Raw genomic sequence first — 144,179 nt, forward strand, 5'->3', positions numbered from 1 at the left:
ACAGTGCATTATTATTAATTTAAAATTACATTTATCTCTATAAGTCCTTACCTTTTATTTTGCATTCCTTTGAGATAAATTAGTTCATTGATATTCAAATCTTTTTAGTTTGAATCTTTTTAATGTTTTCAATCCTTTAAATTTGAATATCCCTCGCATATGTAATTCAAATGACAAAGTGTGAATGGTAGTTTTACTATGGATATTCTACCTAGATTTGGAACTCTTGCAGTTTCCACTTTCATTCTCCACGATTCCAAAAATGAAAATATTATTTGAACTTATAGGTCAGTTTCTGGTGTAGCATTAAGTTTGATGGATGATCTCTAGCCACAGCAGTGGTGTTGAGTTAGGTTTATGATTCCCATAGGGGTGTTGAGCCTTTAGAACTGCACGTATACCTCTCACCATTAGTTAGCCCCTAAAAGTGTGACTGAACATTTCAAAACAGCTTATAAATCATTACAATTAACAACTTTCAAACTGCCCATCCAAAGCAATCGGCTTGACACACCATCTGTTATTTTTTCTTTAAAATCTTCTACTCTGTTTATCTAAGGCAGCCATTTAAACATTTTAAATGATGTTCCTTTTTAAGGTGTGTGATGGGCTGATGAAGAAGGTTTTGTTTTAATTATCAACAATTTCTGTGATGCAATATAATTTTTTCAGTGCTCAGGGCCCTTTACAAATCAAAAGGAATCCAACTAAAACAGTAATTAATGTCAAATGACTTGTCACAAAAGGCCCTATTTAATTAAAAAGTTCTAATCTTTGATTAAACCTCATCACACATTCTCCTGATTGCAAACTGTTGTCTGAAAAAAAGGAGTGTGATTGGGTGTATATTCTATTGTCTCTCTAAAATGACACCTGCAAATTATATAAATGAATATGGCTTACTTAAAAGTTGAAAATCATTGTTAAGTTATATATTCATATTAGTTTTCTTTTTAAAATTATAATTGGAAACTTATTTTTTACTAACCAGCATATAAGCTATAAAGGAAAAGATGCAGAAAATTGCTATGATTTCAAAATATGTTAATAAGGATATTTTGTACCAACAATATTTCTTAGAGTTGAATTTAAAGAGTAATTTTACCCTTATAAAATCAATAGAAAATCTGTGAGAAACATGCAATATTGGACCAACTAATAATGGTATAGTTTATGCTTATAATTAAAAATATTTCAAAAGGTAAGTGATTTGTAAAATTCACTTACTTTTTTAAAATCTCATATTTTAATATATATTGTCTCTATTGGAAGTTGAAGTTGCCTGTTGGTAATCCTGTTTACTTCTGAATGTTGTTTTTCATCAAAGTTATTTCATTTTATGATCATAGTGTTAGATTTAATTATAGTAGTGCTAAATTTGGACATCAGTAAGGGTGCATCTTATTTAGGTCTTTTAAAAAGGTCTAATATTAACTTGACATAAAAACAGAAGCTTGCTGGCATATTACTGGAGTTTCTTACTGTTATATTTTCTCCATTTTGAAGGCAAAGATCTAGACCATGTGGATCCCAATAACATAGTACTCACTGAAGATTTAATACTATTGGCAAGTTGATCTTCTATACAGTGAGTGCTTGTTATAGAACCTATGTTGACGTTATTTTTATTCATTGCTAACCAATTTTATACTTATCTTAAGTATCACTCTAGCCCAACCTCTGTTATTCTAATCATTTCTATTGTATCCAAAGGAAAGAAAAGAAATTTAAGAAAAGCTAGAGAAAGATTAAAAGCATTCACTGAGTGCCTATTAGTGCCCTATGGGTGGTATTTAATGTATATTATTTCACTTAACCTATCAATCAAATCACTTACCATATATGCCTTAAATAGCAATGTTGTATATTTATCACATGTAATGTCTATAATAGTAGAATACATAAATATATTTCATTATATTGATTATATTTCATTATATTGATTATATTTCATTATATTGATTGAATTGTAACTAATCCTTTTTAACAGAAAATGCTTTTGCTTATATCAATTGATATAAATAATTTTTTAATTCTAAGATCAAGATAATGACTAAAGAAATAATATTCTTCCTGAGTCTATTAAAATAAAATTGATACTATATTAATTAACATAATGCATCCTCAATGGTGGCATTAAGTCATTTATATGTATGACTTATATGGATGAAGAAGTGTGCTAAAATTCATGGAACTGACACTTCAGTAAAAAAATAGAATTAACTTCATAAAGATAATTGAAACAATAAAACAAGTTAAAAGACATAACATAAAATGATTCCAAAATTAATACTGTCAAATATTTAACATATGATATCAAAATTGATAGCCATCTACCTAAAGTGAAAATACAAGTATAAATTCTTATTGAAGTTTGATGACTCTCTTCCTTCAAAATTTTACAGACTGCTATAATCTTTTTATATACAGTAATTTAATTAATACTCTAATTCTGGAGACAATTTCTATGATAAGTATGTAAAAGAAAATCTCCAACAGACTAGTTAAACCGGCAATGAAGACTTCATTCAAAACTATTATGACAGGACAGAAAGATTGAAATCAACTGTACTGAAATGAATGATTGAAGCAAGTTTAAATGCTAGAGTATGCCAGTGTAAAGGTGTATGCTACACACACACACACTAAAAAAAAAAATACATAAACACAGAGCTATTTATTTCTGTATCTATGCTGATATCTACATCTATATGTTTAAAGCCATGAGTACAACCTACTACTTCCAGCTCCACTACAAAACCACAGACTTCACCATACCTTTGCCACTTCCGTATTTCTTCTTCCCTTCATGGAGTGTGAAATATGACTTCCACAAGTTCAACCTGGTTCATGCAGCTAATCTCCCAACACTATTAAGTGGCTAGACCTACACACAGGGCCCTCCACTGACTTGAGCATGCCTCATTAGGGGTTTGAGTTTGTTCAATGGATTTTTGAAAGTTGAAGGGAGGATGAAGAGTAGAGAGAGAGAGGAAAGCTAGTAAGTATATATATATATATATATATATATAAATAAAAAGAGGTTTAAAAAATTAGTGTTACTTTTCTGAGAGCAATTTGGAAATGTCTTGATTTTTATAAATTTTTACTTAGAAATCATTTCAAACTTACAGAAAAGTGTCAACAATAAGAATAACTTCACCTGTAGGAATACCTGTAAACTCTTCACTACATTTCTTTTTGGCAAATATTTTGCTACAGTTACTTTCTCATTCTTTGTCTTTTCTATGTGACATGTATGTTTAAATATAAGAATCTGTATAAATATATGCAAATATATTTGCAGTTGTGTATATACACATGAATGTCTTTTCTGGATGATTTGAATATAAGTTTTTTATGTTATGGTTATTTATTTGTAAATATGTCAATGTTTGTTTCCTCAAAATATGGATATTGCCTTAAGTAACACCAATATAGTTATCGGTATTAAAAATATAACATTGAAAGTTATTTTGTTTAATTAAGTGTATGTATTCTAATATTGTTAATTGATCCAATAATGTCCTTTGTACAATTTTTCTAAATTCAGTAAAGAATCCTACTGAGAATCAGACATTACAGTTGATTGTCATATCTCTTTAGTCTCCTCTCATCTGAAATATTTCCATGCTATTTCCTCATCTTTATGATATCAACATTTTTTTAAAAATAGCTCTTCCAACTTACTGTTAGATATCTATTATTAAATATGCATTTTTGACATAGCTAATTTCTTTCAAAATAATTTCTTGTGAATTTCCACAAATGTATAAAATATGTGAATATTTATATCAATATTTTAAAAATAAAGCATCATAGTATATTATTAATATATAGTTATTAAGAAATAAATAATTATATATATGATAATGCAGCTACACTATGAAATTCTAAATATCCACTCAAAAGCACAAAGTTCTGGTATAGAAAAAAGTGTATGATATCTCATTGCTTGGAGAAAAATAAATTATATAAAAATTTAATTGGCATCATCTAATTGGTTTATTTGGTAGAATATTTCTTCTTTTATACAAACTATCACTGAACAACATTTTTAAAATTTTACGGTAATATTTTGTATCAAAGACTTAAATTTAAATTAATATTAAAAGTATATTCAAAACTAATCTAAATAAACTTCTTTTAATTCTAAAAAATTTTAAAACCTTACTATTCAACTGTTTCCTGACAATGAATATTTATAGCAATTCTACTGATATCTAAAAGTATCATAACCTCAAAATTTTTATTGAGTGTAAGACTTAACAGCAAATTATCTGTCTAAATTCTGAAAGCAATATCTATTAGTGTTTTAGGATATGTAGGATTACTAGTAATAAATTTACAGATAATTTTTAATAAGGTCAGTATATAGTCAAACGAATTACATGCTGAAATTAACTATCAAAATAATGTGTAGAAGTTACCTATGAATCAACTTAGAGGCATTCAACAGAGGAAGTCACATACAGGAATGTCCTTTCGATAATGAAAAAGCATGTCAATTTTTCCCTGCCAAAATCATGCAATGGGCAGCAAAATATTGCTGCTAATTGGTATGTATTTTCTTTTAGAAGTGAAAATTCTAACCTTTTACTTGACAGATATTTGGGTAAAATGCTATGTAACATTTGAGAGGTATCTGTGCTCTTTACAGTTGTTTATGCTGCCACACATTTAGGAGCAAACAAATGAAAAAGTAAACAAATGTAAAAATAGCACCTGATTAGCTGTTCAGATTAAAAAACAATGAAAAGAAAGTAAATTTCAAATAAGTAAAATATTAAATGGATTAATGAAATAAAATATCAACCCAGAAAGCACACTTCTAAATATTTACAATGTTTGATATCAAACGATGGTATTTGGGGTGGTTAAGAGAATAATAACTATAAGGAAATATAATAACTATATTTCATTAAAACATTTAAAATTCATAAGGGTTCACTATATTCATTGTTATCATAATTTAAGTACACATGACTGACACGATAGACATAGTGACAATTGTATTTTAAAATTAGAAAAATTCATTCCAAATATCAGCTGCTCCCCAGAAATGTGGAAGGGAGCACTATTAGAGATTGTATTAGTATTTTTGAGGTGCAAAAATTTAATCTCTGCAAAATTAACTGACTTGCTTTCTCAACTACATTAAAGCCAAGGTTTTCTGATATCACTTTCAACATCACTTATGAAATAATAACATCCTGAACAGCACATATACACTCTACCTCAGGATTGTTAGAAAAATTTAGGCACAGTTAAGACTGCCACTGGTCCTATGAACTTTGTTGCGTTTTGTGTGGGAGTTGAGGGTTGAATTGAACCAAGGGCCCTTAAGGAGCCAGCCTCAGCAATGGTGAAGTGCTAAGCAATTCAGTGAGACCCTGTCTCTAAATAAAAATACAAAATAGTGGGCTGGGGTTGTGGCTCAGTGATAAGAGTGCTTACCTACCATGCGTGAGGTACTGAGTTCAATTCTCAGTGCCACATATTGATAAATAAAATAAAGGTCCATTGACAACTGAAAAATATTTTTAAAAATAAGGTTGGGAATGTGGCTCATTGGTCAAGTTCCCCTGAGTTCAATTCCTGGTACCCACCCCCTTCCCCAAAAAATCATCATTCTACTGTTAAGTCATAAATTCTTATTATATAATCTTTATAAATTCTTGATGTTTATCTCCCAACTAGTTTTTCCATAAACAAATATTTATATGCAAACTTTTTAAAAGTCCCTTTAACATATACTCTGTCTTTATTGTTTTAATATAAATTTTATTTTTTTAATTTTATTATTTTTTATATTAATATCAATAGAATACTGTTATATAACTGATCTTTCATTTATACAGTTCTTTTTTGATTAGACAAAATGCTTTCCCAAAAATATCCAAATCTTAATTTCTGTAATCTGCTAATGGTCATTTGCCGCAGTCTTGGCTGGGCACAGAATCACGAGCCACCACACAGCTTTGTAGATTCAAACAGCAATTCTTTATTCCCGAACTCACACCGGCCTCCACACACGTTCTGGGGCAATCCCAGTTCTCCTGCCACCCAATTCACCTACTACACGAGGCTTTTTTCCCAAAATGCTCTCTGAATCTCACGAGAGCTCAACGGGAGCTCAGGTAGCAGGAACGCCCTATTTCCAGCAGCAATAATCCTCAACATCGAACTTCCCTAAAACCCAAGGTCTTAAACTGGGAACACCCTAAACCCAAGGACCGGGATACTATACTTCCTCAAACTGCAGGATACACCCTAATCCTGGATCCACCCTCGTCCTTGAGTAGGGTCATCTTTCTCAAACACACATGCAAGGTCACAGCAAATTTAACATGGGGTACGCTGGCAAGGAAATCGATGCGTCATTCCTACTTGGTAATGGCCCTCATCAGTCATTACCTTGAAAAGGGGACTTTTCAACTATAACTAAGGTTACAGATTCTAATGTAGCAAGATAGTCCTGAGTTATTTGAGTGGACCAAATCTAATAACATGAGCCATTAAAACCACAGAAGTTTCCCCTGCTGGAGGTCAAAGAGATGTATTAGAAGTCAGACTGATTTCCATCTTGAGGAAGAACAGGCTTTGCTGGCTTGAAGATGAAGGGGCAAGATGACAGGAATGCAGACCTCTGGGAAATTCTCCTGGCTGAAAGCCAGCAAGGAAATGGGAACCTCACTCCTACCATCACACAGAATGGAATTTAGACACAACCTTGGATTTTGCAAGAAGGACCTTCCTGACTGACTGTTCACTATTATAATTCCCAGCCCTAAAATTCACAACTCATTTGCTAAGTCAAAAAATAGGCTAATTATATTTCTCTTTGGATAATTTGTCCTTTAATGTCACTTGTGGTTGTTTAGATTTTCTTTTCCATGAGAGATAACCAACTGTTCTAGGTGATTTATAAGAGCTCAAAGTTTAATATTAAATATTTATTATTGTTAGGATAAGAAATTTAGAAGAGGAACTTATTTTACAGAAGATAAAACTCATCAAAGTGAGGTTAATACAAATAACTATTCAGAAAATTTTATAAAAAGAGATACAAAACCAGGAAATAGGTAAAACTGTGGAAATTATCCATTATTGTGGTACATGAGTAGAGAAAACCACAAATGCAGAAGGACTTAAATGTGTAAGTTAAAGTCTTTAAAAGGGATACATCACCACTGGTTGTAGGGGGGAAGGAAGGTATAAAATGAGGTTGACAATCAGTGTTGAGGGTAAAAATATGTATCATATATTTTTAAAATGTTTGAATTGAGTCCAAATGCTAAATAACTGCTAGGACATTATAAAACTTTGGTTTATTCTATGAAATAACTGTAATACTTTGCCTACAAGTCAAGCAGTAAGCATTGAGATTTTTTGCTGTCTTGCTCTTCTCCTCATCAGCCTTGATGCCCATAAATGTCACTTGTGATGAAAGTGATAGAAGATCCCTCTTGTGTTCATCAATTAGTTGGTACTCCAACAAATATAGCAGACTCCTGTTTATCTGGCTCCCTGTCCGCAGGTTGGAAACCACCTGTCATGGTTCAGATATGAAGCCTCCAAAAAACACATGTGAGAAAAATGTAGGAATGTTCAGAGGCAGATGTGATTAAATTATAAGAAGTGTAACCCAGGGGATCCAACATGGTGGCCAGCAAGGAAGCAGCGATTCCAATGTCTCCACATTAACAGGATCAGAAAGACCCATTGGAACAGCTGCAGTCTTCCTACTGAGGAACTTCTAGCAAAATTCCGTTAAGAGGAGACCTGCCGGGAATTGGTAGGTTTATTAGAAGTGACAGTTTGTCCCAGACAAGTGGATCTTGGCCGGCCACACGGGCGCAGAGGTCCAGTCCCGCGGCAATCAGCCTCTTCTGCGGGCGGCTGGCGGCCTGGAGCGGCACGACCCGCCCGAACCGGCAGACGGCCCCCGCCATCCCGGCTCTCCCGGGAGACTCTGTTATCGCTCTGCAAGCAGCCACCCCGCTGCCCGGCTCTTAGCCACGCGGCTGCAGCTGCCCGGCTCTACAGGTGGCCCCGGCAGGCACAGAGGTCCAATCCTGCGACCACCGGCCGCTTCTGCAAGCGGCCGGCGGCCCTGAGTGGCGCGGCCCGCCCGAACCGGCAGACGGCCCCCGCCATCCCGGCCCCCGCCATCCCGGCTCCCCTAGCGGCCCCGCTCTCACTCTGCAAGCGGCCACCTCGCCCACCCGACTCTTGGACAAGCGGCTGCAGCTGCCCGGCTCTACAGGCGCCCCCGGTGGCCCGGCGCAGCAAGAAGTGTCCCCGCCTGGCCCAGCAGATGGCCGGTGCCCTCCCGGCTCTGCTAACAGCCCCATCCACCCGGCGAGCGGCTCCCCACCCCTGAGACCACGTGAAGGGAATCTAACCAAGCCTTTACAAAATAGCGAACTGGGAACTAAAATTAGAGATTGTGTCAGACCAGAGACAAGCCAGTTCCACCCCTCCCTTCGGACACTCTGGCAAGGAGGCAGGGGCCTGCCATAGCAGAGAGGGGAAGTCACCAAAGTTCGGCCAAAGAGATTCCTTCAAACCTAAGTTAATCAAAAGGGATAAAGAAGGACACTATATCCTGTTAAAAGGAACTATCCACCAAGAAGACATAACAATTATCAATTTATATGCACCAATTAATGGTGCAGCAACGTTCGTAAAACAAACCTCCTTAAGTTCAAGAGTCAAATTGACCACAACATAATAATTATGGGTGACTTCAATACACCACTCTCACCATTAGACAGATCCTCCAGACAAAAGCTGAATAAAGAAACTATAGAACTCAATGACACAATCAAGAACCTAGACTTAACCGACATATATAGAATATATCAACCATCATCAAGTGGATACACGTTCTTCTCAGCAGCACATGGATCGTACTCAAAGATAGATCATATATTATGCCATAGGGCAACTCTTAGTAAATATAAATGTGTGGAGATAATACCATGCACCATATCTGATCATAATGGAATGAAACTGGAAATCAATGATAAAAGAAGGAAGGAAAAATCCAGCATCACATGGAAAATAAACAATATGTTACTGAATGATCAATGGGTTACAGAAGACATAAAGGAGGAAATCAAAAAATTCTTAGAGATAAACGACAATTCAGACACAACATACCGGAATCTATGGGACACAATGAAAGCAGTTCTAAGAGGGAAATTCATTTCCTGGAGTTCATTCCTCAAAAAAAGAAAAAACCAACAAATAAACGAACTCACACTATATCTCAAAACCCTAGAAAAGAAAGAGCAAAACAACAGCAAATATAGCAGAAGACAAGAAATAATTAAAATTAGAGCAGAAATCAACGAAATCGAAACCAAAAAAACCATTGAAAAAATTGACAAAACTAAAAGTTGGTTCTTTGAAAGAATAAATAAGATCGACAGACCCTTAGCCATGCTAACAAAGAGAAGAAGAGAGAAAACTCAAATTACTAACATACGGGATGAAAAAGGCAATATTACAACAGACACTACAGAAATACAGAAGATAATTAGAAAGTATTTCGAAACCCTATATTCTAATAAAATAGAAGACAGTGAAGACATCGATAAATTTCTTAAGTCATATGAGCTGCCCAGATTGAGTCAGGAAGACACACACAATTTAAACAGACCAATAACAAAGGAAGAAATAGAAGAAGCCATTAAAAGACGACCAACCAAGAAAAGCCCTGGACCGGATGGGTATACAGCGGAGTTTTACAAAACCTTCAAAGAAGAATTAATACCAATACTTTTCAAGCTATTTCAAGAAATAGAAAAAGAAGGAGCTCTTCCAAATTCATTCTATGAGGACAACATCACCTTGATCCCCAAACCAGACAAAGACACTTCAAAGAAAGAAAATTACAGACCAATATCTCTAAAGAACATAGATGCAAAAATCCTCGATAAAATCCAGGCGAATAGAATACAAAAACATATCAAAAAACTTGTGCACCATGATCAAGTAGGATTCATCCCTGGGATGCAAGGTTGGTTCAATATACGGAAATCAATAAATATTATTCACCACATCAATAGACTTAAAGATAACAACCATATGATCGTCTCGATAGATGCAGAAAAAGCATTTGACAAAGTACAGCATCCTTTTATGTTCAAAACACTAGAAAAACTGGGGATAACAGGAACTTACCTCAACTTTGTAAAAGCTATATATGCTAAGCCTCAGGCTACCATCATTCTAAATGGAGAAAAACTGAAGGCATTCCCGCTAAAATCTGGAACAAGACAGGGATGGCCTCTCTCACCACTTCTATTTAATTTAGTCCTTGAAATACTAGCCAGAGCAATTAGACAGACAAAAGAAATTAAAGGCATAAAAATAGGAAAAGAAGAACTTAAAATATCACTATTTGCGGTTGATATGATCCTATACCTAGAAGACCCAAAAGGGTCTACAAAGAAACTACTAGAACTAATAAATGAATTCAGCAAAGTGGCAGGGTATAAAATCAACATGCATAAATCAAAGGCATTCCTGTATATCAGCAACAAAACTTCTGAAATGGAAATGAGGAAAACCACCCCATTCACAATATCCTCAAAAAAAAAAATAAAATACTTGTGAATCAACCTAACAAAAGAGGTGAAAGATTTATAAAATGAAAACTACAGAACCCTAAAGAGAGAGATAGAAGAAGATCTTAGAAGATGGAAAAATGTACCCTGTTCATGGATAGGCAGAACCAACATCATCAAAATGGCAATATTACCCAAAGTTCTCTACAGGTTCAATGCAATGCCAATCAAAATCCCAATGGCATTTCTTGTAGAAATAGACAAAGCTATCATGAAATTCATATGGAAAGACAAAAGACCCAGAATAGCAAAAGCAATTCTAAGCAGGAAGTGTGAATCAGGCGGTATAGCGATACCAGATTTCAAACTATATTACAGAGCACTAGTAACAAAAACAGCATGGTACTGGTACCAAAACAGGCAGGTGGACCAATGGTACAGAATAGAGGACACAGAGACCAATCCACAAAATTACAACTTTCTTATATTTGATAAAGGCGCTAAAAGCATGCAATGGAGAAAGGATAGCATCTTCAACAAATGGTGCTGGGAAAACTGGAAATCCATATGCAACAAGATGAAGCTGAACCCCTTTCTCTCACCATGCACAAAAGTTAATTCAAAATGGATCAAGGAGCTAGATATCAAATTAGAGACTCTGCACCTGATAGAATAAAAAGTTGGCTCAGATCTACATATTGTGGGGTCGGGCTCCAAATTCCTTAATAGGATGCCCATAGCCCTAGAGTTATATACAAGAATAAACAAATGGGACTTACTTAAACTAAAAAGTTTTTTCTCAGCAAGAGAAACAATAAGAGAGGCAAACAGGGAACCTACATCCTGGGAACAAATTTTTACTCCTCACACTTCAGATAGAGCCCTAATATCCAGAATATACAAAGAACTCAAAAAATTAAACAATAAGATAACAAACAACCCTATCAACAAATGGGCCAAGGACCTGAACAGACACTTCTCAGAGGAGGACATACAATCAATCAATAAGTATATGAAAAAATGCTCACCATCTCTAGCAGTCAGAGAAATGCATATCAAAACCACCCTAAGATACCATCTCACTCCAGTAAGATTGGCAGCCATTATGAAGTCAAACAACAATAAGTGTTGGCGAGGATGTGGGGAAAAGGGTACACTTGTACACTGCTGGTGGGACTGCAAATTGGTGAGGCCAATTTGGAAAGCAGTATGGAGATTCCTGGGAAAGCTGGGAATGGATCCACTATTTGACCCAGCTATCGTCCTTCTCGGACTATTCCTTGAGGACCTTAAAAGAGCGCACTATAGGGATACGGCTGCATCAATGATTATAGCTGCACAATTCACAATAGCTAGACTGTAGAACCAACCTAGATGCCCCTCAATAGATGAATGGATAAAAAAAAGTGGCATCTATACACAATGGAGTATTATGCAGCACTAAGAAATGACAAAATCATAGAATTTGCAGGGAAATGGATGGCATTAGAGCAGATTATGCTAAGTGAAGCTAGCCAAGCCCTAAAAAACAAATGCCAAATGTCTTCTTTGATATAAAGAGAGCAACTAAGAACAGAACAGGAAGGAAGAGCATGAGGAAAAGACTAACAGTAAACAAAGACGAGTGCGGGGAGAGAAAGGGAGAGAGAAGGGAAAGCATATGGAAATGGTAGGAGACCCTGAATGATACACAAAATTATAAGAGGTTGTGAGGGGCAAGGGGGAGGGGAAAAAAGGGGGAGATAATTGAACAACAGCAGAGGAGGTAGAGAGGGAAGATGGGAGGGGAGGGGAAGGGAGGGGGGATAGTAGGGGATAGGAAAGGTAGCAGAATACAACAGTCACTAATATTCCATTATGTAAAAATGTGAGTGTGTAACAGATGTGATTCTGCAATCTGTATTTGGGGTAAAAATGGGAGTTCAAAACCCAATTGAGTCAAATGTATAAAAGATGATATATCATGAGCTCTGTAATGTTTTGAACAATCAATAAAAAAAAAGAAGTGTAACCCAATCAGTGGATTAATCCACTTGATGGATTAATAATTTGAAAGAACTATTATACTGAGTGACAACTATAGGCAAGTAGGGTGTGGCTGGAGGAAGTAGGTCACTGGGGGTGTGCTTTAGGGGGTTTATATTTTGTCCCCTGACAAGTGGAACAGAGGAACACTCTCCCAACCCCTCTTTTTCTTTCTCTCCTTCATGGCGGTCATGAACTGAGCAGCTTCCCTCTGGCCAGGATGTTCTGTCTCTCTCAATCAGAACTATGAAATCAATCGACCATGAACTCAACTTTTGAAACTGAGAGCTCCAAATAAATTTTCCTCCCCTCAATTGTTCTTGTCAGGCATTTGGTCACAAAGAAACTAATGTAGACTAACATTCCACTTAAAGCAGCACTAGAAATCAAATCTAGTAGGGCTGGCTCAGTGGTAGAACCTAGTACGTGTGAGGTACTGGGTTTGATTCTCAGTAGCACATAAAAATAAATTTTAAAAATAAAGTTTCATTGACAACTAAAAAAAAGTACTTAATATTTTATTTTTTTCATCCTCCGTGAAATTCAAAGATCAAAGGAATATGGCTGTGTTGGTTTTTGCATTTTGCTTGACAGTCAATGGGCTAATCTGATTTACAAACCTGAGCCTTTTTCATCTCTCCAATAAACATTTTTCCTCATATTTTTGTGGTTACAGATTTCTTTCTCATTCTACTTTTTTTCTAATTTTAGAATTTCCATCATTTGTTTTTACATCCTGTAATGAATATCCTTCACTTATCATTATATTTATTTTCTGCTGAATTTATTTTTCCCTTCATCCACATGATTGCCCTGGGTACAGAAAAATATCTGACCCTTTTCATCTATTTGTCTGTTTTCTTCAATATTCTTTCTATTATTGATTGCCTGCACTGTAGTTTTTCATTTTACAGTCATGATGTTTTAAGTATTATATTATTTTTCCTTCATGGCCACCTATTCCAACTTGCATGGATTCACTATCTCCAAGAATCATTTTGAGAACACAAACTATAATTTTTACAAAGATTTTCTCCTATTTCTGTATTAATTCTTCTACACAAGAGAATATCTACTTTGATTCGTTGGTATGGTCCTGAAACTATGTTCTACAGTGCTCCATTTGCAGAATGACACATTTATACTGTTCCTCTTCGCAGAGGAAGATCAGACCATTCAGAGTAAAGAGAACTTCGTTTAGAGACTGCAGATTTTAGGCAAACCCAAACAAAGTAAAGATCTAATCATCTGGTCATTTTTCCATACCTTCAAACCAAATAAATATGTAAATACCATGCCATAGACTACTCTTTGCACTTCTTTTATATACAAGTTTTCATTCTAAACCTTAACTTACTTGGGGTGAAATACTCTTCTACTCAAGTGCATAAAATTCTTCTAACTTCGACTTCATGGATTACAAGAAATTCCATAGATTGCTTCTTCATGTATGACTCCTAAAACTAGGCAACATTTTAGGTGTATGTTTTTAATATAAAAACATACTGGAAATATATTTGGAATTCAAATGCATTCAGCAGCTTCCTTGAAGTGTCTGTGACTCAAGAATGTAGTAAATCAGGAGGTACTTGGTAGTGAAATTCATCAAATATGTGTATGCATGAAACTCACTATTCTGTATAATTAATATGCACAAATAAAAATAATCTGGTTACTACTTTCAGAATAATGTTAATTTATATTTGTTGATGGTTGAGTTGTAAAATGAACTGTTAAAACCTCACCAATTTTTATGCCTTTCACTGAATGCTATTGCCTGTTCACATCAGCAGTACTCTTTACCTCTAACTAGACAGAATTACACAGCTCATCTTCCACCAATCTGACTGAGGAAGATCTCTGTATCTCAATGGACATGTTGCTGCTAAATCTGAATATAAAATTGAAAAGCCTGCACACTGGACAATATTCTACTTCTCTGCTAGTTGTGTGATTCACTTGCATCATAATGATTATGTTTATTAAGTTTCCCACTGTAAAAAAAAGTTTCTGGTCATAAGCATGGGATGTTTTTTCCTTTAAAATCTAAATTTTTCAATTATTAAAATATTATTATTATATAGTTGGCACAGTGGCACACACCTATAATCTCAGCAGCCCTGGAGGCTGAGGCAGGAGGATCTCAACTTCAAAGCCAGTCTCAGAAAAAGCAAGGCACTAGACAACTCAGGGAAACACTGTCTCTAAATAAAATATAAAATAGGGCTGGGGATAGGCTGGTTCAGTGTTTGAGTGCTCCAGGGTTCAATCCCTAGTACCAGAAAAAAAATGCTCATATAGTGCAATGCATTACAAAATTTACCTCACCTTTCTTAAAATGCTTTTTCATAATTTTTCCAAACATAGGCACTTTAATATTTGTACACAATGGGATTCTAGTCAAGTATATATAATTCCTACACGTGTTCATAAAAACATTTGTATAAACTAAAATTATAGAACAACATCAAATTTAATGAGAAGGAGTTTTCAGGAGTCATCAGATTCCTAAATAGATCCACGTCACAAAAGGGTTTAATTACAACTGTTCCTTATTGATATGCTTTCAGAATATTGTTAATTTATATTGTATAAGTGGCAAAGAAGTGCAATAAAATTCAAAGCCTTTCTTTTTTATGTCTTTTTTCTATTTATGTGCAGTGAACCCATCCTTTAGAAAGAAGAAAATAGAGCACCTAGACTCATCTAATTATTTCAGCAAATATGTTTTAAATTTAAACTACGTTGTTCTCAGAACAGTTGGCCAATATTTAAATAAGTACTCAAGCATCTAAACTGATGGTTTAATACTATATTTGTGATTGTCACATATCAAAATCATACTATAAAAATCACTTTTGATGAAAATAAAGATGTCTCATTTTACTACCAAAGATAAGCTTAAGTCCTTCAGTGTTCAATTAAAGTAAATCCTGTCTTGGAGAACGTAATTAACCAACTTATGTTCATGTATGAATATGTGACAATGAATCTCACTACTATATATTATAATGTGTGATTATAATGCACTAACAAGACTTAATTCAAAATAAAATACATATTATAAGTAATTATATTTTTATTTCAATATTATTTCAACATTCTGCATATTCTTCTCTCATCTTCTTTAGAAACAGTGAACATTGACTCAGAAATCTTTGAAAAGTCTTCACATATCTGAATTCAGAAGCTCCAAAAATCGATTCATCCATGGTGATTTTAATGATGCTTCTTTCCAAGTGGTTTCTTTTATTTAACAAAATTTCAAAAACATCAAGTAAACATAAAAAAATTATTTTATTTAATGTGTACTTGTTTATGCATATTTAGTGGGAAAGAGAGGAAAATTAGGTGTTCTACCTAACACAAAATATGCTATTTCAAGGATTATAGACAATAGCTATTTAACAGTGCTTGGTTTTCAACTGAAGTGCTCAGGGAATTTTTTAAAATATAAGAGGAAATAATACGCCTAGTTCACTGAAAAGAGGAATTTACATAAAGAGAACATAATTATCCAAGTAAGACCTTGTCACTGAAACTTGGGAGGGTTAACGATTATGATGATAATTAAAATGCAGAGGATTCATAGAGTACTTATTTGTTTTCTGAAGAGCTCAGCATACTTCTCGCATATTCTTCTCATTGATCTCTGTGTGATAGCTATATAACTGGCTATTTAAATGCCTTAGAATAATGGAAAGAAATGCTTGTCTTGTTATAACCATAAGTGATCATAAGCTTTTGGATTTTGCTTCACCTGAAAGGCAGGACCTCCTGTGACACAGCTTTTTGAAACATCTTTTCAGGCCATCATTATAAAACTGACTCTGAGGAAAGAGTGCCACCTACTGAATCGAATTTCCCGGGTGCCCTCTAAGGGATGGGCTCTCAGCTTCAACATTGTCCTAACTTGCCTAACTACAAAAAATAATGGTATTACTGCACTGTGCATAAAATCATGACATATTTTTGTTCCTAACATCAACCACATTAACTATATAGCAGTCACATCTATAAATTAACTATTTCATTCGTAAGCTTTTCATTTGTTTTAAAATGTACATGCAAAGATTAAGCGAACCTAATTTTTCTGAGTAGAATTTCCCAAATACCTGAATGTCTGTATTGTCAAAGTGACCACAAGGGGGCGCGAGCACGCAACTTCTTATGGGGCAGGAGGCTTGAGGTTAATTAATTGAACTCTTCATTTCTAGCTGACAGATAGGGAGAGAATATAACTATACCGTTTGAAACGTCTCAAGAGATACACTTTACACAATCTAATCTAATCTGTATCCTTCTGACTTACTAACTTAGAAATGTATAGAAATAATAAAGGTACAAGTTGTAAATTTAGTTCACTTATTGTGTGAATTGCAAATTAATTCCTTAAAGATAAAACTTGCATGTCTTTGTTGGGTTAATATTGTAACTTTAATTTTTCACTGGTAATATTTACATACTAAAAAAGAAGGCACATTCTTTTGAATCATACGGTCATATTTTAAAACATCATAAAATATACATAATATGAGAGAAAATGCAAATATAATATTTCCTGAATTGAATATGTTTTGTAATGGCAAAATTTCATGGTTTTAATAAAAATAGAAAATGCTTAATATTTGATTTTATATACTCTATTTAGAGAGAGACTTTATACTTAAATGTTTGTTATGTAGAAGAAATTGAGTTCTCAAAATTTTTTTGAAATTAGAAAATATTTCTCCTGAACTTTAAAAATTATAGTTCATTTGAATTGCTTATTATAACTTATGCTTATTAAGGGAAAATGATAGGTTTTAGCAATTGTCATGTTAGTGTGAATTTCTCATTTGTTAAAAAGTAAAGCTTTCATTAAAAGCCAGCAAATTATCAATGACTGTGTTTTTTGAACTGGGTCACAAATATCTCTAAAAGAAAACAGCAAGTAGAAAAATTAGCTATGAATGTAATACTAGTACTTTGGGGTATTTAAATGTGTCATGGAGACTTTGATACTTCTCATATGTATTATTTAGCTTTTAAATTTATTTTTGAAGGTTCTTTGTTCATAAATAAAAATGTATGAAACCAGTTAGTGAAATGATGGTAAAAATATTATAAGAAAGGGAATAAGGATGGAGCATTTTCTTTTATATAAATAGTGGCTGTGTTGAAAACATCCACATCAGAAATGTCTCCTAAGAGCCGTATTTTATTGAATTCAAGATAACAGCAAGCAGGATAAATTACAGAATGTTATAACATGGGCACAACACTACAATCCTCTAGATTCCTGAACTCTATACCACAGGTCTAGTCTTCCACGGTACAGAAATCAATCTATGGTATCAAAATCAAGAATATTTCTGATGATATATGTATATCATCTTTTTCTTTTTCATTTGAGTTTAATATTTTAAGCATAGTTTAAAACACCATCTCAAATTACTATTTGTAGACATAAAATCTATCTGTGGAAAAAGATAGCATATAGAAAGAAGATGATTAAAAATTAATCATGATTATCATATCTGTTTAAAGACAAGCAAGTAATTGGAAAATTGGAAGTGAGATATCAGTTGATTTCATTTCCTTAAAAAATAAAATAAGTGTGGAACATAAAGATAAAAATTAATTACTTTGGGTACATAACAGTCTTCAACAATAAAATCCAATGCTTTAACATAAGTAAAATATATTTGCTATATATCTCTTTGGCTCTCCTTTGGCAGATGCCCTGTGGTATTCACTGTTAGTGTGGTGGTTCTTTTTCCATACACTAGGGGGAGGTGTGACATAATTACTCTGGAGGGGTTTTCAGCAAATTTTTGTCTTTAAGGATACATTTTCAAATCACTGGCTCTCTTTTTAGACATTGTATTTCTAGTATTCCCCAGCTGCACAAAATCACATCCAATTAAGGCTAATCAATAAACCATAATAAGAGGAACAAACTATGTAATCATTTATGAATATGAAAAAATGAACTCCATTATGTATTACTATAATACACTCATAAAAACAGTTTTGTTTTTTTTTTAAATAATACCCTTTCTTGGAATTATTTTTTTCTTTAATTTTTGCATGATGGTAAATTTTTAAGTAAGGATATTTTATGACTTTCCCTGAATTAGTATGTAATGCAAAACACTTTACATTTGTCATATAAAAAAGTAGTTATTAATAAATGAATGTGTAATCATTAGTTTTTATTTGTTAGCTGCTGCTTTTGAAGACTCAAAGACTCAACTCCCAAAGTACATGAGTTAAACAGAGGTACTAATCCCAAAGAGATACAAAGCTATAGTTTCACTTGTCAGTGTGCTTAAGCACCCACTCAAAGAACCGAAAATTTCTAGGAGCTTCTATGACTCTATTCATCAACAGTAAATATCTGAAAAACTGTCTATTTTGAAAAGGCAAAGACATTTTAGGATTTGAAGGTCTATCTTTGACTTTTTAAACTGTTAGAGTTTCCTATAGGAGTGGTAAATTTGGATACAAATCAGACTGCACATTCTGACTATAAGTTATCTCATTGAAGCCTCGGGGAAATAAATAGCTCCTTCACCTGAATCTTTAAGCAATTATCCCAACAAAAATCTTCAGAACTTTATAGTAATTGGTCTGGATTTGATTTTCTTTGAATCCTGAATGATTCATGTTACAGATCTGTATGTTAGTCATTCACAATTTATAAATGGCAACTTAACTTCAGTATTTATGAATTGCAATCAATACTCTAGCAATCAAAACACTCACCTTTTCTATTTCAATACTTCAGTTTTCTTTTTTGCCTAAACTCTTTCCCAGAATGGATCAGGAACAATCCAGTCTTCACTTGTGGTTGTTTTTGATAATCTTTTAGGAGAAAAGAACCTTTGAGATTCTAAAATTGGGGAAGAATTTGGAGTGTGTGTGTGTGTGTGTGTGTGTGTGTGTGTGAGAGAGAGAGAGAGAGAGAGAGAGAGAGAGAGAGAGAGAGAGAGAGAGAGAGGACTTATAAAACAGAAGTCTTAAAAGATTGATTGGATCTACCTTCATATTTTTTACAATTTAGCTTCTATGCATAGGACTTTGGCATGGCAAATGTTGTTATCAATGGTTATTTGGAATTAAAAAGATAAAATTCAATTGCCTTGTGGAACTTTAAAAAACAAGGATGGAGATGAACAAAACGCTAGAACTATTATGTGCTGTGGGGGCATTTAATTGCCTTGAACCTTGAGATGGAAGGAGGATAACTCCAAGTATTATTTAGCCAGGTTTTAGTTTTAATAAGCTAGAATGCTTGTTTAGACAGAGACTTTCTCCTCAGAAGAGAGATTGTTTTCCTCTAAGGACACACGGCCTCTTTCAACTGGCGTCTGCTTTTCTTCTGAAACACTTTCATAATCAAGGGACTTTACTTGCATGGGAGCCTGGGGACAGCTGATTTTTCTCTAAGGATGAAAAAAGTTACACATTGATTGCTGTTGCTCTGGGCGTGTTTGCTCCAGCGCCGGCAGAAGCTGGCTCGAGAGCACCCTCGAATTCACACATACACTCACTGAAATACGTGTCGAGCCCGTCAGAAACACATTCTCTCTCTCTCTCTCTCTCTCTCTCTCTCTCTCTCTCTCTCTCTCTCTCTCACACACACACACACACACACACACACACACACACACACACCCCTCCGCACCTCATTCTGATGGGTCCACCTGGAGTCAGGAAATCTGCATCTCCCTGGCATGGGTGTGTGTGAGATGAAAGCTTGTGTGTATGTGTGTGTACAGAAATCCATTAGAAGACCGCAGCTACCTTATTCTGGAAAGCATGCTGTGATTCTCATTCCAGTGTATGCAGAACAACAACAACAAAAAAATCAAATTGATATCATACTTTTTTTAAAATTCTCTTTTCCGGAGGAAAACAGTGGAGGAGCTTCTCCCGGTAGTTAAAGACCCGGGAGACCCGGCAGCGAGGCCCTGGGCGCCGCCGCTAAAGCGTATAGCTGGCTCGGCTGGCAGCATTGGTTTCCCATCTAACTGATCTAATCAATGACTCTAAAGCACTGGGGCTCCTGGCCCCGCCCCCGCCGGCCTCTTCTCCGCCTCCTATTGGGCGTGGGCCGAGGAGGCAGGGCCTTGCTCCTCACGCGGATTGGCTGGCAGGGAATCAGTATCAATGTTTAAGCGGCGGCGTGAGGTGAATAGAGTCAGTCAGCAAGAGACGCTAGGGAGAGAACAGGGACTGCGAGCCCGGCGGATGCGGCAGCGGCGGAGGGCGGCTGGGGAGACGCTACTCCAACTGTTGAATTGAATTTTCACCTTTCATTTCCTCCGTTGCTTTGCTTGCGGGGATGGATTTATTTGCTTTGAAATCCGCACGTCTTTCTCAGGCTTTGGGGTGATCCTGATGGGCAAGAGATTGAAAGAGACCACCCGTGACAGAAAAGGAAGAATTTAAAAATAAAAATAAAAGCCCTCCACAACAGACTGCACAATTAGCTATGCACACCGATGCTGGACTTTGAATAGAGAATATTGAGAGGAAAATCTTGAACTATGATACGGGGCTAAGCTGAGAATAATCTCTGGAAACGTGATTTTTTCCCTCTTAAGACTCTGAAAGATTTGGGGGTGTCTCACGCCTAACCGAGATAAAGCATTTTTTAATAAAACAAAACAAAACAAAATAAAATAAATACACCTAGCAAAGCAGACGACTTGTTTTCCAGAACCTCGGACTCCGGCAGAAAGAGGTAGAGTAAAAGTGCTCCTGGATTCAGCATCACCTTCCTCCCCCACTCCCTTTCTCTCGTTGTTTTTTTGTTTTTTTTTTTTTTTTTTTCCCTCCGAAACATGAATCTGGTTTTTCTTTCTGTAGAGTGAGTCAGAGAAAGCGGTAGGAAGAAGCCGCAACTAATGTCTGTGAAGGGAGGACCATGAGGCGAGAGTGAATACGATTCGTTCCGCTGCTTCTGACTCATCCGGCAGATCAGAACACCTGCATTTCTAGATGTGTCATTACCGTATATCGAGGCGTCTCGAGAACCCGAAATAATGTGTAGACAAACCTTTGCCTAACCTCCCCTTGGAGGTAGCTTCCCGGGGTGGGCTCCTCTGGCAGGACCGCCGCGGCCCGCAGCTTCTCACCCCCTGCCCTCCCGAGTCACCCAGAGAGACTACGTGATAGCGAGACTGCAGAATGCATCACGCCAAACCTTGATGTGTTTCTTTCATCTAGCCCTTTCCTCCTACTATTATTTTTTTTTTTTATTTTTAGGAAAAGAGAAAAGACCCGCACCTTAATCTCTTCAAATATTCACCACTTTTATTCTTCGCCAAGGTTTTCTTTTCTAGATGAAGAGGACTGGGAGACTGGGCCATTGGAAGGAGGTGCTGAATAGAAAGAAAAGAGAGGCACTTGACAGCCCAGCCCTGTGAATGCAGAGACTGTTTCCCTTCTAGCGAGAGACAGGGAGAGTGTGTGTTGGAGGACTGGGAGGGTGGCTCCCCCTTCCTTTTTATTCGGCCTCCCCCCTCCCCCTTCAAATCTGCACGTCCAACCATGAGTTGCCTGTTGATTTCCTTTTGCCTGGGAAGGAAAGCAAACTGGAATTAAACTGCATGGAGAGAAGTCCTTGCTCACAGGAAGAGAATGGGATGGTAGTGGCGGCTACTGGCTTCGCGTAGATACCAGAGTGTGTTCCACGACCAGAGGCGGAGATATATCTATATATTTCCCCTCCCAATAGACTCACACCGCAAATGCTGATCAAGCTGTGGCTTTCTTGATTTCGGGGGAGAGCCTTTTCCGAGGAAGAGAGGGAGGAGCCTGGTAGGGGGAGGAAACTACAAATCGGGACACTAGTTCTATGTGCTGCATTTCCTCCCCTCCCTTTGGCTGCTCGGAAAGGAGAGAGAAAAAAAAAAAATACGCTTGGCTGGGAGATGCAGTCCGCCGCCGCTGTTGCCTCAGCCAGCAAAGCAAGATTAGATCTCTAAATGCAGCAAAACACTGCCTGAAAACAGACCAGCCTGCGCAGCAAGCAGACATTTCACAGTGCGCCGACGAAGCTTCAAAAAAATATATCTGTGACTCTCTGTTCGTGCTCCTCATTCCCATCAATTTCATCACGGGAGACGAGTAACAAGTAAGGATTTCACTTTCCGATCTGCCTGGAGACACACCTCCCCGAACCCTCCCCCACCCGATGTGAAGAGTATTCTGTAGGCTACCGGCTGGAGTGGATTTGCAGCGCCCTAGCGGGAGCCAGGAAAACCTACCGATTTTCTTTAGCTCTTTATCATCCCTCCCAGACTCGATTTCCTTCTTATCGCCGGCCTCATCGCTCAAGTTTGAGCCTCCTGAAGTCCAGGCGGGAGAGACAAAGCCCCGGGCTCGCCCTCAGCCGCAGGGAGCCGCCGCCTTGCTCCAAGCCGCTGCAGCTCCGCTGCGCCGCTGCTTCTCCCCCAGTGCGGATGCTGTAGATCAACAGGTTCGGGGAACTTGAGCGGAATAAGGAGAGACTGCCTGCTGCCGCAGCCCGGGTGCGGAAGGAAGGAAGGACCTACAGACTTGTGGCTCGCGTCGCGCGCGCGCCCTCCTCCCGGGCCCCAGGCTGGCGCGCACCCACAGGCTTGCCCCTCCAGTCCGGCTGCTTCTGCCCCCACCCCACCGGTCTGGGATGTACCTTTCCATCTGTTGCTGCTTCCTTCTATGGGCCCCTGCCCTGACTCTCAAAAACCTCAACTACTCAGTGCCTGAGGAACAGGGGGCCGGCACCGTGATCGGCAACATCGGCAAAGATGCTAGACTGCAGCCAGGGCTTCCGCCCGCTGAACGCGGTGGCAGCGGCGGGCGAGGCAAGTCGGGCAGTTACCGGGTGCTGGAGAACTCGGCACCGCACCTGCTAGACGTGGACGCCGATAGTGGGCTGCTTTACACCAAACAGCGAATCGACCGTGAGTCCTTGTGTCGCCACAATGCCAAGTGTCAGCTGTCCCTCGAGGTGTTCGCCAACGACAAGGAAATCTGTATGATTAAGGTAGAGATCCAGGACATCAACGACAACGCTCCTTCTTTCCCCTCAGATCAGATCGAAATGGACATCTCCGAAAACGCGGCCCCGGGAACCCGCTTTCCCCTTACCAGCGCACATGACCCGGACGCGGGCGAGAATGGGCTCCGCACCTATCTGCTCACGCGCGATGACCACGGTCTCTTTGCACTGGACGTCAAGTCCCGCGGCGACGGCACCAAGTTCCCAGAGCTAGTCATACAGAAGGCGTTGGACCGTGAACAACAGAACCACCATACACTTGTTCTGACTGCCCTGGATGGAGGCGAGCCTCCACGATCTGCTACGGTGCAGATCAATGTGAAGGTGATAGACTCTAACGACAACAGCCCGGTCTTCGAGGCGCCCTCCTACTTGGTAGAACTGCCCGAGAACGCCCCGCTGGGCACCGTAGTCATAGATCTGAACGCCACCGACGCTGATGAGGGTCCCAATGGTGAAGTGCTCTACTCCTTCAGCAGCTACGTGCCCGACCGCGTGCGGGAGCTCTTCTCCATAGATCCGAAGACCGGCCTTATTCGTGTTAAGGGCAACCTGGATTATGAAGAGAATGGGATGCTGGAGATAGACGTACAGGCCAGAGACTTGGGACCTAACCCAATCCCGGCCCACTGCAAGGTCACGGTCAAGCTCATCGACCGCAATGACAACGCGCCGTCCATTGGTTTCGTCTCGGTGCGCCAGGGGGCGCTGAGCGAGGCCGCCCCGCCCGGCACAGTCATCGCCCTGGTGCGGGTCACTGACCGAGACTCGGGCAAAAACGGGCAGCTGCAATGTCGAGTCCTAGGTGGAGGAGGGACAGGCGGTGGTGGCGGCCTAGGCGGTCCCGGGGGTTCTGTTCCCTTCAAGCTTGAGGAGAACTATGATAACTTCTACACCGTGGTGACTGACCGCCCGCTAGACCGAGAGACACAGGATGAGTACAATGTGACAATCGTGGCGAGGGACGGAGGCTCACCTCCACTCAACTCCACCAAATCGTTCGCGGTCAAGATTCTGGATGAGAATGACAACCCTCCTCGTTTCACCAAAGGGCTCTACGTGCTGCAAGTGCATGAGAACAACATTCCAGGAGAGTACCTGGGTTCCGTGCTCGCCCAGGATCCCGACCTGGGCCAAAACGGCACAGTGTCCTATTCCATTCTGCCCTCGCACATCGGCGACGTGTCGATCTACACCTATGTGTCTGTGAACCCCACCAACGGGGCCATATATGCCCTGCGGTCCTTTAATTACGAGCAGACCAAGGCTTTTGAGTTCAAGGTGCTTGCTAAGGACTCTGGAGCACCCTCGCACTTGGAGAGTAATGCCACGGTGAGAGTGACAGTGTTAGACGTGAATGACAACGCGCCAGTGATCGTGCTGCCCACGCTGCAGAACGACACCGCTGAGCTTCAGGTCCCGCGCAACGCTGGCCTGGGCTACCTGGTAAGCACCGTGCGCGCCTTAGACAGCGACTTTGGCGAGAGCGGGCGCCTCACGTACGAGATTGTGGATGGCAATGATGACCACCTGTTTGAGATTGATCCATCCAGCGGCGAGATTCGCACGCTGCACCCTTTCTGGGAGGACGTGACACCCGTGGTGGAACTGGTGGTGAAGGTGACAGACCATGGCAAGCCCACCTTGTCCGCTGTGGCCAAGCTCATTATCCGGTCGGTGAGCGGTTCCCTGCCAGAAGGGGTACCCCGGGTGAATGGCGAACAACACCACTGGGACATGTCTCTGCCGCTTATTGTGACTCTGAGCACTATCTCCATCATCCTCCTAGCGGCCATGATCACCATAGCTGTCAAGTGCAAGCGCGAGAACAAGGAGATCCGCACTTACAACTGCCGCATCGCCGAATACAGCCACCCTCAGCTGGGCGGGGGCAAGGGCAAGAAGAAGAAGATCAACAAAAATGATATCATGCTGGTGCAGAGCGAGGTGGAAGAGAGGAACGCCATGAACGTCATGAACGTGGTGAGCAGTCCCTCCCTGGCCACTTCCCCCATGTACTTCGACTACCAAACCCGCCTGCCCCTCAGCTCGCCCCGGTCAGAGGTGATGTATCTCAAACCAGCCTCCAACAACCTAACTGTCCCTCAGGGGCACGCAGGCTGCCACACCAGCTTCACAGGACAAGGGACTAACGCGAGCGAGACCCCTGCCACTCGGATGTCCATAATTCAGGTAGGAGACTTTTAGGGTAACTGGGACTGAATTCACTTTATTGCTGGTGTTGGAGCTGTCCTGAAACCTTTAGAACGGGACAAGCCATGCTGCCAGCAGCAGTGAGGGGAATTTTAAAACTGAAAATGGTTTAAACTTTAACACTGTGTGTACATCAGATTTTACACATAAACCTTCACATATAATAGTCTGAAATCTGTAAGATGTAAATGTCTTAATTCTGTTGCTTTTTTAAAGTTTATTTTTGTAGATTTCAAAATGTTAGCAGTGTACAGTAGTCCTAGTTCATTTTACTTTATTTGTTAGTCTACATTACTTTTTGAAACAGGAATTCAAGACTTTAATTCATTTTAAAATTTTTGATGCTAAAATGAAAGGTAATTATATCTAAATATTAGCTTCTAAAATTACAGAATAGAAACTAGTTAGAATTCTAGAGCTTGATTCAATTTGATTAAGTCACCACTCCCCAAAAAGTTAAAAAGTGCTTTAAAGGACACAGATCTCATTTATTCTTCAGATGAAGCTGCAGCATAATGCATTAGTGTAACTTATGCTTTTGAATTGTGAGTTAAACACTTGAAGTTATTCCAAAAGTTTGAATAAATCCAGTCTGGGGGTAGTGACCTGTAAATATCTAGGAAAAACTTAAAATTTGTTGTATCCTGTGTTTTTTTCTGATGTTTTTTGAAGTCACTGAGGAATGAATAGAGTCACAGGATCATTATGCAAGAGAGTCACAGAATCATTTTGTGCTAATGAAAATGGAAGGCAAAGTTGCACTGGATTTTAGGTTGCATTTAGTTTACATAGTGTGATTTTCAGTATTTCTAAGTGATGTTTATTATATATTATTTAGTATGATTCAAATCTACTAATATATGACAAAAACTAAATGACTGACAAAGCATAGATACAGATTCTTTAAAAAGGTGGCTGTATTATGACCACTCTGTCTAGTTTTCTTTTATTCACATTGAGTTGTGTCTCAGAAAATCTTAATTTTTGTTCATTATGAATGTGTGTTATTACAAATTACTCTGGAAGAGCAGTGCTTGAAGTTTAAAATTGAGCTTAACTAAAAGTGACACTTTGGGAGGAAAATTAGTGCAAGGTAAATGAAAAATAATTTGTTCATATTACTATGCTTTGAAAAGCAAATAATTTTTAATGACACTTGACTCAGTAATGTTTTTATTTTAAAATTGAACATCAAAATTTAATAATCCTATTCTTTCACATAATAAGTGTTCCACATGCTAATTTTCAGCAAAACATTTTCCTATAATAGCACAATATCTTGGTAAAACAAACCCTTATTCTTGATATTGTTTAATACTAATGTATCAATTATAGTATTAAATCCTACGTTTATAGTGTTAACTCTATATCAGTAATCATGATTTGGGGGAGTTCTATATAAACCTAAAAGGAATTTCCCATTTTAAAAATGTGGTTTCTGTGCAAGTCTTTCTGTGACTGTAAAATTGGTATATTGATAATATTTCTAATGGGGAAGATAATGCTGAAATGTATATATGTGTATAGGTATTTTTTGCAGCACTGGGCGTCAAATTCAGGGCACATGGGAGGCAAGCAATCAACCACTGAACTATACTCCAGTTCTAAAATATATATTAGAATCTATTGCAGTTATTTTATAAATACATGTCTATTGTAACATTTCTTATAGTTATACCATTAACAATGCAAAGATGTCACAAAGGGTTAATGCTTAATCCTTCACTTCAATTGCTATAAGTTGAATTTCCATTTAGTTTCTAACAACAAAAAAGTAATTGGTGCAAATTGAATTCTCAGCAAGTCTGATTTCTTGGTGAGACTAGTGGGGAACAATGTTTGATTAAAATATCCAGAAGTTTTTAAGAGACAGTGATGTCTGTGCTGTATTTACAACATGCTGTCCTTGAAGCTGATCACTGCTTAAGAGTGATAATGATGATAATTCTTCTCATTAACATTAAAAAGTCAAAATTGCAAACACACACACAAATATACAATTTAAGCAAAAAACAAAAGGCAAACTGTATTGATAGTCTCCTTTAGAATCTTAACCCATGCCAAAGACACAAAGTTTGATTTTTTCAAAGTAAATTAAATTCCCATATTGTTTATGTCCTGAAAATATTCTTAGCATCAACTGTTAAAATAGCTTTTTGTTGTATTGAATTTTTGCAGTCTTCTAAGGGATTCTTTGTAAATTCCTAATATATTTATGTATTTTTAAACGTATCAGTTTTATCTCAATACTTATTATGGAGAACATAGTAAATTAACTAGTGTCTTTTTAAATTGTGAAACTGGTATCCTGCAAACACATTGTGCTAAAGTGGCATGCTTGAGTGAAAGCACATTGGTATAACATAATCTTGTTTCAAATGCATTTATTACAGTGTGTACATAATATAGCCCAGGAAGGAAACATAGCATTAATTTCATGTGTATTTCTGAAGGTAGACTTTGAATCCACAAAGTTCACTTGTACTCACAGCTACTAGGTGTGGTTCATCTTTTTGTTCTAGCGTTTTGCAGGCTGCTTAGAAGTTTCAGAATATAATTCTACCAAATGAATTGGAAAGAATTTTATAAGTGTGTTTCAGTACCCTTGTACAATGTGATGACAGAAAATTTAAGAACTTTGTGACTTATAAGGTTCATGTTACAGCTAAGGCTCATGTTACAGCAAAAGTTAAGATTTATTTAAGCATCAAAGCATTTGTGTGTGTTTCATAGCATCTAAGATGTAAATTTTAATGTCTGCAGGTTTTTCTTATGCACAAGAGTGCTTTTACTGAATGTGGATCTAGAATAATCATGTAACCTGTATAGAAACAAGAGTTTGTGAGACAGAATTTTACTTTAGGTTTTTATCAAGTTCCTTGAATAAATTAAAGCAACCTATATAGTGTTTAAACAATAGATTTTAATAGATTAAAATTACCCACAGTAGTGTCAATTATACCAAACATAGTTAATAGTTAAATAATTTGTTCATTTTAAAACTGCAAGACTGATTTTGAAGCATAAGATCAAAGATTTTATGATGGGAAAGGCAGATAGATAGTTACACAAATTTGTAAAATCTTTTCCATAGGAGCAATTTCCATGTGCATTACTTCATGTGATAATATGCAACCTAAAGTCAAGTGGAGATTATTAATAATAAGAATAACTACTAATTTTGGCTTATCAAGAATTTCTCATTATGTCTTAGGGTGACTTATCAACAGGTGTTTTCGATTAAGGCTTCCTAAGAGGTGAGGAAGCTGGGGACTTCTCAATGATAGGATTTCCAATTTTGTTTGAAGATCTCTTTCCATTTTTTTTTAAGTACTACTACATGTCATTTTAACATGATTTCATAAAAGGAAATGTATTGAACCAGCAAAATAAGATTTACTAAAATAAAATTTTTAAAGAAATATATTTTTTGGTGTTTCGAAGATCAATTTTAATGATTCATAACGTTTAATGATTTTAATGATTCATAAACATCCTTTATGATAGGATGATATAATTCTTTTGAAATATATGTATGACCTTTTCAATAAAAGAGAATTAAGCACATGGTAAATACATAGATTCCATCCAAACATATAAAAATGAGATTGATCTGTAGAGAACTAGATATCATAGTATAAACAATAAACTCAGTATTTCCAAATGAAAGGTAAAATAAAAGTCTTTCTTTAATAGCAACATTATCCACTACCCATCTTATTCCCACTTCTCCAATACAGGAGGTTCTGAGCTATAGAGACTTATTACAATGATTCCCAAACTCCTGACCTCCTTCACACTTCATACTATAGGATATTAATGATATTAGTAACAAATATACACTGTGAACAATTTCATTTGTCATTTATAATTTTCCAGGTATTATGCTGCAACTTTTATTCTAAGGAGGCACCTTTGATTAGTTATATGTTTTAATTTCTATAAACTATATATAATATCTATTAATAGGGGTTGTGGTGGTTTGAGTGTATCATTCCTGGACTGTTTTTCCTTTTGAAATGTTTTGAAAACATATGAGGAGTAATTTCTAGATCAGAGGAACAAATCACAGTCATTAAAGATTTTTCTTTTATTATGCATTAAAAATAGTACAAATAAAGTAGTAAACTTAATTTAAAATGTAATCAGCCATTAAGTGTTTAAAGTTTCTTTGGAGAAGAGTTTTAAATTATTTTAAAATTTCAAAATGAGTACCATTATTCATTATATTCATTAATACTTTTATTCATAGTTACATGTGTGTCTGCGAAAATTTCAGCTTCGATATAAATCTATGGGCATTTCTCTATTTCTCAGTAAAGAAAAACAAAAGAATCTTATTTTTTTAATAATAGTTGATAACACTTCATCAGGCAATAATTTCTTGATTCGTTAGCTTTTAGTTTTCAATGAAATTTCCAAAATTCTAGCTAGGTGATATTTTGTCATATTAATGAAGATAATAATTCATCAGGCTTTTAAAAGTGTAGGAGTAAGATAAGTTTTAATTTTACTTGAGTTGTATGAGTGAGTCCTATAATTTCAATATATATTGTCACATATGAGTCTGTACCAAAGACTTGGGATTTTATTCTTGGCATCCCCATATTATTTAAAGCTCTATGTGATCACAGAAAAGTATGCTTTAAAATCCGTAACTATATGAACATACATTTTATCTATTAAAAAAAGTTACATTTCCTTAAAGAGATAGCAACTATTGACTATATTTTTCAAGGCATGCATAAAAACACACAAAATATACTTTCCAGAGAATTTTTCCCATAAAATTGATACAATAATACACATTACTTGCATCTTTATAATACAATTCTTATATATGAGGTTAAAGCATTTATTCTTAAAATGATTCCAAATATTATCTCCATTAAAATCATGAATTTTAGGTATTTTAAGGCAAAAGAAACCCTTCACACTCTTTAGATAAGCATTTAATACTTTATAAAATATAATGTTTGTATTTTATGTTTTAACACTATTGTTAAATGTCAGATTTCAATTTTTTCTGTTAGTGTTGCTTATGTAATATAATGCAACAGAAATAAATCTATAAGGATAGCAGGTATAAATTAAGAGAAATATTTTGTTTTCTAAAATTAATAAAGATATATATATATAGTGGTAAAAAAGTTTGGCTCTGCATACATTTAGGAAGACATGAAAAATATTTTGGCAAAATTTAATATGTGTTTATATGTATATGTGTCTTTATATGTTCCATATGATATATGTGAATACTCAAAATATTGGCCTATTATTATATTTCTTATAGTTCAAAGAAATTCTCCTTTTTAAGGAGAATTTCAAAAGTATTTTTTCTTGAAAACATGTTAGAACTTGGTGATTTAACCATTTTAAAGTTTCCAAAATTTGAAATTCCATAAAACACAGTCATCCTAGAGATGAGGAGATAAGGAACGACTACCCTTCAGCGATTGGATTTTATATAGGTTTAAAAAGGTTAAAAAACCTATTGTCATTCAATTTTCACATTGTTTGGAGCATGGCTGGAAGTGTTGTGAAAATGTATGTTGTGAGCCTGATGATGAAAGAACTACAGAAGGAAGAAGTCACTATAGTTGGGCTCATGCCAGTTAGGAAGTAAAACTTAACTCCCTGATGCTGAGAAGTCTTGCAATACACTCAATAGTGGGTAAATTCTTACAAATGCACCTGCTAATTATGATATTAGTCACTGCTCTAGAATGTATTCCCCTCAGTGATACTTCTGTTTAATAAATCCCACAGGGTATTATCTTGAAGTCATCTTTTAGTAAAATCATTAGGGAAGAGATTTTTTTTTCTGCATTAAATTCCTTCAACCAATGATGGTAGAGTTGTTACAGAACAGTATAAAGTTCAGTTTGCCTATCATTTTGAAGATAGTGTGACTTTTGCCACCCACCTACAAAACACTTTCAAGGTTCATCAGACCTACACTAATCTATTGTCAAACTACTTTAGTAAAGGAGACTTTGACAAGAATTTCCTTCAATGGCATACAGTATTTTACAGTTAGGCATAGCTTTCACCACTAGCTTTGACAGTGATGTATTGCTATCCTTTGGTCTCTTGAAATAAATCATCTATGATAAAGAAGTCCTTAATGGCATCAACATCCTTGCTGTGACTAAGCAGAAGCAGACTCCTGCTTCCTTGCTACTGCAGAAGTTTAAGTTCATTATTTTTAAGGTAAAACACAAAAAAATCTAATAAAATACAGATGCGAAATTGTGGCTATGTGGGTGGCATCTTTTACTTGTGTGCATCAAGTTTTTCAAGTGAGGTTAAAAAATTGGTTTCAGACAGTGTTTCAGAGAATCTATTCATATATATGTGACACACTTTTGTTTGCTCTGGTCCTAGTGACATTCTGATTACTGGTATTTGTAGTCCTTGCCCTGGAACTATTCCAGGCATTTTTATTATACTGAAATGGTTCTTATGGTTCATTGAGTATCTACCATAACTGCTGAATGTGATTGGTGAATTTGCATATATTTATTCAAAAAATAAGACAGTTAAACAGCATAATTATGGGAAAATGAATCATAACAATAAAAGACTATTTAAGTTAACAAGCTTTGTGATCAAAGGATAAATACAGGTTGTATAAATGAAACTTTATATGTAACTAATCTACATAGACAGACTTTGGTCTGATTAGAGGAGTAGAATATATTAAAATAATTTAATGATATTATAAATGCATTTTATCTCAGTCATTTTGAAATATTGAAAGCTTGTATTATCTTTATTTTTTTATATTTCTATTTAAAAAACAGTCTCATGAACCACATTTTTCTTTTAAGAAAAGTGGGCACAGTGAAGATAAATATAATTTTGTAAGCCTCTGATTGGTTCTGAAATATATCTTGTCTAAAAATTATTTAATACTTTTCAAACTTGTAACATTTCTGAATTTTAATTAGTAGAACACATTAAAGTGACAATTTAAAAGACAGTTTCTTGTTTACTGTCTTTATCAGCTAAAAGCAGCCTTTGTAGAGTTTGAAAACTAAAGCATTAAAAGTCAATTTTAAGTTTCAAAGCTGTGTATTCACAATTATTTTGTAGATATTTACTATTTTTAAGAAACATTGATTATATGTTTGTAAATTATATTAATACATGATATAGATGATAACCTTATATTCTCAAAGGTTGTAATATTGTTTCAAACATGCTTTCAGATAACAGATTTAACTTACAACATGACTAAATAATCTTCCATTGACTATGGTGCTATATATATATATTTTTTCAGCTTTCTTTATTATGGAGAACATAGTAAATTAACTAGTGTCTTTAAATTTTGAAATTGGTATCGTGCAAACACATTGTGCTAAAGTGGCATGCTTGAGTGAAAGTATGTATATATCACATAATCTTTCAAATGCATTTATTAGTGTGTGTTTATAATATAGTCTAGGAATGACACACAGCATTAATTTCATGTGTATTTTTGAAATAACTATTTAAGAATATAATTTAAGCATAAATTTATACACATCTTCATAGTATCTCTAAATGAATCTTTAAAAATTATATGTATACATAATTTCCAGGTCTTCCAATTCAATAAAACACAAATTGAAATATATACATGTAAAAATTTGGTTATATCCTATTCCAATAGTTTCCTTTTAAGAATGTAAAAGCAACAGGCTTTTTTTTTTTTTGGAGACAAAAATAGTTTCAGTAGTTAAAATATCTTTCTAAATGTTATAGATCAACTTTTGGCAATCCATATCTTAGAAAAATTCTTAAATTTATATTTGTAGTATGAACATTTCCATCAGTTTAAGAAGCCTAACATTATACTTTTCACCCTTAAGATAGAACATTCTTTTTCTCATCACAGAGAGAAAAGCCCCACCATAAATACGTTTGCAAAAAGCAATTTATTTTATTTCTTGCATAGCATACTTTATCAGATTATACTGAAATTATTCTATGACTCAATATTTGATGTTTATTTGGTATTCTTTCACAACAGTAGAGCAAATTGTATATGCAGAACTGAACTTATAAAAGCAATTCACCTATGGTTTATCATGAGAAGAATTACTAAGCACATTTGAAAAGTAGCAGTATATGCTTTTTATCGATGTTTGCAAAATAATATGCTTCAAATATTCATAAAATTTACTACAAAAATATTTTCCTTTCAGTATTTTGGATCAAAGGTGAGTTTGCTTTGAAAAGAAAATATTTTCTAGCTCAAATCTAATAATTTCTTAATGATACATCATTATATAAATATTAGTCATAAAAACTTCACAATTTTAAAAATAGTTTATTTTGACCCTCAGTATATCTTCTAAAGTTTGGTGAATTCTGTTGCTGTATTTTCTGGGAACACAAATTTCTTGTTTTCTATTTTCCTTCTACAGTTTTTTCATCTATTTTATAAAATTATATCTCAAATCAATTTTTTGTATTAAAATGTGATTACGAGAAGTTATAAGTCATGCAAAAATGATAAATGAATTGTCCATTTTTATTATTGTTTTCATTATGATAGAATTAAGAATTTCATAGAAACTTACCTTCACATGCCTTTAAGGCAAGATATTTGATCATTTGTTTTATTTTCATTACTATTATATCTTTGTATGATGTCATGTTACATTCATGATTATTTTTTGTTTTTGTTTCAAGTCAGTACCTTATTTCATATTATAATCTTGACTGAGTAAATCAGAAATTCCTGGATTAAAAAAAAAGTAATTTTTGAAGGTATACATTGACTTTTACTCGTCAAGGTATCCATGGAATGCCTTAATATAGAAATCAGTGAAAACATCTTGGTATTACTTCATAAACCTAAGTGTGGAGTAAGGTACAAGATTATTGATATATAGAGATTATCTACATGTGTATAAAATATCATATATATTTATATGTATAAAACAGCAAACATTGTAATATCAACTCATAGAAAAAGAAAATATCTCTAACCTTTCACTTTTACTGTTGGCAGAAGCATGGGTAGTAATTATTCCAGATCCTGACCTTCTTAGGAAAGCTACTATTTATCCCTTGAAGTTAATAAGGATGGAAATAAGAGAACTATCCTATTAAAAAAAAATATCCCACTCACTGGGATTTTTACGGGTTACTGTCAAAAGTGTATTCTACACTCTGACCCTGTTATAAGATGTGCCAATACCAACAAATGAAGCAATGTGCCTAAGTGAAGAGAAACTAAAAAAGATGAGGATTACTTTTAAATAGACGTTTTTCTTCTGATTTTGAGCAATAGGCTTTTCACAATTTTTTATAATCAAGACAATTACATAGTAATTTGAGTTAGAATGCATGCCCAGTTCCCCATCTCAAAACCCAATTTGTTACCACCTGTGGCTATTTCTATTAAAAAAAAAGAAACATAATTACTATGAGTCTCAGCAGTCTTAGAGTAAATTTTTGCAATTACAATACCTCCCTTGGGCAGATGTGTGAAAATGGTAGATTAATTCCTGCCAGGATCTTTCTGTTCCTTGTGCATTTGTAGGTTCCATGTCTCCTGCTTATTAGAGTGGCTCTGTTTGCTCTGGTTAAAGGTTATGTCAGTGTTTCTGTAGTAAATCTCAAGAAATAAAAATCCACAGATCAGACACTGAGTTTTGCCCTAGGTGAAAAATTGACATGTAACATCTCAGGAAAGGAGTATATACTATTTCCCATTACTCTCCTCTGTAGTCCAGTTAAACTGAAAGTAAATTGGAGTAAGACCAATTAGCAGTGTTCAGAACACATGACTTAAAACTATTAGGTTAAAAAAAAAAGTATGGCAAAATAATCTGTAAAACAGTAAAAAGCCATGGAAGTAACTTAGGATTTAAGAGGGACAATAAAGATACTAAAACTGGATAGATAACAGGAGGTGTGACACCTTGCTACTTTCCATTCCCTCCATTTTGTTGCAGGGGTGGCAGTGCATAACTCCATTTCTAGTATGAAGTTCGTATTGGTCCACATGCAAGATAGTACATGATATTAAGTAAGAATATTGTTGAACCTCTGGATTGGCGTTTTAATTCTCTATTTGTAAGACTGAGTTATTTTATCTCAAAGAAGTCTAGATAGCAGAATACTTGAAGACAGGATTCATATTTGGCAATGGAGTTGAGATCACCTAATGGTTTCTGGTATATAATGGGCACATTAGAAAATATAAACTCTTGGCAAGGAAATCAAAACTTCTACAGTTAGGTAATTTCCAATGATCACCAATGCTATCTAGCTGAAGTATGGACTAAGGATAAAGTCTAAGGTAGGTAGGTAGAGATAGATAGATAGATAGATAGATAGATAGATAGATAGGGCCAGTTGGTAAATCATTTATTTTAAAATGATATGTTCTGATAATTTTAATTTATACTCATCACCTTTGAAATAACTACCAAAAAATTCTTATATGATTTTATTGGTTACAAATTAATTTAATGGAGAAAAACAAGTGAATAAGATTTTCAATTATGAACATCAAGCTTTCACAGAATTACTTTATATTATAATTGCAACCACATATTATAATATATACACACATGAACCTGCATACTTGTATTTTTTTTATATCAAGAGATGATTGCATTGACTATAGAATATATTTTCCCATTTATTAGTATAGTTAATGAAACACTAAAATTATGCAATTAAGATGCTATATTGATTTACTTAAGCTTCAAGTCCCATCCAGCTTTAGTAAATTAGTAATCTATTTTGATAATTTTGTCTGTATTAAATAATTTTTCAGATATTTATGTTTGTGATAGTACTGCATAAAGTATGAATACATCTGTCATTTTTAAAATAAAGTTAGATTTTACCTAAATCAAAAACAGTTATTTTGAAATTACATCTATTTTTTATTGGTTGTTATATAATATTATGATTTTATTACTTTGATACCTACCACCTGCCATTTGATAATAAGAACATAACATTGACAATTACCAAATATATATAATAGTAATAAGCCAACTTACATGATTTTCCCCCAAATTTCAAAATCTACTTTATGTAAGTGGTAATGAGATTTGCATACACTTACTGAGGAAAAATAAACTAAGTATTCAAATAAACATCATGTTTCATCATGTTTCTTTCAATAATTTTATTTAAAATACTTCCCCAGTCTGTGGAGTTGTCTAATCCCTAATCACTTACTTGAGTGATAAATAGTGAAATCATTTTTTAAAAAATTCATTAAAACTGTTTGCCACTATTAAGTTATATTTTGATGTGGTCATTATTTATCTGGAATTTTTAATTTAAAATTGAAATTAATTTAAAATTTAAGTTTTAATTGCAAAATCCATATAAGTAATACAGGGGTTTACTAGAATAATGCTCTCAAGCAAAATGAATTTTCAATCCATATTAAAAATTCATTTAAAGCTAAACATGTGGTTCAGTGATAAAGCATTTGCAGAACATGCACAAGAGCCTAGGTTCAATTCTCAGCACCATAAAAAAAAAAAAAAGAAAAAAGGAAAAAAAGAAAGGAAGGAAGCAAGGATGGATCCTCACTTGCCAGAGTAGCTAAGAAACAGGAGGGGGGAAAAAAAGAAAAAAGAAAAAGGAGCTTTGAAATGTAACTTTACCATGTTTAGGAATTATTTTAAAAGCTGTATACAACATATGTATATAAAAGATTTAACTAATAGTGTTAATTATTATGTAAAATTACCATACAAATGATGGATTCTTAGTGTTAAAATTATATACATATTTACATACAAGTTTATCTGTAAATTCTCTCTGAAATATTTGGAATTTTTTTTAAAGGTACACCAGCAATCAGTGTTACTTATCCACCTGGGGAGGCCATCAGATATGTGTTGGCTTTGTCTCCTTGCAAGAGGCCTTTTGCAGAGCAAATGTGCTCTTACAGCATAGGACAGAAACTGGACCTGTCATACTCAGTCTGAATTTTACTCATTCCTCTCATTGTGGGAATTTTTCTTAAACTAATGTACATATGCATGCCTTCTTTCAAAAAATACAGCTTAGATATTTACTGGAAATACAACTTCCAAAGAATGTTGGTAAAAAATATGAACATTTTTCAAAATTATCAGTTTTCAGGCATTTGTTAGTTTTATATCAACTATGAAATCTGAAAACACATTTTGTCTGCTTAAAAACTTTAAAAAGTTCTTCAAACATTTGAAAAGTGTTATCTAAAACATCTAATGTTAAAGGAAAGGAATTATTATTTCTATCTTGTACTGATGTGTTCTAATTCTATTCTTGTCTTTTTCACATTGTCTCATATATGATATCTCAGTGGAAGATGTGGCTTTTATGGGGACATTTAATATATTATGTATCTATATATATGTTAAATATTTCTAAATTCAGTATATATGTTTATGAGACAAGGTGGTGCTCACTGGATTTATGTTTAACTTTACACACATATGCACCTGGAATTCATATAATTGAATTTCCATAGTATCAGTATGGGCTGGATTAAATAATATTATGTTTGTCATTTTAAAAAATGTAGTTGATAGACAAAGAGTTGTATAGTAGTTAAAATTTAAAAATTAATCCAGGCTTGAGGATATATTTTGAGTTAAAATGTTTATTTTCTTTTTCATGAAAGAAAAATAAAACTAAACTATAAAATAAACTTCCCAACATAGCGCCCTCTTTTTCTTCTTCAGGCAGGAGTGTGTACTAGTAAGGTATAGTAAAGATAAAATCTTCTATCTGCCACTCCTAAAAAAATAGAATGTTAATTTTTTTCTTTTATTTCTTGGTAAATCTTTTTCTTCCTGCATTTATGACAAAGCAGGTCTGATAAGTTTATCATATAATGAATAAAACTTTATATCCAACTTAGTCAATAAATTCCTTAAAATTATTTTTAGTTGAAATTTCCCATTGAGACTTTTCAAACTTGAACTTGATATTTGTGTTAATTACTCATTATTTCACTAAAGAAATCTAATCTCCAAGGAAGCACCTGTTATTGAATATTGTTATTGTTTGGGTTTTTGAGGTGCAAGCACAGTATTGGTAATGGAAGTGCTCTAGGAGTGAGGAAACTAAAGGGGCTCTGGTTGAATATCCCCAGGTAATATGATATAAGTAATTGGAAAGTGGATATATCATTTCACTTGGTTAATTGTAATAAACCTATTATCTTGTTAAAGCATTAAGGTAGAATCAACATGTTGGGAAACAGATAAAAGGTGCATGAAAGCATTTAAAATTCAATCATTAGGTTTCATTGTACCCATCTGCTCCCAGGAAATATAATTAGAAATCTGATTTGATGACCTTTAGCTGCCATTTTGGGGCTATAGTTTTCAAATCTGTGTTTTCAAGTTGAACATTTTAAGTTAATTTGATAAGAACCATACCGGATGCATTTCTAACCTAATTACTATTTTCACAGACAACTTGAAAAACTAAAATCATGCTTAATGGGCTGATGTAGATTTGACAAAGAGTCAAAATACTTATTTAAGCTTGAATCTGGTTAAAAGCAACTACTATTCAACTTGATTAAAGTTTCTATTAACTAGAGAAACTGCTCAAATTTTACTGTTATTTTATGCACAGACTCCTACCTCTCATTAATTATTCTATGGGTTTATGTTACACAAAAATTATACTTATAACATCTAATTATGCTAAAATTACATGCCATAGCAAAAGAAAAACATCAATGCGATTATTTAGCATTCCAAGTGATTATCCTAAATTTCAAATTTTGGGTACCTCCATGGTTTTTTGCCAAGATAAGTATGATATTACAGAACCTCTCTAGAATACTTCTTATGTATTCACTTAGAAGGTTGAGATATGATAAATTATGTGTCTAGCATAAGAAATACATTATGCAAATTGATTAAGATTTCTTGTCAGCATTTATGTACTGCTTTGCTCACTGAAGTTCATGTAACTTGGAAAAGAGTCATGATTAGACAGGTGTTTCTTTGGCCCATGAGATCAAATTTCTGAAATATTTACATAGTGGCAAGCCAGATGTACACAGTTTAACCTTATAATCCCATTTCACAGCTTTTCCTAATACTTAGAAACTTATTAAGTGTGAAGCTGATTATTTTGGCAGAATATCTCCATTAAAAGGATTCAGATACTCCTTATTTACAAGCCACTGCTGCTAATGTAATCTAGTATATTAAATCAACAGGGAAACTGAAAGAGGAGAATTCATCCAAGGGCTAATTGACAGGGAAGCTTTTTCTAAAGCTTTATAATTTGTTTTTTATTGACTCCATAATATCAGAAAACACATAGCACAGTGAATGATGGATACTATGCTACTACCATTTGGGTGTTAAGTGGTTACTGCTCAGATTCCTTGTACTTCTACAATAATCTTGATACAAGCCACAAAAGACCATGTATCTGCTCTGTGCATATATTCCTTTCAGCATTATCTCAAGTGCAAAACTTACAATCATTTGACACATGGAATTATTTTAAATGCATTCATCTGGATTTTTTAATGAATAGAGGCAATACAGAATAATTTAATAATGTGTCATGGTTTTCATTATGCTTATTTATTGGTTCTGCAATAACGAAAAGAGAGCTTATTGTTATGCCTTCATCTTGAGCTATTTATGCACTATGGTAAAGGATACACCATTTTATATTGGTGATGTTCTGTCCTCTCACTGAAAAGGGTATCAGCATTCTTAAATCAAATTAGACCAGGAAAAGAGTTTCATAATTTGTCTTTTTAATAATAAGTGTATAACTTTTATAAACTACTTTACTCAACTCGAGTAAACTTGTGTACTTTCAGAGAAAGAAAAAACTATTTTTCAAGCTATATATGACAACTCATTTTTGTATTTTGAAAATAAAAAGAATTAGAAAGCAGGTTATGAAAGAAAATGGCAACTCTTTCACTTTTTCATTTCTTTTAGGGAAAAATTCCATACTTCATGTTTTAGATTTAAATAACAATGTATCTAAATCATCAATAATAAAGTGACATATGCAGGGGAAATATGGAATTAAGGAACCTATAAAGAAAATATCTCCATGTACAACTGAGATGTAAATATTCGAGATTTTTGGACCCAGGATTTTTATACTGTTTCAGATATTCTAGAAATGAAGCTATGCCACTGAGACTCAGACACTGTTCGTCTGATGTATTTGGATTCAACTACTTTGTCATTGAACTGGGAGTATGTAGTCAGCCTCCAGGGATAAATCGCCTACATTTGCCTGCAGAGCCAGATACTCCTTTCCTCCTTGATTGTTTTAACAAGTTTTTTTTTTTTCTAGTTTCCCTTGTAAACACAGATTTTACTCTTGGGGTGTGGGGAAACTATCACAAAACACTGATAAAAAATCTGTGTTTTTGTAAATTGTTTTCCAGTTTTGTGTCTGAGTTGTTTTTTGTTTTTGTTTTTTTTTAAAGAGAGAGTGAGAGAGGAGAGAGAGAGAGAGAATTTTTCAATATTTATTTATTTATTTTTTTTAGTTCTTGGCGGACACAACATCTTTGTTGGTATGTGGTGCTGAGGATCGAACCCGGGCCTCACGCATACCAGGCGAGCGCGCTACCGCTTGAGCCACATCCCCAGCCCCTGTTTTTTTTTTTTTTTTTTTTTTTTTTGCAAATTTTGTATGTATTTCTTCCATAATTTTAATAAGAACTTTTACTTACTGGAAAAGTTTACTTAAAAAATCTATACCTAAAACAATGTCTGGGGTATAGTAAGAATTTATTACATCATTGTGGACTGAAAATTCAGAAAGTTGAATTTATCAAGTTTATTTCCATATAATTGACTACTCAAATATAGATACTGCTAACCTTTTGTTTTGTTAATCTACAATTCCTTCTCCCCAAATACAAAGTCCAGAGGACTTATGTCTGACTATTGATATTTTTTTATTTACTGTATATAATATAAATATTAATTTTTCACTGTGAGGGTATTAATATATTCATTATTGAGATGTTTTATCAGTTCTTGCAGAGATAGTTATTAATGATGAACAGGTACTCAAAATATCACTCTATAATAGGAAAGAGGGCTTACATGTCTAATTGCAAAGGATTTGGAAAAAAGAACATGAACAAGTATATACTTCTACTTCATATATGAGCATAGGTGCACATGATATTAGATTTTTCACAAGAAGTTGCATTTTCTAAACATAATATAGTAAGCTACATTTTACTAAAAATATATAGTCATATATGTATTTCTATGTCAATAATGTAATTTCACATTATCTTAAAATGGTGGAATTCTGGACCAATCAAAGACTATGTAGATAGTTTACACTGAAATTCCATTCCCAAGATTCCTGGTTGAAAAAGAGACAAGCTCTTCAGTCCAGGGCAAGTTGTTTCACCATTTTTTTTTCTGTTTTCTTATCACATATGATAACACTTTGTACTCATCTGGTTGTTGTAGGAATTAAAAGTGAAATATTATTTCCATATAAGGCATATGGTTGTTTCTTTTTGTTTTGTTTTTTGATGGTAATGTGGATTGTGCATGCAAGGCAAGCACTCTATCAACTGAGCTATATCTCCAACCCCAGGAATATGTTTAATACTAAATATTGACTAAATAATAATACATATCACTATTATGATTGTTAGGAACAAATATCATAAACTATTTTGAAGCACTTAAACTTTAGAATACTGATAGGTAGATATCTTCTTTGTAAATGATATTTCAGTTGGCCTAAATTAGTAGTTGTTGGGGCTGTAGTTGTGGCTCAGTGGTAGAGTACTTGCTGGCAGGTGTGAGACCCTGAGTTCGATGCTCACCACATGTAAATAAATAAATAAAATGAAAGATCCATTTACAACTAAAAAATATGTAAAAAAAAATAGTAGTTGTTAAAGAACAGAATTTTATTTTAGAACAATGATGAGAAAGTAATTTTACCAGAATACTAATTAATGTTATTGAAAATTACCACTTGCACTCTCTAAACCAGGTTTTGTCTCTTTTGATTTTAAATAGACAATTTAAAAAGATAACCAATTTTTGGTGGAGTATCTTACAAAAATTGGTATCTAGATATCTTAAGCTTCTTAAACTAAGTCAGGTGTAACACATGACTGTAATCCCAGGTTCTTAGGAGGTTGAGACAGGATAATCACAAGTTCTAGGCCAACCGGGGCAGCATAGCAAAACCCCTCTGGGCGGGGGGGAAATTCTTCATCAAGATTAATTAAAAACTGTGCTTTTTAAGCAGAGATATCTTGTAGGAAGACAAGCTAACACTAGGTATCAAATGAAGAGATATATGTCCAAAAAATTGTTGTAAGACAATGAATTTTAGCAATATAGATACATAAGATTGGATCTGTATTCAGTCATATATCTTTTCTCATAAGGAAATTAAAGTATAGAAGTTTTTTACCCACATGTACACAGACAGCTAGGAGCTAATATGATCTGATTCAAGAGTTGAGGGTTCTTGCTCCCACACCACTTGAAATCTCATGATTAGCATGCATTTATCATATTAAGAGAGTATATAGAGCAAAAGAACATCATATAGCATAATAATTGCTTCTCTGAAGTACTGAAACTTTGTACCTACACTGTTACATTTGGAGGAGAATTCTTTAAAGATTCCACATGTTGAAAGTCAAAAACTTGCCAACCAGGTTGTCACACACCTCTAATCCTAGCAACTCAGGAGCCTGAGGCAGGATGATTGTAAGTTCTGGGCAGCCTCAGCAAGTGTGACCCTCAGCAACACCTTAGTGAGAACTTGTTGGGGGGGGGGGGGGAGACTGGGGATAAGGCTCAGTGATAAAGCACAACTGGGTTCAATTCCCAGTACTAACAAAACCATAACAACAAAACTCTGGCAGAACCTACTGTTTAACATAGTACTAAGGGTTTCAGACTGGGGACCTAGCTATCATTTTAAGAGGTTCTCTAGATTGATCCTTTATAGTAGAAATATTTTTACATGTTGTAGACTGCAGAAGCCACGGAGGATGCTCAGATTTAATCTTAATACTGACTTTGCTTCTTTAATTCTAATTGAAATTGTCCAATAGATTTCATTGCTTTTCTTTGTGTTTAATTCAAAGCATAATAGTTATAGCAGCCATTCCAGGGGGTGTGATCTGGCAATGGAAACTCTGTAGGGGTCATTTATTAAGCATTATTGGAATGAGCATGATAAATCCAGGAGGATCACTAGTTCAAACCAGCCTCAGCAAAAGCAAGGTGCTAAGCAATTTAGTAATGCCCTGTCTCTAAATAAACTACAAAATAGGGCTGGGGATGTGGCTCAGTTGTTGAGTATCCCTGAGTTCAATCCCCCCCATACCAACAACAACAAAAAGTTTATTTATATTACTTATCTTGGGACCTCCAGATGGCTTTTCATGAAAATCCACAGATCTCAGTTACCCCTTCCATTAAAATAATAATGATAATTACAATGCCTGCTAGGTGAGGTTTAAAGGAAAGAATACAATGTGTTGTAATACCAAATAGGTGTGGGAGCACTGAATCAAAAGAATATGTCCTTTGTAGAAGTGTGAGATTTTGGAAGTAAACAAGGACTTACAATGTTTCTGGGGAAAAAAATGGGTCTTTACTCTTATCCTAAGTATACTCTAGAGGAATTTGTAATATACTTCAGGAAACTTCATGCGTCTAAGTGCATTTTTTTTAGGGGTTCCCGTGGTGGTACGGTTTCTAAGTTTTAATAGTTTGGAATTTAATATAAACATGCTCCAAATCACTAAACACTGAGATCCACTTAAAAATATATGAACAGTGTTTCAATCAGATGCTTTTGAACTGTAGACTCAGAAGGGAGTCCAGATCCTACAAAGAAAGAAAATGACTAGTTTTTTTTTTTTTTTTCCTAAGCTATGACCTAATTAAGCATACTGCATTTCCAACATTTTTTTATAATCTTTTATCTTCAGGAGGCAAGAGAGTAAAACATTTAATTATATGGTTAAGAACAGAGTTTTAGTCTTTCTAAACCAAGAGTCAACAACTCTTTTTGATAAGGACCAGATGGCAAGTATTTGAGGGTTTGTGGGCTGTCATAGTGTGTGTTCCAAATACTTATTAGATCCTTGAAGGCAGCCATAGAGGACATGTGAATGAGTGGGCATGGCTGAATTCTGAGAGAATTTCATTTTCAAAAACAGATAATGGACCACCAGCCAAATACTCTGTAAGGCATTTGACCATCGACAATATTTCTTAATTTTTTAAAATTTTCATTATTTGTATGCAAAAATTGTACTTTGTCAGTTGTAAAATTTTTTTAACAAAATCAAAATGATAGTCTATAATTTTAAAACTAGATATGAAGAATGTTGGCCTATTGTTTCATGAAATGAATGTCATGAAGTAACATTACTTCTTTCACTAGAGAAGGCTTCTTGGAATTAAAGCCTTAAAGCAAAGTAAAAGCTGTAGATCCATGAATTAGATATTATGTGACACTCCAATAAAGATTAGAGATATTTTATTTCATTTTGTGCTAATGTTTAATTAAAAATATTAACCTTAGTGGAGACACTTTGCTTTATTTTAATTTCAGGTATGAATGCCTACCTAAAAAAAGACCATTTCCAATGAATGAATCATACATTTTAAATATGATACTTACTCTTATATTTCAGAGAGGAAATGATAAATATTCTAGTAACCTAATACTAATTTGATTAATAATTAACATTTTCCTCAGAATTGGAAATATCTTTTCCTTTGTAATTTCTGAGAGTATGTACCATTATTACTCATTTATTATGCCCTAAATTTAAATTTCCATAATTGTTTTCTCATCTTGTTTTTTTTTTTTTTTTTTTTTTGTTTGGAAACTAGAAATTCAAAGCCATTAGGTAAACCTAGAATTTTTTTTTAAGTAAGTATGTTACCTTTGAAGCCTATATAAAAGTTTAAAGACTTCAAAATGTCCCAAAGCATTTATTAGTTATTGAAACACATTTTAGTTGATTAGCTGATTGGTTTGTTGATTTATAAAGAATTAAAAATTCTCTATTCCAATCAATAGTTAGAAGGGAAAATAATAATTGGCTGTATCTTTAGATTGATGACTTAATATTTTGAGGCACAAGACTGGTGAATTATGTTTGCCAAAATAATTGTATTTCTGAAGTTGTCAATTTCTTTGTGAAAAAATAAACTAATGAAATATATAACAGAAATATGCTCTCTTACACATTTGGTTTACTTAATTTTTTTATTTTGCTTTGGAACTTTACATAATGATTGACTAAAGATAATATCTTAAATTTCTTTTGCATTTATAAGGTAAGTGTTTAAAAGTGCCTATTTTGACAACTTATATGAGTATAATGATGGTAAGTAATCATATGGTTAATCATACTGCATGCATTAGAATATTTGAAAATAAACTGCCATTATTATCTTTTATGTTATTATTCAAAGAAAACATATAGTTACTAGAATTATATATGCTGTTCAACATATTAAGATAATTTAATATGAATATATAGAAAGACGAAAGTACAATTCCTTTAGAGACTTTATTAGGGATGATAATAGTACCAATTTTGCTTAGTATGTAACAGTAATTTTAAAAAGTACTTTTAAGGCGAGTTACATTAATTTTTCATTAACTCATTTTCAAAAATGCAGGGATGGCTCACAATTTTTCTTCATTTTCTTAGTCAGTACCACACCTGACTGGTGCTGAAAGTCTCTGGCAATTGTCATTATTTTATAATGAACTGAGATTATGACAGGTAACTCTATGACGGTCACTTAGCTGTAGTTTCTCTGTTTCAAACATAATGTGAACGATAACCACTGTGTCACCCCTTTGGCAGTTGAAAGAGTGAATAATAAACATTAGTAATATTGTTTTGCAATCCTAATGAAAGTCAGTACTCCAAAACTCCCAGGGCTGAATGTTTACAATGGTAGCATCAGAAGCACATTTTGATTCAGTCTAGTATAGTTTCAAATCCTATCCATAATTGATTGCTAAATGAATCAGTCTAAAAATTGGTCTGAGTAAATAACTCAAAATTTGTAAAATTTTCCTTTTACTTATTAGCAAGTTCCTTAAAACTAATACAATAACATTTTAAGGAAATGTTTCTACCAGAAGACTCATCATTCATAGTGATGATAAGTAAAATAATGCCACTAATTTATCTCCTTCCCTTCTCTCTATGTTGAAACCACTAGAGGAAGCAATTTCAGAATTGTAATGAATTTTTATAGGCCATATATAATTTTTGAGTTTCCAGTCTTGGATTCCCAATTGTAGAGAATCCAGTTTTTAGATATTCCTTCCAGTGGGAAAATCCTTCAGTATTCTTAATAGAGATGGAAAGAGCATGGGAGGAAGAAAGCAGAGCACAGTCTCCAGAGACGAAAAGTCTGGCTAAGAAATGGCAAAAAAAAAAAAAAAAAAAAAGCAGAAAAGAAGTCTGATCTTTTTCTCTATTGCAACTGGAATAAAAAGGGAAGACAGGGTGTTGTATGGGGCTGACATGGATAGGCAGACTGCACTGATGGGGAAACTGAGGCTGTTAGAAAGAACAGTATTTTAGTGTGCTTTGATTTCTTTCCTAAAGGCATATGACACTTTACAGATGCCAACAGAAAGCACCTCTGGCGTTCAGTGGCAAATTGGGGGCTCCTAGAATTCGAGATTCAATACACAATAGGGATGAGTAGTATTCAGCATTGTGTTCTGTCAACAAATGGCACTTAAATTTTGATTATCTCAATTTTATTTGCTCTTGCCAAAGATGATTCCTCAGTATTTGTAAATTACATAATTACATTTCAGCATACAGTTTTTAAAGTTATCAATGACATTTACAAGAGTTAACAACAGTTACTAGAAATTTTATGATCACCTTACCAATCTAAGTCATATTCATTGAGCAGTAAGTCATTTTTTGTTTGCAGGATGTTCCCATTTTTAATTTAAAAGAATACCATTTTTTTGCTCAATGTGGTGAGACCATTCCATGTTTTTATTATGACTTTAGTAACACAACACAAATGTCGACTACACTATACTTGTATAAAATGTATTATTTTGAAAACCACTGATAAATACAGTTATTGCCATACTTCATGCACTTTAAAAATTCCAAAGCCATAGGTGCTGTCAGATAACTTTATAAGTAGTGGCTTAAAATGCTCTTGCCTACTTCAGCGATGTAGAAAGAACCACATCATATATTCTGTTGAAGGCAAAGCTATCAGAAGCAATGTCTGTATGAAAAGGCTTAAAATGAGTTATTTGCCTCTTAACACTCCCTTGAGTTTAGTCTGCTGCAAAAGGAATGCTTGTTATCAGTGTGAAAAGCAGTGCTTTTGAATTAAGGGAAAAGTTCAACTTGTGTTGTTTTCAACCCAATGGCATCCATGTATGTAATCAACCTTATGTCTCCAGTTCAAAGGGATTTTTCAAAATTACACTCCCCATTCCTTAACCCTGAACATTCAAGTTTGATTTAATCCTGTATCTAGAATCATTCACTTTTAGACAAATCTGTTTTATTACACATCAACCTGAAATTAGTTTGTGAGGTAAGGTGATTTCTTAATGATGACTTCAAAGAGTAAAAGGTTTACTTTCATTTTTTTCCTTAAAAAGTTTTCCTCCAGATCAATATATCTACAATTAAAACCACCTTCATTTTTATATTGCAACCAGTGGGAGAGTCACTTTTTATTGAATAGACATTTATTCACTCCCTAGTTTATCACAAATTTTTAAGAACAATGTTGACACAAAAATATAAAATCGTATACAGATAAACATAAATGCAATCTTATATATAATTATTAAGGCAAATGTTTCTAGAACCTGGTTGTATCTTTATTTCTTCAGAGTCTAACAGTACATTTTTTAACTTACAACAGTTTTCATTTTCATAAATTCCCATTGACTCTTTTTAATATCTTTATTTCTCTTCTTCAGGGTTGAAATTTAGATGAAGCAAGGGAAGTATTTAAGGTACAGAATTTAAGGAGGCATTTAATCTCCGTGTCTTGCTTTTACATTCCTAAGCATATTTTTAAAATTTCAAATATGTTTTTAAGTTCTTTATTAAATTCTATCATCTCCCTCTTAGCACTTTTTTTTTCTTCCTAAGTATGGGTTAAATTTTCCTGGTCCATATAATCCCTAATGGGATTTCAGATATTAAAACATCTATATTGTTGAATACTGTGTTTTTGTATAACCTATGTTCTGAGCTAAACCTTTTTCTGGGAAGTGACTTTACTTGCTGAGCTGAAGAGTGGTCTCAGTCCTTCAGGCCTCCTCCCTGGTAGAGAAGCAGAGAAAGGAACACGACATCTGGAATACGGATTTCCAGTCCCTTCCCTCCTATGTCCCTGTGACAGTCATTCTGGAAATGCCAGAACACTTTGTGTGTCAGAATTGTTTCCTTCATAGAAAGTTTTCTGATTGTCGCAGGACTCTGTAAAGAATTAAGTAAAATAATCCTGAATAATTAAGAATCAAGGTGTTTTATTTTATTTTTTTAGTTGTCAATGGACCTTTTTTTTTTTTTTTTTAATTTCTTGATCCAGTGCCTCACACATGCCAGGCAAACTCTCTGCCACTGAGCCTTCAAGGTTATTTTTTATTTTTAATTTTTTTTATTGGTTATTCAAAACATTACAAAGATTGCAGAATGACATCGGTTACACATCCACATTTTTACATAATGCCATAATAGTAACTGTTGTATTCTGCTACCTTTCCTATCCTCTACTATCCCCCCTCCCCTCCCCTCCCATCTTCTCTCTCTACCCCATCTACTGTAATTCATTTCTCTCCTTATTTTTTCCCATTCCCCTCACAAACTCTTATATGTAATTTTGTATAACAATGAGGGTCTCCTTCCATTTCCATGCAATTTCCCTTTTCTCTCCCTTTCCCTCCCACCTCATGACTCTGTTTAATGTTAATCTTTTCCTCCTGCACTTCCTCCCTGCTCTGTTCTTAGTTGTTCTCATTATATCAAAGAAGACATTTGGCATTTGTTTTTTAGGGATTGGCTAGCTTCACTTAGCATAATCTGCTCTAATGCCATCCATTTCCCTGCAAATTCCATGATTTTGTCATTTCTTAGTGCTGCGTAGTCAAGGTTATTTTTTATATATTTAATTTTCATGGTGTGATTACACTAATCATACTTTGAATTCTAGCAACATTTACTTAAATATGTGTATGGGAGTGAAAAACTAACCGCACAATGCAGCTTCCAAACGCTCATATTCTTCTTCTCTCTTCCTTTTGCAGGGACATGCTTGAAGACTAGATAATTTTTCTTAGACTTCATTAAAAATGAGATTCAAAATGATGAGGTCTTTATTTTATGCTTTTCATCCCACAGGTATTTCATTTTGTAGAAATGCAAGAATCATTTTTAAATTTCCCACAGTTTCATCTGGTTATTATTATTTCATGATCATTATTGTGCTGCACATAAGATTTAAAAAATTAAAAAGTTCTAATGGAAATTGCATTATTTAACTGAGAAATTTTTATACATTATCTCATATAAAACATACAACCCCACATGTTGGATAATATTATCCCAATTTTACCAGCAATTATGTAAATTATTTTGACAGTAATTTGCATACATAGTACCTCATAGATGCTGGTCATTTTACATTCCATGTCCTTTGATTTTTTACAAAGGTATGCCATGATATTACTCCCAAATGCTGGGTCAGTCTTACAGGGTATTTTCTACATTTAAAAGCTTATGCTTTCTGAAGATTGATCCAGTCCTCCATGATCCAGCTGTTTGTTTTAAAAGGGAAGCTAGCTACTGCTTTGCAACAAATGCAATTCAAAATCTTTACTTAAAATGGTTATTTTATGGCTGACTAAATGGGGAGCTGCATATAAGAAAAAAATCATCTTTAAAAGAAATAAAACTTGGGTTAAATTATTTATATTTAAGGTGACTATTTTATAAAGCATTTGCTTGGTTTTGCTGGTGGAATTAAATAGATCTTTATATTCCAAATCAATTTGTATTATTTTCAAATGAAGATGAACTTCCCACATAGGTTTTAGAAGTTTACCTGATGTCATTTCAAGGGACAAAGAACAAGTTCAGAAACACTCTTTATTCAAAATGTTTAAGAAACTATGTTATTTTATTTTTATATTATTTTTTTGTTTGCTTATTTTTTTAGAGCTTCATGTTTATATGTAATAGCTGGGCTCATTCTGAAAAATTCATACATGCCTGAAAATTTATTTGAGCTCATGAGCTCTTCTTTTACCTCCCTTTTTCCCCTCCTGACCTCCCTTACCTTCCATTGATTTTGTTGTTGTTATTCTTATTAGTTTTACATGACAGTTCATTGTATTTTGATATATTACTCATATATGGAGTATAACTTCCCATTCTTCTGGTTGTACATGGTGTGGACTTACACTGGTCATGTATTCATATATGCATATAGGAAAGTAATGTCTGATTCATTCTAATATCTTTCCCATTCCCATTCCCTCTCCCTTCCCTTCATTTCACTTTGGAATTGATTCTACAATAAGCCTTCTTGTCAAATACCTAAACCAGCTGAACACAGTGGTGCATGCCTAAATCCCAGAATCTCAGGAGGCTGAGACAGGAAGATCTTGAAATGTGAGGCACTAAGCAATTCAGTAAGACTCTGTTCCTAAATAAAATACAAAATAAGGATAAGATGTGGCTCAGTAGTCTAATGCCCCGATTTCAATCTCTGGTACATCCCCCCTTAAAAGAAACCCTAAATAATGCATTATACATATATAGCTTGACATTTGAGCTCAAGAGTTAGCATTATTCTTAATATGTTTAGGGTACATTTTTTACCACTCCCTATTTCATAAAATATATAATGTGTATTCCATACAATATGTGGTGCACATTGGGGAGTTCTTCTTATATTTGGTCAACATGTGATAATATCTCATATTTATCCTATGTATAAGACCAGATTGGAAATGAATTTTTCAGAATATACTACAATGCTAAACATGGTTCTAGGCACATAATAAATGTTAAAAATGTTTTAGCAAGTATTAATAATGAAAATTACAGAAATAAAAATAAGAAAATCTATTTTTTATATAAAGTAGAAAATTCTCAGTATATATAAGATGCAAATTATCATATTACATGTATTTTAGGTATCATTTAATTTTTAAATTAGCATACAGTAGAATGAATCTTTTTGAGGATATATAGTTTTATGGATTTTTTTTTAGTTGTTGATGGACCTTTATTTTTATTTATTTGTATGTGGTGCTGATAATCAAACCCAGTGCCTCACACATGCTAGGCAAGTGCTCTACCACTGAGCTACAACCCCAGCCCCTAGTTCTATGGATTTTTATATGTGTGTCATTCCATGAAACAAGCAGGATACTAAAGAGTCGTATCACTCTAAAAAGTTTCCTTATGCTCTCACAATTTTCCTCACCTTTTTTGTTTTTTGTGAAGTCTTATATATGTAACCATATAGTATGCATTTTTTGAGGGGGAGGGGCTGGCTTTGTTCACACAATATAACACTTTTGAGTTTCATTCTGTTGTTGCATGAATAGTTTATTTTTTAATTGCTAAATAGTATCTTGTTTTACATATTTATGTCTGTTTATTCACCTGTTGAATCATATCTGGGATAACTCCAGTTTTTAGCAAAGAAAATTCCTATAAATATCTATGTACAAGTTTTTTTTTGGGGGGGGAATAATTTTAATTTTATAAGATAAATTTCTAGAAGTAGAATTGCTGAGTCATATCTTATATTTATCTTTGGTTTCATAAGAAAGTGCCCCAATTTTTTCCACAATACCTGCATCATTTTGAATTCCCACCTAACTTCTTGAGAATTCCAATTGTTCCACATTCTTGTCAGTCCTCAATATTATTAATTTTAAAATTTTTATCAAATCTAATAGATATTTAGTAATAGTACATTTAAATTATAATTTACATTTCTCTAATAGCTAATTACTATAAACATTTTTTCATGGGCCACGGATATATTCCCCAGGTGGTAAAGTGTCAGTTCAAGACTTTTGTTTCTTACCATTTAGTTTTGAGAGTTCTTTATATGCTTTATATTTAGATCTCTGGTTCGTGTGTGTGTGTGTGTGTGTGTGTGTGTGTGTGTGTGTAAAGTGTAAAGCATAGGTCATGATTCATTTTCACTGGATTATCTATTGAATTGCTTTTGCACCTTTGTTAAAAATCAATTGGCCACATTTGTGTGGGTCGACTTCTGTATAGTTTCCTCTGTTCTATTGATCTGTGTTTCCATTCTTTAGGCAATACCAGACTGACTTAATAGTTTTGCTTCAATTGTAAGTCTCAGAATAGAGTGATGTGATTTCTTCATCTGGATACTTCTTTCTCAATATTGTTTGGGCTATTATAATTCATTTGCATTCAAGTTTTTTTTTTTTTAAATAAGTGTCTTTACTAAGTATTTGATTTGGGAGAGCTATTACAAATGTATTGCTTGAAATTTTGGTTTCCCACAGTCCATTCTAGAATTTAGAAATATAATTGATTTTCTTTTGCATTTTAAAAATTTATTTAATTTTTTTAATCAGTTATACATAACAGGAGAATGTTCTTTGATTCATTATACACAAATGGAGCACAATTTTGACTTTTCTGGTTGTATCCAAAGTAGGTTCACAACATTTGTGCAATCATACATGTTCCTAGAGTAATGATGTCCGTCTCATTCCACCATCTTTCCTACCCCCATGTCCCCTCTACCCTCCCCTTTGCCTCATCCAAAGTTCCTCCACTCATCCTATGCCCCTCTCCATTATGTGATGGTCTTAAATGTTATCATTCTTGCTTAATTCATTTATTAGATCTAGCAAGTTTTGTTTTGACTCCTACTACTTTTCACCTAAATGATAATATTATTTGTAAATAGCTACACTACCTGTGAAGATTTTGTTCTTCCTTTCTAATTTGTAAGAATTTCATTTATTTTCTTGCCTTATTTTATTTGGTAGAGGATAAATAGGAGTGGTGAGACTGGACCTCCTGGCCTGGGTGAAAGTGTTCAGTCTTTTGCCATTAAGTATGATACTAGCTGTACATTTATTTTTTGTAGATGCCCTTGTATAATTGGAAAATTTTCTTTTATTTCTTATTTGCTGAAAATTGTCGTATTAATAGATGGTGAATTTTGTCAAAGGCTTGATATATTTTCTTAGAATTACTATGTTTAATAATTTAATAGTAAAAATCTTTTCAATCCTTCTACCATCTTTTCTCAGATCAACTTCTTAAGGCATATCAAAGTGTCCATATGAAATTAATATACTTTCCTAATTAGTTTTCTCAATTTCAGTAAACATGGTACAGTTTTAAAAATACACCTTTTTTGTTGTTGTTGTTGTCCTTGTGTTGTTTTGTTTTGTTTTGTTTTTGTACCAGGATTGACCCCTTGGTCACTTGACCACTGAGCCTCATCCCCATCCCTTTTTTATTTTTTATTTTGAGACAGGGTCTTGCTAAGTTTCTTAAGGCCTTGCTACAATACATTTTTTAACCTTTCTCAAAGAGTTTGTTTTTGAAATTATGATTTGTGTTTCAGAATGTTACTAGAATGAGCAAATTTAGAGAATGTCATATTTTAGGAATAGTTTATTATTAATTACTGCTGATACAAATTTAAATATCACTTAAAAATGTACAATTTGCCAAGTACTAGTAGAGAAATGTGTAAAGGAAAATAATCACATCAATTCCTGCAGAACTTATTCAGTTAAGTTTTTGATTGCTTGCTTACATTTGTTTTGTACACAAAGGAAAGAATCTCTAAATTTTTATTGTCTTTAAGAAACAAAGCAACAACAATAAAGCTGGAGGGCACATTCAATTTTATGTTACTTTATAACATAGTTACAAGCAAACAATTATTTAAAAAAAATAATAATAACTTTTGTTTCACTGATTGAATAGGTTATCAAATCTAAGTTTTAAAAAAATTTATACTTGAGAACATTTTTGTATCTACCCACCAGTTCAAGGTACACATTTTTTTTTGAGAAATATTATGTTCTTAAAATAAGATTTAAACATCACTGTGTCCAAGCTGAGTTTGAGGAGAAAACATTGTAGTGATTAATTATTATAAACTAGCATAAAGTTTTTAAGATTTATAAATATGCATATTAAAATACTCAGTTGAGACCTAAAGAGTTACAAGTGTCTCATTTCATATTTTATTTTCTTCTAAGATTTAAAATTTAAGAATTATAAATATACAAGTTAGCACTGAATTTTTAGAGTACAGTGTTGTAAAATATCTGAAAGTGCTTCTATTTCTAAATTAAATGATGCTGTGATACATATGGCTTTTTCCCTCTTTCATTTTTCTATGCAAATGCTGTTATTTTATATTCCGATTATTTTAAATGAGTTTTCAGACACCCTTGGAGCCTAGGTAATGAAAATGTTACTCTGTATATTAAACCAGTGTGGTTTTTGTAGTGAATTGGTTGTATGTTTCTTAAGGGCCAAATGGCTATTTCATTATGCTAATTATACACACACTTGCACATTCTTCTCTCACATTCCTGTGTACTTTAATGGATGAGTGCAGCCATTATTATTAAACTTCTGATACTCTAGTACTGATCAGTTTGTAAATTTTTAAAACTGTACTTCCATGATCATAGACCAGCTTAGATTTTTCTAGATTTCTTTTTTCCTCCCTCCACATTGCTTCCTCCTCTTTTATATATCTTTTTGCCAACATTTTTAGAAATATCCCTGTTAGAACAGGAGGAAAAGTTTCCCCAGGGTCTAACTGAATATGGATTCTCGTCCTACTGGACTTCATCTAATTGACACCATTAAAATCTCAAGACTATCTGTAAGAATGCTTATATTATTTCCTAATTAGAGTTTCCAATTCACATTGGTTTTTTGTTGTTGTTATTTTTTGTATACAGGCAGCAAAAATGTTTGCTAAAGAATTTTGCCAATTTTTGGAACTGTAGTTTTTTAGAAATTCTACATACTTAATGCTAATTTAGCTTTTAAGGGGGTGGTGGGTCCAGGGATTGAACTCAGGGGCACTAGTGCAGGGGTTGAACCCAGGGGTTCTTAACCACTGAGCCACATCCTCAGCCCTGATTTTATTTTTTTAATTTGAGACAGGGTCTTGGTAAGTTGTTTAGGGTTTCTCCAAGTCGCTGAGGCTGGTATGAATTTGAAGTCCTCCTGTTTCAGCCTTGTGAGCGGCTGGAATTTCAGGCACACAGTACACACCCACCTAAAATTCTACTTTCTCCTTACTATCCAGGAATTTGTCTTCTTAACAGTAAGGTCAGCAATGGTGGATTGTATACATGTTTTTGACCAATTCTAAAGATAAACTAAGCCCGGTGCAATGGCTCATCCTAGCAGCTCAGGAGGGTGAGACAGGAAGATCTCGAGTTTAAAGTCAGTCCCAGCAAAAGCAAGGCGCTAAGCAACTCAGACCCTGTCTATAAATAAAGTACAAAAAAAGGGTTGGAATGTGGCTCAGTGGATGAGTGCCCCTGAGTTCAACCCTTGGAACCGACCCCTGCCACACACAAAAAGCTAAACTAGTATTAAGTATGTAGAATATCTAAATGATTACAATTCAGAAAATTGGCAAAATTCTTTAGCAAACATTTTTGTTGCCTGCGTAGATTAGCACTATTAATTTTACTAGAAAACCAAATTATTATTAAAAGTTAAGAGCTTGTCAATATAGAAACAAAAATTAAGATGCTTCAGTGAATCCAGAAACTAGTTCATGTGTTAATGAAAAATGTCTGCTACAAACACTAATTAAAGATGTTTAGGAATAAGAAATAAATCCAACTTTTTCCTTCATCATTGAAGTAGCTTGATAAAGGTCATTTGGCCTTAAAAGAAAGTAGAAGAAGAAGAAAAAAAGTATAAAAAAAAAAATTGTGGGCATAGTCTACCACCAAACTTCTAGACCATAGTGAATTTTACATAATAGTTCAAGTAATTTTTCTTAATTTTCTTTTCCTCAGTAATAGTTCACAGAGCCAAATGAGTTAAATTTTATATTGAAAGAAAAAAAAGTTATATTTTATGTTAGACTTATTTATAAGGAAAACACATGTTGCATTGCATTAGTCCTTACCTTGGACCCTCTGCTTCATGAATTGCATGGTCCGTGCCATTGATCCTTGCATGCTAGATGGTCTTATATGAACCATAGCTGCTTCAGGGCATAATGGTGTGTGATATGAAGTGATGCAGAAAACAGGAGAAGCTTTGTCACTGTGTCAGCTGCAAGAAGAAGTAACGTGTATGAATGTACAGTATAGGGAGATCTATGAAAGATCCAGTCTCTTTCTTCCAAAAGACTCTGTTCCATGATACAAGGAGAATTCAGTTCTTTTTGGCAGACCTCCACATCAGTTTGGAAGCAGTAGAAACAACCACAAAAACAAGCCTGGTTTCTCAGTGTCTTCACTCTCGATGTTTTAAATAACGTGGGGTTTTTTTGTTGTTTTTTTTTTTTTTTACGTTGTTTTTAAGAACCAGAAAGTGACACTCATTTTCACTGGATTGCTTAATATAATTTCCATAGTTGGGATGTAGCCGAGAATGAATTAGAGATGAGATCAACCATATGTGAAGCGCTTGTGTCTGTTTCCAGCAAAATTTGAAGGAAAGGTCCTGTATTTTTTAATAGAGGAGTGGATGACTTTAAATGATATTACATCAAGAAGGTCAGAGAATCCCAGCAGATGATGTAATTATGTTTAAAAATGAGTTGATTAAATAATTCACAGTTTTAATATGGAGAAATTAGGTCATTTTCCCAGTCCTCCCACAAATATTCAATCTTAATATCTAAGCAAAGAACCAACATAGACAGTGTCATCCATCCTGGTACTAACAGAGAATGCCAGTTATGACAGGCTCTTTGTTTACTTTAACAGGTAATTTGTGGACCGGAATCATTTAATTGTTCTGAGTACATAATTACATGTCAGCAATTTCCAATTTAATTAAAATGTACAAATCTGAAGATTAAGGGAATTTTTAAATTATTAATCATTTTTCCACTAGGAAATCTTGTTGCTCTGCAGGAGATTTGTCCAGTGTACAACTATACGTATTTTTTTCCTTCTTTTTCACAGACAGACAATTTTCCCGCAGAGCCCAATTACATGGGCAGCAGGCAGCAGTTTGTTCAAAGGTAAGGCCTATTAAATAACTTTCTTGGCTTCCCCATTTGCATTTGTGTCAAAATTGCTTTGCTAGAGACTACACTTCAGATTTAAACTAGTAGAGACAACACTTTCTCTTCTTTTTCTTTATATGTATTTCAGTAGCTCCACGTTTAAGGACCCAGAAAGAGCCAGCCTGAGAGACAGTGGGCACGGGGACAGTGATCAGGCTGACAGTGACCAAGACACTAACAAAGGCTCCTGCTGTGACATGTCTGTTAGGGAGGCACTCAAGATGAAAACTGCTTCAACTAAAAGCCAACCACTTGAACAAGGTGAGTGAAGTCTTCCAATGCTTACAAAGTGTAAAGCTTAAGCAATCATTATAAACCTATTATTAGACCTAGAGTTTCAATTTATCACAATGGAATAGACCATTGATAATAGATCAAAAAAGCAGCAAATTTTATGATTAAAAGATTTTTAATAAAATCCAGATTAAAAGAAAATATTCAATATCACAGTCATAGCTAAAAAAGGAGGGCCATGGGTAACCTTCTTAATATGAGAACTTGACCAAAGTTAAGTATATCATTCTTATTTCATAGATACTTCCTAACCTTTCCTATGTGGGGTTTTGTTACAAGGAAAATATGGGGTATATTATTTAGATATGTACATTCTAGTAAACACATTTACAATATTAAAATCAGTAAATTTGATAATTTTAGTTGAAATGAAAACTCAAATCAAAATTTTGAATCTCTTACCACTGTTGATTTATTTTTAGTTCAGAGTTTAGCTTCCTTATAGTGTTTCAAGAGTCAAATAGTAGCTAACCCAGAGTTTGGATTCTTTTGTTGTACATTTATAAGTCTTCACTGATGTCAAATAAACATGAACTGGCCTACATTGAGATAATAAAGAAACATGACTTGTTAAATACATATTTTTCTAAAAGTCCATCTTTAATTTGTTCACTTAGTGTTATTTATTGTTTATATTTTTATTGTTTCAAACACAATAAAATACTTGTCAATGATTCATCCAAAGAGAATTAAGACATTTCTGTGTAAGACTTACAGCTTATACATAGGTTGTTTTATGTTCTAGAGTGAAAAATGAAAAGAGCTGGGGCTGGGGATATAACTCAGGTGATAGAGTGCTTGCCTTGTATGCACAAGGCCCTGAGTTCAATCTGCAGCAACACACACACACACACACACACACACACACACACACATACACAAAGAAGAAGGAAAGAAAAGAGCTGTATCAATCAGATTTTATTATTTCAAATACATTTGTTAGATAAGTAGGTATACTATTAAGTACACTTAGTATTTATTATTTGATGCTTTTTGGAGAAAAAAGCTACATTTAAACCATGCATACATAGCTTCTAAATTATTTATTGTTTGATGATTCATAAAAAGCAAACTTTTGTCTAGAGTGTATTCTATATTAAAACATGAGTAGATACAGTCTTATTAATTTTTAACTTTATGCATACATTTCAATACAAACATACATAATATATTAAAAAGTTTATATGTAATACTTTTATATATTCAAAACAGAAATAAATGCTTATATTTCTATCTTCATTGAATAAAATTTTGCTGTATTTACTTGAAGGTTTACTTCACAAAAGCCTTGTTTGCTAAATAGTAAGTGTTAGATTAATGATGTTTTCCTGATTTTTATTACAAAAGCTTTCTACATAACAATGCAATACTATTTTTAAAATTATGTTTAACAGAAGCAATATGGATAAATATCTGATGTTCACAGTTTCTATAAATTTGGATGTTTATTTAAAGTGACTTATATTGTCATAATGGGTTGTAGCTCTGTAATATTATAATATATAAAGATTTTTTAAATACATTTTAAATGCTGGATTGTTGGATCTTGATGTCTGAATGCACAGCATGAGATAGACCAACTATGTGTATGATACGTAAAGTGATTTATAGGTACTAGTCACAAAGCTGCACAGAGTAAGTGAAGAGTCTGCATGTACTGTTATATCTTTAAAAGGAATTATATAAATAAAATAAACAGAACAAAAAATTTGCTGTTCATATTAACTCTGATTTGCTTTTACTCACTAACTAATATATTTAATGGGAGTGTATTTGAGATATTTTCCCCTATAAAAAAAAGAGAAAGTCTAATTATTTCTGAAAATATAAGTCATACTACAAATGTACTTTTTCAATTTTTATATAAAAATTAATTCTTGGAAAAGTGGCTATCATTCTTGTAAAAGGCCAAAATATATTTTAATTAATATTACACATTGAAATAATTGGCAGTATAAGAATGAGAATGCCAATAGAAATTCTGTAAAGCAAATAATTTCCACATGTCCCTATTAATATATATAAATATTTATTAATAGTAATTTATTAATATTAAATATTGATAATTTATTAATTTTATTACTAAAATAAATATTAATAAATATAGGGAAATTATTATGCACATAGAAATTGGGTTTAGGTGATCTATCAATTACATAGGAAAGAAAAACTGACCTCCATTTCAAAATATTACTTTTAAAGCTACTTATAATAATATTTCCTTGACTGATTCATAGATTTAATTTATTCATCATTTACTAGATATTTATCAAGTGCTTGAACATTTCAGGAAGGATTGGAACTTTTAAAGAATGTCAAAAATAAATTTTACTTAAATCTTGCTTTCAAGTAACCATATGTAACTGATAGAAAGGAGAGATCTGTCTCTCTGCTTTTGTCTCTAATCTTTCATCTGTCTCTGTCATACATCTCCCTATTTCCTTTTCATCTGTCCATTACTTTATCTCATTCCATCATCTCTCTCATCTGTGTTTTATCTATATATGTATCTGTTTTTCTGTCTACCTATGTAGATTCAGAGGAGACTAGAATTTACTGAGTTCTTAGTACTTGCCATAAACATGCAAATTTCATTGCAACATTCGCTTATTTAACCTGGAATATCGAAAAAGTTTTGTTTTTTTCTTACCTAAAGAAAGTAAAGCTTGTTTCAAATTTACTAATTTGAATAGCAGGTTGAAGTTTAATCCTAGGCCTAAATATAGACAAAACTTATGTCTTTTTCTATAACTTTGTCTCCAAATGGGAGAATTTTCTCTAATGCCATTTTAATTCATTGCTGTGACAATATATCAAGAAAACATGAAAGAGTTAAGTTAAAAGCTGAATTCATATATGTTAACCAAGGGGGACAAAATCAAAATAGCTCATGCGCATTGACTGAAAAACTGGCTACTTACTGTATTTTGCTCAGTATTTAAACCTGATCCATTTAACATTCATAGCATTTATGGGTAGGTAAGTATTATTACTCTCACACTTAATAGATTTAAGCACTTTTAAAAATGTTCTGCACTTATAAGTAGTAAAGAAATTTATAAAAAAAGAAGAAAAGCAGCAATAAAACACATGCCTTTTGAACCTACTCTTTTAGCCAGTGATTTATGCTATTTGCATAATAAGCTGTTTACTCAGAAATAAATGTAAAATGTTGAAGAATCATGCAGCTATTTTCTTGGTCAATACATTCTGTTAGTTTATTTGAAAAACATCATGACAGGCAATGCCACACTGAATTCAGTGCACACATAAAAAGAACAGCTTCCTTTACAGATGAGAGACCATGACAGCCATATCCAAATAATTATTTCATGTACATTTCAAATGTTAGACCTTAATTTTTAGTACTTTTAAAAAATGTCCTAGAAAACAAAAGGAAATTGTCTCCTATAAAATAGAAACAAAGAGTTAATTAAAAAGAAACCTATGTATCCCTCTGTCACAATTCAAATAAGTTTCAAAAATAATTTTCATATTATCAATGGTACTATTTTTGCTAATTATAGTTTTCCTCTGGAAATGACTTAGATCTCTTGAGATTTTTTGTTTTATTAGCTCAAATGTTATTTTTTCTTCTCTTTGAGTTAGTTTTTTGTATTTGTTTTGTTTCTCATAATTGTGTATTTTTGCTATCATCAGCTTAATAATTCCAGATACACAGCACTGGTATGTATTACCTATTATTTTAGCAAAAATATTGGAAAGGATTCAGCAGCTCACTGAAGGTGTTATATGCTGTGCTATAGCAGAAGGTAGCTTTAAGGATTTTGTGTTAATAAACCCTCTAATAGGAAAAGGTTATTTAGGGTTTTTTTAAGTAGAATTTTAAAAAAAGTGATGTACTTAGTTTTTTTTCTATTTGCATTCAGGTGTCCTGTTTTTTCCACATTCTGTGTATCCTTTATCAAATATTATAGGTAGGTAGGTGAATGGGGGGTACGTAGGTGGATAGATAGATGATAGAAGATAGATAAACAATTCAAAGATTTTGGAACTTGAATATCACATTATTTGAAAAGAAAGGCAAATATATATTTATGCCTAATATGCCATTGTTCTATCAAGAATGTCATACAAAATTGATCAAAGCAGCACTTGCTCTTTTTGTGGGGAGGAGTCCCAGGCAGGGATTGAAGTCAGGGATAGTCTACCACTGGGTTACATCCCCAGCCCTATTTTGTATTTTATTTAGAAACAGGGTCTCACTGAGTTGCTTAGCACCTCACTTTTGTTGAGGCTGGCTTTGAACTCAAGATCCTCCTGCCTCAGCCTCCCGAGCTGCTGGGATTACAGGCATGCACCACAGCACAAGGCTACTTGCTGTTATTTTACTGATTTTTTTTATTTTAGAATAAGAAAATCTGACATCAAGAACTCATAAAAATACACTTAATGCTATTTTCGTAAAGAAGAGCCACATACAGATTTATAAAGAATAGTTTCAATATTTATATTTATTTATATAATATAATATTATATTGTATTATATATATTGTAATATATTATATATTATATATATATTATATTTATTTATAAATAATAGAACTTAACTTACCTTTTATGTCTCAGAATATTATTCACACTTTGACTTCTACACTCAGTACTGTACCTTTGAATTCTACCACTAGATGCCTGATGAATGATTTAAATGTTAGCAGTAACTTTTTCATTCCAAAAGATTTAATAAGCATTACCTAAAATCCAGTAATCTCCATTGATTCCTAAATAATAAATGTGCATCTTAATAATTGCTTACCAGTAATTTTCTGATCTTATTGGTGACCAAGTGAAAGTTCCAGGGATAATCAGTCCTTCTGATATCTTTATAAATGACCGAAAACCAAGTCATTAATGACAGAAGCTAGTGAAATAGAACCATACATTGTAATTTTATTGACAACCTGTGTGAGAGTTGGCCAAGGGAACATTACCAAGTTTAAGGCCTCTAGTAGTTTACTGTCAGTTCCTTCCCCTGTGATTGAATTCCAAAATATTTTGTGCTTCTTAGGTATTATTCCATTCAAATTATTTATCATTTTCCATTTATTTAAGTGCCTTACAATTTTCATTTTTTTATATTCCATTCTGTGGCTTCCATATTTTTTTTCCACTGTTAGAACTTCTAACTGCTTAAATTGCACTTTGGGTCAAAAATATTTCACAGTACAATCCTTGATTAAAACCCAACTTTTGAAAATTGCATGAAAAGTTGTGGACAAAATACCAAATAACCCTCGTTTGCTATAATTAATTCCAATTTTAAAGCTAAATTGTGTTCTTAATTTCCTGTTTTCTTATAGTGCCTTACAGAAAGCTACAGAATTAAAGCCAGTTGATCTTTTTGTGGTAGTATGTTTGTTTTTCCTCTAAGTCAGTATTTAAATTTTGCTTGTGTTCTCCATAAGTGACAAAAAAAATATTTGTTAACGTGATTCCAGAGTTCTTTAGAGGTTCTAAGCTTCATTTCTTCAAATCTCTCTCCATAATTCAGTGTGTAATGACTATGATTTCAATGTATTTCTACTTGTATATGGAAAGAAAACAGATTAAGAAGATTTCCATGGCCTGAACTTCACCTAAAAGAGCTGCTGAAGAAAACTGCAGTAGGGAAGTTAGAGAATAGGAGTTAGGCTCTTGTGCACTGGGTGAGTGAGTCCAGAATCACACATGCAGATTAGGGGAGGAGAAACTAAGCCACACTCAGGGGCTGAGCACACACTTGACATTCTTTGCAATTTTCTCTAGAACTAACCTAGAATTATAGTTGTGATAATACTTCTATGTTCTCAAGTTTTCTGCTCTGTATTGCATTTCCTCATTATGATTCATGCAGTTTGGACCCTTCCTATCAAGCCTTCCTTTTTCCAGACCTCCCCAGAATAGGCAGCTGCAAAAGCAACTCCCTATGAGCAAGAAAAATGAAGTGATGACTACATCCATCCTCTTAGCAATCATTGGCCAATCTCAGAAAAAAAATTTAAAGAAATGCTCCCATAAATTTATGAATAACAAATTGTTCTTATTAAAGAAATGAAAAATTATTGTCATATATAGAGAATTAGAGTAAATTATTAAATATTTATTGTAAGAAAAATAAGTTACAAATGTTTGAAGACATTGATATTTTATAATTCATGTAAGTGATGTTTGAGAAATTGTATAATTTGCCATGAATTCCTATTTCAAACCCAGTACATTTTTATTAGACTAGATTTACCTAACAATACTTCACTATCAATATTTTCACATTCCTGTGCTGTCTTTCAGGACTTTCAGAATTCACTTGGCTATACAATTTACTGGAAAAATGTATTCCCCAAACTGAAAGCAGGATCAGTTTATTTTCTTATTAAACTTCACAACTATCCTCCAGTTCACTTGACTTTAAGAGTTTCAGTGACATCTCTTTTTCTCATGGGTAAAAATCTGCTTCTAGATTCCAGCTGCTGGTATCATTAAAAATAGAGATATTATCATCATCAAACTTTATGCTTATTGTAAAGCCACTGAATAAGTGTTGAATGATTTACTACAGAGTAGATGTAATATGGGAAATTTCTTTCTTTAATATGTATATCAGTAAATTTTGCTAAACATTCTAATTAGGAATGTTGGGACATTATTTCTCAGAGTCCCAAAGAACACCCTCTCCTTCCTTAAAATTATTGTACCTCTCAAATATCTCAACACAACCCAGAGAATTTTAAGTGTGTTTATAAATTACAAATATTTGGTATAATACTCAACCATTTATTAAGAACTGTAAGAAAATAATTTTGTTAATTTAACAAGTCTAAAACTTCCCCTAGAAATTGTGTGTTATTTTACTTTGGTAGCATGCTTCAATAGTAATGGTTCTCTGTTCTTTTGAAAGCCAAATTACAAAATATTCAGTTAAGAAGAAACTTTGAACTCTTTAATTTTACAAGTAAGAAAACAGATTCCAAAGCCTTAAGTTAGTGGTAAGGATGATTCAGGGTTTATAAATGTCTAGTCTAAAGCTTTTTCTATCCTACCATGCCATTCCTATAGAGCATAATTAGACCTGTGGGTCTCTAAACAGGCACACTGGATCGGTACAGTACCTTTTATCTCTTTATGAATCTGACTATGTAAGCAGTAATGTTGGAGAGCTTAATTCTTAATTCTCTAACAAATATTGAATAAAACCTCTAAGAGGACAATAAAATATGTAATCCAGATTTAGTCATTGATGCTACTGTGAAATATTTATCACCAAACACTAGAATAGTATTATTTTTTCAGTCTGAGCACATTATCTACACTTCTACTTGTTGTCCCTTGATATTTTACTGCATTGAGAAATGGGGGATGCAGAAGAGATTTTCAATCTTTATTTATGTATTTATTTATTCAAACATTCTTTAACAAATGACTGTGTTTATGAATACAGACATGAACTAAAGCACTGAGGGAACTCACACTGTTGTAAGAGAATTTGACATATAAACCATGAGATCAGTGCAGCAGAACAAGTCCACACAAATAATAGTCATAAAAAAGAAAATCCAGCCCAGAGTTAGGGTGTTGAAGAATATTTTTGGCATAGGAGACATCTGAGCAGATCCTTCTGCTTCCTTGGCAGAATGAAGTTGGAGAAAGGAGGATGACAGGACGCTCTCAGAAACGTAGATGAAATGTAGCAATGTGTGGCAAGTTGCTGTTGGGAGCAGATGAGTACCACTACGTGAGACTAGGAATGGCAGATGTGGGACTAGGGATGTGGCTGGAAGCCCGGTGATGTGAAGTGTGTTAGGGAATTACTGCAGGCGTTTGGGAGGTAACAGTTCAAGCTCTGATCTTAAAGCAATGATTTTTCTGACAATACCTAGGCAGACAGTAATACCTTTAGAAAGCAGGGGAAAGTAGTCCCAGGCAGGGAAAAATGAGACACAGAGTCATGATAAAGTAGCAGGAATGAACTAAGTAAAAAATTTGAAATGCATTTTGGTATATATGCCAAAATGTTGTAGTTATAATGGATTGGTTAGTATTTTACTTGAAACTGATTTAGGGATGAAGGAATTCTAAAAGGAAAAAAATGATTTGATTTTCAAATAAATGAAATAACACTTGAATTATTTAATGTTTTAAGTTTTAGATGCTGTATATAAAATGAAAGCTAAAACTTTCATCTATGTGTTAATTTAACTTAAATGATCAATACCATATTTTATACTGGAAATGACTCAATAATATGGATCACTTGAACCTTTGCCATTCAGAAATACTGGGAAAACAACAGCAAATAGAAAACAATTTCAGATCTTTGAGAGAACATTTGGAAACAGTATAAAATCATGTATTTTTAAATCTTTGGAGTGTGAATTCTGTAATAGTAGACAGTGATTCAGTTTATTAATGTGATGAAGACATGGTGAGGTCACTCCAGAGAAAACACAATTAGAAAATACTTGGGTCATTAAAAGGAAGAATTTAAAATTGAACTTGTTAATTAGACCTGTCTGAGGCACCCATGTGGAAGTATCAGAAGAGGCACCTGTCATTTACACTTCGGCTACCAGAAAGGTTGGGCTGTCTACATTTAGAAATCATTGACATAAAATTTCACTTTAATTCAAGTAAATTGATGAGAAAGAATACAAAGAAAAAATAAGTAGGAGCCAGGATGAAGTCCTAGAGCATACAACATTTAGAAATTGGGAAGAAAAGTTAAATATTTCAACTTGCCAAAAAAGAATTCTCAGTATGTTCTGTATGAATCCAAAAATCTGAAAACTTCTAAATGAGTCATCTGACTAAAATGGACCTTTTTTTTTTTCCTTTTTCATTGTCAGCCAAATGCAATTGATAGTCAAATTTAATCAATATATTAGCTGGATAATTTTGTCTAAAACAAAATGATACTGAACTGGTTCTATTAAATGGCTGACAATTTCTGAGGACACTTCCAAATGTGCAGTCAGGCATCACTGTCATAGGTGTGTGACTCACTATTTTTAAGTAAAGAATCATTCACTTGGAACAACATGTTTTGAATTTTTAACTAGTTCCTTGTTTAATATTTATTACAAACATAGAACCATCTTAATGGATACAATGAATGTTTGCTCATCCAAAATTTACTGGGTTTTTGGTATTTACCAGGCACTATCCCAAGTGTTAATGGTGGAATATTTAGTGAAATAAATATTCCTGCTCACAAGGAGCCTACATTCCAATGAGGATTCAATGCATGGAAAACCCTCCTTGGAATCATGAAAGCTATTTTCAAGGAATTTATAGTATAGTAAGGCAAATAAAGCATTAAGCATATTCTAAAAAGGGGAAATGGTATGTCATTATTTAAGTGTAGGTAAATAAATATGAGGCTTTCAAAGGAGGGATAGAATACTGATAGCTATTCAATAAAGATTTCTTAGGAGATGAAATTTAGGTATGACATTATAGATGAACAGGATTTTTACTTTTATCAAAGTAAAAACACTACCTAAATACAATCATAGATACAGAAAGTACACATGAAGTTGAGGGATAATGAATACTTTGAGATATCCAGAAGAGAATGGCCTAGAAGAAGAAGGAAGAAGAATTATCAAAAACAGGAAAGGAATGGTCCATAAGGAAGGGGGGAGAGTGCTCAAAAAGCTGTGTTGTCACAGTGCCAATGTCAGCCCAAAGGAAGCAACATTGCCTCTTTAGAGAACACCAGGGAAAAGAGACTCAAGGGATGTTATGCAGTCAGATGACTGACACATCACTTGATTTCAGTGAGAGGATTTAAGAGGGACGAATAAAAAAATTTAAAAAGAAAATAATTATGCAAAGGATATATCCTTGAATTTTATTTAGAAATTCAACAGATTCCCTGCCCTTTCAAGAAAACTATCAAATAATGGAAAATAGAAAGGGGTTTGGGGAAAACACCTAAGAAAATGGTGTTATGGATTGAAAATGCTTTTTAAGCACCTGAATACACTAAGCAAATGATCTAATTGGAAGGAAATATTGAAGGATTTAACTAGACAAAGGATACTTACTTGAGCATTATGAGGATGATGGTTTTAAAGTAAACTTTTTCTATAAGGGAGAAATAGGAGAAATTAATTTGAAAAGATAAATAGTAATGTGGGGATTAGGGGAAAATAATTATCAGGAGCTCCTAAAAGGTGTCTCCAATTCTTCTTTATAAAGTGTGAGGCAAAGTTCGTCATTCTTTTATCTCATATGAACACTTTTTATACAAATGACACGCAGATATGTGAACACCGGAGAAACTCAGGAAATTACCAAGATAGTTTACCATAAGGCAAACACATCTGTCAAAAACAGATGTAGCCATTATCTCATATTTATAGCTGGAAAAAAAAAAAAGAAATAGAAAACTGTAATATATCAAATCAAATATATTAACATATTAAAATCAGTTCTTCCTTTTCAATCTCATAGGCCTCATGAATTTTTGAAAGCTGATGTTATGATATATAAGCCTATAATTCTTAGAATAGAATATCATCCAGAATTAAATTTTTTTTTTTCCTGTCTTAGTTTATGTGGTGCATCTACATGTATTATGTAATATCCATTCTGGAATCAGTGGCAGTACCCCAATTCAAACACATCAACAGTTATACAGTGAAAAGTCTGACTATTCACATGAAATGCTTCAAATTAATAAATCATCTATGTCAGTTCGAGTCACTCTGACCACTATGCAACTGCTTGTTTTTTTTTAATTTTGAATTTATGGACAAGGAATATGTTGACTTGTTCTTAATTTGTACATTATGCCATTTTGTTCCTTAAATTCCTGACAATAAGTTATATTGATGAGTTAAGTGACAGTGGAATGAAAATACCGTCTGCCACCAAGTGAAATTATTTAATACAGTAGCTGATAAAATTTTGCATCAGACTGAATATAGAAAAAGTAATCTATAACCTTGTAGTAGTTTTAATATAATAAATATTTACTTTGGGAAGCTAAAACATTTTTTGACATGTTTAATGTTATTCACAGCATACAATCATTTTGAGTAGCAGTTTTAGGATTTGTAGACCAATAAGAAATATACCCCCATCCTGATATTGAGTTTATTTTTGAAACAAAATATATATTTTATTGAAATTGATTTGTGTCTTCTGGATTTTATTTTCCTTGAGGTTTTGAAATTCATATTGTAGGATGAAATTGTTTTGTATTTTCTTTGTCCTCAGTCATTTTCTTCTTAATTCTAATTACCTCATCTATTATTTAATTACCTTTATATAGACATCTGACCTTTTACCCCTACAAACTAACAGTATTTTAAAATTTAAGAGAGTCATCTCATATAGATGTAAAAAATCATTTTTCTCCTTCAATTAAAATCCTAAAAGCTTCTATGAGATAGCCAGAAGTCCCTAAAAATTTTAATGTATACAAAATTCCCTCAATGATTTCTGCAAACATTACTCTGCACTGTTGGAAAACAGTAGACTATAGTTTGAATCTTAAGTAAATATGAATCTAGAATTTTTGTTTATTCATAAGAAAATATTGTGACTATTGCCCATGGACAGATTTTATTACCATTAATTAATACATGAATAAAATCATTCAGTGCATATTACTTTAGCATTCATGTAAATGACACTCTTCACGTGCAAGATATTTCATCTGAGATGTCAACCTTCTGTTTAGGTATGATTACTATCTTACGTGTATAAATAGAATAAATTCTATGAGAGAAATCAATAGAAAATAACTTCACAAATTAAATGAGTTTTTAATAGGGTCTTGAAAGTATAAAATAGAATTTCTAGATGAAGGTGAATTGAATATTAAAAGGTGGGATAATCACATCATCAGAGAATTAGGGATGTGGAAAGTCATAGCATAACCCAGGAATGGCAAACAAGTAGAGCTATTTTTATTGGAATCTGGGGTGTAGAGTTATAATGCAAATACATTGGAATGAAGCAATGGGTAAGGTCAGATTATGAAAATCCTGGCATGCAGTAATAAAGTTTAAATCTTATTCTATAGGTAGGTAAAAACTATTTTGAGTGGGGTCACTTGGACAGATTTTTGTTTTATATTGATCAATTAATGTTAAATCAGCAGAAGCATGGAAATAAAAATATCACATGGGGCTGAGATTGTGGCTAAGTGGTAGCGTGCTCGCCTAGCATGCATGAGGCACTGGGTTCGATCCTCAGCACCACATAAAGGCAAAATAATGTCTCCACCTAAAAAAAAAAAAAAAAACAAAACAAAACAAAAAAAAAAAACTAAACTAAAGAGACATAAATAAATAAATGTTTAAAAAAAGAAAGAAAAATATCACAATGTCCTACATGATCATTCACATCAAATGATTCAAAAGGGCAGTGATATGTTTAATGCTTTTTAATTTTTCTATATCATAATAGCTCTGCTATGAATTTTTATTGAAATTATTCTCAGCTATAAACATAACTCAAAAGAAAAATTGAAGAATACCAAACACCATTTATTTCTTTTTGTTGATAATGATTAAATTTAATTTTTCCCATTTAATTTTCATTTCCAACAGCGATAGCCCTCTTACATTAAAAACAGTATTGATGAAACCCTTAAATGATTATAAATATATGGAAAATGGCGTGAACCTTTTCACTCAGAGAACAAAAGATTGGCCAGTAGTAAGAGAGAATTGAAAGGAAGAAACAACAAACTGGGGATTAGGCTGTAAGCCTGTGATCCCAGTAACTCCAGGAGGGCGAGGCAGGAGGATCACAAATTAGAGGCCAGCCTCCAAAATTTAGGAAGTCCCCATGTCAAAACAAAAAACTAACAGGGCTGGGATTTGCATGGTGGTAGAGTGTCCCTGGTTCCAATCACCAGCAGTAGAAATAGAATGAAAATGTTTATTGAACAACTACCGTGTTTCCTGAACTGCACAATTATTTTTAAACATAACTTGTTCTCAGATGAACATGTAATGACTGTTTTTGGTAAGTGAAAAACTTCAGTATTTGAGTACTGAAGAAACTTGCTCATGTTGATGTCCTTAGCAATGCATTAGTTATGTGTCTAATATCATGTCTATTCTTTCCACTCTTGTCCCTTTTGCTTATTTACAGTCTTCAATAATAATGTACAAAGGAGAGTTTGCAGGGCAGTTATACTAGTATTTATAAGTTGAAAATAAGGTATGTTACTTTTGAAAGAATTAAATTTGATACTTTATTCCTAAGTATATAGACTTATGCAGGGTGCTTCAGGACCACATATAGTTATCTAATTCTGATCATCATTTTTATTATTATTTTGTCTTACTTTGCTTAGTATTTAAAAATGAGATTCATATCTTGAACTTTTTGTTGGTTGGTTGGTTGGTTGGTTGATTTTATTTGTTTGGTATTTATATGGTCTACTGGCCTTTACTTAGAATGACCACTGTTCTTCTGCTAACTCTATACAGTCTTATAAAAAATGAGCAGAATGCACAAAATAACTCCCATGTTAACACATTAAAATAATTTCATCTCTATATACTCTTAAGCCTCACATTCATCAAAGAGGCCTAACTTATTAATGTGTATTCAGTGGTAAAATTACGATATAACAAGATAATTTTAAATTTATGATCTGTCTTTTCATTCAGTGTCTCTTAAATTTGTCAAAGTGGTACTTCTGCTAATTTGGAACAATACATACGATCTCTTTTGTTTTTAAGCACTGGATCTAAGTCCTAGCCCTAGTGGTATGATTAGAACTATTTTAGACTATTCGGAAATATCTGTGTTATATAAACACAGAAAAAGTTTATTCTACTACATTGACTATCCATAATATACAAAAGACTGTGGTTCACCCTTAGGTACTTGATCTAAGTTTTTACACAATTAAAATGGATTAAAAAGACACTTGATTAAATTCCATTCAGTTCATTTTTTTCTCCATCCAAACTTGCCAGCACTTCATCTCCATTTGTTTCCCAAAGTCTCCCCTGCCAGCTTCCTTCAGATAATACTACAATCCACCTAGTCTCCAGTCAGAAACAAAAGAATTCCTCTTTTTTTTTTTTTTTTCTTAATTCCAAAATCTATTCTTAACTCCAGTGGTAGCTTCTTCCCAATTCCACTGGAAAAGTCTTCCCTTCCCTCAGCCAACCTCCTCCACCCTGGCTGGGGCTCTTTCTGGCCACAATTTCCTTGTTTTACTATTATCTAAATCACTAACCATTAGAAAGAGAGTCATCTCATACAAATGTAAATAAATCATTGTTCTCCTTCAATTAAATCCTAAAGTGCCTTCCTCAGACATTTAAAAGACTAATCTGAACTTTCAACCTTGGTCTTCTGAGTCACTACTGCCTCCTGCTTGCTCACTTCACTACAGTAGTGGAGGCTTTCTTCCTCCCCCCTTCCTCCCTTCCTTTTATCTTCATTTTATCTTCATTTTCTATCCCCTCCCTTCCTTTCTTTATTCACACTTTTCCTCCTTCCTTTTTATTCTTTCTTTCTTTCTTTTTTTTTTTTTTAAAGATAGAGACTTCCAGTCCTGAGATCTTTTTTTGCACTAACTGGCCTCCCCCAAAATGTGGTGGGAAGGGGATACTTGCTGTACTCTCCAATGTTTTTCCAATGTCCCTTTTGAAAAAGAGAGAAAAATTTATCAGAAATTATCAGCATGGAATGAGGAGAAGATTTTGGAGAATCTGAAGTCATTGAGAAAATGATAAAGGATCTTGATCCAGTAAAGGACATGGTATTGAATTAACGTTTACCCTTTAGGGAAGCCAGTTCTTATACATCCAACATGCAAGGACTATTCAAGGAACTGAATTATGCATATTTACCTAAATTTTATCCCTTGACATATGTGATTTTAATATGGTAGGTATTAACCATTTCCATTTTGAATGGAGGAACTAATTAGTTAAGGCCACCAATATATTCTGTGGCTATGTCAAAATTTTAGCTTAAGATATGTAATTCTATTTTCCTAAGTCTTATTATTTCACAATAGCCCATGTAAGAAAAACGAAGTTTTAACCATTCTAAGTGATAGATACAAGAGAGCCATGGGATTGATCACATTTGGAGAAGAAAGGCCTTACCTTCCTAACAGACAGTATGAAAGGGTTGTCATAGTTTTTCTGTATTCAGAATTTCCAAGAGATTTTTAACAACACTGCTGGGCTATTGAATACTGTTGGCAGGCAAAAATAGCATGCAGAGAAAGCAAATGATTGCACAGGAATAGGTGAAAAGAGAAATGAGATAATGTAAAAAGTGTGTATAATCCATTTTGAAACATGTGGCTGTTCCATTTGAAATGTGAGACTGTAGATCCTCAGAATATAGTGTGATACCAAGGGAGAGATGAATAAAGTTGAGTTACATTTTGAGTGTCTATAACTAATATTGGATTATAAAGCATATACACAAAAAAACTCAAGTAGTAAACTGACACATTCAGGAAAATAGTGAATCAAGTTGACAATATGATGAAACACGGGAGACAAATAAGCAAAATAAAAACTTATCCTGTGAGTAAATACAGTGAAGACCCTGAGGTGAAGCTGGTAAAGATGCCACAGGACTCAGAAGTGGCACTTCCTATTACTGGGCCCAGAAGACATATTTGCAATGAAATAATTAAATTTGAATAGCCAGATAGTAGTGTTCATTTATTTGTGAAATACTGATGTTTCAGGAAGCTTGGTCCTTGTCCCAGATCCCAATCCAATAACAAGCACATGGTTTTGAGAAAAAGGAAATAGAAGTTTTATTGCTTTTCTAGCAAAGGAGAAACACAGGGTACTCCTGTCTTGGGCTGTGATTCTCTGAGAACAGAGGGTTTTTACTAAGGTGAATCAAAGGCTACATTCCTAGGGGTCTCTGTCTGGTGTTTTAATTCACTTGTTAATTTGGGAGATGATCATTTCTTAGATCTTCTGGTGCCATCCCCAAATCTGAATATTATTTAGTTCCAGGGTGGGTGTGTGCTCAAGGAGCTTTGCATAGGTAGGATGCAAGGAAAGTTAATCTTCCCTGAGATTAGAAAGAAGGACAGATTAGGGAGGAAGTGGAAGAAAGGAAGAGAAAGAAAGGTCTGCTTTGAAAAAAAAATAACTCCCAGTGGAAGAGCTGCAAAGGTTATATTCAAAGCATAAAGTGGACCACTGCTACAGGTAACCACATGAACACTGATTTTACAAAACACCAGTTTATGTAAGTCCATCTAAAGCAATAGGGATGTGGTAAAAAAAAGAAAAAAAAAACTGGTAGAAATGAAAGATGTGTCAAAGGGATAATAAAACATCACTAAGGAAAGAAACAGAGAAAGATACTCATTAAAAAAAAAAAAATGTTCCTGAAGAGAGAAGGGTAAGTGTACCTTTCTGGACACACTGTGAGTTCCCTTAGAGAACTTCTATTTAAAATAAAAGTGTAAAGGAAAAACTCTCCAGGGGCCAGGGTTTTCCATTTTTCTTCCTTATATTTTGCAGAAGACACCAACACTATACTTTTGTACAAATTTTACTTCTGTAAACTTGGTTACATAAATTCCCCAAAATTAGGAAATAAATGTCCTCTTAGATTTATTTTAATGAGATGTAATTTTAGCTTTCTATATATTTGATTACTAAACCATATTTTCTACATTATACTCACACACACACACATATAATATATATGATGTTTTGTATACACACATATCTTTAAAATCTGAATGGCAAAGCTTTTAAAAAAACTTTTAAATTACACTTAGCTTACATTTACTGCCTGAAAATTATACCATGTTGCTAGAGACTTATTCTTGAAATCACAAAATTTATAAACAATATGAAATAATGGATTTGCACATAAACTTATGAACATGAGTGTATTCAAAAACCATTTTTTATTAACTTGCTTATTTTTGTGTTCACATGACTATATTTTATTAACCCCTATTTTTAAAATGTTGAATGCTGAAAAGAGTGAAGAAAATAAAACAGTTTTAAAAAGCCATATTATTTGCTTGATGTTGTGAGTATGCATTATGCTTTTTAAAATAGAGGTGAGGTATTACACCTCATTAGTTTTAGAACTATGGAGTTGTAAATATAAATATGTACATTCATGTGAGTATGTTTGTTACTTACATATTATCATTTCACTTAAAAACTTGATATATTTGCTAGTGTCATCAGTGTTCCCTGGATTGTTGTTATTTTCTTCAGATGTAACCAGTTCTTCTCTGATGTCAGTTCGATAATGTCAAACTACTAAAATTCACTTTAATAATACAACATAGTCTTTAATTCTACCTTAGGGGGGATTTAGCTGCATCATGAATAACTTTTAAAAAAAGTCAGATTTTTACTTGCTTTGATTCAACGTCATGCTGAAATTCAAATTGAGTCAATAGTATGTTACCATAAAAATCCTTATTGCAACCTGCAAAGATGAATAGATATAATAGATAGTAATTAATATGTTATCTAAAATTTCTTTCTAATTTATTTAAGGGAGATTAGAAGTAATTTGTTTCCTTAGTACTGTAAATATCCCCTTATAATTATTGTGTGCTTAATGCATTATCTATTTAAAATATTGGACAAGGTAAAAAATCTATCCAGCAATAATTATGCTTATTTATGAAGCATTGCTGATTCTTCAGTGTGGTACACATTCTTTTCTGCCTTCTCAAATATAGCTTGCATTAACTAGTTGAACAGTTATTTTTGCTAAGCACAATGTAAAGCACTGAAAGATTAAATTGTGCCCCAAATCAACTTCATTCCTGACTTTTTGCTGCTTATGTCATTCCAAAATATGTTTGTGTTATTCCAAGTTTTTGGAACAATATCTAGTTTGATGTTTTGCCAGTGATAAACATATGTCTAAAAAAGTACTTAGATTTATCCTGTGAATTTCAATGATAATACATGACTATAAAAATCAAGCAGGCAGAAAATATATCTGTAGATGTCGGGGGTTGTAGGATTAAATTTTATCCCTTTCATAGGAGTGAAAAAATTGAGGAATGACCCTGGATGGGATCTTCAAACAGAAAAAGAATATGTTAATAAATATAGAAATCTGAATAAAGTATGAACTGTAGTTAATAATGGGGTATCAGTACTGGCTCATTAATTGTGAGGAATGTACCACAAAAAATGTAAAGATGTTAATAATAGGGCTAACCAGGTGTGAGGTACTTGGAACTTTCTGTAGTATCTTTTCAATTTTTATGCAAAATTGCAAATATTACCAGGTAAAAGTTTATTTTAAAAATCATTAACATTAGCAGAAAAAACATTGAAATCAAATTTTGTATAAACTTAGATGTTAACCTAAGAATTTAGCATTTTTAATGATCCCTAAGAAACTATTGAAACTGTACAAAGAGGAGCATCATTAGGGCAACCATTTAGGAAAACCTTTTTTATGACTACACATATAAATTGTAGGAGGGGAAAGGTGATATTTAAGGAAGCCAATGTAAGTCAATAATCCCCTTAGAAAGTGATAAACACCAGAAATTATGTGGTGATTAAAATGAATGGACAGATCAAGACTTGATATTGTTTGCAAATAACTAATGGTATTTGAATAAGTTATCTGAATAAGTCTGTAGGACAAACAAAATCTGGATGATTTAGAGATGTTTTTGACACAATAACTAGATTTGGAATAAGATAACAATGTATTGGGCTGGGAATATAGCTCAATTGGTAGAGTGCTAGTCTCTCATGCAGGTTCCATTCCCAGCACCACAAAAAAAAAAAAAAAAAAAAGATAACAATGTATGATTTAAACTAAAATCTACACTTTCTGATGGTGTTAAACTTGGTAGGGCAAAAGATGCATTTGCATTCCCAAGGGTGAATGAAAGTTTTATCATTTCCTACAGGAATGTTCTATGATTAAATAATTTGAAGTCTTTTTAGCAGTGAACAAAGAATGCTTGGATTTTTGAGTCTAGAATGTCATCATGGTCTGTATCACTAATCTCTTTGCCATGATGATTTTGTTCTTATTTGAAATATTAGCATTTTCTCATGAACACACAGTGAGCCATATCCTTTTAACACATAAACTAAGAGTTCAGAGTAAAATAGGAAATTTTCTAGCTGCCAGACTATCACTCAATCAGTAATCTCTAATATGTATCCAGAATATTAATTCATGATTATAATTGTCTAAAAATGGAACATTATTGTAATTCCAAATTCATTTGATAAAATGAAATTTTAAGTAGCTAACTCTTACTTTATTCTCATTTACATTTCTACTTTTCATTTTTAAAAATAATTTTATGTTCTCTATGTTACATTTGCTAAATAAATTAATTTCTGAAATTTTAAAAGAAAGATAAACAGTTGGACATTTAGAATTTGAAGATCACCCATAAAATACCAGTATGAGTTAGAGCTGAAACTTATTCCGAGGTGTGTGGAACAGTCCCCTTGATGTCAGTGGAGGTTCCTGGAAAGTTTGTGCAGGTGATTTGACATGTGCAAATTAGAAGTTATTATTAGGTGAAGCACTATCTCAAATAGATTTAAATTTGCATTTTATAGACTTTGTGGGGTCTTTTGGATTATTGTTTTTAATTTTTTTCTTTAATTAACATAAAAACTGAATGTAGTTATGGACTATCTCGTGGTGTTTTGATACATGTATACATTGTATATGTTCATATCAGAGTAAGCATATCTCTTTCTTCAACATTCATCATTCTTTGTGGTGAAAACATTCAAAATCCTTCCTTCTAGACTTTTGAAATGTACAGTGCATTATCATCATTTATAGTCACTGTACTGTGTAATACCACACCAGAACTAATGTCTCCTACCTAACTACAATTTTATACTTATGGATTTCACGTAATTTCATAGACTAATCTTTCCTCATCCTTCTCTCACTCCCCTCCTCAGACTCTGGTAAATACCATTCTAACCTCTTAAAGAAGCCAAGTCTTCATTGTAAACAAATCTAAAGTTGCATTATCAAGAGATAGACACGAAGTAACATTCTAGAAACCAAAGGGTAAAAAATACTTACATTATTTATTGGCTTGTACCATGCCTTTCATTTTTATGCATTAAAGTATAATAATATGATCATACTTATATTATTATAATATTATGATTCTGTTGAATAAATTATAAAATTATAATTATAATGTTAAATAAATTATAATACTTGATTAAAATAGATCAAAGAGTATATATTGGATAAATTTAACTATGAGTACCTGAAAGAAATAATAGGACTTTTGTCCACAAAAGAAGATAGGTAGCATGGACACTCCCATGATTAATAAAATTAATAAATTAATAAAATTTCTTGTTCAATGCACTGTTGTCCAAGGCTGAAGTTGTGTGGAGGGAGCTCCCTGTGTGGGCAAAGCCCTCACAGGTGACAAATTATCTTCCCCTCCATCAAGTACAGACCTTTTCAGGGTGGTTGGAATTCTGTGAGAGTATTTAAGTGCAGATGAATTGTATGGATAGAGATTGTTAATTTAGGTCATTCATAGTACAGTGAGGTGGAAACATCTTGGAAAAGTTTTCCTCCAATGAAAAAGCTTAACCCAATATTCTTCCATCTCCACCCCACCCCATTTACTCTGAAACCTTTAGAGGTGTTGCGCTTTCCTCTTTGGATTGTTACATAGTTAAGGCATTAAGTTGGCAGCAATAGATTGTGATTGTAAAATAAAATCTCTCTCTTGGTACTAATCAACATGCATTTTAAGAATTTATGTGACAGAAAAAAAGAAGGTTAGTTACTGTATTCATTAAGGCAGATCCTTCTCCTTCATTGAAGTTTGTTTTTGTTTTTCAAATGCCTACTGATCATTGAAGTGTCAGAGTTGGATGGGTGTTTGTATAAATGCTATGTATTATGTTGAAGCAATTTAATATATCATTAAATACCTAGAAGCAGATTTAGAACGTTCAATATCATTGTAGTGAACACTAGATCGGGAATTAATAGACTGAGTTCTAGTATTGACCCAGTTATAAGAACAGTACTTATCGGTCTTTGGCTTGGGCCTTTCCCAGCTTGAGTATGTCTTAAATGCCTGGCCTATAACTGAGAGGACCAAACTGCATTAACTTTAATTTGTCTGACCACTTCATAATGTTGCATATATGAAACTATACATTCACTTGAACTGTTTCCTTCCCCCATCTGACATGTCCTCCTACCTCAAACTCACTCTTTCTGTGCCAGCTGTTCGGAACTTTGTGCTTTTTATTCAACTTGCCCAACAAGTGGGAATAGCACTGGTCATTCTCTCTGCTTGAAACTCCCTTCCCCACAGTTACTGAATGTACTTCCTCATTACTTTCATGGTTGTCCTCCCTCACTAACTTCATGTGTTGAAAGAATGACATAGTCTCCATGAGGACTCCTGCCTACCCATTTTACAATGTGTCCGCCATATTACAGTTACTCATGAAAAAATAATTAAATGACTGAATCTTATTTTGCAGAAATATTTTTCATTATTATCACATTATCAATCATTTAGATCACCAGCAACAGGATTGCCGAAAATTTAGAAAAACACAAATAAGTTTTCTAAGAATTGGCAGTTATTAATATTACCCATGTGGAAGTAATCATACTAAGAAAATAATTGATGAATTTGAGTAGAGGTTGTCTTATCAGCATTACAGTGGTGAGACTAGTCCATAATTATGTTCAGTTTTTATGTTAATTAAAGAAAAAAAATTAAAAACAATAATCCAAAAGACCCCACAAAGTCTATAAAATGGGACCTTATAGAAAATGGGAATTACAAAATTCCTGGTTAATTACCCTACTGATGATGTTTGCAACTTTTATTTTTTATTTTACTTGAAGAATCATCCATGTGAGGTCCTCTTATAGTAAAATGCCAAATTTTTATGGGAATTATAGATTATAAATGATTTAATTAGGCCTTTGTAAATTTGCACATTTCTTCAATATGTACTTTTGAATGCATATATATTAACAAACACATAACAGTATTATACATACAATATAATGTTATTGTTATATGTTATTATATAATAATGTGTATATTATATGTATATATATTCACACACATAATGCAATGTATTTGCTGTTGTTTGGGTTTGTCTGTTTATTTTTGAGAGGAGAGGTCTGTATGTTACCTAGGCTGGCGTTGAATTCCAGGGCTCAAATGATCCTCCTGCCTCATTTTCCCTAGTAGCTTGGACTATAGGCACATACCACTGTGCCTGACTGTAACAATGTATTCTTTATATATCCATATTTGGAATCATTTGAAATATGTAATTTTTGCTTTCCCCTAAATATTCCCTTCTGAGACAATGTATTTCTTATATATGCATATTTGGAGTCATTTGAAATATATAATTTGTGCATTTCCCTAATATCATATCTTGAGTAAATCCTGATCCCTAATTTTATTCAAGATCATTAGTCTTATTCAACTCACTATTTAAAACTGCAGTTGAGCAAATTTTTGTTGATGCTGTTCTGCATTTGAGGAAGAATATTGTACACTTTTTATGATAACTTTTATAAATAATGGGCTATTCTAACTACACTTGCAAATAATATATTGTTAATGTTATCTCTGAAAATAATATCTGTAATTATTTTCTTTAAATTTGACACTAGAAACGAAATTACTGTCAAAGAATAAAGAATATTTTAAAAGTTCTTGATAAAAGCTTCATAGGATTTTAGAATAACTTTAACAAGGTATAGATTCTAAAAATTTTCACGTACAAAACCAGTCCAGTGTCCAAAAAAAATATTAGATATATATTAGAAATATAAAATCTAAATATATTTAGATTTTATAGTTCAATTTATTGGATTTCAGAAATCTTATATAAAAATATTTCTTTGACTAGCATCCTAAAATATTCATGCTAGATTTTCATTATGCTATTTCCATTTATTGGCCCAAAGTCTTCACAAATTACTTTTAAAAATTACTATACTATTTTAATGTAATAAAAAGTGTAAGCGATTACATTCAAGGGTATAATCTAATTAGAATGTAAAGAGGTAACTTAATGATTTGTAAGAGAGTTCAATTTTTAGATATAGCAGTTTAGAAAACTTAAAATTATTAGTATAACATTCGCAAATGATAATACCTTATTTTCCAAAATATGCAAACTGAAACTCAATGGAAAGGGTAACATTGAGCAAAGTCATGACTTTCTAGTAGAAGGAATAATACATATTTAGTATTTATCTATGATCATAGAACATGACTACTGAATGAAACTCAATATACTCATGGATAGAAAAGGATAATCCTGATCCATAATATAGGTCCTGTAGTGTGTTGTGTATATTTTTTATATAAATCACATAGTTTTTACCTTGTGCCAGATACAATTTTCATAATAATCTAACCACAGCATGTTCACTAATTGCATTACTCTAACTAGCTGTGTTGTATGCCCTTCATTTGACAGCATAACTGTGTAACCTTTGAAAATGGTATCCCTTGTGGTTTTTAAATGCAGTATCAACATTTTGGCAGAAGCATTTTGCAGACATTTAAGTTCCATGCGTGTAAGTTAAAAATTACACCCTTAGAAAAATGTCTGCATTATACTTTTTTCACCCATCTCTTCTTGCTCATTGGAAGTACAATAAACTAATAATTCTTTAGTAACTTACTTACCAGCTTATCAAAAGTGTTTCTCAAAATCAAATGAAGAAATTAAGGCCAAATGTTTAATTATTTTAACCAAAGTTATATTATTTACTGAAATGAACAGTGAAAGACAAGCCAACTATTTGTTCATTTTCAATGAACTTCATTCGCTCATTAATTCACAGCCATTTTGTAGGATATAATGAGATATTCAGTAGGATAATCACTTATTGCCCAAAATAACTGTTTTTTTTTTTTTTTTTTTTAAGGAGAAGGGGGAATCTTTAGTATATTTAGTATATTTACTGGGCCAGACTTTTCAGGGCAAATTAGAACTTAAAATCAGCATAAAAATATATATATAAAAAATAAAATAAGTAAAGGTGAACTTAAATTTAAAAATGTATTTTTTAATATAAGTTAATTTTTAATATACACTCATGTACTATTATATATATATATATATATATATATATATATATATATACACACACATATATAGAGAGAGAGAGAGCGAGAGAGGGCAATTGTGTGGGGAAATCAAAAGATAAGTATAACCAACAAAGATGTTGTGTCTGCCGAGAACTAAAAAATAAATATTAAAAATTCTCTCTCTCTCTCTCTCTCTCTCTCTCTCTCTCTCTCTCTCTCTCCTCTCTCACTCTCTCTTTAAAAAAAAAAAAAAGATAAGTATAATGGAGAAATAAAGAGTGAGAAGTAAAACCAAATATTGCACTATTTGACTCTGTTGTAGTTATTTTTTTTTAGAGAGAATTTTTTTTTAATATTTATTTTTTAGTTTTCGGTGGACACAACATCTTTGTCTGTATGTGGTGCTGAGGATCGAACCTGGGCCAAACGCACGCCAGGCAAGCGCGCTACACTTAAGCCACATCCCCAGCCTGTTGTAGTTATTTTTAATGTTAAACTTTTAACATTTACATTTTAATATTTAAACAGAATGTGAACTATTTTTGTTACTCATAGATTTAATATGTGTACCCATCAATTAAAAGTTAATAGCTTTACAAATAACTTTGTGTATTTCCCTTGTGTGTTTAAAAGTAGAAATGAATAAGTTAACAGGGAATCCATGAGAAAGAAAATCATTTAAATTTTAATACATAGATAAAATTGCCTATATAGAATGATTTTAGTTGCTACCATTAGGAAACTAGATTGTCTTTACATAGTTTAACTTTACCTAATTAATAAATACATTAATATTATAACAACTGATATGATACTTCATTTTTAAATTAAAAGAAAACCTGTGTTTGAGTTCATATAACACTGAGTCTTTTTATTTTGAAAGTATAGTTGACTCCCAGGAGGCTGGCTCAGTGGTAGAGTGCTTGCCTAGCATGCAGGAGGCACTGGGTTCGATCCTCAGCACCATGTAAATGTAAAATAAAGATGTTGTATCCACATAAAACTTAAGAATAAATTTAAAATAAAATATCCCTCCCAGCTCTTGAGAGACTCTTTTTTTTAAAAAAAAAGAAAGTATAGTTGAGCTTATTAAATTTTAATACAAGTAAACCAATTTAAGGTGACTTATAGTTTAATAAATGCCAGAGAGAACAGGAAGTTAAAAGGCTTATAAAATTCAGGAAGATAATTTTAACTTGATAATGTTTCATGGTGCCGGCTGATAACATTTTCTCTTATTATTATTTTTTTTATTCTCTTTTTTTTCTGGTATATAGACATCGATATTTATCATTTTCCATGCTTTGAATAACAGTTCCATGCTTATTACTAAATTATCTGCAATTTTATGGAGAAATAAATGAGAAATTCACAATTTCTTAAACATGCTCAGGAAGCATACTGCCAATTTTTATTTCCATACACCAGTTGATTACTTTAGCTGATCTTTCAGTTTATCAAATAGTTAATTATATTTATGTTAATTTAATTTGCTTTAATTTTTTACTTTTTATTTTATAATACGTTTTGTGGTTAACTAGACACACATTTGATGATCTTATTCACATTGAAGTAAAATTTTAGAAATTTTGTATTAAAAAGAGTTAAAATACACCATAAGCTAGTTCAGCTACTTCTGTAGTAATTAAGATGTTTTAATGCATAAGAGCTATATCTGGAAATTTTGAAATGTTACCTTTATTTCTTAACTTTTTAGTGGAACACATCTCTAAAAATACAATATAAAAAGACACAATATCATATAAACTAATAGAAAACAGAACAGAAAAAAAACCGTAAATTAACTTTCACTTAATATTCATTCATTTGAAATATTATTTTTCTCTCTTTCTTACTATTTTCTTTTTAGTCTCCTTTTCACTATTTTTCTTTTAAAGGGAATGGGAAAGTGCTTGTTTAGTTTTCTAAACTCAGCTTTTAAAAGTAAATCTCATTTCCAAAACTATTTCAATTAAAAACAAATTATACATGGACACTCATGTACATTTAATACAAAGGTGACCTATATTATAACATCTTTGAATGTATGTTTATTAGAACTTATTTTGTAATCACATTATTTTATGTCATTTGGTCTTATAAATACAGAGAATACACTTGTAGATAGCTTAAGAATTTCTTTAACTGAACAGGCACTGGAATTTCTCAGCTTACCCATAGCCAAAAACCATTTTCATGACACATAGCCAAAAGTGGCAGTTACAATTCAAGGGATGTGCCTGTTACACTACTTCCACTTTTACATATTTCCAGTTTTCAAATATCAAGGAAGTTATTGCTCAGCAAATAATAAACATGACACGTAAATGTGATCAACATTTTTTCTATATAGATATGGTAGCCCATTGTGAATTGAAATAGCATTTGAAGTAAAAAAATAAATAAAAGCAAGTTTGATGTGTTCATTTAAATTCATAGGTATTTCAAGAAGTTAGTACTCAAAAGTATTTTCTTTAAAGTAATTCCCAAATTTTGAGATTCAGATCTATTAAAAATTGTACATTGCTCTTTTGCATTTTATTTTTTAAAGTTTTGACATATTACTATGGAAATCACAGGTAGCTCAAAGACGATATGGAGTCTATATACAATATCTGTCAATAGTGAAAGAATCACACAGCTTAAAATCACTTTGATCTTATTATTTCAAATGTTGTGGAGGATATAATTATTCAACGCTAATGATTGTTTTATATTTTTGAATTTTCAGCTACACAAAATATCTCTCATAAGAGGAGTTTAGTTATTGCAAAACATTGCTTTCCAATCATTTTCTTAATTAGATAGTGCTTGTTTAATGGTATTTTCTCATATATTATCTTTTTGAAGTGAGTATATTGCTAGAAAATAACTTATGTAAATCGCTGATTTTCTTCTTAAATTTTCCAAACTAATAACTTTTTAAGTATCATTTTCCCCATTTATAACAATTCAAGTTATGTCTTTAGAGACCAATTAAAGTAAAAATAGTTTGTAAAAATACTTCCAATTTATAAATTGTAGATACATAAATCTCAGAGACCTTACTGCTTAATTTATGGAAATAGTTTTCAGGCAAACCACATTAAATAATGACATATAAGAGAAATCTAAGTGATACACATCTTGGACATTTAATAAGTGCATGCACGCGAGCGAGCTATCGAGAGAGAGAGAGAGAGAGAGAGAGAGAGAGAGAGAGATAATACTAATATATAAGAGAGAAAAAGAGTGTGTGTGTGTGTTTTATTTATCTATTTATCTATTTACCAACCTACTATTTTCCTTTTAAATGGGATCTTCCCATGTTGCCTAGGCTGCCCCAGAATTTGTGGACTCAAGGAATCCTCCTGCTTTCATTTTCCAAGTAGTAGCTGGGACTAAAAGCATGTGACACCACACATGTTTCTGAAAAATGAAACCTGTCCTTCTTTGATCTAGCAAAATTTGTGCCTTGACTCAGTTGTCAAGATGTGAAGCTGCAAGTGAGCGAGTTAGTACATTAGTTTTAACTTGTTTCTCAATCAAAGGTCTTTTTATTAAAAATGTTCAGTATTCCAGATGTGGTGGTGCATGCCTGTAATTCTGCAGTTTAGGAGGCTGTGGCAGGAGGATTTCGAGTTGAAAACCAGCCTAAGCAATTTAGTGAGGTCTTAACCAACTTAATGAGACCCTGTCTCTAAATAAAAAGAAAAATTGCTGGGGATTTGGCTCATTGATTAGATGCCCCTGGGCTCAATAACTGCCCCCCTCAAAAAACAAAATGCTCAGTAGAGGAAAGTTATCTCTTAAAGAGTTTTTAGAGCACAGTATAATTACTATTTTATAATATCTACTTTTTATGTGTAAAAATTATGTCAGCAATATCTTATATACCATATACAGCAATTGTTAGAGTCTAGGGAGTAAGGAACATGAAAATATTTTGATGAGAGTGAGGGATTTTTTTTTTGTGTGTGTGTGTGTGTATGTTCTTGTATATAGTAGTTTATTTCCTATGAAAAGTGCATGTCCAGAAAAGTCTTAAGACATTTCAAGTAATTCAGAAGTTTAAATGAAATTTTAGCCTTAAAAATATAGTTTATGTGAATTTATTTATTGTTTTATAAATATACCTAAAACTAGTTTTGGTCCTTAAAGTAAATTTTATAATGGTAAATTTTATCTTTTTTATAATCATTATTATTTTACATTTTCCAAAAGTGAAGTATCTTCTCCTGAGTTTTGATTATTTAAAAAATTTACCTTTTTTTCCTGTTATTGTGTTGTAAACTGCAAAAACATTTACAGTGTATGATAACATAATTGTTTCATTTTAATAGTCTACCCCCCACCCCACTCCTCAGATTGTTCCTATATAGGTCATTGCCAGATATATCATTCTAGAGTATATTAATCAAGGTTCTGAATTGGGATGGCAACTCCTGTGTGTCCAAAGAGCTGGGTCAGGATGTTTCTATAATTCCCTCATGAGTAGTAGAAATATATTGGCCTTTTGCACTATATAGACTTCAGTGTTTTGTAGTCTATTAACCACTTTATTGCTGCTTGGCATACTGTTAAGTGGTACATACTTTTGTTACAGTAAGTGAAAATCCTGATTATAAAACTGACTGGACTTTTAGAAAACTTTCCCACTATCTGAAACAACTAATTATGTTTTTCTTTATAAATAAATTAAAATCAAGCACACAGAGAAGGGAAGACCCAATTTCCTCCTAACAATGGCTTCAAGTGTGTTGATAATTTATATTTTTAAAAAATTAAGTAATTAATCATCAGAAAGGAGGGACACTGTTTTGTTTAGTTTGTTTTTGAATTATTGCCCCTCATTTATCCACTCTAGCTTAACTATTTGGTTTTTAAATGCTGCCAAAATTGGGCTTTCATATAAAAACACTCAAGGTAAAACTGAGATTACAAATAAGGTGAAAGGAGATAAGAAAGAAAGAAGGGAAGAAAGGAAGAAGATAGGAAAGGAGGGGAGAGGGTGGCAAGAACGAAGGAATGGAGAGAAAAGATTGGTTGCAAAAGGTCAATGATGTCCTCTGTGGAAAAAAATGTATTTTCTCCAGCAACTTCAAGGGAAAACAATCAGTTTTTAACTTATATAATTAATATAATTTTCCCCTCAAAAACCTAAGCTTTTCTAATTAAACATTAATTTTGGATTGGAAAATTGGAGCAAATTTAAACTTTATGGACCAACACAATGTAAAATATATCTGCTATTTACTATGCCTCTACTTCTTTATCCAGCTCTTTACATATATTGTTTCTCTCTTCACAGATTAAAAACTTCTGTGATTTAGATGTTATTCCCATACTAGTAAAAGGATATTATGGATCAAAGAATATTCTTTTTTTATTAGTTGCTCAAGACAATACAATGATCCTGACATATCATACATTTGATTCAAATAGGGTATGAATTCTCATTTTTCCACATGTACAGATTGCAGGATCACATTGGTTATACATCCATGTGTATACATACAGCAATCCTAGTATCAGTTGTATTCTGCTGCCCTCCCTATTCCCCCCCTCCCCTCCCATCACTATTCTCTACCCATTCTACTGTGATACTTACTTCTCTCTCCCTTTTTTTTCTTCCCTTCCCCCTCACACCATTGTATATGTATTTTGTGAACCCATGAGGGTCTCCTTCCGTCCTCCGTGCAATTCCCCTTTCCCCTCAGTTTCCCTCCCTCTTGTTTTCCTTGTTTTGTGGTAATCTTCTTCTCATGCTCTTCAGAATATTCTTCATAATCCTAGATTTGTGGTTTACCTAGGGTAACTTTGTGCTTCATACAGAAGTAGAAAATGAAGCAAAAAAAATTTGTTCTAGGTGATTTTGTCAGTGCTAATGCAATGTAAGTTCCTTTTATTCTTCTTTGATTCTTTGAAAGAACATTTTCTTCCTCTTTAAAGACATTTAAGTGAATACAACGTGCAAACGCTATACAGATGTTATTATTATTATAACAGCTGCTCTTAACAGAAAATAAGAATAAAAGGTTGATCTTTATATTTTATTTGAAACTACTACCCTGGTTTTCCAAACCAGTAACTTTTAACTTTTAATAGACAATATTTGACTTTCAATAGACAGTATTTCCAGAACATTGCTTTCAACTTTCAATAGACAGCCAGCTATCTTGATTTTAGAGAGCAAAACCTGCAGATGGCATAACATTATTTAAATATTTATTTTTAGATAGCCAAACTCTTCAGATTTTGTAAATGTTCAAAAACCCAGATTTACTTACTATTTCATATGAATAATTGTATTTTAATCTTAAATTTTAAGAAAGTAAACCTTCTTGAGTAGAGAAGCATAATAAAATAGAATATTGACAGAAAATGACAATGTTACTTCAAATGAAAATGCAGATACACACTTTTTGCAAGCAGAACAATGTGAATAAATGCCTTTGAATCATTTGCAGCCTATTTAAACTATATCCAATAAAACATATAACATATTTCAAAGAAATAATAGTGAGAATAAATTTATTTTTATCATTTACATTGGATAAAAGATGGTAGTGATTCTTTTTTTTCAAATAAGATACAAAATTTTACACATTTTGATTATTAACAATAGAGATTAGAAAGGAATTATAAATTGAAACTCACAATGAGCAAAAAAAGCCTTTATTTTTCCTTTTAAATGGCAGGGAAGCTGCTTAAGTTTTTGTCTGTTGGTAGAAGAAAGGAGTCAAATATGAAGGTTAGCAGTTCTTACATCTACTTAAATTCCTCCCACATCTACAATTGATTGACACTCTCAACAAACTGATAATTGCTCACTTGGTATATTTTAAACAATTCTTAATTTTTTTTAAGTAGACTTGAAGAAATCATTAGGAAATTTCTGCTTCAAGTGGAGTCATTTGCTTTTATTAATGCAGAGGGCTCATCTCTTATGGAGATAATGTTTTATCCATTGTGACACCTCAGATTCCCCTCCCTTTATTGAACTATGTGGACTTATTTTCATTAAGTAAAAAGTCCATAATTTCAGGCTGCCTTTCCATTTGTCCTGCATGTCTGTACATAGTAGTTTTTATGTATTCCTGAAATAAATGTTTTTTATTCAGTTATACATGTTGCACAACAGTGAGTCAGCAAACTTTAGCTTGCATGTGTTCCATGCTAGAAATCTAAGATAACCTTCTTTTTTTCTACCTGAAGAGATATTAGAGGATTTTTTAAAAGTTGAACTATTAGATTTATGGTAATGTGTCTAACATCTAACGTTAAACAATGCAGTGATCTTACCAAATAAGCAAAATTGGCTAAATAATATCAAGACTTTAACTCTTTTTTATGTCCATCACGAATAGCTCTTCCACTATGTTAGGGGCTATGTATGAACCGCTACTATCAAATCATGACTGCCTGGACAAGAATAGACTCTCTATGTAAAATCGAAAGTCAGATATTCATGAACATTGTTTCAAAAATAAAAAAATATTTATATGATCCAAAAATAAAAGATAGCACAGTATGTCTGAAATCTTACAACTCAAAACAAAAAATGATAGTGTTATTTGGTTACAAAGAATATTGGAAGGGGATTAAAAACAAAACAAAAGCAGAACTCCTAGACTGGGACAATACATATTACATAAATTTATATTATCTTCTTTATGCAAGATCAAATAGATCATAAATGTACTTCAAGGTTCTATTATTCCTTCAAATACAGGAAAGGATATTTTAGCATCCCAGATATTTTTTAGCTGTTTTTAGATAACCACCTCACACAGTGAAGCACCTGAATACAAGGACAGTGAACATCTGCTGTGATAAAGAAATGGGATATGCATTTTGGTGTAACATTGTACACAGACATTTTATCAAGTAAGATATTTAACTTGACATGACTTGATGTATTTTTGGTGTTAGAAACTTATAAAATGTTCTGAGTTGATTGAATTGACTGCATTTCTAATTAATAGTATACAGAGAGACATATAAAGTATATAGAGTATACATATTGGATGTTTTTAGTAACTCAAGATCCTTCTTTCATATGTTTATTTTAAGTATCATTTCTGGAAGATATTTGAAGAGACAAACTTTCTTGTTTACTGGATAGGAAAATTGGGGCTAAGGAATCTATCATGCATGAGTTCATAGTTTTAAAATTCAGAGTTCATATATTGGTCTTCATTTGTTTATAAAAATCATGTTGCTATCTCTTGACCTAAGCAAGTATTATAGTATTTGGATATTAATTACTGTTCATGTTTCTGAAAAATACCAAATAACATACTACATTTTTCAAAATTTTAATTACTAGTTTTGAGAACTATACAATGAAATGAATTTACCTATTGCACAGAAATCATTGAATCCTGGGACCCATTTAAAAAATATTCCAACATACTGTCTTTCACTCAGTAGCTGATTCATTCAGGTCATAAAAATACATTAAAATCAGAGATGATGTCTTCTTAGGTCTTGCACACTGCCAAAACTGGCTTTCAGAGCTAAGGAACTCAAGTGAGCAGTTACCTTCACAATAGTAGCATATATTTAGGAGGGCATTTAAAAAAAAAGTGAACTTTAGTATCATGTAGAAAATTAGACTAAAATACCAGCTGACTATTCCATGTTAAGAATTTAATGGGAAAAAAATAAAGTAATTAGAATGGTCTTGACATCTTTTTTCCCCTGACTCTGATTCAGTTATATGTAAACAAAGCTCCATTCTGACAACTGTTTAGCTCAAGGCACAGATTTGAAGTATTAGAGATAATGGCAGATTTATTAGATTAACTATTGCCAGGATCTTTTAGTGTCCTAGATAATTACTAGCTGTGGTACATCTGAATGGTTTCGGATTGTATTATTGCAGTGCGTGTGAATTCCCTTTTAGGCTTTGATGTTTCATCAAAAGAGATATTAGAAAGTTTATGCTTAGTTATGGTTCATTGATTTTGTGTTTTTAAAGTTTGCATGTGTGTATGAAATAATTTGTATATCTTTTTCTTCCTCAAATTAGAAAATAAGGTGGAGATTTCTACTAATTTCCTGAATTTTTAAGATTTTTTTTCTTGGCTATGTTTATAATTTTAATTACTGATCTATCATTCTTTGATTATTCAGCGAGTGCCAAAAGAATCCGTTCATCAAATTTGCACAATATATTTTTCTTTCTGTTTTCTATGATAAATTTGCACAGTCTCTTTGCAAACTTACATTCTCATTTGGGATCTAATGCCTTTTTATTCTTTTTTTTTATGTGTTGTTAGATTTTTTCCAGGCATTTTTATTGCTGTATTTTATAATTCTTAATATGGCTTAAAGTTTTTTTGATTAGCTTAATGTTTTATATGACTATCTCTACTATTTCCTTAAGTTTGTTTACAGTGGTACCTTTTGTTTCCCAGAAAAACAATAATGAATTTTTTACCACATTTTTCTTTGTTCATAGGTGAAAGCTTCTTTACAGTCAATCAATAAATTCACTATTGTTTTTCAGTTTTAGCAGATTAAAAATTTATGCTATTTTCCAGGAAAAAACTGTTTAGATTATTGCACTCAAATGAAATTTTTATTTGTTTATTTTTAAAAATGACCTTTCCATAAAAAAACAAAGGATGATAAGTTTGGTCTTTTTTTGCCTTACAGATAGGGCTATCATACATTGTTGGCGCCTGGCATGCCAGGCGCCATCCAGACTTCTTTACAGACCCTAACAGGTCTACTTGGGGGAAAAATATGTTTTTACATGTTGTCCAGTCATGGTTTTTAATAGCATGCCCTATCACTTTCAGAATAGTCTAGTTGGGACAATATATTGTGGCTAACCTGTTATAGGTGACTACAGCGAAGTAACTTAAAAGCAAAAATATATAGGTTTGTGAAGCATGGGGGAAAGGCCAGACTTGGCATCAGGAGAATAACTGTTATTTTGCCACACTTTTGAACTTCAGTTTTCTTATTTGAAAAGCAGACATTGTATTTTGTGTTATTTAAAATTCCTCTCGTCCTTAAAATATTAACTATCATACATTATTATTTCTCCTTTGAGATTCAAATTACATAATAGCTTCAAGGAAAGGATTTTAGATGGATATGTTTGTTTTAAGATATTAAAGAAGGTGGATTGAGGGAATTACTATTTTCTTTCTTTTATTTGGACTTGTATTGTCCAAATGCCTTTGAAAAAAATATAAAGTAAATCTACTCCTATTACTGTCATTTTCTATGTGAGCAGTTATGTACATGAAAACCTGACTGGATAGACTAGGAAAGTTCAGAACGTTGATCCTGTTGGGAAAATAGAATTATTTCTACAATGTTCCATTAAAAGGTAAATAAGATATGTTTTTGTGTCACTATTTTGTTGAGTGTCAATAAATAATACATAGATAATGAACAGAAGGTCCAATTAAAAATAAACCTCTCTCATTATTCTCTTTCTGTATTAAGACCTGCTATAAAAGAACTTTAAAAGTAAAAAATCAAAGAAAGACAACAACTAGCATAACCTTTCATAGTTAATTGAATTATTTTGTCACAGTGTCACTTTGTGTCATCCTCTTCCTTGTTTTTTGTTATATAAATTGTAGAAGGGCAGGTAGGAAGATGACTCTTAGAGTAGGTATAAACATACATTCTAAATACATATCTGCTTGTAATTTGTGTATGAGCCTGGTAAATTCCTTTATCTTTCTGGCTTATCTCAAATTTTCTTCTAAAGAGTGCCTAAAGCCAGAGAAGAGTAAATGAGTACTTAAGGGCCTTTCAATAACTATTAGAGATATTTGATTCTCATGCTTTAAATTGCAAACACCACAATTTTGCTCTCCATTTAAAAATTTTGATATTCATTTAGGAGAGGTAAAATGTTTTAATTATTTTTCATCTAGTAATGTTATCCTTCAGGAAAATGTTCAATGTGTTCGGGTTGGTATATCCTGAAAACAGTCCCTATTAGAGAAGCCTAGACACAGCAGATCAATGGCTCTCAAATTCTGAGATCATTCATTACAAAAATGACCTACAGGTAAAAAATAGCATATTCATGACCTTTCAACTTCAATTATAAATTAATACCACACCTAAAAGACTATGTATTGCTTATTATATACTTAAATTTTAAATGGAAAGTATTAAGCACATTGCAAACAAAAATAACAATAGCATGATTTGCTCTGTGCTATTAAAACTTGAGTCCCTAAATGAACAACTTTTGCTTGCAGAAGGTCCACATCCAAATGGAATTTTTGTCTGAATTGTACTGTATCTTCCTTGACTTGCCAATCTTGGCATAGCATTAGAACGAGTGAATGCTTTTTTATGAACCAATCTGAATGCTTTGCACACATGTATTTGCACACATCTGTTAATCCCTACAACCACACTATAAGAGTATCTCCATTTTACATATGAGAAGGAGAAAGAATAGATAACTTTTGAGATTTCATCTAGATTACAAGTAGTGAACTTTTAGATCCAGCTATGGGCCCTTGTCAAATTCAAGCTTGCCCTTCCCCAATACTGTAACTGCTGAACATTATTTATTCCATGTCTGTAAAATTCTTACTCTCAAGGTTTTGAAAGTTTCAACTCAAACATAGCTGGTAGCTAGGGTCCAGGGATGGTGTGACTATTTTCTTATTGTCTCCTTTGTCTTTTCTAAGTACTTGAGAGAGTCAGCAGTGTCAGATGCAGTTGCATGTGACATATAGCAGTTTCTACTTATAAATAACTCACATGGACAAACTTACAAATGACCCACCTGGACCTCCAGGAGAAAACTCTCATGGCCTTATTGTCTTTTCCATATTCCAAATTCTTGATGCTTATGATGAGTTCAAATAAAGGGAAGAATGAAATACTACTAGAAATGGCAAAGCAAGTAATCAAGGAATTTCTGCAGGCTCCCACATAAAGTTGGGTTTTCTGCTTCTCTGCCAAAGTCTCTCTCTCTCTCTCTCTCTCTCTCTCTCTCTCTCTCTCTCTCTGTGTGTGTGTGTGTGTGTGTGTGTGTGTGTGTGGTGTTATCTGCATTTGTGCTTCTGTGTGTTCTGTTTTTTTCCCCCCATTTTCATATTACCAGTTTGATTCTATCAAGATTTTCTCAAAAGAGTGAACTGACTTGCTTTTGAGAATGGACACCCTTTTTTAATGTCACACTCTTTGACAAAGAAGTTAATTTTCAACTTCATAAAAAGTACCTTCTTTTCCTCTAAATTTGAAAAGGCTACCAAGTTTTTTAAAAGCCACATTGGATATAATTTAATGAGCTTGATTTTAAGAAAAACCTATAGACAATTTTGGGAGCACAGAGAACTTCTAGGGATTTTTAAACAAACCTAGGTGATATTTCCCAGGTGGATAATAAAGAAAATGTAGGGATATAGGAGAGAGTGTCAATTGGAAGAAAGACAAAGAAGAGAGAGAAAAGGAGGGAAACAAATTCATTTCATACCTCTTCAGAGGATCACTTCCATGACTGTGGAGGGAAGTAGCTCTTCCCCCCCACTGAACTTCCTATGGTGCTTTATTGTTTTCTGCTCCTAGGACTTCAAATTATTTAGCTTGAGTTAGTATTATTTCTGTATTTAGTATTATAGTTTAGCCATCCTGAGTTTAGCATGTTTTTGTAAACTAAACTAAAAGTCTACTTAACTTTAAACATTTTAAGCAGTAACATACCTTTCTATTATGTTTCCATTTTCTGTAGTAAAATACATTTTGAATTGCAAAAGCTGGAAAAATGAATAAATTTTCAGAAGTAACTCATCTGCAATTGTGGAATACAAATACGCTTGGTGTTTTAGTTTACATAATCCCACAGTGATGTTTGCTTTCTGTCATAAGATTGATGTTGTCTTCTCTTTTTCATTTTACAGTCATTGCTATTGTTGTTCAGTTAGAGGAATTTTCAGATAAGATTTATTTCTGACTTTGTTGGATAGTTTTATATTTTTAGATATCAGAACTCCGATTTAAAGAATCAGTGAATGAGAATTCAGTTCTATAGGTTTGTAGTCTGAAATCTGAATCACAACCAGATCTATACCTGTCAATGTACCATTTTGTTTTGACATCAAATTGAAAGGGTTCAAGTGATCGCTCTCTTCTTTTTAGCCATTGTCAAGGATAATGATGATTACATGGCTTATTATATCTTCATGACATTTTGGTAGGCACTACAGATAATAAGATCTGCTCACTAAAGCTGTTCGGTAGGCAACAGAAATTTTGTAGAAAACCAAAAATTTCTCAAGCATTTTCTCCTTTTAGTATAGTTCTGGTAATAGAAACCATTTTTAATCTAGTTTTCTACTCTATTTCTGGGTCATCATAATGATTGATAGAAAAATATTAAGAATAATTTTAACTTACTAGTTATTTCCTATTGTAAAGCCTGTCTCGGTGACTCAAATTCCTATGCCCCAAACCACTGAAACCTAAGATGTGAGCACAGTACTTGGAAAGCATTGTTTGAAACAAAGTGACAGGGGGTAATTTACTATGCTACAATAATGCATGCATTGATTTTTCATTTAACGAAACTGAATTGACATGGCAGAAACATTCTACTATGAACAATATCACAAAACAATAGGTGATGTTTTCTTGCATTTGTATATGAGATTTTTTTTGCATTTGTATGTTTCTTGCATTTGTATATATAGCATATTAGATATATATTGTCACCTTTTAAACACCATTAGGTTCAGTCACTTTGAGGGATATCACACAACTTGAATAGATCAATTATCAGGCTCTGTACTTACTAAGGGCATGTGAATACTGTATCTATATTGGTTATAAAATAATTTTTTAATTTAAAAACATATCTGTTGTGAGATTTGGCTCAATTTCTTTTTAAAACTATTGGACATTTAGTCTTTCTTCCCACAACATTTATTTTATTTTCTTAAATACAATATCTCAGAGAAGAAAATGATGATATAGTTAGAGATAAATTCTGAAAGAGATACAATGTGTGTGTAATAAATTAACTTCAAAAAAGAAGTGCTTTTGCATATAATGTATATAACTATTGCTAATGTACAGTATATTTTGTTAGAATTTAGCATCAAATTTCTTAAGTAAAATGTATTTCAACTTTTTTCCCATATTGACTAAAGGCAATGCATCAATATGAAACATTTTGAATGTTTATTTATTTTTCAATAAAAGCAAAAGTTATTAATATATGCTTTGAGATAATGCTGAGAATGATCAGTGCTGATGATAATCCTATCTTTATTGTTTCTAAAGTGCATGTGTATGAAGCCATATTTATAATATAGAACAAGACTTCTTACTATAAAAGACAATATTTTTTGGTTGTTAACTCAAATGTCCATGCATACATGTTTACATACCTTTTGTCACAAATTTTGTTTAGTAACTCCCTAGTGTATATGGAACTTCTAAGCAAGCTGCCCATTCACAGGCTACTACAAATGTAATATACTATACCTAAAAATCAAACCATAGATTAAAGAGAGAAGCCTCAGCAATCTTAGAAAATAAGCAGAAGGGTCTCTTAATTTAAGAGAAAATATCCTTCACATCCTTTCCATCTTACATTGGCTTTACATACCAATAAATTGATCGTAAAATTAATAATATCGCAAGTAAAATCCATTTAATTCATCTAACCTACTGAACATTGTAGCTCACCAACAGAGTACACTGTAGACTATGATTGTTTACCACCATGATGAGGTGGTTGCCTGGAAGCTGTTTCCCAATGAGAAAATATAATACCATATGTGACTGGCAGCTGGGTCCAGTGGTGCTCACCTGTAATTATAGCTATTTGGGAGGCTGAGGCAGGAAGAGGCCGAGGCAGGAGGATTGCAAGTTCAAGGCCAGCCAAGGTAATTTGGCCAGATCCTGTCTCAAAATACAGATGAAAAGGTTTGGGGTATAGCTCAATGTTAGAGCACTTCCCTAGCCTACAGGAGACCCTGGGTTCATCTCAAGCACCACATAGAAAACAAAACAATTTTTTTAAAAATTAGCCTAGGAAAGATCAGAATTTAAAATTTAAAGTACAGATTCTACTGAATGTATATATTTTTTTGCATCATAAAGTAAAAAAATAAAAATAAATTAAGTTGAACTATAGTAAATCAGTGACCACCTGAACTTCAAAGTATTTAGTATGATTTGTAACAGTTGTGTTTGTTTCCTAAGTGATTTTCATAAAGTCTTATAGTTAGTGGCATCAATTTTAGTGGTATATATTCTTGTCTCTTTTGCCAAATAGTTTATCTATAAATCATTGTAAGGGAGACTTTATTTTAATTTTTCCATTTCACTCCTTTTTACCTTCTAGAACCAGCTTTTTAATTTATCCCATTGCTGTTCTGCCATTCTCAACAGATTCTCTTTTTCTGTATTTTATATTTCAAACTTTATATTTTATGATACTTTATATTATTTCCCTAGGGCTGTTGTAATAAAGCATTGCTACCTGGGTGGCTTAAAACAACAGAAGTTTATTCTCTCACCGTTCTGGAAACTAGAAGTACAAAATCAAGTTACCGGCAGGGTCATGCTTCTCTAATAACTCCAAGGGAGGACTCTTCCTTTCCTTCTGCCCCTGGTCCGTGATCCCAAACACCCCTCCAACCTCTGCCCCCATAGCCTTACCGTGTTTTCCTGCATGACAATATCTATGTCTCTGTTTTCTCTTCTTACAAATACTTCTGTTTTGGATTGGGTCCAATTCTAATCCAAGATGAACTCATTTTAAATAATTACATCTGCAAAAATACTATTTCCAAATAAGGTAATATTCTGATGACCTGGATGGACATAAATTTTGGGAGCACAGTATCCAACCCAGTGCACATACCTATAGCTCTTTTTTCTCTAATATGTACAAAGTATTTTATAGATTAAAGTAGTTCTAAATGTGACTTGATTTATATTATATTTTAAAGAAAACATGTAACATTATGAATACACCTAAAATACACTAGATACTAAGTAGTGAGTTTGGATTATTATCAAGCAGATGTAAAATGCTTTTTATATAGGAAAATGGTCACGGGGTACAATAAAGTCCATCTGGTGGTAGCATTGAAAATTAAGATCTGTGTCATGTGCAGAGAAGACAAATGAGTCTGGTAATAAAATAAGAATAAATGAAGATCAGAGACTATACGTTATTACTTTCAGAACTATAAATTGAGAATAATAATAAGGTGATTCACAGATTATTTGTCCTTCTCCTAAACAGCTCTTCTTTATATTCTGTGTTCTTTTTACTGTGTTAAATAGCACAAGAGACATAATCTACACATGTGCATGTTGCAGACTTATTTTCAGGTGTTCCCATCTGTCCTGGAGTATACTTTAAAAATATAGAGAAACTTACACAAATTAAACATGAAGCCAGGGGAAAAAATAAAAAAAAAAAATAAAAGAAACATCTGTAGAGCAACAGTGACAGAAGTGTTTGAGGTGCCTGTTATTAACTACTCAACCTGTTTTTCATTGCAATCCTGTATAATACCATTTCAGAGGAGGAACAAACAACAGATGTGGAAAAAAAGTTGAAACTAAGAAAAGGAGACTTATTTTAACAGTGAACTCACTTTTGCTCACCAACAGGCTTTTGTTTTTTTTTATAGGTAATAATTGATTTCTTAAGTTTCTGTATATTTCAATAGCATTAATGCAAAACAAGATGTTCTCTTTTTATCTTTTCTCTAAGAAACAGACCAATTTTATGTATCCATAATATATATGCTAGAGGCTTATAGAAAGCAAACGAAAATAAAGCAAGTATTGCATTTCCTTAATTTTGTATTAAATAAATGTTTCAGGTAAAAAAATAGAAGTTGCTACAAAAATGTATCTATATCTGTATCCATCTATCTATGTGAATAAATGTATTTGGGCTTGTGTGTGTGTGTGTGTGTGTGTGTGTGTGTGTGTGTGTTATTACTACTGAAGTCATTATTAGGTGACTGAGTAGAGAGCTAAATTACACACAGTCTATTGTTTTAAGTTGAAGACATCATAAATTGTGTAAAACTTTAAGATGTAGTAAACATTTTCATGAAAGCCTTGGTTTCTGGGGATATTACAGAATTGACAGTTTCAGACAATAGTTTTGGTGTGCTTCTTGTTTACATCTTCTACCCATTAGTGTAGAAAATTATTTAGTTTAGCTTAGATAAATGGGTGCCTCATCATCACAAGAGTATTTTTTACCATTGACCTAGGAATTCCTATAGTTACTTGGCACTGTTTACATCTCATTTAAATTGAAATACCCTCTAAAAGTAATTTTCTTCCTTTAAGAACAAATCTTATATATCTGGGGAAATGTCAAATACCATAACTTTTAGGGTTGGAGCCATCTAAGGAAATTTAATATAAAATTAAAGTCAATAGAGAAGGATTCATGATTCATTTGGCCCTTTTTTTCCCACTTGATTTTTCTATTTGTTAACTAAAAATATTTTATTTTTCAAGCATTCCCGACTTTGCTTTCCTTTGCTATCCTCACCCTACACACCATCACAACTAGACTTCAGTCTGTTGATCTGCTTCCTCCAGGTGAGCAATTTCTTCATCTGCTAGCTTTCTTCTCTGTGATCCGAATTTGACTTGTTAGATTGTGGCATTCATGAGACTATGCATTTACCATGCAGAACTTGTAGACTTTATTTCTTAAAGGAAAAAATATTAACCCATTGACTCTGTTACATCTGTATTGGTGCTATCAGTACTTCAGGACAAACTATGAAATAAATGTTAAGGGTTGAAAAAGAATCTAAATATTGATTTAAATTAGGGTGTTTCATATTTATTAAGAAAATTTAATCGGTCCTATTCTTAATAATTTCATGTAAAAAAGTCTACCAATTATATTAATTTCACACTGAAAATAGTATAGGAAATTCTAAGGAAAGAAATGGATGGAATAGAGAGTGGGCTGATTCAGGAATAAGGGGCTGAATACTTTCCTTTGTTGTAAATTATGGGTACAGAACAAATTGCTTTGCTGTCACAGCCTGAAGAATTGCATTTTACCTGAGAAAATGGGTGCCAAAATTCTCCTCTCCTTTTGGATGGACAATTATGTGTTATGTTAGATAACTTTTATTTTATGGAAATATACTAAAGACTACTTTATACATTACTTTTAAAAATCTTTACACCTCACCTTAATATATATTGCTAAAGGCACGATAGAACCAAATTCATATAAATTACAATAGCTGGTGAAACTCAATAATAAAACCCTCTGAACTCCATAAATTTTGCCAATATATTCTAATCTCTAGATATGCTCTGGATGTGATTTAGATAATTTCAGAAAGCACATTAACATTGGGCATAACTGAATGAATTAAATGAAGAGCAGGAAGGAATTTCTGTATCTCAGGTGAAATTTTAGCTCACCATATTATATTTTTCTTTGTAGGGATTTATATAGTCTAAGTCTCTGAATCATTTGAATGCATTCCAGAGATCTGATTACATTCCAGTTTAATCCCTGCATGAGGGAAAGTCAAGCCATGAGAGAAAATGCTTATATCAGGATGTTGCTGTACTTGAAAAATAGACATGTGTATTACAGCAGTCTAAGAATCCCTGTTAGTTTTATTTGTGTTGCTTTACTCATGCCATAAAAAGCAAAGAGATTGCCTTATTTCCTGTATGGAAATGAATGGAAATTGGAGAGAACGTACAAGCAAAGGCCTTAAATAGAAAACATTACAGTGTGGAAAGTTATACGTGTCTCTGAATTTTGGTTTGTGATGTAAAACTGTGAAGACTTGTGTGCACACCCTCCCCCATGATCTACATAAAATCTTTCTTCTTATACTTAAATTGCAATGATTTCATGTTGATTAAATTTTAATCAGTTGGGATGAAGAGTTTTTCAATTCTGTGAAAATTAAATTCAAGAGTAATATGTATACCAATAAATAATTTTAGCTTCTGGAATGCAAGTTTCTGTACATAATTCCATGTGCTCCTAAATGTGTCTCTGTCTTGTTCTGATACCTACTTTCTGCTCATGTGTACATGCATGCTCACAGGTTCATGTACATACATACATGGGCACACCTATGCTTAACCATGGCCACTTACCACGTTAAAACATGAATGAGCTAATTGAGCACCAGGAAAATAAGAGTTATACTTAAGTGGAGTAAGTGTTTTTTTATATCCACTAAAAAAAATTATAGGAAATTTTGGCCTTTAGGCAAGACCCCTTCTGTTCATTTCCATCTGGAATAGGATTTTTTAATTCATCATGTGCTTAAAAGGGGAGTGCATAAATACATGCATGCTTTATTTTAGTTGCATTTCTTTGGTGATAATTATATGACATTTTAAATGATCTTGTCATATTGAAACATTTATTTTCTCAGTTAAAGTATTATATAAGCAAGATAGTGAAACTTGAAAGTATTTTCTACTAACAAATGCACTATAATAAAACCATTCAATTAAATCAGAATTACTGAGGTTTATTGAATGTAACTATCTTGCATATATATTCTTTATTTTCATAATAGAATAATTATGTAAAATATCTGTTTATGTTATAAAATAATCAGAATAGCATTTTTTTTGTTTTAGTTACAATTATCTGGCAAACAAATGCTTAATATAGATACAGTTGGCCCTCTCTATCCTTGGGTTCTTTATCCATGGATTCAACCAACCTCAGATCAAAAATATTCTGAAAAATATTGCATCTGTACTGAACATTTGCAAACTTTTTTTGTTATTATTACCAAAACAGTACAGCTTTTTACATACCCCTTTATTATATTAGTTATTGTAAGTAATATAGAGATGACTTAAAGTATACAGGAAGATATACAGAGATTTTATGCTAATACTACCTCATTTAATAAAATGAACTAAGCAGTCACAAGTTTTGGTGTCTGCAGGGATCCTGGACCCAATTCCCCAGGATGCCAAGGGACAACTGTACAACCCTTGAATTTTATGCATAATAAGTTCATCACTGGACTATATATGTTAAAATGTATACTTTAAAATAAATGCTTAAGCTACCAATTCATTTCTTTTGGGAATTTTATGTAAAAGTATATACAGATATGTGTGTTTTTAATAATAAAACAAATATTCTTAATAAGAAAAAGACCAAGACAGAAACTCAAGTACTGCTGAACTAATATTTTTTTTCTATTTGCAATATTACTCTACTATAGATAATTAGATATTTTTCTTTTGTGATCATAACTATTTTATTAATTCAGGGAATGAACATTAAATATATTACTAGAAACTAGACAAATCAAATAGTCATATTGTATTCTATTTCTAGTTGGACCTGGATCTTGATATTGGGTAATTTTAAATCAAGGAATAAACTCATCTGAAGCTGTAAATTGAGTCACCTACAAGTTTAAGATTAGGGCTTTGAATACCAAATTTAGCAGTTCATATTCCATCGTTTTTTCCATAATGACCGTGGAAATTATAAAAGAAATGACTTTGGCAATAACAATATATCACTTTTTTTTAAGATTGAGCATATATATTTTTTAAAAAGGGAAAACGTCAAATATTAGCATTCTTGAATTAACAAAGATCTTAATTGTTCCTGCTTTATCAATAAAAATTATTTTTTGATAAAATTTGGATTATAAGACTGATAATAAATAAGTGCTCATATATTTATATTTGTTTCCCTATTACTATTATTCCCAGGGAATGTATTTCAGTTTTGTCATCTGTTCTTTGTTCTGGATATGGTCCATCATCAAAAAATCATAGAACATAATTTTCATTATAAGGGACTATTTAAAATATATCTATAGGTCCCTATCATCTCTAAGAGGAACCTCTCTCTCCCTTGAGTGTGTCCTCTTTTTCTGTTCCTTTTAGCAAACTCATTCCTGTTTAAAAATAAATAAAAATAAAATAATATTCCTCTTTCTGATATATATATGCATATATGTATACATACATATATATACACATATATACACATATAACAATGCATTACATATGGAATCACTTTCATGTGCCTTAACAACACATCTTTATTATCCCTGACATACCTGTGAGCCTTCTCCAATCACTTTTTTGACCCTTGGTTTGAATATACAGCATGATAATCCAGAGGAACACATCTCATTTCTTTTAGTATGTGAGTTTCCTGACTGCTTTTCCAATTTCTTTTTGCTTCAGTATGTTTTAATGATTACAAAATATTAAATCCATTACTAGAAAAATGGCTTGTCACTGCCAGTAAAATCCATTACAAAAAACATTTCTGTATTTACTCTAGAACATGGATATTGAATGCATTGATTTTACTTAAATTTTCATTCTTGGGATGACCCAATCATACAGGATAAAAACATTGGCTTCCAATAAGCTTACTGCACACTTACAGGTATCAAGAACAGAATAATTTTAGTGAAGTAATTCCAAGAACAGCCTTTATGTAAAATGTCAATTATCTTCAGCTGGTATCAGCAATTTGGTAGTAGGGTTTTTTGTCTTGGTTAGATGAAGGCTGAATTGTTAAGGTTCAGACTTTCTCTATTTAATTCTATAGTAGCCTTTGGACTATGTAAATCTCCTTGGTTCTCTCAGAAGTATTTTATTTCATAGGAATTAAAATAGTAAAAATACATGCCTATTATCATGTGTTATTGTGTGCATACAGACATACTTTTATGTACATGCACATGAAAAACATTTAGCTTTAGTTTATTTTTAAACTTGTGCAATGTAAGAATATTTTTACAACAATCATTTATTGAGAAGTATATCATTTATGTATATTTCCCTTTGCTTTGATCTTAAGAATTATTTGTATTACTCTCTTCTTTAAAAAATAGTATATTTTGGTTGCTAATCTGAACAGGGCACCTATTTGTTCATTTGGTGTCATGTCTATCTAATTTAAGGTAATAATTTAAACTTCAGCTATACCTCTAGAGTTGATTTCATTGAATTTAGTAGCTTTGGGGACCTAGGATGTCACTGAGAATATTAAAATACTAAATTTTTTTTTCTTAAAAATCCATCTTTTGGAACTTACACATTCTACTGACAAGTTGATTACAAAATAATAAGCAGAAGAGGATTATCTGTCTCTGAATTAACTGTTTTCAGAGAATGCTAAAAATGGCATCAATTCTGTTTGCTTGTTTCTGGAACCTGAAAGCAAAGAAGTGCTAGAAACAAGATGAACAATAGGATTTTAAATTGGTAAACAGATATACCTCCCCAAAGTAATCAGTTAGCAGGCATGGAAAAAAAATTAATAAGGATATCTTGCTTGCTTCTTACAAGGGTTTGGCTTAATAGGCAAGTTTTTATTGACCTTCCTTACAGGATTACCACTCTGCTAGGAGGATGATTTGAATCTTAGATGTATTCATCCATGTCATCAAAAATGGTGTCATTATCAGAGATGGGGTTAGCTTACAGAGGCAATAAAAGCATAAGGAAAACATCCTCTCTAAAGATAAAGAGTGGTAGCATATTTGCATAGTCTTAGGTCTGAAATTCACAGAATTATTTAAGTTGCTAGAATTTTATATTTGTCCTTGTAAACTAAACAGCTTTTACTAACTGTTTCATGCCAGAGCATAGGTTTCACGCTGCATATAAATCAGGTTCTTTTGGAAGCTGCATTAACTCTTTCAAGACTCTAAAATTACAAAGACTTATGAATTAATTTATATGTTGATGATAGCTTTCGAATAAAGTGTAAGATACAAAGGCGACTAATGTAAAACTAAACAGAGAAGCTGGCTCACTTTACAACAGGCTGTAGAAGGAAAAAAAGGACAAAAGGAGAAACCTAAGAGAGAATAAAGAAACCTATTTGTGCTGAAGTGTAGATTGTCAGGATACTCAGTGCTTTCCATAATTTAAAATTATAAAGAGGTGGTTATTTACATAGAGGTTTTGATTTCAATAACAGTGTCCCTGGTTTTAAAAAATTTTGTGAAGGGAAAATAAGCTGACCTCCAAGTTTGAGAGGACTGTATTTCAGGCAGTATTTATTTATATCATGTTATAAAATGGCATAGTCAATAATACATGAAGAGTTTTGAATTTTTATATAAACATGGCATTTAAGAGACAAATATAATGTTACTTTAAGCAATGAATATGTCATAGCAGTAGAGAGGTATGCACAACTTCTTTTAGGTCCTGGCATCATTATAAAAACTGAGTTTATAGATTCACTAATGAGCAATTTGACAATGAGTGATCTATCAGGAATGGTTGTTCCTATTTTTTTTTTTTTCTGGTGGTGCTAGGAATTGAGTCCAGGGCCTTATGCATGCTAGGCAAGCACTCTACCAACTGACCTATATCCCCAGCCTCCTCTTTGTTCCTATTTTTGATTACTCATAGTATTTGATATCTTTTAAATTGAATTATCCTTTATATCAGTTACAGCATTGTGTTTAGATTCAGAAATGTTTATCAAGCATGTTCTATGCATTCAGGGAATGGTGCCCCAAAGAGTATATCAGGGCATGAGGGGCTCAATGAGGAAAACTGATTAAAAACTCAAGAAAGTTAGAATACATAATTTACTTGGAAAATTATAACATTTTCTTCATCCAAAATAGAAATATTTACTTTAAAGAAATATCAGTAATTTCATTTCATTAGTTATTCTTACTGATCAAATTTAAAATATTCCTAAGATTAAAAATTCTAATTTATTTGTTGTCATCCCTTTGCTTAGTTGAGTATTTGTTATTTCTCTCCTAAATATCTAAAATATCTCTTTTCTTCTTAACCCTTCTAGTTTTCTAAAATAATCCTTTAATTTTTTAGGTATGTGATCACATGTGATCATTGTAGTTGATAATAATAACAGCAAATTAGGGAGCAAAGAGAAATAATGTAAATGAAGGAATAAAATACTTTCCTAAGGTAAAATTATAAAGTGCAGGATTCATATTGGTAATATAAAATATCAGTTAAATCAAAAAGCATGAATATTTTCCTTAGTTTTAGAGAAGTATAATCAAGTCCAAGCTGAAAAGGCAAGATTTGGGACTGTAATGATTATCTAAGGAATTGTTTTGAGGTCAGTGAATCATACCAATTTCTATTTTATCTGTTACAGATATCAAAACTCTAGGTATCTGTTTCTAGGAATAATGCTGGTTTGAATATCACTTACTCTTTAGTTCATCCAAGTTCTGCAGATTCATAAATGTTGTCTAGTATTTTTTCAGTTAATCATTTAATAATTCAAGAAACTTCTGAAACATGTGATCAGCTGAGCAAATATCTATAATAGTGTTCATTGCCTGCTTCATTAAATTTGGTCTTTTATTTAGAGCATTTCTTCTTTCAGATCCTAGCTAATTTCACCTGCATTGTTATTTAATTTTTTAATTATCGCAGCATAAATTCTTTGACTGATATCATACTGCCTTGTGAAATGTGTAAAGATTGCTTTTCTTATCAGTGCCCTTATCTGAAACACCCTCTTCCTACTCTTCACTCCCTGTTGAAACTCTAAAATTCCTTGAATCACAGATCAAGCATCATCTCCTGTACAAAGCCTTTCACAATATTGAAATCTACATTTGTCTCTGGATATTTGTTGTATAGCATTCTTACAAGATAGTTCAAAAGGTAGTTGTTTATGAAGTATTTTCCCTATGTTGGTTTCAAATCCAGTTTCTAGTTTACACTCAAAGTTTAATCTCCTTGGTGAAGAGCTAGTTATACATACTTGAGAATGTGAAAGTGGATAGATTTAGGTTCACTTACCATAAACTTCTACCTGATGCAACACTTTATCTGAACAACCTATTCAAGAATGTCCCTGTTGAAACTTCTAGCACCTAGGCACAAAATAGATGTTTAATGCATTTTTACCTTATGAATTATTGAGTACACTACTTCAAAGTAACTGCTGAGCTACACATATCTAATGCACCCAAAGAGTCTTAATCTATTGGGACATTTGCATTTTATTGTTTTCTTTGAGAGGTATCAGAAACTTCTCAGAGAAAATACAAACCTTCTTCCATTTGTATAGCACTGAACGTCAGAGCTAGTTCTCCTCAGGGTACCTGTTAGGAAAGAGATGGCCCCATTTAGCTGTGCCTTCCCTTCCAAGCATCTGCTGCTGCCCGGGGTAATAACTGTGCTTACAGGATAGGATTGGGGTAACTAAATTTTAAATGTTAATCTCAGAGTAGTGTGCCATGGGACACAATTATATTTGTGTCATAAATTTCCAATGCATGGTTGAGATTCTCATTGTCTTATATATCTAGTGCTTCCACATCAAATTTCCTTAGACTGTTTTGCATTTGTTCCATAACATAAAGTTCATTGTAACTTGTGTTAAGTTTTTTTCATCTCTGAGCACTATGTAGATGTTATCAATATGTGCCCCCAAAGGTCACTCTGGTAGATATTTTGCTATGTCCGAAAAGTCACAAACACTTATAAGCATCCCTGAAGGTGTGCAGGTGCGAGCAATAGGAAGTGCAAATGCTCCAAGCAGCTTCAGATACCCAGCTGCAATTGGATTCTCTTGAATATGATATAGGCCAGTGGTTTCTGGAGTCTGAATGCAGCCATGGCAATACATTCAGAAGCACTGTGCGACGCAGGTGCATGCTAGAGGATTGGTACTTCAGAGCTGCCACGGTTTGACTATTTGATGGCATTATAATAACTTCCCCTTCAAAATGTGCTCTCTGCCTATCAAAAGCAGATAGAATGGCATTTCACAACTGAAGTAAAATCTGTGAGCCAAGCGTGGCAGTGCATCTACCTAAAAATACGTTTGTTTCTTTTGTAGTATTTTTATTATGTGAACTATACATCTAAATTCTTATTCCTTGTCGGTGATTACTTTGAAATAATTAAATTCCTGGTGTTTTATACATAATGTTTTTTAAGATGATACTCCTGTGTGAACAGGTATCCTTGTGCAATGAGCATATTGTAACTAGATGCATTTTCCCCATTACATTAAATAATAAAAGAAGCAAAAAGATGCTACACACCTGTGTATCTGTGTATCAGTAATGACACTTGATTAGTAAAATAGCATAGATCTTTGTGCATAAGAGAGAAGCATGAGAAATACAATGCAAAAGAAGTTCATTTATTTAAGTAAGTGATTAATTCTCCCATGTCCTTTTTTTTTTTTTTTTACCCATCCTTGTTCTTCCCTGCATAGGATATCAACCAAGCTTATTCAAAGTAATGCTAAAATAAAGCCAGTTCGTCACATGAGTACTTGCAAGGATATAAAAACCTGCATATAATAAAATTGCAATACTAGAATATGTTTTTATTTACATAGGAAAAATAGTTTTGAAATAACTTTGCAGCTCTGTCTTTAGAAATAATATTGAAAGTGAAATTTTTACTCTTCTTGTAGGCATAAGTGAAACCAGTTTATTTTAAACTAATATACAAGTAAATGGGACATAGAAGTCATAAGAGGAAATAATTTTATGACTATAAATTGTTCAGGTATCATTTATATCGAATAACTTTACTTTAATTTTTTATCATCGAAACAAAATGATTTTATTGGCTGGTCAAGAGAAGCAAGCGAATAATAACATAGTCAAAAAAAAAGAAAGAACTGTTTATGTTAGAGAAATGTCAGTTCACAGGATGTTGCAAATTATGCCAACTTAGTGAAAGGGAAACCTACTTTATAAGGTTTGTTGGACTGTATTCTGACAAGATTTTTATTTTAGCATTGATAGTTCTCTGACATGTTAGAATATATTTGGATAAATTGTAATCTGTGGTGCTTATAGAGAAGTATGTGCACAGATATATGAGAGATATTGTGTGTGTGTGTCAAATAAAGATAAAGAGAATGAAAACAAGCTTTTGTTACAACATTAAAACCTTTCAATAGAAAACAACTACTCATGTACTGCCAGTCTAAGATCTTGGCTTGTCATGGTTTGCAGAAAGATGGAGAATTTGTGATTGGCACTTGGCTTAAATTCTGTAGAATTAATATACAGAATTCTTCTGTCAGCCATAAATAGAGATGGGTGCCTGTTTTGCTTTTCCAAACAGCTAATTAGGTGTTAAGAAAGCTTACATTAGTGAAAGAAGGTAAATTAGAAAAAAGAAAAATGAGAACAAATAAAAAATGGATTTCCATTTATAGAGTTGTCTGGAAACAATTCTAATTTTAAGAAGCTGTTAGAAACAGTACCAAGTACCACAGTAACAGAAGAGCACTATTCCTATTTAAAGCTGTTTACAAAACAGAAATAAAACCATTTTGTTGACAGTCTTATAAAGCACAGAAAACTCCCTCTTAAATATCCATCTCCCATGGCCACAGCACTTTAGAACTTCCTCACTGATGCCTTGATTTATGAATTCCAGTTTCCAAACTTCTGTGGCATAGACATCTATTTAAGTAAATCACAGGCAGATACCAGATGCATGAGTGAGAGAGACTCTCATGCTGAAAATTATATGTGTATTTTCAGATGTACATATGTGTGAGGTCTGAGGCAGCTGGTAAATTTACAACTAAGGGTGGGCAATACTTTTACGTTTTCTAACATTTCCCTAAGTGGTAACAAATTAGTTGCCAGCCAGTTCTCCTTGGGGGTGTTGTATAGTACTTTGAAGACTGGGCAAATAAGTTTAGACTTCTGATTTGAGATATATTCCTGCCTGAAAGCAAGACAGAAAAAGAATAAAGAGGTTGGTTTGCTCTGAAGTGAGAAATGTTTTGGCTGGTTTCTAGACATGTTTCCTTTGTAATGCACACCACAGAATCATAGCACATGCCGTTTTTCCCCCTGAGTTTTCCAAAATACTTAGGCCATACAGGGGCCAATTGGATCTCTGTTAATTCTTGCCCATTTAAATAAGAGTTCTAACTTCTAATTTTAATCATGTATGTTAATTGTTGCTACTTTTCAGCCATCATTGAAATGGCTATGTGCTTCTAGTGAGACAGTGACATTGCAAAATTAAAATCACAATGTATTTTCATTGTATAAAATTCTGATTTTAGAGGTAGGTAAGTTGTTCACCTGATCATAGACTTCACCCTCATGATAGAAGGGGAAAAGGGAAGATTAAAGTGGCATTTTTGAATGTTTTAATTCAAAAGATTAATTTGCATGTGTGCATTTACATATAATAATTTCATTAATATATAACTAAATATATAAAATATTATTTTATTAAAAATGAAATCTCATTTACATTCCCTTATATTATGAATTTAGAATGTTATTGTGACTTTAAAAAATATTTCATAGTTTTTATTAATGTTATTTATATTGAGTATATTTTATTTTTTAAATTGCTTTTATTTTTTAAATACATGACAGTGGAAAGCATCACAATTCTTATTACACATATAGAACAAAATTCTTCATATCTCTGTTTGTATATAAAGTATGTTAACACCAATTCATGTCTTCACACATGAACTTTGGATAATGATGTCCATTACATTGGAATGTTCTTGTTATTTGCTTGTGGCAATTACCAAATCTTAATATTCAAAAATACAATGATTATGAATTTTACAATTCAAATTTTTAAAAAATATTTTTGGTTTAATGTCTTGGAGAAAGTTGAAGTTTATCATATACATAGAAATGAAGATGTATACATGTTTGTTCATATTGTGTGTGGGATTTATGATTCAGCTGAAAAGCAACAACTATAGTCATTCAATAGTTAGTTGAGTCACTTGGTATCTTTTGCAACAATATCGTATAAATTAAGATGCAAAATTGAACCAACTCAAGTTACTGCATTTCAATAATTCCATCTCAGAGCAAGTGTAATAGATGTGGTGACAAGAGTATAGAAAATGATTCTTAATACTGAACAAGTGTTTAAAGTGATTTGATTGTCACATGGTCCTTCAGGGAATCTTACCTTTACCAGATTAAACGCTTTGAAGTTTCCCCAGGCAGAACTGCCCAGAGTTCCAGCTGCTGGACTTAAAAGTTGTTTTGCCATGTGGAGCTCTCAGTTTTCTCATCTGCATGACACTGGTATTATTCTCTCTTTCTTGGCAAGGGGCACATTCTCCGAAAAGGTGTCCATGTTGTATTTAGGAATGGATGAAGGTAAAGGGGTAAATAATTTCTTGTAAAGGGGTAAATAATTTCTTAATAGTCTAGATTGGACCAGAATAAAAATGTGACTATTGGGTGAATTTTTTTTTTATTCAGTGAATTTGTTTTCTGATACAAATATCAAATCCATGCAATAATTAATTAATAATTAATAATCCATGCAATACGAATATCAAAGCCATGCAAATAGTGGCTACCTAGATGATTTACTTCCTTTTTCATTTGGGTGGTTGATAATTCCATGTATCTATTCTGGGATTCATTCTTTCCGAAGTACAGAGAATAATTTGATTATCTACCTTTAGAGCCACAGGGCTTAAAAAGTACTCCACATTATTATTCTGTATTATACACATTTGGCTTCTTTAAAGGGATTTAAAAATAGATAACAGAAGGTACACATGACAGAAATCTTACTGGTATAACTCACTTTGTCTTAAATGCCTGCTTTTTTGGCAGCCCTCCTTCTTCTGTTCCCCTTCATCTCTTCTCCACCCTTTCCTCCCCCCTTTCTTTCTTCTCTCTCTTCCATCCTCCATCGCTCCTTTCTTTTCTCCTTTAGTCTTTCTTCTTCCTTTCCTCCCTTACTCTTTCTCTTTGCATTATTTCTTCCCCATTTTCTCACTTTCTTTTTTCATTGCATCTAATATTTTTGTGTCTAGCTTGTTATTCATTATAGATTACCTGTATTCCTTTGGGTACCTACTTATTTATCTATTTATTTATGTTTTCTAAGGAATGATTTCACTCTCTCATAAACTCTAACTTGACCCTTGGCAGTTATGGTTCACTTTGTGCTCATAGTCTCTGCCGTTTGTACAAAGTATCCATTCGATTTTCTTCACTGTCTGTGAACTGCTGGCATCAAAATTACAGTCTAATCACAAGGTGAACAGCTTGTAATGTATCATAATCAATACTCAAAATTTGCTCCCCTGGATGTGACATAAAAGAGTCAAGTAAAAAGCTGCAGATTTTCAGCAGTGAAGTGCAAACAATCATTTTATGTTGGTGGTTTCAAATTCAAGGTCGATTTACAGTTTCTTATGGCTGCATTAGTCTATGTCTTTCTCCCTCTTCTTAAAATCTTATTGAATTCATTCAGCACTGGCTATCCAAAGAGCTGAAATGGAAGGCCAGTCAATATTGGAATATAAAAACTGTGTTGGCATATTTCAAAGACAATGTTTTGGTTTTAAATGAATTTAAGGAAAAAGAAAGCATGGCTCTAAAAGATACAAAAATATGAACAAAAAATAGATTATAAAGTTTTCTATTATGTTTTTGAAGGATAGAATTGTTAAATGAAATGATATTCTAGTTTCTAACACTTACTGACAGATATAGAGTGATATATGATTCCCATTCAGTATAGGTAAAGAAAACAGCTGATATTGAACTTTTCTGACATTTATTTGTATTTTTTTATCTTAGCTCTAATTTAAATACATAAGAAAACTTCCCAGAATATACTGTGTGTCTAGTTTATGCTCAAGCTGTTCAAGCCTCTCAAAGAGCCTTCCCAGCCATAGGTAGCATGTGTGAGTGGATAGGTGTGGACTTTGGTGTGAGACTACTTTCAGACATCTTGCCTGCATTACATAATAGCAAATATTCTATTCTCCTCTAGGAAATCATTTTTAAGTGACAAAAATAAAATAGACATAGCTACCTCAATAAGATTCTTTAGCATTTCACCAAGACTGTACATGTTATAAAATACTTCCATATTTTTGTTCTGTCAAAACACCATTTTGATTCTAAAAAAATGTACTCTCATAGGAAAATTATTTTATTGTTAAAACTGAAATAAAACAAGTTGTGAGTTTGTGATTTTTTTTGTTTATTTGTTTGATGAGGGATTATATATGAACTTTAACTATAAACTCATATCTCATTTGATACTTTGGAAATAATGCTATTAAATTTGCTGTTTTCTAATTCAAATATCTTTTATATAGACTTTTTTTTCCCCTTAAACAGGACAATATAAATTTGTAGGGATCATCCAGCATCAATTAAAAGGCAATCCCCAGTGCTCCTGAATGTGTAGGGAATTCTATTCCCACCACGTAGAGGTAAATTGTAAATATCCTCTCCTGAAAGTAAAAGTCCCTGATTTAAAAAAGGATCATTAAACAGAATGAAAACAACCATTCACAGAGAAAAGGAAGAACTGGAAAGATGTAACTTCAAAGTTATGGTTTAAAATATTGGGGTCAAGGAAAATAAGCAACTGTTGTCATCATGAAGGATTTTTCTTTCATATGGCTTTGTTTTACATCTTTAAAATAGGGATCATTAAAGAATGCTTTACATAGATTCTCCAAATGTTTATTGGCAAAGGAGAGAAATAAAAATTCTCACAGAAGGCATTGTTATTTAAAATAGGAAATGGTGAATTGTCATTTATTCTGAACTCTACTTGTTGAATAAATCCGTTTTCACCTACTTACACCAAAAACAGAAGTGCAAAAAACTGATTACATGATCCATACGCATATCTAATAAAACAGGAATGTGCACTTTTTGACAAGCTTATTCATAATACATTCTGATAGAAAATTCTATTTGCCACTCTCAGTAGGAAAAGTAGGCTTTGAAAGAAAACCTTTTATTTCATGACTGTCATCAAAATAACAATTACAAGTAAAATAGGGATAAGACTTTTTTTTTTTTTTTAAGAAAAAGCAGCTTAGTACTTGGCATGGAAGTCTGCAATCCAGTTTTTTCCCTGCTATTTGATTTGAAAAATTAATCCTGATAATCCTTTTTGAAGTTCTCTGTTTCCAGGATAGGTTATACAGAACAAAGACTAACTGATATCCCCAGGACATTAGATTATGATGATGCTCTATTCTACTGAGATTGATTCTCCAATGGCCACTTTTTACTTCTTTGCAGGCTATGGGAATTCGTTAATATCTAGAGAATAGACTTAAATAAAACCATTGTCTCAACCAGCAGGTTTATGCAACCATCCTGAAATGTTTTAATTATTGTTTTCTTTTCCTTTTTAATTAAGAGACCAGAGGTCAAGCAAGCCCACTGAGAGCTGATCACAGCCTCTGTAGAAATTTAAAGGAAACCCTAATGATTGGATTTGCTGTCTTCTCTTTTGTTTTGCAGAACCAGAAGAGTGTGTTAATTGCACAGATGAATGCCGAGTGCTTGGTCATTCTGACAGGTGTTGGATGCCACAGTTCCCTGCAGCCAATCAGGCTGAAAACGCAGATTACCGCACAAATCTCTTTGTACCCACAGTTGAAGCTAATGTTGAGACTGAGACTTACGAAACTGTGAATCCCACTGGGAAAAAGACTTTTTGTACATTTGGAAAAGACAAGCGAGAGCACACAATTCTCATTGCCAATGTTAAACCTTATTTAAAAGCCAAACGTGCCCTGAGCCCTCTCCTCCAGGAGGTCCCCTCAGCATCTAGCAGCCCTACCAAGGCATGCATAGAGCCTTGCACCTCAACAAAAGTCTCCCTTGATGGTTGTGAAGCAAAACCAGGAGCCCTGGCCGAAGCAAGCAGTCAGTACTTGCCCACTGACAGTCAGTATCTGTCACCCAGTAAGCAACCAAGAGACCCTCCCTTCATGGCTTCCGATCAGATGGCAAGGGTCTTTGCAGATGTGCATTCCAGAGCCAGCCGGGATTCCAGCGAGATGGGTGCTGTTCTTGAGCAGCTTGATCACCCCAACAGGGATCTGGGCCGAGAGTCTGTGGATGCAGAGGAAGTTGTGAGAGAAATTGATAAGCTTTTGCAGGACTGCCGGGGGAATGACCCTGTGGCTGTGAGAAAGTGAGAGCAAAAGAGAGCAAGAGAGAAACGCATTGGCATTTTCTTGTCTCTTCTGTTGATTTAAGAATGATGGCTCCTGGGGACAACCCATCTTACAGGGATGAAGAAAGACCAATGCTGCTCTAAGGCTTTTAGTGAACATCTGAAGTGCCCACAAGTATGTTCTTTTCACTGCTGTTTCTTTTTCAGAGATAACAATGGTTTTGTTTTGACCAAACTTCTATTAGGACAGAATTAATGATGCTTAAAGAGAAAAGAAAAAGAGAGAGGAGAGAGAGAGATGAAAAATGGAGAGAAGAAAAAAGGAGGAGGAGGAGGCGTTACCTTTTGACAATCTGTTAGGAAGGTATGCAGTGTGGGAAGTGAAGTATTTCTGATCACTCTAAAGACTGTCCTCCGTGATTTATGCTGACTTAACTGTTTACCTATAAACCCCATACAAAGCAGGGTCATCATTTGTGATCTGTGGTGGATTTCTAGCAGTCATCACAGGCTTCTACTGAAAGTCCCGAAAAGACCTTGCAGTAGTCCAAGCTACACCAAACATAATACATATTTGTGGTAAACATTTCTGTATAAAGTTACCTGCCACACATATAAACACAAAGAACATTCCACTTCATTAGTCAAAAACAAAAACAAAAAAAACAAGGAAAAAAAAAACTTGGGTCATTTGTAAGACACCTCATGTCGTATAAAAAGTTAAATGTAAAAAGATATAGTCCATTTTGTCCTGCACACACGTAGACTAATTCACTTCATTAAAGGAGAAAAAAATTTAAAGATTTAAAATGCCTATTTAGCATTTTAGTGTCCAACAAAAATATAAAAAAAAAATGATTAGTTCGTTTGAAATTTGGCACAGAGAAAAGTTCTGAAAATTAGTCAACTTTGAATGGTAATATTCAGAGCATATTAACATGAATAATATGACTTATTCATTTGTGGACACTAAAATAGCTCAGAAAAGTGAAAATGTCTTAGACATACACAAATCACGTGACCATTTAAATGTGCAAATGTAAGAAGATTCAATGTGTTTACATCAAATGACATATTTTTATTGATTTATTGCAGATTCCGTGCATATGAGCCAAATTGTTGAGTGTATAAGAGCTATATTGTGTATTTTATTAAATTAATATATAGTTGTGTTGCAAAATATTTGGGCTTATATTGTAAATGGCAAGTGTTGCCTCGGTAGCTGTCGAACTCTATGAGTTTTGTTTTTTCCTGCTTCCTTTTCCCCATGGAGTGTGGGAAGCAGTGCCTCAGAGCAGAGTCTCTTGTTTAATGTATAGTCTACCAAGTACTACAGTACATAATCTGTTCAAAATGTGTTTGAGTGAGCTGATGGAGCTAACTGAAAGGTCAGAAATTACATCCGTCAGTCATGGTTCTGTGCAAGTCCTTGTAGAAGCTTTTATTAAAGTCATGCTAAATCACAAGAATTACATTTGTACCAATACCTGAAACTTCTTCATGTTGTTTTCATATCTTAAAGCTTCTGCCTATGTAGATACCATAACATTGGTTGGTTCTCAAAAGTATCTTAAGTGGTTCAGATGTATGTTTCCATTATATTTCCAAAACATGAAAAATGCTTTAATGCATGTGTGGTACCAGCACTGGTTACTTGCATTGTGTAGTGTTTTTCAAGAGGTCTGGGTTGTAACAAAATCTTTTTTCCTTTGTCTCAGTGCTCCTCTGCTTCTTTTTATTGGTGTCCTTCGAGAACAATACACCTTCTATTCCATCCTTGGGTTGCACCTTTTCTTGTGACATTTAGCAAGTTTCAGACTTACTTCCATGTGAGGCTAAGAAACCTCTAATTTCAGGAATTGGGAAAAATAAAATTAGCACTTGCAGAAGTAGTAGCAGATGGGAAAATGCCTTGATTGACATTTTCCTTCAGCATTTAAATTTTTTGGCATTTTACAACTTCATGGCAAACAGTTTAGAGCCCATACCTTAGAAAATGTGGTGCTGAGTTAAATAAAGGCTGTTTGTGCACTGGAGCAGAAAAATGCATTATTTGCAAACTGGTGGAGAATTCTGTGCCTTCTTTTCTGGCCACCAAGCCAGTGTAGAAACAGCATAAATGTCATAAAACCCTATATTTAAAAAAAAAAAGCAAAAGCAAAAACAAACATTGAACTAAATTAAGTTTTTGTAATCTTAAACCTTAAAAAGTTCTACTGAAAATATTTCCATCAAATGACGTCAAGATTTTAGACTGTACCTCATTTGCAAAATTGCTTTGGGAGAGAAGAGTGGACAACTCCCATCAGCCTTATTCTCTTGAGAACTATATTTGGTTCCTAGTAACAGCCTTTCCAAAGCTCTACTCTTGGTTTTTATTATTCGTAAATGTTTAAAAAAGAAAAGAAGGGATCTTGTACCTGTGAAACCTAATCAACTCTCTATATTTTGGACAATTTATGTATCTGAAATGTGTTGTCTCTGTTATATGATGTTAATTTTGCCAGGAGACTACAGGTTGATTTAGCTTGATAGCTAAAATTTGATGGAAAACTGATTTCCATTTAGTCTTACCAAGTGTTGCCTCTCTCTTACTAGACAGATAACCACTTAGTAAAATCTAAAGCAGTATGTAAATGAAATCAACAAAGAGAGTAGGATTTATTTTTAAAACATTCTTAACGCTAAGTAGCAAGTTGTTCAGTTTATTCTGTGTGTCTGAAGACATTAGGACACCATATGATCATAAGAATTGGTTGTGCCAATGTGTGAGGGATTTACCTTTAGGCTCTCTGTCACCAGTGATTTACTAGTGTTAGCTCTTTAACACATTATCTGTATTTAGTAGTGATTATTTATTTACAAGTTGGTGGTAATTCAGCAGTCAGGACTCTGAGCTTTTGTAGTTGATGATTCTTGCTTTTATTCATTTCCCTGGCAACTGCCTTTAACACAGACCTCTGGTGCTTGGCTTCCAAGGAAGCCTCTGAGATGCCAAATCACACCTATGGGGAGCAATTGCTCTAATGGTGATGCATAATCACTGAGAATTGAAGGGGTTTTGGTGGAATTTAAAATGTGTAAAAAAAAAAAAAGTCTTCTTTACATCTTTCAGATACTAACCCTTCAAAAAAAAAAAAAAAAAAAGAAAGAAAAAAAAAAAAGAACCCACACTTTAAAATGAACTATTTGATACTACTCTGTCATTTAGGTTCTTAAATAACTGAAGTCAATCTCAGAAAAAAAGAATCCATTCATGGGAATTTAGTAAGAATCCCAATTTCTAAAACTTGCTTACTGATGAACTAAAAAATAAAAATCAATAACAAAACGATCTTTTCATCAGATGTTAATATGAAAAAATCTTCATCATAGTTAAAAATAGTAAGAATCAGTGTTAGTTATATCTATACCAAAGTAAACATTAAAGAGACATACCATGCAATTTCAAAGAATGCTTCACATTGTTTATCAACCTGATAGACTTATCCTTTTTGCAGGCAACATGCAAGAATTGGCCCCTGATTCCATAAGCTAATTGAATTCCTGGTTGGGAGATTGACTTGTTTTATTTTTCCAAATTAACTGAAATCTTGTAAAACATGACTTCCTTTAAAGGATCTAGACACAGTTCAATTTAAAATAAAATGGCACCATTAAAAAAATAGTCATGTTGTAATAGAGCAGTATGCTTTATTAGAACCAGGTTAAAGCTGTTTGTTGTCTAATGGAGGAGAAGTTGCTGAGGTCAACAAATAGACTGAGGTCTGGCATAATATATGCCCACTCATTATGGTCTAATTATATTCTTTTGACAACAGACAGCATTTATCAGAGCATTAATTCAAATGAGAGTTTTGGCTATCAAGATGTGTTGATTCGAAACATAATTGAATGAGACCTGATTAAAGTCTGACTTTCCTGGCCCCAGTGTTTTGCAGGTTAGCTACTCCCATTTATCAGCCCCATTACTCCATAAGGTTCTTAGCTGCACCAAGTGATTGGTGAACAAGGACAACAACAACAAAAGCAGCATACATTGTATGGATTTATCTCAACGCTATTGTTTAATGGCTGTGTTTAATGTGACCTATCTGGAAAATGAGGACTCCGAATAAAAAGCTATTACTAATAGTGGCGTTGCCTTCCCTTGAATTCATTAACACAGAAGCGATGTGTCACACACTGCATACCTCAAAGACCCGGATTATAATTGTTTTGGAAAAGCAAATGTGGCATCACAACTGTTTTTGCTAATTATCTCTTTGCCAGTAAAATGAGATTCCTTTAAAAAATTTACTTCACAATAATGTCACCAGTTTCTCTACGGGAGTGGCTTAAAAAATCTTTCAGATATCTTAGATAAGTTGTCTAGTCAAATGATCATGGAGTCGGGACCTAACAATTCTGTGGCTTTTAATATTCACCATTGGTGTAACAATAATTTGGTACAGAATGCCAAATAGTTTCAAAAATTCAGTTTATAAACATTCTCTTAATATATTACATGACTTATGAAAGCACGTATTTATAAAAGGGAATTTGAAGTAAATGTATGTTTGTCATGGTATTTAAAAATGATAAGCCTCTCCTACCAATTCAACAAGTATTTATTGAATTTCTACTGTGTGTTTGCCTGGGCCTAATATGCCTCAGGAATAAATAGTTAACAAGGAACCAGTGCTGGTTTATAATCAGATGGAAGAAACAATTAGGTAAGTTCCAATATACATTACTATACAAAAATTAGATTTGATTTCATTTTTCCTCCATTAATCCATACACCCAGTATTTCTGCTATCTCACAGTAGATGCATCTTCTAAATTACAAACCAAAATAATATTTTGCCTGTTAATATTTTGTGTTTTACTTTTTATGACAGTATGACCTATCAATAAGAGTGAGCAGTTTTTCCATATTTAATAAGGCCAGTATTGGTTAGATTTACTGGTATAAACTCAATATTTTTTTTTTTTTTAGAAAGAGTCGGGGGGGGGGAGAAAGAGAGAGAGAGAGAGAAAGAATTTTTTAGTATTTATTTTTTTTTTTAGTTCTCGGCGGACACAACATCTTTGTTGGTATGTGGTGCTGAGGATCGAACCCGGGCCGCACGCATGTCAGGCGAGCGCGCTACCGCTTGAGCCACATCCCCAGCCCAATAATTTTGTTTTTTGATTCCTTCTTTGTTGATCTTTTTTCTTTTCTTTGAGCTCTACTATCCAGGTGCCACTTATTATGGAAGGATCTTAAGTTACAGAGAACTAAGCCAATTACATTTTGTTCTCTGAGTTTTTAGAATTTGTATCTTGGTAATATATACTGACATAGGAGTTGACTTTTTCTCACCTTTTATACCATTTCCTTTCCATAATGAAAATAATTTCACTATTAAGAATATAAAAATCCATATGCCTACCATGCCATTAACTGCTTCAAGGTGTGAGAGAAGACCAAGCTGTTAATTGAAACACCTGAAACTGACCAGAGATGAGAGAGCACAAAATCATTTCAAGTGAAGAGCCCTATCTGACCATGCCACCACCTGGAGGAAGTCTTGTGTGGAACATGTATTGCAGTATTACTCCGTGTCAATGAAATGATTATGTCTCCCCCCATTTTTTTTTTAGTAGATTAGACACAAGGTACAATTGTTTCACAATTGTTTGTTGAATATAAAGAAAAAGAATTATTAAAGGCCACTGTAGTGTCAATGTGGCACATAGAAATAGAGCAACATGTTAATGGATCATTTTCAAACCTTTCATTACCTGTTATTGGAGAGTTACACAAAATTGTGTACAACACAGGCTGACTTACTGCTCCTTGGTTCAAAATGGATATTTTTCTTTGTTTTATGAATGGGATATTCCACTTCAAGAAGAACAATTTATTTTTCACTCCCTTTTTTATGTACAAATTAAATTATGACATTTTTAAGTGACTAAATTTTGAATATGATATATTTAAGTCTTACTTCATGAAGTTACATAGCAGTCATATTATTTCATATCATACATTTTAAAATTGTTAAAAAATAAAACTAAAGAACCAAATTTTAAACACCTTTTTGTTCACCTTACATACATTGCCATATTTTGTTTAAAAAAATTGGCATTCAGGGAAGCTTATGTGAAAGTTGTGCTTACTTTCCTAAGGGTTTACAATGTCACTCTGGCCAACTAGCAGAATAATTCCACAAACCTAAATTAATACTGATAAATTCTGGTTGTAGGAAATTTTCTAAGTCACAGAGTCCTTTCACAGATTTATAGGGCATACAGAATTAAGGATTCCAAAGCTCAAAAAAGTAATTGGGCTTATCCAAGGGTAACTATCTGGGAAGACTTACATACACCTAGACTTGAACTAAGTGTCTAATTCTGATGCCATTTCTCTATTTTCTGAATTCTGTAATCTTGCCATACTTAATGTTTCTTCCCTAGCATCTTCCATTTATCATTCAAAAACACTTTTTCATATTATGCCCCTAATATTATTTTCTTTTTGATAGTCACATTATCCTTTATATCATGCCTATGTTAATGACTCATTATTCAGTATTAAATAATTTGAACAGCAGAGAAGAGAATTTATAGTCTCCAAGAAAGTGAATAGACATTATAATAATTGGGTATGTCTTAAGATTGCCTTCATTTTTCTCATTGCCATCTATGAAATTATTTTACAACATTGGTGGTACAATCTTTACAAATTATTATATAATATCAGAATTTCCCAGTGAACTGGGTATATTTTCACTTGGAATTGATCACATGGACTTCACTGAATTCCTTTAGATCATGAAGTTTCGAATATGCTAAAGAATGCTTAACAATAAGGTTACTAACTGGCTTCTTAGAAATGGCTACACAAATCCTAGTAATATTAAAAGTATATTTGAATAATATAGCCATTTCTATGAAATAACATATACACATAAAGGTATGAGAGTCTAATAACTTCAAAAGCCAGCATCACAGAACAAAAGGGAGAAGTTATTTAAGCAACAGTATCATGGCTAAGAATGAATAACACGTTTTTAGATTTCTGACTTGTCTCATATTGGATAAATATTATATTATTTTGTTTTTCAGTGATCAGATGAAGACATTGCATATTGCTATCAAAGTCACTTTTTAGGATGATTAATCACTAATAAAGCTGATCTGATTCTCTTTGAATTTAACTCGCTAAAAATTGGTTTGTGATCTCTCCCACAACTCTCAGAAACACAATTTTATTCTGAAGTAGTACAATAATAAATGTTAATGTCCCTGTATTACTAATGAGTTCTTTTATATTTTGGAAATCTAAATTAAAATACATGTGATATTCACTCATTGCATTGACTAGCTAAATATCTCAGTACTACTTTTTAAAATTTTAAATCATATTTTTATATTATTCTCTTTTACTACTGCAGCTGAAAGAATATCCTAAATAATTTACTTTCAGATAAAAGTTTTGAAGTTTTATTGCCCTTTCCCTTAAAAAATCTGATTTCCACCTATAACTCTGTGTTTATAGTATTAATTAAGCATTCTGTTTCTTTATTATCTATCATACAATTACCTCCTAGTTTCATTTTCATTCCTTCCTTCTTCAATATTAGCTAAATATTATGTTAGCTTTTAATCTATTTATTAAAATAAACTGCATGTTATAGATTAATTATTGAACAAGTGAGAAGTTACCTGATTATTACAGTAGGTAGAAATTTTCTAAGCCATTTTTGTAAAGCTATAGTAAAACCAATAGCAGTATTTAGATGTAACTTTCATGAAGTGTTAAAACTGACAAAATGCATAATGATTTCTAGCAGGCAGTATACAAAGTGAAAATAGTTAGCATGAGGAATTTTAGAAAAAAAAATCTTTACACAGGAGCATTTAACTCCTTCACAGAATGGCTCACCCACTGATTAGAAAGCTAATTATCTTACTGTGTTATCCCCAATCCTGTGTATTAAGAAATCTTCACATTAAGATCTCATCGTGTTAAATGTTTGACATTGGTTGAAGATCCTCTGAGATTATGTGCTTATGATTTCTCAAACTATACTTCTTCCTTACACATCTCCAGCATTCGAATATTATATGTAGTTTGTCGTTTCTTTCATTTTGTTAAAAAATTTTCTCTCAGTCCATAATCCACAGGAGAAAAGGAAATAAATAAATGGCTTCTCTAGTGACTTTCTGTTTTGAGGCTGTCGCATCCCTATTCAATTCAAGACTAATCTATGGAGCATGTATTCTATATTTTGACACAATGGGGCATAAAGATATGAACTAAATGAAGCTTCTGCCTCTATGTAATTTACAGTATAGTAGGAAGTGAAGATATTTTTAAAATGTAGGCTGTATTGGTAGTATGAAAGAAGTGCAAGTTGCTGTGGATAGACCAAAAAAAAAAAAAAAATGATAGGCAACTGCTTCCTGCTGAGGAACTTTGAGGTGGGAACTGAATCAGCTTCTGGGAGACAGCAGCATTCCAAAGGAACACTTAAGGTGGGGCAGGATTTTGGCAGCAGAGATGTATAAGAAATGCATTCTGGAGAAAGAGAGAGGCAGTGTGTGCAAAGATATTTAAAGAAAGTCAGGATGTTTTCTGATTAGAAAGTTACCAGGGTGGGTTAGATCAAGTGGGGTGATGTGCAGAATGCTTAGATTAGGAGATATCTTGAATGTCTATCCTAAAGGAGAAGAGGCTTAAGGACACCTGAATTAGCCTCACTAGTTTGGAAAGCTCTGAGGAAGGTTTGCCAAGCTGAATGTGAATTCAGGAAAATAACACTGGGACAGCTTGCTGCTGCCTGGCAATTCATTCTTTATAAGATGCTGCCTAATAGCACCTTGTTCTTGGGTCAGGTCCAACTATATAGAAGCAATGCCAACTTTGCTGAATCTTGAAATTCTCAGCTTTAAGCCATCAGCAGAGTATTTATGTATATGTTTCCAGCTTCCCAGAAATAATTCTTCCTTTGAAATCTGTAATCATGTTTGAAGCTTTGGGAGTCAAAGAGGCAAGACAAAGGTAAAAATCAAGGGTATGGATGATTTCCATGCCTGGAATAGTGACTTTTTAATATTCCTAGATTCTCAAGCATCTCTTGGAATCTTCTGTATAAACTGTTAGGTAGAGTAGTTGCAATCCTAAGAATTGTTTATTACGTCCCAGGCTCTTCAAACTGAGGGGTGTCCAGTCTTATTGTTTCTACAATATTCCAAGCAAGGAGCTTATAATTATTGTTAATTTAGGCACTAAAATAGGGAATAATTACAGAAGTTCAGTAGTTCAAATCTGGGGAAGTTTGGCCTCCTAGATTACTTGCTAGTTTATACAAACAGTTTTTGTTGTTAAGACATGGAGATAAGTAGGTTGTTATTATTGGCATTTAATGGGTATCTCCTGCAGTTAAGGGTGTTAGTGAACATCCTAAAATGCACAGGACAGTCACCCACAAAAAGTGCCAGTAACTCCAGGTTGAGAAATCCTACCTTAGAAAAGGTGTAGTTAAGAGGAGTGAACAACATTGAGTTTGGGATATTTGGTGTTGAGTTAAAGGGATTGACATGTTTCCCGCCAGAATTGTGAGAGGAGTCCTGAGAATTCTTCTAAATGCCTTAGTTATTAAGGACTAGGACTTTTCTCCAATTTTTTATGGATATAGTCCTCTCCAGAAATTGTCAGAGCCAGTGTCTTCCTGCACCTCAGACAATTATCTCTGACTCTTGTCGGTACTAATAACACACATATTGAACAATTTTCCACGGAATGAGAGGGGAGGCTATTGCTTAGGGATGACTGTTCTCTCTACTTCCGCTAAAGGGGTCTAATCCTGATTTCCTGAGGAAGTAGGGTAAAACAGAATTCCCAAGCAGTTCCCAATAGGAGGAAAAAGAATCTGCTGCTGGGACTATCTCAAAGATATAAACTTATAGGCCAATTCATATGACCAATTCATTTCCCAGCCTGAAGTCCCTTGTCATTTGTGTGTATGTAGGATCTGTCTCTACCATGACACTGGGTGATTGTGGAGGCTAGTTACTAGAAAAGCGGTGATGGTATTAGGAAGCAGATTCAGAAATGACAATGTTCAAGCAGAAGCTGGGTGACCATCTCTAAGCCTGGATGCCATAGGATGAATGTCCCTATTGATCTCCTAGTCACCTTCCAACCACAAATACTGACTTTAATCCTTTCAAAGTAATACATGAAATGACAAAAAATGTCAGATTGACTTTCTAAATGAGGTGAGGGGAAGGTGAGTGCAAACGGTTTCTTAAAAGTTTTATTTCTCTTGACACATATTCTGTTTTACCCATCTGTAATGCAGGGTAGGCGGTTCCAATGCACATTTTATGAATTTGAACTTGAATTGACTCTACTTTTAAAATAATAATGGTAATGTGTTAAAAGGGTGACAAGAACTCCAGTGGCAAAGTTGAAAGTCTGTGCATTGACAGCCAATTAATATAAATAGTAATTACCATAACCAATCCACATTTGAGATTGGCTTTTATTTGGCTAAATATGCACTGAGTGCATCTGAGTGCATTAAAAGGTAAGAGTTATTCTATAATGTGGTGAATTTCAGTGTTACCTACAGACCAGGATCACTTTGAAAAGCAAAGGCTTTCCTGAGAGGCAGAAGAAAATACCAGAGCCTCACCTTTGAATGTGGTCTTTCCAGTGGAGACTCATTTATCTTCCAGCATACACACAAACTTGTGTATATTTCCCATGTTAAATCTTCCTATATTAAAAAGTAATGTAATTGTGATATACTATTATTGTTCAAGTTAATTTACTTCTTAATGGTCTATTCGCATAGCAGAATTTGCATTTTATTTCACAGCAAATCTTATGACGCCACCTGCCCTATTTTAGGCAGAACTCCAGAACTAAGAAAGAAAACACAAATGTTGAAAAAGAGAATGAATATCTGAAACATCTCATCCACCCATTCCTACTTGGTGACCCTGAATTTAACAGTCAGGAAAGAACATGATAAAGCATGATGATTTCTACCCTCACACACAGGAGCACTGGCTGTTTCAATCCTCTCTCCCTCTCCCTCTCCCTCTCTCCCATCCCTACTGTGGCGGTTCAATAAAGGTAATTTCCACAGGTGATGCTAAGCCATACTAAGTTCATTTCGAGGGTGTATTAAGTTTGAGAAATGTAAAAGACAAGTGCAAAGTTACATGCAGACAGAAAAACTTACCAATCTTTTATATTACTCCTGCTAGTTGACTTTTATTGGCCTCAGACAGAGGTCCAAAGTACAGATCATGGCCTAATATAACAAAGTATATGTTCCCTTCTTGTTGAAGCTCATCCATCATTATATATATATATATATATATATATATATATATATATATATATATATATATGCATCTATATACATTTTTTTCTACTTCAAGGTTCAAATCCTAAGGTGATACCTGCCATTTCAAAGGTGACTCATTATCCTCATTTAGAGAGTCCCCAAACAGATGGATAGGACTGTTTTTCTCAGGGAAAATTGACAGGTTACAATTTTCAACAGCTTTTAATCCTTTCAACAAACTTACAAACATCTGTCAATTACCCTATTCAGTAAAGTTAATGACAAAACTATCTGGGAGAGAAAAAGCAATAATTTTTAAGAAATTATTCCATATAATTTTTATGTAGAAAAAGAAAATATAGGTCAAAACATATTTAAAAGTTTGTTTTTTTAATTCATTGGCAAAACTCCTTGAATTTTCAATAATAAATGTCATGTTATTCCTGAAAAGAATACTTAGATGTTTTATAAATTACAGTATTTGGAAAAAACTATAAACAAAAAACTAAAAAAATTAAACAAAAAAATTTAACTCATATATTTAAACAAAGTCACTTTTTGTCTTCGAATTTGTTTTTTTTTTTTTTTTGTACCAGGGATCGAATCCAGGAACACTTAACCACCAAGCCACATCCTCAGCCCTTTTTTCAAATTTTATTTAGAGACAAGGTGTCCTAAATTCCTTAGGGCCTTGCTAAGTTGCTGAGGCTGGGTTTAAACTCATGATCCTCCTGCCTCAGCCTCCCAAGTCACTGAGATTAAAGGCAAACGCCACTGCACCTAGTTTTTAAAAAACTTTGAAGATTATATGATAACGTTTTCCAAATGAATGGAATCTGAAGTTTTTCCAGTTACAAAGCTACAGAGAAGAAGTAGAGGATGGTAGTTAGTGTCATGAGCTCTGCAGCCGAATTACCTCAACTGGAATCTTAACTACATCTACACTCTCTAACCATGTGGTCTTCTATCAGGAATAGACAAAATTTAGCCACAGGTCAAATCCAGACCCCAGCTTATTTTTGTAAATGAAGATTTAGATTTATTGGAAGTTTAGAAGCTGGATGTGCCATTTTTTTTGTTTGTTTGGGTATTGTTTTGAGCTATTTTCCTGCTAAATGGTTGATGTGTTAGAAGACAACTATATGTCCCATAAAGTCAGAAATATGATTTGTCTCTCTGCAAAGGGCATATACTGGTCCTTGCATAATGAAACTAGTGTGTATTTCAGTTTCCTCTCTTATAAAATGTGAATGACAAGAGCCACTTCCATCGTAAAGGTAAGGAATAATCGAAGTACTACATGAAAAGCTTAAAACCATTTGGATACACAGTAAGCTCTCAATGAATGCTATCCATCATTGCAAATGGACTCTTGTCAGTTATATACATCTATCCACACACAACCTCAATACTAACTGCAACATCTTGTGGAAGGTCTTTCTCAAAATTATTCTAAAATGAAACACAACAAAACAACAACAATAACAAACCAGTTTGAGAATTTACCCAGTTTATTACAGTTTCACAGCCATTATGAGCAACCATATTCCTTGCACATTGATACTCAATAAGTCACATAAAAATCACCACTATTTCAACAGAACCCTGGAGGCCTTTACCCTGTTTGCCACTAGCTTGTAGAAGTATGCAGTCCATGGTCAAATGCTTCTCAGTAAAGTTAAACAAGTGGCAGCTGGCACCATACAGCTCTGTTATAATGAAAACATGAGGTGGCTGCCATTACACAGTCCTGCACTAATGAGAACAGTAGGAGTCTAGCATTACAATGGTCTAATGAAAACAGGAAATGGCTGGCATTAAATTGGTATAATAAAAACAGGAGGTGGCTAGCATTACATGGGTAGAATAAATAAATTAAGAGGTGTCAGGCCTCCCCAATCTCATCTCCATTATATATGACCACAGTCCCCACAATTTAGGCCAGACCCACACAGGGTCAAACCAGTGTTGGATGAAAACATGATTTTATTCATACTATGCTTCAAATTTTCTTCTGTTTTGATTTCTATTTCCCTTAGGCCAATGCAAACATGTCATAAAATAATGATATAATTTACACTGAATTCTTTTCTCTGCCCTTAATTAAAAAAAAAAGCAACATTATTTTTGACTCAGAAGATGTGTTAGAATAAAAGTCAACCCATAAAAAAGAGCTTCTAATTTTGTTCATATATTTTATTCTCCTTTCTCTTTTACATATCCAGTGATGACTACCCAGATATGCATAAAACACAAACACCACAGACAATGGAGGGAGGGGGGGGGCGACATTATATAAAGAAGAAATTATGCACAAAATCAATCATTTACCTAATGGATTTACTTTTCTCTGAACAAAAGGAGAGGTTTCTTTTACATTTTTAAAAAAATTGTTAGTGTAGATAGAAGACTCTGTGTAAAGCTCTCAGACAATAGATTTACAAGAATCCTATGCTTTATTGTAACTCACAGAGCCAGCTGTACCTGATTCATCATGTCCCCTCTTTTTCTTCTCTTTTTAAAAAAAATCTGGACTGAAAATTGAGCAAGCTGGCACAGTTCAAGGTAAGTACATTAAAATAGCACACAATCCTTTATCATTCAGTGGCTCCAAGTCCCGTTTTAAAAATTCTATATTAGCCACTTAATGTTTTTTTTTTCAGTTTAAAAATACATACATACATATTTACAAATGACTTCTAAACAAGAACAATGGCCAAAGTACTTGAATGGAAAGGGTTATGTTTCTGCAGTTTCTGCTGAAAGCTTTAGTTTCCCAAGCCAAAAAAAGAGAAGGAAACATTCTGGCGAGGTTCTCAGCTCAGAAAACAGTAGTATGATTAAAATAAGACAAAAATATGAATAATCAAATCAAACTTTTAATCCAGTTTCATACACTGACATCAAATTTTCTTTGCTCCATAATTTTTATTAGGCTTTTCTAAGACTTCTGAATTAGCTTAATGAACAAACCAATTTATGAACACAATTCTAGCTAATATGTACGAAAGAAGCAAGTAAGTAGCGAGGAACAGTAATCTTAAACTATACTTACCTTACTTTTACAAGGTAAGGCTTGCTCTTTCTGAATAAGCCTTCATTATAAGTCATCAAAATTGATACGAAAATTAAGAAAAGTCACAAAAAACAAAAAGTCAAATACATTAGGAATAATTATGGGAAACAAAAAGTCAATTAACATGCCGTATTCAGTTCTTTTCAAAGAGTTGGGAGTTATAATGTAAAAGAAGCAATTTGTGTCACACATTTAAAGTCAGAATTAAATCAATGATGCCCTGAACGCTAATACATGTGTTGCATAAAATCTGTTGCTGGGCTTGCATGGGACTCACAGACATGGCTTAATCGAGACACAAAGTGATGTGTGCCATGCATTCAAAATTAGCATTTGGCCTGGGGCCACTAAATTTGGCATCCTGAGAACTGATTCTATCCTCTGCCAAGTTTCTGCAGGGACTAGACTCACTGCATTCTGAATCACAGTCTCTGCTTTCCCCTTCCACAGAATGTCTTTGAATTGCGAGACCGGAGGAACTTACAAGTGAACATAAGAATTAAATGTGAAACACAGAATTTTTCAAAAAGAAAGATTTTAGATGAAAGATGTATACACAATATGAAATATTTCCAATTAATCAACTGTAAGGTGGACTGCTTACTAGTCATCTCATCTTTTTAATTAGTTTATTCCTTACACAGAGCACACTGTAAACTGCCCGTGCTGCCACTCTCCAAAGAAATTCTTGAGAGTTTATGAATTTTGCATACTATAAATTTACTTGATAGGTCTCATCACAGTGTAAGCAATGTTTTTTTTATTAGCCAACTTTGTGGAAGAAATGGCTTTTTGCCCTATTTTTAAACTAACCAATTCTGTCACAGTTGGCATCTTTATTACATTATTAAATGCATCAGTCAATAGGACCTAGTATAATTGAGTCTTGTTATGTAGGGCAGTTGTTAAAACTATAGATTTTTGTTTTCAAAATCAAATCAATAGGCAGAAAAGAATATTGTTTTAATGTGTCACTACTGCAAATGTTTTTGACTTAAAATAATGAATTGACCTTTCCTCAAATTATGCTCAAAATCATTCATAATTGTGTTCCACTAAAAGTACTGCACTAAGCATTTGATTGTACAGGAACTGAGCTTTGTGTAGCATATGCAATCCTTCAAACCAAGCACCTGGAGATTACAAAAGGATCCTAAATGAACAAAATGATAAAATGTGAGAATAATTTGAAAAGACTTGCCAAGAATTGAAAAGGAAGAGGAGGAGAAAGGTTTGGGGAAGAGACCCTATGATAGAAGAAAAAGTTCTTTGTTTGAAATTCTTTTAGAAAATCAACTAAAGATAAGCTTAGTAAGTTTCCTCAAAGGTCAATAAAATTATTTAAAAATAATCGGGAGAGATGTTAAGTGAGGAATAATTCAAGGAAAAAAAGTGTTTAGCTTCCCTTTCTTCCGAAGTTCATTAAAACAGTTTTAAATGCCTATATAAAATAATGCATAGGATTAAGTTAAAATTTCATAGGCAAAGTCAGCACTATTAGAAGGAAAACGTCAGTACCTAATCTGGAAAAAACAACAACTTTATTTCTGATTTCCTTTGATTCCTAAAATTTAACAACTGTTCACTTATGTTTTTCAAAGGAAAGTAAAATAGTCATTGCTTTTATCCGGAAAGAACAAAATTCTCGTGAGAAACTTAACTATATTTTTAGCACAACTGAACTTGTAAAATTCCTCAAGAAGAAGGAAATAGTTAATGTTAGAGCAATTTATATGTGATTTTAAATAAAAAACAAAACTCAAATGAAAGGTTAGTTAACCCAAATATGTAATGGAACATAACCCACTCTTTCTTATTACTATTAATTATTTTTAATTGACAAAAATATGAAATAGGGAAATAGATATACAACATGATGTTTGTAATATGTACACAATATGCAATGGCTAAGTCATATTAATTAACATATGCATTACCTCATTATCCATGCATTTTTAATGATATATTGCAAAGTTTACAGGACATAAAAAAACACTTTCTGAAAATATCATATATATAATTTAGATTTAAGAGATACACATATTTTCAGGAACAGTTTTACTCAGAAAAAAAGTAATTGCTTTAATTAAAACAAATTATAATTAAAAAAATAAAATTAATATACTTTTTAAAAAAGTCTTTGTTTCTGAAAGCTAGTTCCAGAATTTATTACCCGCCCCCCCCCAAAAAAAAAACACTGGAAAAACTAATATTCTTTCAAATATTCTCCTTTAATTCATACATGTTCTCACTTCAACAACTGAAAACAATATTTAGGGATTAGTGAGTATTGGTGGGTGGGGGAGAGAGTTGTGTCAAAAATTGAAATCAGAGTACCATATTTTACCTGGCAAAAATAGACTTGCATGCTTGTAGGTTATTGCACATTTAAATATCTGCCAGTAGACTCTACTGAGAGATTTGACAAAATAAACGTCACTTGGTGCAATATTTATACTATTTCTCATGAAAAGGTAGATTCTGATGCTTTTTTAAATTTATCCCATTTCAATTTTTTGGTTTAGGATTTTCTCAGGTAACTATGGCTATTCAATTTTCATTACTCTTCCATTTCAGAGATCTCCAGACTTAAGAAGTGAATTTGATATGCAGTTCACAATTTAATATTGAATACCTAAGAACTCAGTGAATTTTTAGCTGAGAGGTCATTTGGGGATATAGTTGATAAGTACAATGGTACATTTCCCAGTGGGTAGACTATGGCCAAGTTTAGGATATAAGCAGAGCAGTAGTATAAAAAAATGAAATAGAAAACAAAACTTATAACATAATTTTCATATTTGATATTTTTAAGAAATGAAATTGACTATGGAGTGAATAAAATAATTATTATAACTCCTCACATATATGTTCTTTTTAAATATCTTTATTTTGAATTATTTGTAAAGGAGTGTGTTGGTTAAATTAACGTCAGTTCTTCACAATCTTTTTTTTTTTTTTCTCTCTCTTGATAGATCTTTCTCCAGTTGATTCTGTTTCTCTAGAGAACTCTAGTACACTATGAAAATGGATGCACCATAATATGGATGGTGTTTAGGTCCAATTTGTTTGATGGTTACAGTTTCAGGAAGGTGGAGAATCATACTGAGAAATGTAAAGTAAATTAATTTTGTATCCAAGGCACATGTAAGTTAATTTTTCCAAACATCACAAGTGTTTGTACAGGAAGTAACTACCTAGTTATTTTAAAGGATAGGTGGAAGTTTGTACAGTGAAAAGAAGGTTAGAAAAATTGCTAGAAAGAATGGAACTCTGGGAGATGGAAGCAGTGCTTTCCAAACCTGGGTGTCTGAAAAATCATGACTTGTCTAGAAAATTATATTAATATGAAATTTCCTTCTAGAACAATTAATTGCTGTCAAAAGTGGCAACCCTTTGAATTATTTCTTGGCAGCTCTGTTAATAGAGAATGATTTCTCAATATCTCTTCGGAGCACACAACTTCTTTAAAGGAAAATATATTTTGTTTTCTCGCTATCAAATTATTTGTATTATAATGTAGCCAATTTTGTTCAAGAATAAATATGAAACTAATATGACTTCCACACACTGATAGTGTTTATCTAAAAAACAAAAAGAAATTTACAAATTATACAAAAACTGGAACACAAATCCAATAAAACTAAAATTAATTACAATTAACTTAGCATGGTGAATGGTTGTGTTCTATCTAAACTAAATTGCCACTGGATATGTAAATAGGAAAGAGTAGGGCACATTGCTCTGCTTAGGGACTGACTGCAGGTGGTTTCAAGTTTGGCTTTGCTAAACTACTGTGAATCTTACAATGATGCAAATCTCCTACCACTTATCTCTTTTTTGACCTATTGTAAAACACTCATTAGTACACATACCCTGGTGTATTTTGAATAAACGCATCATTTACATATTAATTCTCCAATTTTTTTTCTCCTTAGTCACTACAATAAATGTAGTGTTACTTAGGTTAAAACTTAACTATTTTTAAAAATAATATAAAAGTTCTACACTTTAAAAATTCTGGCGGAAATTCCAATACACAGGGATAAAGCTGCTTATCCAGAGAATATATGGGCACCAGTTGAGAGAAACTACTACAGAAGGATTTTTTTACTGGTCATTTTGTTATCCTGAAATTTTTTTACTCTGAATTCTTTTTGTTTAAATTACCATTTTCCTCATAAATTTTTCCACAGAATATAAGAATGAATTTGCAAGACGCAACAGAATTTGCCATAGAAACATAATGCAATAGTGTTATGCCTTTAGCAGTCATATTTGATTTTATGGATATTATTGAAATTTATGCCTTTATCCACAATTCAGTTGGTAAAGGCAAACCAGTGTCATTAGAGAAACTCCATCATATGCTCATGGCTTTAAGTCAACACAAAGAAAGGCCAATGAAATAAGGCATTCCTCCACAAATCATTAAATGGTTATAACTTGGCAAAGTTCCCTAACAAGATGTAAGAAGTGGCACTGAAATGTCTCATTCTCACCTTGATGATTCCTTATCATGGATTTTGCTGTTGCTCTCCATTCTCTCAATTATTATATATTCCACAAGTGTTAACTATTTTTGGATTACAGCAGCCTCACAGTCAGATCTGTGTGATCTGCTGTGTTTTAAAAGAAATCTAGTGTTAAAGCAAAATAAGATATTTAGACTAATCTCTATGACTCCTACTTGAAGTTTTAATAAACTGCCAAAATAATGTTCTAAAACTAGAGTGAAAGTTATTCTAAGAAGACAGACTTTTTTTTTTATTTTCCCAAGGAAATAAATTATTTCCTTCAAAAGGAAGTGATGTATGGCATACTTTTCAAATGTGTTATTTGTACTAATTATCTAGATTCTAGAAGGTCCTACTTCATATTACTAAGTAACTAGCAAAGAATTCATATGAATATGGCACACATCCTTCAATTACACCTTAATTGAAAACACTTTTTCTGAAGTCATGTCACGTGCCATATGTATCTTGTGATATATGTGTATGAATATATATTGGCTGTTTAAGGTCTACATGGTGGCCAAAAGCAAAACAACAAAACAAAGCAAAAAACTAACTGAAAAACATTGGCAGGGAAGATGATACATATGGATGTGGGTGGCAGTGTTGAACAACAGATCTGGTAGTCCCTAAGGGAACATTTCAGGAAAAAAAAATATTTATACTAAACTAGTGCATTGTGTTAAATTAAGTAAGGGTTCCTATCATATATTTGTATGCTATCAAAATTATAACCTTTGCTTTTTGGCTTGGTGCCTTTGGATCTCATTTGTGAAACAGAATTTTAGATGTTGCCTTGAGCTCCTTTAGCCCTACACATTTTAAATTTCATTCCTCTTTCATAGAATTGGTTTACAAATATTGAGCTAGCATTATTTATGTATATTGAATAACATGGGTATCCACAGACATTTATTTCACCAGGCCTATCATGTGGAATAAAGGCAAATGAACAGGATCAATACTTTTAAGATTCACTGAATAACAATTCCTAAAACATTCACTTCTTTCTTTTATTCTATCACATAACTTTCTCTACTTCAAATATAAGAGATATAATTACAAATCATTTACTAATAACACAAACTTTGAAATCAGAAGCAAATACATGAAAATCTCCTCAAACTCTTACAGGTAAATTTGGAGAACTCCTTTGTGTTATATGCATTATTGTTTTCATATGTATAATTATACCTACTTCATTGGGTTATTTGAAGGTAAAGGTATTTCAGCATGTGTCAGATATCGAGGCACAGAGATTGCTTTAGGAAAACAAGGAATATAAATTCAAGGGAGAATGCAGACTATCTTGGGAGTGAGAGCTGCTTTGTAAGTGCTTGGGCTCTTCTTTTAAAGGAGAGTTGATGAGGGGTGGGCATGGGAAGGCATGTGGGGATGACAGCATTCTGATGATCCTAGGATGGTTTATGGTGATTTGACAATTCTCAGGATCCCTAGGCTGACATGGTCTCCATTATCTGATCAATAGTTAAAGTTAGGAAATTACCCTAGATTATAGATTTCATCTCTCCCTTTACTCTATTTTTAAAATACATGTGTTTATAGACTAATTAAGGATGCACAGGGCAATTTTCACAAGTTGGTGAATTTTCAATAACTTAAAAATTGTGGGCTGGGGATGTGGCTCAAGCAGCAACACGCTCGCCTGGCATGCGTAGAGCGCTGGGTTCAATTCTCAGCACCACATAAAAATAAAAAATAAAGATGTTGTGTCCACCAAAAACTATAAAATATTAAAAAATTCTCTCTCTCTCTTAAAAAAAATTGTGAGTGAAGATTTGTAGATTTCTCCAAAATTTGTGAGTTACAGGCCTGAGAGAGAAAACTGGCTTAGGAAGTGAAATATGGCAGAACTTCAGCATAAAGCTTTCAGATTGAAGTTATATTTCCTTCACCTTCACTTTGTCGTCTTTTTATTTCTTCTATTCTACGTCACTTTCCAATTCATATCCAATCTGTCAGGCAACCTGTTGGTACTTCTTTCTAAGTGTCCATAGACCTCCATTATTCCTGTCTTCCACTAACCTAACCCATCATTATTTTGAGTCTGAGATACTTTACAATCTTCTTTTGTATGGATAGGGGAGACTAGAGATTGAACCCAGGGACTTTAACCACTGAGTTACATTCACAAACACCCCCCCCTCCTTTGTTTTGAGGTGTGGTCTGGCCAAGTTACTCCGGGTCTCACTGAGTTGCTGAGGCTGACTTCAGACTGGTGATCCTCCTGTCTCAGCCTCTTGAGTTGCTGGGATTACAGGCACAAGAACAACAGGTCCAAATTACAATCTTCTAATACATCTTGTTCCAGCCTTTTCCTTTTAAGTGTCTACTGTCTTCAACTGTGAACTATGATGGTTAATTTTATGTGCTAATTTGACTGGTTAGTCAAGGTAAAACTACAGGAATCCAAGCATTGTAGGACTACAGATAGCCTGGACTCTGGGAAATGAAGGTTTCCATGCTAAGAAAAAGAACCAATGCACAACTAGATAGGTCATTTGCTGAAGGCAAAGGAATACAGATGAATAGTAGCAGAAGATTGTTATGAATACTTGCTATGACCTTATGAGCAATTATCGAAGGGGGGAATTACAGTTGTTGCATTTCTTCCTTATTTTGTTATGAATACAATGTATGTACATAGGCATACATTAACCCCAAACCTTGGTTTTATTTTGTCTCTTATTCCCTTGTCCTGTAATGTAAAATAAGTCAAATTTGTATTAGTAGTTAAGTATTTTTGATTTCACATTGTGGTGATTCAGTTATGTCATGTCTGGAGAAGAGTCAACATTGCAACATTGCTGACGGACCTTACATACTCTTCTGGGTAAAAGGAATTACTGGTTTTTTTTAACCATCTTTATTTGGAGAGTTGGCATGGTTTAAAGAAATACAAAAATACAAATAGGTATCAAACTGATCTGGGGTGGACTTATGATATTTAGTTTTATGTAAAAAATTGGGCTAAAAGATGCTCAAATAGCTAATAAAGCATTATTTCTGGGTTTCTCTATGAGGGTGTTTCCAGAAGATATTAGTATTTTAATAAGTAGACTGAGTGATGAAGATTTCCCTGACGAATGTGGGTAGGCATTGTCTAATGTGTGGAAGATCTGAGTAGAACAAAGAGGGAGGAAGGGCACATTCTTTCTCTCTGAACCAAGACATCCATCTTCTCTTGTCTTCCAAAATTGGTACTCCTGGGTCTTAACGTCTTTGGACTGGGACCAAAACTTATTACATCTGTTTTCCTGTTTCTGAGGGCTTTGGGTTTGAGCTATATTACACTACCATTTTTCCTTGTTCTTCAGTTTGCAGATAGGAGTTTGCTGACCTCCACAATTGGGTGAGGCAATTTCTCAATAAATCTCTCCTACTCCACCTTTTCCATATATACATGCACTATACATGCTCTGCATCACCATCTAATATATAGTGCAATTTCTCTAATAAAGCTAGGAATCCCAGGTTCATATATTTATATATGCTTTAATGTATGTACATATACATATACATATAGATTAATATGTGTCCTGCTGTTGGTTCTATTTCTCTAAAGAATTCTAACAAACACATCAACCTAATTGCCAGAATCATTCTTTGAAATCATAATCTACAAAAAAAAAGTTACTCAGAAAGAAAGTCAAAGACCGAATAAGGGCTCTAAAGATGGGGCTACATTTCACATACTTTTCTCTCATTTCCTTAACCCATTTACTACCCCCACCCCCCTTTCTTCTGGATCTGGACTTGCTAAGCCCTTATTGCAAGTCTTGGCTTCCTTCTTGACATTGTCACTGAAGTGTAGCCCGATTATTCTAATACTGTGTCCTTCTCACCAATCATCTTCTTTGACATTCCACACCCATGACATTTCTCTTAGCTGTTTTCATAACATTTATCACTTTCTAAGATAATAAATATTTATTTTTATTACCTAATCTCATTATTAGAATGAGTCCTTTAAGGGTAGGGGACCTATGTTTATGGTATTCTTATTCTTTTTCCTTGTTGTAGTTACTTTGCTCAAGTACGGTGTCCCCGGAACACAATGGGTTCTCAATAAATACCTGCTAAACAAACTAAAACCTCAGAAAAAATGAATTTAACATACACACAATAATTAGAACAGTTATGATGCTGAAACAGAATTCTTTGTGATATGTTTTACCAAAAAAAAAAAAATCTTCATTTGGAATTGAATCAAGATTTCAGAACTGACATTCACTTTATAAAATATGTCAGGGAGAAAGGAATAAATTCAATGAAACAACAAGGAAGCAATCAGATAAAACTAGGCTGTGGAATATTTAAAGTTAACTGGCCTGTTATCTTTAAAATTCAATGTTTTCCAGGTGTGGTGGTATTTGCTAGTAATCCCAGCAGCTCAGGAGGCTGAGGTAGGAGGATCACAAGTTTGAAGCCAGCCTCAGCAACTCAGCAAGACTGTGAGCAACTTAATGAGATCCTGTCTCAAAAAAAAAAAAAAAAATGGCTGGGGATGTGGCTCAGTGACTCTGGGTTTAATTCCCAGTACAAAATTAATTAATTAATTCAACATTCTGCTTTTTAAAAAAATGCAGTGGGTCTATTCTTTCAAAAAGAGGCCAAAGACATAAAGTAATAAAATGCAATGCAATTACTTTTAGGGTTTGTTGTATATTTAGGTTTAAATGTTAAGATGTTTGAAAATTATTTTAAACTCTTTAGTACATATGGACAGGTAGATATTATAAAAAATGTTAATTATTGAATCTAGGGGTATGGGTATTTAATACACTATTATTTAAAATCTTCTCTAGGTTTTAAACATCTTAATGCAGGAGATAAACAGGGGGAAGAAAGCTGTAGATGAGAAATTAAGGTCATTAAACAATATAAGCAAACCATCATTTGGCATTACTTACTACCCAAGTTCTTATGTATGAAAGGCCTTTTGTGTTTGTTTCATACACAAGAAAAATATCTCCTTCTTTTTTACAAAAACCAGCAACCTTGGGAACTTTCATACAAAGACAAAAAAGGCTGTAATTTCTGCTTCATAAATGGATTTTAAAGCAACAGAGAGTTGAGTATGAAAATAACTTGGTAAATAAAAACAGTTTATTATTTAACAAAATACCTATATTATTTACTTTCCCTTAAAGTAAGCTGTAAAGAAATTTGGAGGAATATGAAGAAGGTATATTTATGCCATTAAAGTGGTGATTTAAAAATGAACACAAGGTGTTAATGCTTTCAGAGTATTGAAAATAATTGGTATTTTTGAAAAAAAAACCTTCATAGCATTTAAAGTTTATAAAATGGTTTTTAAACACACATTTTACATTATGTTTGTCTGAATAGAAAGAACAGACATGATGATTTGTATGCTTAAAGCTTAGAAATCTTACAATATAAAATATTAGTTCTCACAACTCTCCAGCGCTTTATGCATCCCTGCCCCCAAACTTTCTATTTTTCTAATGCTAAGCAAAGGCTTACTATATTGTAGGCATTGCCGTGACTGTCTTCTTTCAGTTTGCAATTTCCCCTATTTATGCCTCTAAATATTCCTATGTAGGTATGTTTCGTTGTACAGACAAAGAGACCTGAGTTCAAAAGTTCAATAACTTGCTCAAGGAAGTACAAACTGCAAGGGCAAGGCCACATGTGGAACTGGACACCAGGTTCCTGACTACTGTACATTTACTACTTCTATGGAAGGAGAGGCATCCTAAGATGGCTTCATGATAAGTATTTTAAACTGACAGGCACATGAAAGGAGAAATGATACAGAATGTGGACCTAAGGGGATAAACCTGAAGAGTAGGAATATAAAGGCAGACTATTCAGTAGAGTCACTGAAGGACCCATAGCTGAGCCTTCCAAATTGAAGTCATAGGGCTACGGTGTTCAACACTGTTTTGTGATGTTTTGATGTGAGTGACCACTGTGTTGTATATATTAAAGGTATTGTGGCCATCATGGTGGTGCAGGCCTGTTATCCGAGCTACTCAGAAAACTGAGGCAGAAGGATCATAGGTTCAGGACCAGCCTGGACAATTTAGGATAACCCTGTTTTAAAATTAAATTTTAAAGAAGGGCTTGAGGATATTGCTCAGTGGCAGAATGCTCTTGGGTCCAATTCCCAAAGATCCCACCCCCTCACACACAAAGGCTTATTGTGTTCACTCTGTATCAAAAGGCTCAATTCTTATGACCTTGAAGTCCTGAGGACATAGAAAACTGTCTTTGAAGTAACTGAAAGAGTCAGCAGCCTTCTTGGTTAATGTAGTAGAAGTACACCAGGATGCACAGTTTAGAGGAGACTACCAGAATTATTCATTCCTCACAATCTCTTTAGCTATGAAATTGAGATTTAGTATTATGTTACTTTAAGATTAGCTGTCAGGTCGTGTCAGAAATACTCTTCACTTTCTTCTTTGTTTCATAACGATAAATATAACACATAGTAAGATTCATCAGGGGTCAATTAACATTTTCTGTCTTTTAATATTATGACCTTAAAATAGCACAGGGATATATTATTTAAAACAACTGAATATGAAAAGCAATCTGCATAGTTCAGCCTTATCAAGCTATCTTTCTTCAACAACAGAATGTGAATTTGCTATTTATAATTTTGCAATAATCACTTCATCTCCACTTTGTGTAGACACAGCCAGCATTAACTTTTATGGAGTGTGAAATCAAGCAAACTGGAACTAATTGCAGTATTAGTCAACACTGTACTCAAGTTGAATAAAGCAAGATTAATATAGCTCAAGTAATAAGTGAAATACCTGTGCCATTCCTCACAATCTCATCTTCAATGTAGTCAGTGTATTGGTTTCTATATCACAATACATGAAACAAGTATATATGTTTATCTATCATTTATCCACTTATCTGTTATTTGTCACCCTACAGATATGCATATATATGTGGATATCTATATTATCTCATTGTACATTGAACTATTAGCACTCTGAAGAAACAGTATAGCATACTCTATATAGCCTTATTAGAGTTAGACAGAATTTGGTTCAAATATTAGCATTGTGACTTTTGGCTATTTTTTGTCTGCAAATAAAGGCAGTAACACCAATTTCAGAGCTTTAATTACTACAAAGTGCATAATACAGTGCCCTGACCAGACTATGAACTCAATAAGTGATGCCACATCCAGGAAGTAAAGCACTAACTCCATTAGTGAAATAAAGTTTATAGTTCTATATCTGCAAAACTTCTTTGGTTATTCTGTCATACCTCCTTTCATCATCTCCTTACCAGGCTCCAATCAGACTATCTAAGGCTTCTCGATTTTACCACTCAGAGGACCATTAACAATACCATTTTGGATTGTCATGACTAGAGGGAGAGTGGTTTCTATTGGCTTCAAGAAGAAAAAGTCAGAGATGCTGCTAAACATCCTCCAATGCACACAAAAAAATAATAATCCAGCCCAAATTGTTAATATTGAAGACTTTGAAAAACCCTGAGTTAATCCTATTATATTTGGAATTTATAATGATCACATCTTAATGGCAATTAACAATTCAATATTTAGTAGTTATTATCATGCCTTGGACTGAGCATTGAAGATACAGTGTGTAGTGAAAGCCACAGTACTTTTTTTTTTTTTTTAGAATTTTAATATTTTATTTTTTAGTTATCGGCGGACACAACATCTTTGTTGGTATGTGGTGCTGAGGATCGAACCCGGGCCGCACGCATGCCAGGCGAGCGCTCTACCGCTGAGCCACATCCCCAGCCCGCCACAGTACTTTTTGGCATTGTTATGATCTAGTTTCCCTGCTATTCATTTTCCTGTTCCTTTTCCATCGGAAATGGTCTTTCCATACAAGTCATAGCCATCTTTTAGAAGTTCAAAGCAAGTCATTTGCAATTTCTCTACTTTCCACTAATCTTGTTATTTTCATCCAATGTCCACACAGTACTAGTACTCTGTATTACACCTTTCATTATTTATTAATAAACCATCACTGTTAGCTCACGAACTGTCTCACATACAGCAATTTCATCCCCACAATTAAATTGTAGTCAGGAATCACAGCTACTCTCCAAAATGTTTTGTCATTGATTAATTACGTAGAAAGTATGAATTCTCCATTCACACACTAAGATGTAACTCATTATTATATTCTCCAATGGAAGTGGATTTCTATAACAAGTCACCTTATCTAGTAATAAAAACTAAATGTCACTAGTTAAGAATAAGCTCAGTTGCTTGAGAATTTCCCCAGTTGTCTCAGGATAAATGTGATCACTGGTGGATCCCTATTTTCTCAACCTCTTCCTAGCTGTCATTTAGATTCTAGAGTATTATTGTGGCCTGGGGGGCAAGGTCTGGACACTCGTGGTTTCCCTGTCTTGGCTGACAGGCTATCTATTTCAGGTTAAGTTCAGGCAATTGAAGGAAGAGGTCTCCTCGTTCCAGGTTAGGGAGCAGATTCTGTGAAATTGCCCCAGTCCCAGCTCCACAGTGCTCTGTAGAGCTATGATTGGCCTTCGCAGGGGGTGGGAAGACTCATGATGTCGTCTGAGGGGTACAAACCAGGGCCCGCCTCTACTATTTCACTTTTCACTATTTAAATGGTGTTCCAATAGTCTGTATGTATTATGTGTTTACAAAGCAGAGAGGAACAAGTAGAGAAAAGAGGATTGGTAGCAAATATTTGTTTTGCCTGATAATTTCCCAGTCTTTTCCTACAGATGAAGTGCCCCTTTTGAAATCTAAAATCCACAAATGTACATAGGTATTCACTTTCTGGTTCTGCTTGGGTAGCCTGCATGTAAACATTGGAAAGAACCCAGAATAATCAGAAATACAGGAAAAATCATATCTTCCAATACTCCATAACAGCCCCCTGTGGCACCATGGAGTAACTTTATTATAGTTTCTCCCCCCCTCCCATCCTCTCCATTATTCACCCAATTATTTTCTGTGTTTCACCTCTCTCTGTGCTTTTCTGTATGCTTGGAATTTTCAGTATGTCTTCCTCTCTGAGGATAATCTCTCTTCTTTCAAAACTCACATAATGTTCATTCTTTTATGCAGAGAATTATACGTAAATTATTCCATATCTAATGAAAACAATGGATAATTTTGCATCTAAAGCAAAAGGCTTATTTAGTTTCTTTATTTTCTCAAATTGTAATTTTCTAAAATCAGAGCTCTTTATCTAAGTGTATGGTAGCAGTTAGCATGCTATGGGAATACAATAATCAATTGCTTTTATGGTTATATATGTAATATATACAAGCATTTTCCCTTCTAATACAGTCTGTTTTGTGAAAGAAGAAAACACTTGAATTAATTTAATACGCAAATTTAATACAACTTGGGCAATATTGTAGTTTCTGTGTAAATAGCCAGTACAAAAATAAAGCTGAATACAGAAGATGCATGATAACAACAGTTTCCTTATTTGAATATGTACTTTATGGGCATTCCATATTCTGAATCCTCACTACACCCATATAATGGTGTCATAAATATTTCAATACTAATCTGAATCTGTTCATCCCTTTGTACAAGCAATTTCATTTTCCTTTGCTTTCTGGGATAGCACCAATTGCCCATCTTTGCACCTCCAAACAAAAGCAATCCAATCTTCCACAATTTTTCACCTGATGCTAGTAATAAGCAGCCAGAAAAATGGACTTGCCATTAATGTCATCATTTGCATAGCCATTAGTATTCCAGTGCATCTCTGCATCAGAGAACGGGAGAAAAAGTAACATCGTATTTTATTCAATCAAGAAACAATCAGTGTCAAA

The 144,179-nt window shown here is 33.2% G+C and overlaps 1 protein-coding gene and 1 long non-coding RNA gene across 3 annotated transcripts; one reads left to right on the forward strand and one right to left on the reverse strand.

Annotated features, from left to right (window-relative positions):
* Window positions 1-20,706: 20,706 nt before the first annotated feature.
* On the reverse strand, window positions 20,707-22,996 carry LOC308641779. The gene is made up of 3 exons (XR_014020467.1): window positions 22,868-22,996; window positions 21,885-21,979; window positions 20,707-20,990 (listed from the first exon to the last, which is right to left on the reverse strand). It is a non-coding gene; the product is annotated as an uncharacterized lncRNA (long non-coding RNA).
* Window positions 21,994-119,571, forward strand: PCDH17 (protocadherin 17). Of its 2 annotated transcripts, none has more exons than XM_081280368.1 (4): window positions 21,994-25,836; window positions 58,072-58,130; window positions 58,264-58,436; window positions 114,777-119,571. In XM_081280368.1, exons 1-4 carry the CDS (start codon window positions 23,269-23,271, stop codon window positions 115,457-115,459), a joined length of 3,483 nt encoding a protein of 1,160 aa, XP_081136494.1. In that variant the 5' UTR covers window positions 21,994-23,268; the 3' UTR covers window positions 115,460-119,571. The 2 variants fall into 2 exon arrangements, with proteins under 2 accessions (XP_081136494.1, XP_081136495.1); XM_081280369.1 differs by having other exon boundaries at window positions 58,267-58,436.
* The last annotated feature ends 24,608 nt before the right edge of the window (window positions 119,572-144,179 follow it).

This window comes from Spermophilus citellus (genome assembly GCF_964194105.1).
Source record: "Spermophilus citellus genome assembly, chromosome: 1".
Classification (NCBI taxonomy): domain Eukaryota; kingdom Metazoa; phylum Chordata; class Mammalia; order Rodentia; family Sciuridae; genus Spermophilus; species Spermophilus citellus.

What these genes read in the sequence shown, in the direction of transcription:
- PCDH17 (XM_081280368.1), top strand. Translation starts at nt 23,269, where the DNA reads ATGTACCTTTCCATCTGTTGCTGCTTCCTTCTATGGGCCCCTGCCCTG. An exon ending in AGGCAGCAGTTTGTTCAAAG is followed by an intron (nt 58,131 to 58,263) that starts GTAAGGCCTATT and finishes TATGTATTTCAG; the next exon opens with TAGCTCCACGTTTAAGGACC. An exon ending in AAGCCAACCACTTGAACAAG is followed by an intron (nt 58,437 to 114,776) that starts GTGAGTGAAGTC and finishes TTTGTTTTGCAG; the next exon opens with AACCAGAAGAGTGTGTTAAT.